General features: G+C 33.8%; 16 protein-coding genes, 1 long non-coding RNA gene and 1 other non-coding gene across 22 annotated transcripts; 7 read left to right on the top strand and 11 right to left on the bottom strand.

Annotated features, from left to right (window-relative positions):
• Window positions 1-5954: 5954 nt before the first annotated feature.
• On the top strand, window positions 5955-9646 carry LOC105160976 (SGNH hydrolase-type esterase superfamily protein). Its single transcript, XM_020693207.2, has 3 exons — window positions 5955-6760; window positions 8001-8274; window positions 9197-9646. Exons 1-3 carry the CDS (start codon window positions 6152-6154, stop codon window positions 9388-9390), a joined length of 1077 nt encoding a protein of 358 aa, XP_020548866.2. The 5' UTR covers window positions 5955-6151; the 3' UTR covers window positions 9391-9646.
• A 2103-nt stretch (window positions 9647-11749) lies between these two features.
• On the bottom strand, window positions 11750-13782 carry LOC105160975 (uncharacterized). Its single transcript, XM_011078522.3, has 5 exons — window positions 13268-13782; window positions 13064-13140; window positions 12854-12890; window positions 12637-12745; window positions 11750-12498 (listed from the first exon to the last, which is right to left on the bottom strand). The coding sequence occupies exons 1-5, from the start codon at window positions 13548-13550 to the stop codon at window positions 11982-11984; spliced, it is 1023 nt and encodes a 340-aa protein (XP_011076824.2). The 5' UTR covers window positions 13551-13782; the 3' UTR covers window positions 11750-11981.
• Window positions 13783-30315: 16533 nt separating this feature from the next.
• LOC105160866 (Outer membrane OMP85 family protein) lies at window positions 30316-34124 on the bottom strand. Its single transcript, XM_011078364.3, has 4 exons — window positions 33446-34124; window positions 32309-32794; window positions 31311-31823; window positions 30316-30584 (listed from the first exon to the last, which is right to left on the bottom strand). Exons 1-4 carry the CDS (start codon window positions 33956-33958, stop codon window positions 30501-30503), a joined length of 1596 nt encoding a protein of 531 aa, XP_011076666.2. The 5' UTR covers window positions 33959-34124; the 3' UTR covers window positions 30316-30500.
• Window positions 34125-36743: 2619 nt separating this feature from the next.
• On the top strand, window positions 36744-41023 carry LOC105160865 (Mad3/BUB1 homology region 1). 3 transcript variants are annotated; one of them, XR_016065078.1, is made up of 7 exons: window positions 36744-36925; window positions 37008-37152; window positions 37627-37784; window positions 38351-38435; window positions 38528-39895; window positions 40077-40418; window positions 40571-41023. XR_016065078.1 is itself a non-coding variant. In XM_011078363.3 (6 exons), exons 1-5 carry the CDS (start codon window positions 36825-36827, stop codon window positions 39887-39889), a joined length of 1851 nt encoding a protein of 616 aa, XP_011076665.1. In that variant the 5' UTR covers window positions 36744-36824; the 3' UTR covers window positions 39890-39895; window positions 40571-41023. The 3 variants fall into 3 exon arrangements, 2 of the variants coding, with proteins under 2 accessions (XP_011076665.1, XP_088735504.1); XM_011078363.3 differs by lacking the exon at window positions 40077-40418; XM_088879378.1 differs by having other exon boundaries at window positions 40077-41023.
• Window positions 40127-40791, bottom strand: LOC105160974 (non-classical arabinogalactan protein 30). The gene has a single exon (XM_011078521.3). It carries the CDS (start codon window positions 40789-40791, stop codon window positions 40237-40239), a length of 555 nt encoding a protein of 184 aa, XP_011076823.3. The 3' UTR covers window positions 40127-40236.
• Window positions 41024-41594: 571 nt separating the features above from the next.
• LOC105160864 (putative inactive receptor-like protein kinase At3g56050) lies at window positions 41595-47723 on the bottom strand. Its single transcript, XM_011078362.3, has 9 exons — window positions 46925-47723; window positions 46642-46780; window positions 45218-45289; window positions 44954-45097; window positions 44733-44870; window positions 43566-44041; window positions 43070-43260; window positions 42710-42842; window positions 41595-42373 (listed from the first exon to the last, which is right to left on the bottom strand). Exons 1-9 carry the CDS (start codon window positions 47025-47027, stop codon window positions 41808-41810), a joined length of 1962 nt encoding a protein of 653 aa, XP_011076664.1. The 5' UTR covers window positions 47028-47723; the 3' UTR covers window positions 41595-41807.
• Window positions 47724-52525: 4802 nt separating this feature from the next.
• On the bottom strand, window positions 52526-58446 carry SYN1 (Rad21/Rec8-like family protein). Its single transcript, XM_011078361.3, has 20 exons — window positions 58283-58446; window positions 57682-57750; window positions 57547-57605; window positions 57416-57460; window positions 57293-57312; window positions 57107-57186; window positions 56673-56793; window positions 56260-56332; window positions 56039-56117; window positions 55765-55877; window positions 55029-55102; window positions 54793-54948; window positions 54378-54546; window positions 54216-54298; window positions 53922-54132; window positions 53763-53841; window positions 53473-53615; window positions 53285-53372; window positions 53062-53174; window positions 52526-52973 (listed from the first exon to the last, which is right to left on the bottom strand). The coding sequence occupies exons 1-20, from the start codon at window positions 58333-58335 to the stop codon at window positions 52891-52893; spliced, it is 1911 nt and encodes a 636-aa protein (XP_011076663.1). The 5' UTR covers window positions 58336-58446; the 3' UTR covers window positions 52526-52890.
• A 2823-nt stretch (window positions 58447-61269) lies between these two features.
• On the top strand, window positions 61270-80329 carry LOC105160861 (protein VAPYRIN). 2 transcript variants are annotated; one of them, XM_011078360.3, is made up of 2 exons: window positions 61270-62377; window positions 78690-79198. In XM_011078360.3, the coding sequence occupies exons 1-2, from the start codon at window positions 61415-61417 to the stop codon at window positions 78822-78824; spliced, it is 1098 nt and encodes a 365-aa protein (XP_011076662.2). In that variant the 5' UTR covers window positions 61270-61414; the 3' UTR covers window positions 78825-79198. The 2 variants fall into 2 exon arrangements, with proteins under 2 accessions (XP_011076662.2, XP_011076661.2); XM_011078359.3 differs by lacking the exon at window positions 78690-79198 and adding an exon at window positions 79598-80329 and having other exon boundaries at window positions 61273-62377.
• Window positions 73677-74413, bottom strand: LOC148788504 (uncharacterized). The gene is made up of 2 exons (XR_016065170.1): window positions 74052-74413; window positions 73677-73859 (listed from the first exon to the last, which is right to left on the bottom strand). It is a non-coding gene; the product is annotated as an uncharacterized LOC148788504 (long non-coding RNA).
• An 8171-nt stretch (window positions 80330-88500) lies between the features above and the next one.
• Window positions 88501-90603, top strand: LOC105160973 (peptide-N4-(N-acetyl-beta-glucosaminyl)asparagine amidase A). Its single transcript, XM_011078520.3, has one exon. The coding sequence runs from the start codon at window positions 88577-88579 to the stop codon at window positions 90374-90376; it is 1800 nt and encodes a 599-aa protein (XP_011076822.1). The 5' UTR covers window positions 88501-88576; the 3' UTR covers window positions 90377-90603.
• A 6585-nt stretch (window positions 90604-97188) lies between these two features.
• Window positions 97189-99284, top strand: LOC105160860 (peptide-N4-(N-acetyl-beta-glucosaminyl)asparagine amidase A). The gene has a single exon (XM_011078358.3). The coding sequence runs from the start codon at window positions 97249-97251 to the stop codon at window positions 99064-99066; it is 1818 nt and encodes a 605-aa protein (XP_011076660.1). The 5' UTR covers window positions 97189-97248; the 3' UTR covers window positions 99067-99284.
• A 203-nt stretch (window positions 99285-99487) lies between these two features.
• Window positions 99488-104195, bottom strand: LOC105160859 (S-adenosyl-L-methionine-dependent methyltransferases superfamily protein). The gene is made up of 8 exons (XM_011078357.3): window positions 103474-104195; window positions 102660-102809; window positions 101195-101465; window positions 101007-101117; window positions 100590-100764; window positions 100255-100497; window positions 99981-100175; window positions 99488-99826 (listed from the first exon to the last, which is right to left on the bottom strand). Exons 1-8 carry the CDS (start codon window positions 103990-103992, stop codon window positions 99631-99633), a joined length of 1860 nt encoding a protein of 619 aa, XP_011076659.1. The 5' UTR covers window positions 103993-104195; the 3' UTR covers window positions 99488-99630.
• A 1602-nt stretch (window positions 104196-105797) lies between these two features.
• On the bottom strand, window positions 105798-110378 carry LOC105160858 (eukaryotic translation initiation factor 2 subunit alpha homolog). The gene is made up of 7 exons (XM_011078356.3): window positions 109745-110378; window positions 107518-107574; window positions 107342-107428; window positions 107117-107263; window positions 106907-107011; window positions 106311-106409; window positions 105798-106127 (listed from the first exon to the last, which is right to left on the bottom strand). The coding sequence occupies exons 1-7, from the start codon at window positions 110126-110128 to the stop codon at window positions 105972-105974; spliced, it is 1035 nt and encodes a 344-aa protein (XP_011076658.1). The 5' UTR covers window positions 110129-110378; the 3' UTR covers window positions 105798-105971.
• Window positions 110379-111422: 1044 nt separating this feature from the next.
• Window positions 111423-111504, bottom strand: TRNAS-CGA (transfer RNA serine (anticodon CGA)). The gene has a single exon. It is a non-coding gene; the product is annotated as a tRNA-Ser (tRNA).
• Window positions 111505-112273: 769 nt separating this feature from the next.
• On the top strand, window positions 112274-118403 carry LOC105160856 (putative apyrase 7). The gene is made up of 3 exons (XM_011078353.3): window positions 112274-112509; window positions 115247-117312; window positions 117463-118403. The coding sequence occupies exons 2-3, from the start codon at window positions 115302-115304 to the stop codon at window positions 117762-117764; spliced, it is 2313 nt and encodes a 770-aa protein (XP_011076655.1). The 5' UTR covers window positions 112274-112509; window positions 115247-115301; the 3' UTR covers window positions 117765-118403.
• Window positions 118404-118655: 252 nt separating this feature from the next.
• LOC105160857 (histidine acid phosphatase family protein) lies at window positions 118656-124743 on the bottom strand. Its single transcript, XM_011078355.3, has 11 exons — window positions 124418-124743; window positions 123904-123991; window positions 122981-123268; window positions 122440-122598; window positions 121328-121468; window positions 121183-121239; window positions 120812-120950; window positions 119858-119962; window positions 119554-119744; window positions 119151-119192; window positions 118656-119072 (listed from the first exon to the last, which is right to left on the bottom strand). The coding sequence occupies exons 1-11, from the start codon at window positions 124528-124530 to the stop codon at window positions 118914-118916; spliced, it is 1482 nt and encodes a 493-aa protein (XP_011076657.1). The 5' UTR covers window positions 124531-124743; the 3' UTR covers window positions 118656-118913.
• A 1389-nt stretch (window positions 124744-126132) lies between these two features.
• Window positions 126133-129897, bottom strand: LOC105160855 (ferritin-2, chloroplastic). 2 transcript variants are annotated; one of them, XM_011078352.3, is made up of 8 exons: window positions 129518-129896; window positions 129258-129341; window positions 129099-129159; window positions 128918-129005; window positions 126933-126994; window positions 126730-126795; window positions 126564-126627; window positions 126133-126451 (listed from the first exon to the last, which is right to left on the bottom strand). In XM_011078352.3, the coding sequence occupies exons 1-8, from the start codon at window positions 129892-129894 to the stop codon at window positions 126399-126401; spliced, it is 855 nt and encodes a 284-aa protein (XP_011076654.3). In that variant the 5' UTR covers window positions 129895-129896; the 3' UTR covers window positions 126133-126398. The 2 variants fall into 2 exon arrangements, with proteins under 2 accessions (XP_011076654.3, XP_088735590.1); XM_088879464.1 differs by lacking the exons at window positions 126133-126451; window positions 126564-126627; window positions 126730-126795 and adding an exon at window positions 126815-126853 and having other exon boundaries at window positions 129518-129897.
• Window positions 129898-134644: 4747 nt separating this feature from the next.
• Window positions 134645-139203, top strand: LOC105160854 (transcription factor UNE12). The gene is made up of 7 exons (XM_011078351.3): window positions 134645-135038; window positions 135400-135498; window positions 136916-137035; window positions 137149-137214; window positions 137681-137746; window positions 138229-138306; window positions 138422-139203. Exons 1-7 carry the CDS (start codon window positions 134781-134783, stop codon window positions 138647-138649), a joined length of 915 nt encoding a protein of 304 aa, XP_011076653.2. The 5' UTR covers window positions 134645-134780; the 3' UTR covers window positions 138650-139203.
• The last annotated feature ends 2679 nt before the right edge of the window (window positions 139204-141882 follow it).

Raw genomic sequence — 141882 nt, 5'->3', positions numbered from 1 at the left:
TAAAAAAAAAAGTTAATCAGCCACCGCGTTGAAACCGCGGTGACAAATTTTTAAAAAAAAAATTATTTTGTTTCACGACGAATCGTTGCCAACTTCTCGTTAAAATTCCGACACCATCACGGCGAGTTGTCAACCATCAAATATACCGTTCGACTCCCCTTGAACAGATGAACATTTTCTCTCAAACAATTTTAAGTTTTATCAATCGTAAATAATGAATTTTTAACACGACCACCGCACCTTTCCGCCGTTGATTCGCCGCCACCGGTGCAATCCACAATCACAGACCACTACCACTGGACGCACCTCGACCTAAGGGTTCTAACGAGACCAACCTAGTTCAATTTTATTAAGTATTTGTTGAGATATGAAAATTTGAAGATTTTTCCACCGAAAATTCGCACTGAAGCTGTTTGCTGCCATTTCTCCACCGTCAAGACGAATCACGGATTGAGACCATAGCTGTTCGAATCCTGTCATTCAGATGATTCCAACAAGACCAGTCTTGCTCAATTTCATCAAGTATTTGTTGAGAATTGAAAATTTGAAAACTTTTTCATTGAAAATTCGTTGTAACTGTTTGCCAAATTCATTTTCTTTTTTTGGTTTGTTCAATTAAAATACATATATTTTAAAATAAATTTATTATATAATTAATATAAATTTAAAACAAAATAATCCCCTACCCTTCCAAACCCTCCTCCCCGATCCACCTCCGTCGTCCCCAGTAACTGGGTTGCTGGCATTTTTTTAAAATGTAATTATGTTAACCTAACTCCATATATATATATATATATATATATTATATTTATCTCTTTATAAGTTTAGAAATATATATATATGTGAAATATTAAATGAAGGTCAAAATTAAGAATTGATATAATTTTCATTTATTTATAATAATATTTTTCGTCCAAACGGAGAATGTTCAAAAATAATATAAGTATAATAAATTATACGATGTGATGTGTAATATTGATGCAACCTTGACGTGAGTAGGTACATATCGTCAAAGGATTAAAAAAGAAGGTAAATTACATCATTTTTTACATCATAAGAAGATAAATTATACTCTATTTTTTTACAAGAGTTCTTTTTGTACTTTTTTATTAATTACATAAAGGTAAATTATATTTAACCTAATAGTCAAATTGGGGCTGATAGCATTCGCACGACTTCAATATGTTACAATTAAGAACGTCTTAATTATTTCAAGATAATCAAATTGGTCTTCACATCATGTATCAATCTTGTCTTGAATGCTTGATGATGAAATGGACGGAGCAACAAGGACTGGAGGGCCAACACCAATTTTCCACGCCACAAATTCAAGCAATGATGACGAGGATTTGTGTTCGAGTCTTGGATGCTTGTGGCCAGCTGTACGCATAACTGAAGCCGACAATCATTTCTCCATGTGATGAATTCCAACCACGTGCACGCTTATCTTCAGTGCTTATTATTATAATCCAGAGTGATGAGATTAGACAGCCAAAAATCATCTTCCATCAACTCAGATTGAAAATTTTGCAACTTTCGTCGTAGAATAGCGAGTAGTAATTTTGATTGTACAATGATTAATTTTTATAATTTAATTCTATAATTTTAAAATTTTAGTCATTTTAGTTTTTTTCTTATTAATTTAGCTATAAAATTGCGTGACTTGCACATGATCTAATTAATTGTAGCTTTAGTCCTATAACTTAGAGGGTGTTGACATTTTAGTTCTATAACTTAGCGGAGTTGGCATTTTTTATCATGCACGATTGATTTACAAGATTAAAATTGCAGTTCATTGAGTCATGTGCAAGTCATATGCAATTTTTCGGATAAAAAGACTAATATTTAGAAAATTTATAAAATTATATGACTAAATTGTGAAAATTAATTTGTTAAGAACTAAAAATGCCACCCTCTTTAAATTATAGGACTACAATAGCAATTTTTCCACGGTGCATATATGTGCGGACTAAATGTTGTTTTAGTTCAATAAAATGTACGTCAGTACAAATTTGATACCACAACTTTAAAAATGGCTCCATTCATATGTGCGGTCTAAATATTTTTTTAGTTCCATAAAACGTAGGTCGATATAAATTTGACACCACAATTTTAATAGGTATCGGTTTTAGTCCCATTAAATTCAATTGTTCTGGTTTTCCCCGTTAAAAGTCGACAAAATTTGACATGGACATAGCTATATACACTAACTCGGCCAAGTGAAGGGAAAATTCACCTTTATTTGGAGGAAAAATTGCTGCAAACCTTCTTAAGGGGTTTGATCCGAATGTTCTTTTGGTCTTATAAATAATTATGATTTTAAAATAATTTATTATTTATATAGAATTAAAGTTAAAAAATAGAATTTTATTTATTATAATTTGTGGTTAAAAATTTATTAAAATATTTTCAGACAAAGTAATAATTCAATCCAAAGGTAATAAAAAGAGGTAAAAATTTATCTCAAATTTTAAAAAAGAATTATAGTATAAGAACTATTTTATTATTTATTTAAGATTTTATTTTTAAAAAAATGAAATTGTATTTGTCATAGTTTGTGATCATTCATTAAAATATTTTTAGGCCAAATAATAAAAACAGGCCAATTTGAAAAAGAAAAAAGATTAATAAGATATTTTCAGCAAAATTAGCAGCAAATGATTTGAAAATTATGTCTAAAAAATGCTTAAAAAATTAATCACGTGTGAAAGTATGTTTGCAATGTATTATTGAATTATTACAGATCAAAAATTTAGCAAGACATAGTTGAGGCCAAAAATGCAAGCAGAAAACAATCACAAACTCGATGGGCCACCAGTGCTTGTAATCACGAAGCCGAGTTAGAGATTAGAATCATACAAATTTGAGGACCAATAACGGGCCAGATCAGTTAATGCCGGATTGATCGATGAGCATGGATATCAACACTGCAATAGATATCTGACCGAATTCATTAAAGTAAAGGAGCCCTTAGCGGATAGAATAAAAAGCGGGTTTTCATATTAACGGGACTAGCTCCATAAGTTTTCTAAAAATGTGGTACCAAATATCTTTCAACACTTGCTTATGAGACTAGAAAAGCATTTGGCTCCGAATGTTCACTGCATGAGATATTTTATAAACCGAGCAATTTTAATTGAATCTTTATTTAATTTTAGTTTATACCGACTCAAATCAAATTAAATTACTTATATAATAAATATAATTATTATACAATTCAAATAAAATAATATTATATATATAATTGATTTGTTTCGATCAGATCTCATCTAGATAAGAATTTTCCTTATGTTCTTGAACCGAATCTCAAGCCATGAGATGAGCCGGTGAAGGCGATGGAACGCGATTTTGGGCCTTTTATTTTCCCCAAAGACTGCCCTTTTGAGTGCCCAAACCCAAGTAAGGCTCATGAGCTAAATAGGCACGCAACTTCTCAATTTTGAATGTGGGATGGGTGACTTCTCACCAGATTTCCCTTCTTCCAAAAATTTCTTCGTTTTTTATAGTTATTTATTTAATCGATGGATAGAAACATACTCTGAATCGAAATTACAGAACATACTTCTTAATCATTTCTATCAACTTAGTTAAGCTTGTAAATTCACTCATTGAATAAGTAAATAATTGAATTGAATTCGATTGCACGGCACAAACGAAACCGAGTGAAAAAAGAAAATTATGCCTTCGCCGTATGACTATTCTCTTTGAATTCGACATGCAAAAATTCTGTGTTGTTAACTTCAATAGACTCGTTGTTAATGAATATTAAAATCATAATGGTATTTACAAATATTTTTTACATAATAAATAAATATTTATAATTATATCAAATTTTTTGAAAAGTAACTTTACCCTTTTTTAAATTATGCCCCGTTATCATTAATTATAACCTGTATGGTTAGAGGGGGCTAAAACCAATAGGCATAGCCCCTCTGTGTGTTTCATTGATAGGTAGGTGGCTCTTTAATTAGAGGTCAGTATTATTGGAGCCGCTTTTAGTGTGTGTATATATATTTAGCCCTCAAATTAAAAATGACGCATCAATGGAGGCTGTAATTTGGCCCTAAAACCTCATAAACAGCCTCCATAATAGGAAATATCACTTTCCGTTTCCTAATTTAGGATCTTAATTTTATTTTTAATTTTATTGATTATGGAATTCTTATTTTTAGTTTCTTAACTTTTAAAAAAGTAGCATTTTTTGTTCCACGACACATTTTCGTTATATATTTTAACAGAAAATAGCACATGACCGTTAGAGCACTTTTGGTCCCATAAATTACGGAATTCTCACTTTTAATATCATAACTTTAAAAAAATAATATTTTTGTCCCTTGCACTTAGAGGCCATGTGATCTTTTTCGTTAAACATTTAATGAAAATGTGTTATGGGACTAAATTACTATTTTTTAAAATTATAACACTAAAACTGAGAATTCTATAACTAATGGCATTAAAAATAAAAAAAATTCTAAATTACGAAACGATAAATATTATTTGCCCCCTCGGTAACCTCTCTTGAAGGCGATTTTCATGTATCAATTCATATCTTTTGCAACCTCAACTGTTGGGGTTGCTTTCTACCTCTATGGAAAAGTTGTACTTTTCTTTATCTACTTAAAAGCGGAGCATTTTCGGTCCTCTTTTAAATTGAATTTTACAATTAAGGACAATAATTTATATATATATATATATATAATATTGAATCGCTCATTGAGAATTTTTTTTGCCGAAACTTTTAGAACTCGTGAAATTTTCCTGTCATAGCTTAAGGGATGGATTAATGACTTTTTAGCCTAATAGTTGAGGGAAGTCTGATGTCCCATTAATAAGTTTGAAGTCATGGGCTTGAGTCCCACTAAATGTATGAGTGTTTGTTTCACTTTATATGAATTAATATAATTTATTTACAATCATATTGATGTATTGGTCGAATCAAAAGTTATTGTCATTTATTATTACGTAAAAGTTGAATCGATGCAATATCTAAAATAAAAAATTAAAAAACCCATAAACGAGGAAACCAAATTGGGGATTTTAGAAAAGTTCTTAATTGCGAATTTGATAAATTTATGGACCAAATTGCAAAATCAGCTTCTCATGGTGACAACGTGTTTGGCTACTTATATCTAAATTCAATTTTGGTCAATCATGATTCTAAACTAGCTACTTTGCAATTTAGGGTATAATCATATTTTATTCGTTCAAATGCAATAATTTGTGACTCTTAGTTCTAAAATCACAATGCGTTTTTAGATCAAAAACTACAATGCATATAAATTTTTTGGACTAAAATATATTATTATAAATTCTATGAGAGTAAAAGAGACACCTGCCATAATAGTAATATCAAAACAAATTTTATCCTTATTTTATAAGATGAAAAAAGCATTTTACCCACAATTCTACTAAATCAATTCAGAATTAAGTTGTACAAAATCAATTATTATTAAAATAAATGAATAATAATTAATTACTTAATAGTTATAGGCGAAACTCACGATACCATTACAAAAATTAGATTCAAATTGTTAAGTCTTACACGTTGCGTCATTCCCTATTTACAAAGATCACTAGAATAAATATGACTTTTTATCATGATCAAACGTAAAAAATGGTTATACGTATTAATTAATCATGTTTCTGCAATGATTATAATTAGTCATTATTTCTATAGGTGAAGCCAAAAACATTAATTATAACTAAAAATCATTACCAATAAAACTAAAACAATGAAGAATTGTTGATTAACCGTTGGCAAATTGAAGTTTCTGCATTGATAATATTTGATAGTGATTAATAGTACTTATTTACCATATTTTTTAGACTCAGTCATTCATAACATGGGAAATACTTCATTTTTTAACAGTGGATATATTTTCTTCTCCAAAATAAAAAATAAAAGAAGTCTTCGCCAAATATAAATACTCGATTGTAGATAATTATATGCTCAAACTGAGGCTTATCAGTACAACCAAACAATGGAGCAACATAGAATCCAAACCTAAACAAATACCCGAAGCTTGAAAGTTTCAACAGGACACAAACTCTATACACACACACACACCAAAAAAATAACTATATATACACACACACAATCAGAACGTACATCTACGAAATACATACTGAGGAAAACTAACAACATACGGCCATGGATACGAGCAAGTACCTCCTCCTCCTCTTCTTCCTCGCAAACCTCCTACTTCTACCCACCCCAACCACCTCATCCGCCAACATAACCGCCATATTCGCGTTCGGAGACTCCATCTTCGACTCCGGCAACAACAACCGCCTTTCCACCATCTTCCGCTCCGACCACCCCCCTTACGGCATCGACTTCCCTGGCAGGACTCCCTCCGGCAGGTTTTCAGATGGCAAGTTGGCCACGGACTTCTTGGTTTCGCAGCTGGGCATCAAGGAACTCCTGCCCGCATACTTGGACCCGTCCCTCACAGACCGAGACTTGCTCACCGGCGTGAGTTTTGCGTCCGCGGGTACGGGCCTGGATGATTTGACCGCAACTGAGGCCAATGTGCTGACTCTTAATGCGCAGTTGAGGAACTTCATGCAGGCGTTGCAGAGAATGCGGAGCCTTGCAGGCCCGGAGGAGACGGATCGGATCGTCGAGAATGCGTTGTTCATGGTGGCTGCCGGAACTAACGATATGCTGAATAATTTCTACGGGCTGCCGCTGAGGAGGACGTATTCTCTGTCTGGGTACCAGGATTTGCTGCTCCAAAATCTTGAGAATGTTATTAGGGTAAGTTTTTCCAGTCGCCCTAAATTTAATTTATCTTATATATATACTTAAGTGAAAATATTGAAATATCATAGTAATATATCATGAGAAATTATAGAACAAATTGTGAAAGAAAAATTCAATAATTATCGAATGTGTAGGAAATTTTAATTCGTATTGAATCGAATAATAACTGAATTTAATTACAAATATATATATATATATATATGTAAATAGTAGTGATTACTAATTTATATGATGGCACAACTTTGCATTTGCGACCATAAGAAATTGAAATTTATTATTTTCTATTCTACTAAAATTAGATGGTGACTTTAAGGAATATGAGAATTTTATTCAAATTAAATTTTGTTGAATTAAATTTTATTCATATAATAATAATTATTTTATATTTATTATATAATTGAATTATTTTTTATAAATTATACATCAATTATACAACTGAATGTACATTTATTATGTGAATAATTCATATTGATTGGAGTTAGAATTTTTTAAAAGTGTGAGTTCTATTCCCCTACCCTAATGACTATATTTGTATCAATGTATATATACATGCCAAACCCCTGCCTAGGTACATGAATTTTTTTAATCTATATATATATAGATATATATACACACGTATTTAATGAACCTTGCAATTTTTTATTCCACTTTTCATTTATATATGTAGCTTTTGAAATTCTGATGGATGGACTAGCAAGTTAAATCTTTCATGCATGCATGTGTACATTAAAATTAAATTATATTAAAATAATATGGATCCCACTATTTAAGATATAATTGAAATTTCAAGTATCATTCAATATTTTTTACAGTCAAATATAAAAAATTCCTTGAATAATAATTAAGCCAAGGCTTTATAAGTTGGTCTAATTACATTTTTATCCTCTGATTATGTATGTTTGATACTTTAGTCATTTATATTATTAGGATTGCAAAAGAGTACTATATATTTTCAGTTTTTGTGAATTTAGGACATATTTAATCAAAAAAATATTTAAAAATCGATTTTCAATACTCTCAAGACGCTTGAGAGTACTTTCTAGCCAATTTTAAATTTCCTGCCAAAGATGTCTTAAATTCTCGAAAATTAAAAATATACACAACTATTTTATAACTCTAATAATATAAAGGATTAAAATACAAAACAAGTATAATTAAAGGATGAAAAATACAAATAAGCCTGTTAAGCTAGCTATGTGTACATGAATGCTTAAGCTTTCAATTATGCATACAGACATTGCACTCAATGGGAGCAAGAAGAATGGCAGTGGTGGGTTTGCCGCCGATCGGGTGCATGCCGGTGTCGGTCACTCTCGGCAGCCTGTTGCCCAGCTTTCACATGCTCCAGCGTCTGTGCGTAGATCAGCAGAACTCAGACTCCGAAGCCTACAATGCCAAGCTTAAGGCACTCACGTCCCGGCTGCAGGCTTCACTGGCCGGCTCCAGAGTTGTCTATGTCGATGTCTACACTCCCATGATGGACATGGTTATTAGCCCGGCAGCATTCGGTAAGCTATACACATCTCTGTTTAACCTTGTTTGCGTATACACACTTTTTTGTCATCTTTTATTTCTATAAAAATTCTAATTAATTAACCAGTTCAGTTAAATATACTTAGTGATATATTTGGATGATGCCAATTATTTAATGCTTATTTAGATATAGATCATTTGTTGATTTCGAAATCGACAATACAAGAAAATGACTCAATAATGAATTTAGTAAATGAAATTTTGTTGTACTGCGAGTTAATTTATAGAGCTCCTAAGATCTAATATGCTATAAAAGGAAAATTTTGTTTTTAGTTCCATATGTTAGCATTTTTTTCAATTTAATCTTATTTATTATGACTTTCTCGTATTGCATCCCGTAAATTGAAAAAAAATTCAATATTAGTCCTCACATATTTTCATCCAATAATTATTTTAAAATGTGCAGAAGTACGGAAATGCTAAGGGCTCACAATGTTGTGTGAGAGAGAAAAAAACAAATTGTGCATGTGATTTTGTTAAACGATTAGAAATTACTATTATAATCAAATCTTATTAAAAAAATTATTGAATTAAAGAATAAATTTAAATATTCAAAAATTAATAGATAATAGGATTTTGTTTTTTAATAGTATAGATATATAGTCTAAATTATATAATTATAATATCTCTTGAGATTAGATTTAAATATACACATATATTATTTGTAAAATTACAAGTATTTTTTTTGGGTTTGTAGTTACAATTACAAGTACTACATCCTCTATTCTAAACACAAATCCTCAAAAGGGTGTATTTATAATTTTATAAAAGTTATGAAGTATATGAATTTGGACATAAATTCAAGATGTGTCAACGTACGTAATTCACCAGGTGTGTGTGTGTGTATATAGTGGATATTACATTGTTGTTAATATTAGAGGTTTTCTGAATTGATAGGGTTGGAGAGAACAATAGAAGGATGCTGCGGATTGGGTTCAGTAGAGATGGGACCTCTGTGCAATTCGCTTACTCCAACGTGCCCAGATCCATCGAAGTACCTATTCTGGGATGCTGCTCATCCCACACAAGCAACTTACATGTTTCTTGCCAACAAATTCCGACAAGAACTTCTTCCCTCCCTCCTCGTTTAAGTCAATAATTAGGTATAGAAACAATTAATGGAGGGGTTTGTTTTCTTAGTTAGCATGAAGTAGGTAATATTCTTGATTCGGAGTATAGCATTGGGTATTTCCAGTTTGGGCTCGAACATTTTGGTCTTTGTTTGAGTCCATGTTTTTGGAGGAGTTCGTTGTCGTTTTCTTAATTATTTTAGCTTAATTATATATATATTTGTACTTTATTTTTCTAATTTTGTTTTTAGGATTTAATGCATTTTTTATTTCGTAACTTGTGTCATTTGGTATTTCGTCTTTTGACTTTCTAAGATTGCATTGTGCTCTTATATTTTTTTAATTTTCATAATTTCAATATATTTTTTTAATTTTCACGATTTCAATCCTTTTGTGTTCGCGGGAGTTCACCTCCACTTGCATGAATGGCGAACTCCAACTGAAGAAGGATTGAAATTATGATAATTAAAAAGATATATGACTATAATTCTATTCTTAAAAATTAAAGGATAAAAACAAAAAATGGACCAATATGAACAAAAACTCAATTTTAAAGTGAACATGAGGCACATGCATTTTTTTTAGCAAAGGGAAAAATAAACTAAAATTACAAAAAATAAAAAAATATATATAAGACCAAAATAGTATTTTAATAGATTAAAAGTTGAAAATACCAAATAACCTGTGTAGATTGGAGTTTAGTAAATGATGCCACAATTAATTGAATGTATGTTTTGTGTTGTGCAATCCATTTTAAAATTAAAAAAAGAACTATGTTATAGTATTTAAATGTAAATGATTTTCTTTATTAAAAAAATTAGTTGAATGTATTTTTTATATTATTCACTTCATTTTAAATTAAAAGAAATCTATTATAAAGTATCTAAACTTAAATTAATATTATATTGAAAAATGAAAAATTAGTTAACCAAAATATCAAGAATAAAATATCTAATAGTATTTAGCAATCTAAAATTCAAGCCAAAACTAAAGTTTTTCTAAATGATATGTTAAAAGTGGGGCAGGGACCCAGGCAAGCTGCTTTTTTTCTGAGGCTATGGTTCAAACCCACTCTGTTGCCATTTATGATAATTATAAATATTTATAATTATTTAAAAAATTATATCAGTATCTCTTGATATTTGTTTAAATTATATAATTATTTTTTAAATAAAATTGAAAATTGTGAAAGAGGTTGACAAAGTGGAATTTTCTTTTTGCCCTTTGAGTCCATAAATTTTTTAAAAAATAAGTAAAAATTATTTTAAAGTCCATAAGTATATTTTTGTCAGTTCACCACCGAAATTAAATGAAAGAAAACGTAATGAAAACTAATGAAATTGTTAGTTGTTGAACAGACATTAAATGTGTAGATTAATAATTTTTCGAACAACAAAAGAATATTAATAATTATATCAAATATAAGAGAGCGATCAACTCGTTAAATTTTACTCTTAAAATTATTGAACCGACCGATTCAATCTGAATTTAATAATCGTGCACAGATGTTATAATGTCTAGAAAATACCGAATGAAAGTTAGAGTTTATATATCAAAGATATCAAAAGCAAACCACATTGATTCACACATTTATACCAAATTGTATTCAGTTCATGCATTACTTTTTGGACTCTTAACAATTACTTCATTAACCAGAAAAGCGTATTTCTCTACTATATTTGCTTCTCATATCTAACTTCTTATAAATGAAATATTTTTTTGGAGAAAAAAAAAATCTTGAAAAAAATGCATGGAAGGTTTGGTCAGGGCAATGCTGTAAATAATGATATCCTGCACAAAAGTTAAAAGTTCACATTCTCCAACACCTTTTCACACAAAAAAGAAAAACAAGAGTTCCACTTCCTAATTTATTTATTTATTTATTTTTGAGAAGTCTGGTGTCTGAATTACTAGTTGTCATAGTAGCTTGCATATAAGTTACTCGGAAAAATTGTAATTTTCATTCGAGAAATATAGGGTGATGGAAATTTTAGTACACTTGAAATTTAATCCGTCGATCAAGGATAATAATTTTTTAAAAGTAGCACAATGTGGACATTTGTTGATGTAAATTACAAATTTGGCCAAATAATGTCACGTGGCATGCTGCTTTTCAGACTTTTTTTTCAATTATTTTTCAGACAAATCATCTTTTTTTTAATGATAAGTGTCCTTAATATGCAAATTTTTTAAAATTATTATTCTTTATTGTAAAATCGAATTCCAAGTGAATTGAATGTGCCATCCCTTCATACTTAAGGGACAAAAATTGAAATTTTTTATAAATTATTGTTGAAACTAAAATTCGAAATTCTTGGGGGCAATGATCTGGGATTGTTAATTTCTTTAATTTCATCGCAGAACCCAATGCAAAGATTCATTTGAATTGATTGAATAATGTCCTTGTCTTAGAATATTCCTGATCAAATTACTTCATATATACATTTAAATAGTTATATATATATATATATATATCTGCATACACATAAAAAGAATATTAACAAACAAACAAAACAATGCAGTGATACGACAATATTACCTTGATAATGATCTGTGCATTGGCACTGACAAGTACTACTAGTACTTGAAAATCTCACTCAGGGTTGTCTCATTCACAATCTCAGATCTAACGTAGTACTCTTCTGTCTAATTTCTTTCTTTGAGGGTGAGAACAAGGACAGAGATAAGCTACTATCAACATCATCGTCATGATCATCGTCAATATTCTTGAAGCACATTTTCAATTTTTTCTCTTTTCCCCGTGTCGTTTCTAAGGATAGATTGAGATCAAGATTCAGTTGATCGTTATAAGAATTAAGCTGTCTTTTCAAACTTTCTGATCGGCCCATGATCATCGGTGTTTTTTCGTGTGGACGAAAAGGGCTATGCGAACGAATCGCATCCTCTCGCCCTCTATCTTGAACTAATTTCGTCGTTGCAATTTGCGGCTGCCAGTATCTTTGGTTCACAACATTCTGTCTCTGATCAGTTTGATGAAGTTTCCAAGACGATTGCGCGTTTGTATGAAAATTGAAAGATGAGTGATCATGATATAGCGCATTTCTGGCCAGTCCTCCTGTCCTGTACATTGAGTTAGATTGGCTGCTGCCCCAAATGGCATCTCTATAGCTGCAAAAATGAAAAAAAAAAAAAAAAGTAAATGAAATCAAGATTAGGGTTCAATCAAAAGTTGTTCAAGAAGAAAATGACCATAAATTCTTGGACTTTTTAGAATTGTAAAGCTGCATTTATTGCTCAATCACGTACCGTAAGCTGGAAATTGGTGTTTGGTTGGGAGTTTGCAGCACTGGGAGTTGGCTGAGGTTATAAATGTGGCGATCGCCGGCATCAAGCAGAAGTCTATGCTCCGAGAGGACTATTTATACAAAAATCAAGTTCCCTCAAATTAGAATAATTGAATTAGAAAAGTATAACTCCAAGAATAGAAACCCTAATTTTTGCCTTGTACATTGATTGTATATACCTTGATTGGGATCATCTATCTTCTTGCTTCTGTACATCTGAATCATGCAACATTAACACAACGATCGGGTTAATATTCGGAGTTTCAATCTAAATGTAAATACCCACAATTAAACGGCCGAATTAAAAGCATATGAATTAAGTTATAGAACAAAAAGTGCAATTTTATTTGATTATCACTCGTTGTTATTTCATTTAGAGAGTCTCACACCTGAAGATGGCTCTTGACATGAGCAATACTTAGGCCTTTAACATTCATCAATTGAAGAACCAACTTAGGTGTTGCCCCTGCACCAAATTAAAACAACAACCGATCAATTTTGCTCCAAGAAAATTAAATATTATGCGATATATATATATATATAATATAATTAATTTGAGGGGGAAAAACTGAAAAATATTTATGAGGGCTCACTTTCTTCTCCTCCTAGTCTTTCAACAGCATGAACAAAGCAGAGGTGGAGCTCCGGCGTCCACCGCAGTCGAGGAGTCTTGGACCGGGTGTATTGCCTCACAGATCCAGAATTGACCTTTCTGCCATTGTTCTCTTCAACTGTGCTGTTGCTGGAGCTGTTCCCGTTCATCGGTCTGCTGCTGTCTTGGTCTGTCTTCTCTTCTTGTTCTATCATCTGGGGTGGAGGCCTAGTTCTGGAATTCTCCATATCATCACCTTCTGAGTTTGTACTGGATTTTTGCATGTAATTGAGGTATGATCAGTGATGAGCAGAGGGTTTGAGCCCTTTTTTGTCAAGAATGATCTGATCTAAGCCCACCTGTTTTTGTGTTTCTTGATGAGAGGAGAGTAGAGGGAATAACACTTGCTGGGAAAGTTGTTGGAATTGGGAATGAAAAATCCTTGTTTATTTTCTCAGAACATAAAAGAAGAATTCCTCTCTCTCTCTCTCCAACCAAGAAGACGAAGACGACAACGTCGACCATATATATAATTTAAATGATAACTCTATGTATATTTGTAATATATATATATATATATATAATGTATTTATTTAGTTGCATGGACATGTGATGATCATATGATTCGAACGAAAAAAGAAAGAAAATTATTATATGGTTAGTAAGTAAAGGAGCAAAAACTTGTATGAGTCAAATATTAGCTTTTGATGGTAGCTAGTTCCCATTTTTATGGGATTTTCACAGTGTAGGTGATGCAAGAGCCGTACTGTCGGAACATTTTCTTCCCAGTTAAAACCTGCCCATGCCATTATTTGCCGAATTGAATTTTTTACTGTAAATCATGTTACATCATCTATTTCATATAATATATGCATATTATGTGTGTCAAAAATACGTTATTTATTCTATTTATGAAAAGATCTCATATACATAGTGTGTATATATTAAATTGATTTGAAGATGTAATAGAATTTGGAACATAATATTCAATTCGATCGTTTGCTCTTGCGACTCAACAGTTGAAAAATGTGTTTCGAGTACAATATGTATTGTTTATGATCGTTTTCAAATAATCACTTTTGGCATTAAATTTAATTTTAAATATATTTTGATAAAAGTTACATTTTATATATAGCTTTTGATCTTACTGCAATTATTCTTTACCTAATTATTCATTATGTTCATTAAATGTTTTTTTAATATCTTAATTAATATTAAGAATGAGGTTAATTTTAAAATTTAATTAATTACAATATGAACTTTGAATCCAAATAATAAAATCAAATTCGGGTTATTTTATATTGATTTCAGGAATAGTCAGAAAATAAAATTATTCGATCGATAAGCATATCTCCAATGCTTGGTAATATATGCTTTTATATATATATATATATATATATTCTGCGGTAAAATTATTCATTATGCGTTTCTAACTACATATACATTATACTGAGGGAAAAATGCAGTCTTAGTCCACCAAGCAATAAAAAAATGTAATCTATAAAAAATAATAATTTTTGTCCAAAAAATCTTAATTTGGCCAGAATTTATCATATGATTGCACGTAACACTTAGAAATTAGGAATTTTTAAACTCTCCAGCCAAATTAGAGTTCTTTGAACCAAAATTGCCCTTTTTCATAAATTAGATTGTTTTATCGCAAATCTCGAGCTCACATGTACTGAAATTGCCATCATCCCTATATTAATGGACCAAAATTACATTTCACCCTTGTACTAATTAATCACATCGATATATGTAGAGTTCAGAAGTCTATGAAAAATATCAGCATAATTTCATCCTATGGCTTGCGGTTTTGGGGAAACTATCCGCAGCTGATAAACCATGGCTATCATATATAGACGCTTGTATATTATGTGATGAGGGCGGAATGGAGACAAATATTCATCTATTCTTTCAATGACGTTATGTCAGAAGATGCCTGACAGTGATTCGGCGGATTGTTCGATTTGAATGGCCTAATAGAGAGTGGTCACGGGACGTTGAGTAGGCTATAAGAAAATGGAGAGGAAAATATATCATTAACTTAGCTCATCGTACACTCCTTGCTGCTTGCATTTACCACATTTGGATGGAACGAAATTTGAGAGACTTTGAACATACAGAGCGACCACTAAGTATTATAGCCACCATCATTGTAGAAGATGTTAGACAAAGGATTATCAGTGTCTAGTTAATTCATATGCGTTATATGAATTATAGCGTATCCCTTAGCTTGTCGAGTGAGAAACCATCAGTTGAACACTGTTGTACTGTACGATCTTGTTTTATTAATAAAACTTACATTTATTTAAAACAAAAAAGTCTACCAAAAATATTTTGATATAAGAACCGTTGGTTAAGAGACATGCAATATACAAAGTTGGCTTGATCTTTATTATTCGACATCAATTATTCCGTCCAAATCTCAACAAAATTAAGAGGAAATTGACAAATATTATGCACGGATCGAAAATGATATAACGGGTCATTTCAAAACATTTAAAAGTAGAAAGCTGGTGATCGTACGTACGAGAAGGTGTAAGTATACTTACCCCTAGCAATATCTATATATATGTATATATGCACCACAAGGAAAATGACTGGTGAGCATAATTACTTCATCTCTGTGGAAAGCGCTAATCACTGCATCCGTGCGTAGATGCATATACGTACATACATACATGCGTACGAGCACAGAGGGCGTCGGAGAAATAGCATAATTCATGAGTTGGTCGGTCCAAGAGAAGCCTATATGTACCATGTCCGGAACCGAACCACACTGTCTCTATTCTTCAAGTACATTAATTTATCGCCAACAATATCATAATTATTACCAGCCTTGTTCATTAGTACCTGATGTCATTGTTACTTCCTTTTCCTAGAAGCTTTAGGGTCTCAGGTCCCTACCATTAAACATGACCCATTATTACAAAATGATGATAGTTGATTAATGTATGTAGAATGATGCAAGAATAATACACTATTGTCCAAAAAGTAGTTGGGTTGTAGGCGGGCATCTAGCAGCTGGTTTCATCTGCACTATGTCAGATTAGTCAACTCCTCCATCTCTCCCTTCATGTGATCATATTTTTAACAGCTTTACCATTACAACTATCAAACTTTTCGAATATTAATTTCCACCATTACAATAAAAATCATTTTTGCAACAATTTTTAATAATATGGTCGCGATATGTTATTACGTGCAATTATTTTTTACAACATATAAAAGTGAAAAAAAAATTAAAGTAAAGCTAAATAGGCTTTTCTACATATCCGATGTATAAATAACTTTTATCCATTTTAACTAATTAGAAAGAAACTTCATGGAAGTTCCATATGATGATTATGGCTCTGAAAAAATTAAAGAATTGAAATTGAGAAAATTAAAAATATATTGAATCAAAATATTATTTAAAAAAGTTAAAGAATGAAAACGTCAAATTATATAAATTATGAAAATTTTAATTTAATATATTATTTTAGATGCTTCACTAATTATTTACAGTAACAATGTTATATACGATTTTTATTGCTAATAATTGTATCATGATAAAATTAGAATTATCACTTAATGTATATTTTTAGTATAAATTTTATTTAACAGCCCGTCACTAATGACAAGTAGTTAGTGTAATGGTAAGCTAGTTGGACGTAAGCCGGATTTTTACCTAAATTTTGGAGCCACACTTGTTGAAGGGGTTTAACTCTTTCGCTCTCACCTAAAACAGAATTAACTTCATCTCCACTAATATTGCTATTGCCCCGAAAAGGATTAATTTCAATATTTTCAACATAAAATATGACACAGACAATGTAAAAAACACGGCGACACTTAAAATTTTACAAAATCGGGACACGACACGGCACCAATAAGCCTACATACACTATTTTTTTATTATATAAATTTTTAATTTCTCATAAAATTAAAACATGCAATATAAAAAATATCAGGATAAAACATAAAATAAGCAATTTTTACATCTGAATTCTTAACCAAATATGATTTTTAAAATATACATAATCAGTTTGTTTGAAAATTTCGCAATGAAAATTCCTAATCATCCAAATAGTTAAATTAATCATCTTGATCATCTCTCGAATGTTTAATCATTTCATTCCAAAATTTTTAGTATGAGAGGAATGAATTAATTGTTTTTCTTTAATTAAGCCCAAAACTCTTCTTTTTTCTTAAGACCGTCCAAACTTTTTTGAAATTACAAAAAACAAACCTAAATAAGTCCAAAACTTATCAAACACATCAATCATTGTATCAGTGGTGTATTCGACACCGTATTTTTTTTTTAATTTTATATTTTTTGGATATGTGAATATCATATTCGACACGTATTTGAGACATATCCATATCCAATATATGCCCAACACTGTACTAAATAATTTTTTGAAATATTCGTACAATATAATCGAGGATAAAAAGAAATACCGCAGTGAATGGCTGAAATTACTAATATGGATTTCATAGATCGGAGGCGATGTACTCACACATGAGATTTGGTTAGTGATACTATACATAATAACATGGACTAATCTCAACTTAGTGGTCAGGATATGGTTTTTAATGATTAATTAATTTATGGTACGTACTTTTTTCTTGGATTAATTTAACCCAAGAATTCATGATTATAGAATACTATAAATGAGGTGTGAAATAAATAATCTGATCAACTGATCTTCAATTATAAATACACTCTCCACGTATTTGCATAATTCATATCTCTATTATATTTGTTTAATTGAATGAAAAATAAAATAAATTAATTTAAAAAATAAAAAATGATAATTTGTGAAAAAAAAAAACAGAAGGTATAATTAAGAGTATTTTATGTTGTAAATATGGCCCAAAACCGGAAGCCCAAACTACAAGCCCACAACTCACTTGGAGGCCCACCCGACCACCCGACTACCCGACTCCAACCCGACTACCCGACCCGAGCATCTCACTTATATACCCTCTTCTCTCAAAACCCTAATCAGTTTGTTCTCTCTCTCCTCTCCTCTCCCTCACCCCGCCGATTCTCTCTCCCTCTTCCTTTCTTGCCGGTTACCGCATGACGGTTAGAATAGCCACCGTCCGGCGGTTTTCTGAAGCCAATCTAATGGCTTCAAGAAAACCCCCAAACGGTTGTGTTCCTTCGGCAGTTACTTGAGACTTTCTATAAAAGGGGATTTCCCTCTTTCCGCTCGGTGCGCGAACTGAAATCTGTTTTTCAATACACTTTCCCTCTGCCTTATCTCTGTGATATTCTGTGTGTGGGTTTCCGGGTATATTGACGGGTCTTTGTGATTCGAGGTGTTTCTTGGGTGGTTCGGGTGGAGTAGCCGTGAGTTGTGAGGGCTGAGTTGGGAACGGTACTTTGTGGTGACCGCGTCCCGTTTTCTCTGGATCTGGCTTTAACCTGAGCCATTTTCAAACAGTGCCTTTATATTTCCCTTTCGTTGTATTGTTTACGTTTCCGCGAGCTTTTCTTTTCGGGTTGTATTTTAAGGAGTTTATACTCCAATAAGTGTTGTAATAGTTGATAGGATTTTCTCTGTGAAACGACGAATACCACTGGAGGGTTATACCCTACAGTGGTATCAGAGCCGATCCTCCGATCTGCGTTGATCCTGGTGACGGTAAACCTCCGCATAACCCTTCCTCTGGTTTCTCATTCCTTTCTGTTTTACCGCTTTTACTGTCGTTGTTATTCCTTTACATTACTCCTGTTAGCCGCGGTAAAACCCCCTAATATCCCTCCTGGCCGGACCCCTGAGGTCGACGGGTATCTGGACGGGACTTAGGCTGGTTAGCCTCGGTTTTGATACACCTGCCTTTAATTTCTGTTTTATCTACTCACTGTTAATACATCTGCGAATCTTGTGTTTTTCTGTGGATGCTTGATAACTGATTTACTGCTGTTATTTCTGCTATTCCGTATACAGTGTTGCCCTTTATCTGAATAATCTTGTGATTTCTCTGTTTCACTTCCTTTGATAATTTTGAGTTTCTGTTGTGCTGTGCAAAAACTTGTTTTTAAAATTTTACTGTTTCGGGATCTTTTCTGTCTTATTAAACCCCAGACTGTTTTTCTTCAAAACTTTTTAAATGGCTGGTTATAGCCTTAAACCATTTGACGGAAAAACCGACTTTTCTATATGGCAACAAAAGATGAAAGGCATCCTTATTCAACAAAAAGTTTTCAAAGCCATTGATGGCAAATACGCTGAAAATATTTCTGAGGAAAAGAAATTAGAAAATGATGAATTTGCATATTCCTCTATTGTTTTGAATCTATCCGATACTGTTTTAAGAAAAGTCGAAAAACTGGAATCTTCTAAAGCTTTGTGGGATAAGTTGGAGGAATTGTTTACTGAAATCTCTCTTCCTAATAAACTGTTTTTGCTGGAAAAATTTTTTCGTTATAAACTTGATTTGTCCAAAAATATTGATGAAAACCTTGATGACTTCACTAAGCTAATTCAAGATATTAAACTTGCTGGTGACAAATACATTGATGAGTATTCACCCATTGTTCTCCTAAATGCAATACCTGAATCTTACTCTGACGTGAAAGCAGCTATCAAATATGGTAGAGATAGTATTAATTTAGAAACTGTAGTAAATGGGCTTAAGAGTAAAGAACTAGATCTAAAAGTTAATAAACCTAGCCAAAACCATTATGAGATCAATTCCGTTAGGGGTAGAACAAGATTCAGGAACTTTAATTCTCGATATAATAGTAGGAGCAGGAGTAAGACTAAAACCAATAGAAGTAAGTCTAGACCTCGAGAGACAAACCTAAGAGATGACAAAATTAGAGATAGACGATGCTACAACTGTGGAACCAAAGGCCATTATATCAAAGATTGTAGAAAACCCAGACGTGAGAATAGGGATAGAAATTATGATGATAAAGAAAAAGTCAGTAATGTGTCTATTGAATCAAATGGTGAAGTTTTTGTTGTTTATGAAGCAAATTCTATGAGTACTTTTGACATGCATGAATGGCTTATAGATTCCGGTTGCACATTTCATATGAGTCCTTTCAAAGACATTTTCACAAACTTGAAATATGAGCATGCTGGTTTTGTTTCAATGGCAAATGAGAAAAAATGTGAAATCAAAGGTCTTGGTGACATCTCATTATGTTTTGATGGTTATAAAATGCTTTTGAAAAATGTCAGATATGTTCCTGACTTAAGTCACAACCTCATATCATGTGCTGCATTAGAGGAAAATGGTTTAGAAGGTAGGTGGGGCAAAGGCCTCATGAAAATTATGAAAGGCTCATTAGTGGTTTTCAAAGCTGAACGAAAAAGGAACCTTTACATATGCACCGCATCTTATGATAACCTTGCTGCATCAGTCTCTGTGTGTGACTTAACTTCCTTATGGCATAAGAGATTAGGCCACATTAGCCAAAAAGGTCTTGATTTTTTAAAAAGAGATGGTGTCTTAAATGATAAAATAGATAAACTGGATTTCTGTGATGAATGTGTTATGGGTAAACAGCATAGAGTACAATCCCTACCTCCCCATCCCCAAACCCATCTATGTCCCCATGTATTTTAGACTATGTGCATGCAGATGTTTGGGGTCCTAGTACTGTACCCACCCATGGTGGAAATCGCTATTTTCTTTCTATTATTGATAACTTCTCTCGTAAAGTTTTTGTCTTTCTTATGAAACATAAATCTGAAGTTTTTGATAGATTCAAAAATTGGAAAATCTTTGTTGAAAACCAAACGGGAAAAAAGTTGAAATCTCTTAGAACTGATAATGGGCTTGAATTTTGCAACAAAAACTTTTCTGATTTATGTGAAGAATTCGGTATCAAAAGGCACAAAACAAATCCTTACACACCTCAACAAAATGGTATTGCTGAACGCATAAACCGCACACTACTTGATAAAGTTAGATGTCTTTTGATTAGTTCTGGTTTACCGAAGTCTTTCTGGGGAGAAGCTGTTTTAACTGCTGCACATCTTATTAATATGTCTCCCTCTGTGCCTTTACTTGGAAAAACCCCTGATTTCATGTGGAATGGTAGAATCCCTGATTTATCAGCTTTGCGTGTGTTTGGTTGTGCTGCTTTTGTTCTTCAAGATTCTGATAAACTTGATCCTAAATCTCTTAAGTGTGTTTTTATTGGTTATCCTGAGGGTACCAAAGGCTATAGACTTTGGATTAGGAGTCAACCAGGGTTTAAAGTTTTAATTAGCCGAAATGTCACGTTTAATGAAAATGAAATGCCATGTCTAGCAAAAACCCAACCTATAGAAACAGAATCAACCTTTAACAAAGTCAATTTAGAGGATAACCAAGAAGGGGAGGAATTAGGAAACCATCAGGAACAATTAGGTGAAAACGAACAATTAGGGAACAACCAAGAAGAAGAATTTTCAGAAACTCAGAACCCATTAGATAACTACCTTCTTACTAGAGACAGAGATAGAAGACAGACTAGAAAACCAACAAAGCTTAGGGATTTTCACACTAGCTTTAACACCGAACTTATAAAACCTTCTAGTGTCGAAGAAGCCTTAAAATCAGAAAAATGGCTTAGTGCTATGAAAGAGAAAATGAAATCTTTGAAAGACAATAAAACCTGGGTTCTTGTCCCTAAACCAGAAAATGCCTCCATTGTTGATTGTAAATGGCTGTTCAAGATAAAACAAGAAAATCCTATAAAATACAAGGCTAGATTAGTTGCTAAAGGTTTCACACAAAAAGAAGGAATAGATTATAATGAGATTTTTTCACCTGTTGTTAAATACACCACTGTTCGCATAATACTTGCCCTCACTGCACACTATGATTGGGAATTAAAACAAATGGACGTTAAAACTGCTTTTCTACATGGTGATTTAGATGAAAACATTTACATGCATCAACCATTTGGCTTTACTGATATCTCTAAATCTGATTATGTGTGTTTGCTTAAAAAATCACTTTATGGGCTGAAACAATCCCCTCGCCAATGGAATAAAAAATTTGATGAGTTCATGTTATCTTTAAATTTCACTAGAAGCCAATATGATCACTGTCTTTATTTCAAGCATGTGCATGATTCCCCTATATTCTTGGTATTATATGTTGATGACATGTTAATTGCTAGTCCTAGTGTACATCTTATATCTACTTTACAAAGAGATTTATGCAAAGCTTTTGAAATGAAAGATCTTGGCAACGCAAAACAAATTCTTGGTATGAATATTGCTAGAGATCGAAAACAGTTTCTTATCTCTCTGAATCAAAGATCATACCTTTCAAATGTTCTTAAAAAATTCTCTATGGAAAATGCAAAATCCACCTCTGTTCCCCTGGCTGCCCATTTTCAATTAAGTAAAGAGCAATGCCCCAAAACAGCTTCAGAAATACGGAAAATGGAAAATGTCCCTTATTCAAACTTGATTGGTTCCATTATGTTTTTAATGGTGTGTACTAGGCCTGATGTAGCCTACTCTATAAGTTGTCTTAGTCGTTTTATGTCAAATCCCGGCCCCCCACATTGGGAAGCCTTGAAATGGTTACTAAGATACTTACGTGGATCCGAGAACATTGGGATCATATTTTCAAAGCATTCAAATGATACTCGATTGGTAGGCTATGTAGATTCGAATTATGCAAATGATAGAGATAGCCGTAAATCCACATCATCTTATGTCTTTACTTTTTGTGGCTCATGCATTAGTTGGAAATCCCAACTACAACATATTGTTGCATTATCCACTACAGAAGCTGAATATATTGCTACCACTGAAGCTTTCAAAGAAGCTCTATGGCTTGATGGTTTGATAAAAGAAATTGGTTTCTCAAAAGAAAAACTTGTTATCTTTTCTGATAGTCAATCTTCCATTCAACTGTGCAAAAATCCCGTCTTTCATGATAGGACCAAGCATATAGATGTAAGGTTTCATTTCATTAGAGATATTGTAGGGAGAGATGTAATCAAACTTGAAAAAATCAGCTCTGAAGAAAATCCTGCCGACATGGGCACCAAATGCCTGCCCGCTGAGAAATTTAGTAAGTGTTTAAAATTACTACACTTAAATCCTGACTAAATCTCTGCTGTCTTTAGTCTTCTGTGTTGCAGGTACACCCACGGAGAACTTGTTTTTGGCGATGATGAAAAAGACCAGATCCAAACCCCTGACCTACCCATTGGGTATTTGGTCCACGGTGGGGTATGTTGTAAATATGGCCCAAAACCGGAAGCCCAAACTACAAGCCCACAACTCACTTGGAGGCCCACCCGACCACCCGACTACCCGACTCCAACCCGACTACCCGACCCGAGCATCTCACTTATATACCCTCTTCTCTCAAAACCCTAATCAGTTTGTTCTCTCTCTCCTCTCCTCTCCCTCACCCCGCCGATTCTCTCTCCCTCTTCCTTTCTTGCCGGTTACCGCATGACGGTTAGAATAGCCACCGTCCGGCGGTTTTCTGAAGCCAATCTAATGGCTTCAAGAAAACCCCCAAACGGTTGTGTTCCTTCGGCAGTTACTTGAGACTTTCTATAAAAGGGGATTTCCCTCTTTCCGCTCGGTGCGCGAACTGAAATCTGTTTTCCAATACACTTTCCCTCTGCCTTATCTCTGTGATATTCTGTGTGTGGGTTTCCGGGTATATTGACGGGTCTTTGTGATTCGAGGTGTTTCTTGGGTGGTTCGGGTGGAGTAGCCGTGAGTTGTGAGGGCTGAGTTGGGAACGGTACTTTGTGGTGACCGCGTCCCGTTTTCTCTGGATCTGGCTTTAACCTGAGCCATTTTCAAACAGTGCCTTTATATTTCCCTTTCGTTGTATTGTTTACGTTTCCGCGAGCTTTTCTTTTCGGGTTGTATTTTAAAGAGTTTATACTCCAATAAGTGTTGTAATAGTTGATAGGATTTTCTCTGTGAAACGACGAATACCACTGGAGGGTTATACCCTACATTTTAGATAATTCATATTTTGCCGATCATCATAGTTACTCTAAAAGGATCTCCCACTTGATGTTTCTATCATTTATGACATTCATGGGTCATGACGTATACAACAATTGTAGTTTACATGCTGACACGAACTTTACATATATAGTGGTCGAATAAATTACAATTGTATCATGATTTCAATATCTGAAAATGATAATTGAAAATTGAATATATTAATTATCGATATCAAATATCTATAACTAATTAATCAACGACCACCCGACACTAACGGGATGTGAATCTATAACCTTATAGTCACAGTGTCTCAACTTCGTCAATTACGTCAAACTTCGTTGATGCAACCATGAGCCATACATTACCTTGTGTATGTGTGTGTGAATATGTATATGTGCTTTTGTTGCATGAAACTAGAGTACAATATTCTACGCTCGTGTGTGTTGTCAATCGAATTTAATTAATGCTCCCGCACAGCAACATAAAAAGTTCTGAATTTTCAACTTGTAAAGCAGCACGACATTTGATTGTACTCACGAGCGTCCTGCGCAACAACTCAACACCCGGCCGACCCAGCAAAAGCCAACGCCAAAATTGGCCCTAATTTTATTCTTGTGACATTGCGTACAAAAAGGGATGGGAGTCTGCATTTCCACTTCTCCATTTCCACAAACACTTGGCGTGCATGAAAAAGTAGCCTCCCCTTCACGTTGATGGTGCAAAAAAGTTGATGAGCCTCTGTTGTCATTCTCTCATGCTTGGCTGTTCCAGTCGGATTTTTTATTTTAAATTTTATTATATTTTTCATTTCAATTAATATATACATGCCACAGATTGAATTTTTTCTAGGGAAAAAAAAAATTTTCGTCCTATAACTTTGATTTGAATTTATTTTGGTCCTTTATTTTAGCAATATTAGATTTAGTCATTTATCTATCAATATTGCGTAGATTTGATCATTTACCCTAATTTATAACTCTTTTGCCCCTTTGATAATAAAAGCTAATAATTCATCCCAATGCTCTAAATGTAACATAAATAAATATTTTTTTCAATAAATCTAAACTCTTATATCAATCTAGGCGAGCATTAGCTATCAGATGAAAAATGAATGGATATATATGGATTAAAATGCTCTTTAAAAAACTATGTAGGGGGAAAATTGTTCGAAATTTGGCCAAAGGATTAAATTAAGCAATTTTGAAAGTTATCGGACTAAAACTAAAATGGGTAAATTTGAAGAACTAAAAGTAAACAATTTTTAAAGTTATCGGACTAGAACTAAAATGGGTAAATTTAATGGACTAAAGTTAATAGAAGATAAATTTAATTAAAGGACTAAACAAATAATTTTCCCTTATAATCCTATTACATCTTCGAGATTCCGGTTAACATGTACAATTTAGATTTTATTCATACAACCTGTGTATATTATATGGAATAAAAGATAGGATTAATTATATTTACACCCTCAACATATGTTTGTCTTTTACAAACCACCCCTGCCTTTTATATTATAACTACATTGGCATCCCTGAGAGCAAAAAGACAGTGGTAGTCTGTGTTGATGATAGTGACGTTTTTTAAGAGTGTATGTGTAATATTTTTAAAAATAGGAGTAGTTCATGTACATAATGTTGACGTTTTTTATGGGCGTACACATAATTATTTCAAAAGTATGGATGATTTGTGTAAATAAATTATAGGTGAGGGAGATGTAAATATAATTATCTCAAAAAGTTGAATATTTACTAATTTCAACCTATTTAATCACATTAATTCTCATTTTATACATTGGAATTACATTATGACCTGATTAAATAATCGCCAATAGATTTATTTTTTTTTTTAAATAATCACCAAGAACTCCCAACCCCAATACGTCAAAGGATTAAATTATCTATATGCAATTGGAGAGAAAACAAAAATAAGTATTAATTGAATATTCCAACTTTTGTAATATCTAAATCGGATAAAAATAGATAATATATAGGTCAAAATATGAAAACTAGTCACAAAACACCCGAGTAAAGAACACAACAACTCAAAATGTTAAGGTGTCCTTTAAACATGTTTTTTAGTTTAATTGGGAGAGATTCTTTTGCCTATTTCAATTTTTATAAGGAGTAATTTGAATTTAACCTTAGAATAAAATGTTCGATCACTACATAAAAATGAATTATTTCCTACATTATAAGTCACTATAATTTGAAAATTATGATAAATCAATACTATCTTTTGGTAGGCCAACAAAATCGATGTAAAAATTTAAGTTTTGACCACAGTTAATCAACATTCGTCGTTGTTTTACCTATTGGCCAAAACATTTGCTGTAATTTATAGTTGTAGCTAATATTTGACCTCGCTTGTAAAAATAACAATTAATTGGCGTTCGCGCAACTATAAATAATTAGTATTCATTATAATTTTTTTACTTTTTAATTATAGTAATTAAATATAATGAAAAATTATACTTTCGTTAGACAAAAAAAATCTACTCAAAAAGATTCCTTCAAATTTACATTGAACACATGAAAATGGAGTGGGTTTTAACTAAAATATATGTAGTTAACAATTTATCTTCGTAATTTCAGAAAGATTCACACGTTCTAACACCCAACCTCTAAAGTCAACTCCCAACAAGACCTCTGTCTTTTCTTTCCTTTTTTTTTTTTTTTTTTTTGTCAATTTGCAATTTTTAATGAACTTGGGAAGTCGTGAAGCTATTAATTCGGATCTACCATCCTTTTAGGAATGATCAAAACAGTATGTCTGTCCTTTCCTTTCACTAATAAATAAATATATATATATATATAGACACACACATACACTTATGAATATGTATGTAAACTAGTACGAGTAGTATGCATGACTGGCACTAGTAATTACTATGATATTTTAATATGACTTTTTGTTATAATTAAGTATTATGGTTAAAAATAAAAATTATGAGTCGTACATTGATTCTGCAAATGAGATCGAAACAATGGTTACAAAAAAAAAATATGATAAATATTTCAAGATAAAATCATATCAAATATTGATTGAATGTGGTTGAAATTTAAGCTTTTCTATCAATTTTGTTTTGTCGTGGCAAATACGATTAATTTGTTGTAGTTTTTAAGGAATAGCAATTAATTTATAGTATAGGGAATAATTCATTTTTTTTTATAATGACATCTAATTGTATATAATTAAATTCATTAGATAATGTTGTATTTCGAGCATATTAGATTGCGGAAATAGCATAAATCATGATGATCATTGATATGTATAATAGGGTTGAATCCAAGTTATCCCTTGTAAAGATTGAAATATGCATAGTATACTTAAAAATTAAGTTATATCAGAATAGATGGATTTCTTAAATGCTCATAATAAATCATTTGAATTTCCTTGAATAATTTTAAAGTCAAAGAATATCATTTCCTTCGCTTTTAAATTTGAATTATATTCTAGAATCAATTGAAATCCTGTATCAAAACATTCTCTATAAATTCGAATTTCTCAATCCAAATATACAGCTTAACAAAAATATCAAAAAGACAGATTAACAGTTTGAGAAAGAAGCATGAATACCCCCCCCCCCCGGCCTTGTTGTCGTTCACTTGCATTTTTGCCGCTGATTTTTATGTTTTAATCTGTATATTATTTATTTTGTCCTCACACTAGAAAAAATAAATTACTATTACTCAAACTTTTAATAATTATAAACTAAAAATCATGATAAATAACTATTATAATAATTATATGTTAGTTGATTTAAAAATATCCACATATTTTATTTAAAAAAAATTCCCACAGTCACTTTTCACTGATTAACCAATTCCAACATAGTCAACACTCTTTGTATTTGAGTGGAACTTTGTACGAGTATAGTCTCAACTACCACAATTAAAGATTATATAATTACAATATTCCATATAAAAATATCCGTACGTATATTCCCACTTATATATATTCAAAGTATCACATCCTACCATAAAATAAAATTAAGGTCACCAATCAACAAAACTGAATTTTTTGGACCGTCGATTGGGCAGGGTTCGTTGAGATTGAAGGGCGGATATCCTGCATGGCAACCTAACTATACTTCCATGCAAGAATGTACAATTGTTATGAGATTATTGGTATTTTACGTATGCATGATTGAGAAATATATACAAATAAAATGCTTCTTATCTGCCTTCACTAATTGTGATTTACAAAGGTACTTTTTGTCCTTTTGTCAAACGTTTTCTTCTCCCACGTGAGTGACATCTCACCAACCATGTCTGACCGTTGATCGATCTCCTCATCGTTCTAAATATTATATGTATGTATAATTATGTACGTAAAAGATAAGAATGATATATATATATATACATGTATGTATATGCAAGGGAACATATATACATATATACATATATACTAGTATTTGTTACATATTTATCACTTTCTACTAATAGAAATGTCGAATGATGCATAACAAGAATAAGGAGTTTATGTACTACATTGGCGTATTTCCACATAGTTGTGTATGTATTTGTATGCGTATGTATGTGTTTATAATTATTTATTAACCAGTAAGAAAAGTAGTAATTTAATTATGGAGTCGATGGTCCAGCGTCCACCCAAGAAGTTGACCGCAGCTAGACTAGCCTTTCAAGAAAGATATTTGCAGATTTTGGCAATCGTAGTAAGTAATTTGTGATCTAATCAATTGGATATCTGCACACAAAATTATTTGATGATGTGCCGTAGTTTACCTCTTTAAGCAAACGAAGGGGTCGGTGTATCTGTCCCTCAGGAATTGTTATTTTATAATGTTTTCAATTTAATTATTCAGTCTTTGGTACAATAGAAAAATGTAACAATCACTTTCCAATGAGATGGATTCTGGCAATTGCCATTCTTTATTTCATGCCAAGTTGCTACCCCGAATAATTCGATGTTTACGGATCATGCCGCTGCATCGTGTACTTTGATCATAAAATGCACGAATGATTGTTACATACTCCTTATATTTAAATAATGAAGTATGTATTAATCATCTGACTATCCGATACTCAAGTATCTCCAGATGGGTTGTTTAGTGCCATCCAAGCACTTCGGCCCATCTGGGATTCATCGTGTCCAAATATTTAACAATCATACCAGCTAACGTAGAAACTGGTTTAAATGAACTTACAGCAGTAATGTCTGGGAACGTCAAGAAAAGCAGAAAATATACTCCAAAATTCAAAAGGTCTGAATTCAAACCTCATCATAATTGATAATAACTAATTGATTCTTTGAGCTCATCATTTGTATCTAATTACGACTATAAAGTTATAAACCAATGATCATTATATAATTCGGTTGGTCCCTTCAAACAAGAAGGAAAAGAAATTAGCTTCAATCAATCACCAACCTTTTTTAGAAGTTTTCAGGCTTCTCAATGGGAGGAAGATGAACTTCAACAAAGACGCAATTAGTCATTCTGAAGTTATAGCCTTTGAGGTGTTTAAAAGTGTGGACCAGGAGTTGAAGATGATGACTGGAACCCCAGCCAAAAACCTGAGGAGGATTGAGTGCAATAGTTCCAGAAACCATTTTCCACATTTCACAACAGCTAATTCTGCAACAAGAGTTCATTCGCTCGCAAGCTTTTGAATAAACCATGAGCAAAAAGAAGCACGAGCCTAGCAGAGTGCCAGGTTCACCCAAACTATGTTCTTTAGTAAGAATTTGAATTTGAAGAAAATATAGAGAAATTATTTCGAATGGCTCCATCTCAAGAGAATTTGAAACTCTTAATATTCCAGAAAACCTAGTTCAAAATGAAGGTTGAAAGACTAAAAAAAACTTTTGTAATATGAAATTATCCTATTAGGAATTTGAAATCCCTACTTTCATATCCATCAATCCAATCACATTGCAACTGTATGGCAAGAACATTGGTTTCAGAAGCCAAACATGGAAACTGTCTTGAATTCATTTATTAGGTTTATGAAATAAAACATGTCAAAGATAAATGAATCAACATGCCTCGTCATGTAAATGCTCAGAGAAGAGATACAGCTGAACCTCAGACAGGTCTAAAATTGTAGAGTCAATTCTCAACCAATCTGAAGCAACAGTCAACACTCGTCAATGTTCATAGGTTGAATTAAATTTTATTTTGTGGAGCTGCATCAAAAAATTGTCCAGATTCTAAGGTTACAAATCAATGTGGAGACACTGCAAAGTGAATTTCTTGAATTCCATATTAAATAAAAGCTTGGGAGGTCAACTAAAGGCTGCAAAATATCAAGAAGCAAGCAAATGTTACCAAAGGAATTATAGTGGAGAAGAGAAGCTAAACTGAACACCAGTCTTCCCCTGGTCATGCTCTAGTTGTTTCAAAATGTAGCAGTAGTTGACCTGATAATCATGTCAAGCTGTCAGCAATATTCACTACAACAATCCCAAAGGAACGATACAGTAAAGAACAGAAAGGAAATTAATGCATTTGAGAGTTAAAAAAGATTGTCTACGAGCATTCTGAGTTAACTCCATTTCGTATTTCAGCTATCACTTAGATATCCTTCTTTTGTTTGACTGCTTTACTTTCCAGAACCAAAAGTAAAACAGAGGCCAGTGCCTCCATTAGAAATTATTAGTCAATTTCCTTAGGTGCGATGATGTGCAACACTAGAGGAGAACAATATAATCGAATAATTTATCCTTCTCAACATCAACTAATACACAAGCCATTCATCCATATGACATTGTTCATCACCATAAATCAGGAAAAACTTGTTTCCTTAGCTTCTTATTTCATACATATTTGAACCACAAAAAATACTTTCCATCAAAACTGCAGAACCATTTAATAGTCTAACAGACAAGAAAATGATGGACTATAAATAGCAGAGCTAGATTTGACAAACTGGATTAATTTTTTCACTATGTTCATATAAACACTCTAAACTGCAGCTAAAGCATGTTCCCACACCTGGAGTCTTCCTTGTAGTAAATAATTTTTCTTACTGAAGATCATATGAATCTAGGTCACATTCAGTGCTCCACAAGTCTTTGTTTTAGAAAAGTCAGCAAGAAAGAAGAAAATCAGACAACATAAATTAACAAATAGGCAAAACAACTTACCTCCATACGGAATAGCTTGGTGGGTATAATGATTCCAAATCCTGCAGAACTTCGGAAGGAATCTCGAAATTTCTGGAGAGAAAATCCTTTGTATGCATTCTCTGTCAATTTATTCAGGCTACCAGTGCAAGCAAATAAGTGCCCATGGATACCAGCATCCCTGAAAACTCTCAAAGGTAGATCAAAAGAAAAGTCTGCAAATGCTGTGACAGCAAGATCTCCACCAATATGATCTATCCCAGAATCTGAAGAGCTTCCACCATTAGAATCTTCTCTGACAAGTCTTCTAGGTTCAGCAGGACCCAATCCTCTTGCCTTGAAACCTAAAACAGATGTTGGCCCTCTCAAGGAGCAAACTGGAGAAGAATTACCACCCATGAAGAACCTCTCTGGTAAATATGAAGGTGCATTCAAAGATCCATTCCCCCATGGAAATATAACACCACCTGAAATTCCAAAATTTAATGCAGCGCGATAGAACCCCAAGGGAATAGCAAAACGAAGATCAAGCTCCTGTTCAGAAAACAGGAAATGTCATATACAAATAAAAGACATTATTTAACAACTTGCTCATTATCATGTAAGTTGTTACAGAAAGGTATTAAAAGTTATCAGTCTAGTTCAGCAATTTAACAACACAAGCTTGCCTAGTAAACATTGATTAACTCCTCACAGTTGAGAACATATTATGGGGCCAGAAAGACATCTAGCTGGCATAAGAAGAAGCACATATTACATATGTTTCAGTAAAACACGAAATAAGTAACATATGTTTTCTGAAAGCTGGATGATAAAAAGATAGCATAAGAATATGAATTACAATAACAGGACTTGATAACCAGAAGTAAAAGATAACATGTCAGAAAAAAAAGAGATAACTCCTCAAAAGATTAAAGGATGACACTACTATGGCTCAAAGGATATATATCTTTGCAGGCTTAATTGCTAAATATAAAATGAAATGAAAGAAACAGAAAAGCAAAGGAGGAGCGTGAAACCTGACGAATAAAGCGTAAGCTACGAAGATCGGGAAAAAGACCACCAATTTGTGTAGTGGAAACAAAAGCATATCCTCTAGTTGGCCTCATTGATGAATCTCTATTGTCAATTTTAAACCCATACTTCAAAGCTGACAACAAACTATGCCCAAGCTGCCTCCTCACTGTATGGGAAGACATTTGAGATGGATCTGTTAAAGTACGCCAAGATAAATTGTAAGATAAATCGTGGTTCCCAGTTGATAATAGGCCAAGTGAGAGGCCAAGAGCCTGCTCTTTGTATGAGGAAAACTTCAACCAATCTTGAGAAAGCAGAGATATTCTTGCAGACAAAGGAGTAGAAATCCCTTTAAATCTGGGTATTGAGACTCCTGTACTAACTTCTGAGGTTTGACCCCAGCCATAAGCCACTGAACCATCCCATAGATCTCCGTAACCAAACAAATTTTTCAGTTTTAGAGACCCTTCTAGAGACCAGGATCTAGCCTACAAAATCACTTTAGAATATCAAAAAATCAAGATAGGAAAATGATCAACTTATCCATACAAAAAGGAGATAAACTTGCAATTATTTGCAGGGACAACAAATTGACTCATCCAGATAACAGAAGACTTGCAAATCAAAGGGAGATTGAATAAGCATTCTTGAGCAATTGTTTTCTTTTTCAACCCTAATCTGTGCTGTGATGCCAACCGTAGACATCTTTGCCAGCCAAACTCCCAAGAAATTACCTTTCCAATAAGTAATTAAACAAAATGCTCCATACTAATAGTAATGAATTAGATTAGAAAATTTTGTTGGACCTAATATCATATTGATTATCAACATAAACCTATAACTAGACTCATTTCTTTCTTCCCCGTAGCCCCTGCAACCCAATTCAAAGCTTGTTTATTTTTATCCAATTTTATGTCAACTTCATGTTAAACCCCTTAATAAGTGAAGCTACAGAAAAATCCTATTAGTTAGACCCATCAACTCCCAATCCAAACGAGTCAGTTTCTCAATGGCATCTCCTAATTCCAAGTAGCAATCAACCCACGGAAATCAAACAGAAGCACTGATATCCATTTCCCAAACTTGGAAAAAAGAAATAATCAATAAGTTCAAAACAAACACCAGCCCAAAAATGATACCTCAGGCTTGGAGTAAACCCCCAAATCTCCTGTCAGCGGGTTCTTCGCCTCAGTAACCTCAATGACGACGTTCGCAGTTCCAGGCAGCTCCGGTGGGCCTGCGTCGAGGGTAATATTAACCGAATCAAAAATATCGAGGTCCTGCAGCCGCGCGTTGGCAACACTGGCGGCACGCAGTAATTGCTGGAAACTAGTAGCATCCCTGAACACCGCCTCCACCTCGGACTCAATCAAAGAATCCTTGGTCTTCGTGTTGCCCTTGATGATGACGTCATGGACCCGAACCGGAACCCGCTCTGTGGAGAGGCGCCTGAAGAGGGCCTCCATATTGGCCCGGTCCTTTCGTATTCGGGCCTCAGGAGTCATGGTTTTGGGTTCTTCTCCTTCTTCGTGCTCCAAGTCTTCGTCTTTCTCGGGTTCTTCATCTTCTTCGATTTCTTCGTAGGGTTCTGGGTCAGGGTTTGGGCTCTCCGGCTCTTTGGATTGCGGGCCGGACTCCGGCTGGGCGTCCATGAATGCAATACTTGTTCTCAAGCGAGTGTAATGTGGATTGTGGAGTGAAGTGACGGCGATCGGCGGTGGTAGGGCGGCACTGGGAGTAAGATTCTAGGGAAATTAAAGCATTGACACGACACCGGCTCAGCAGCCTAGTTGTTTCTCAACTTCAAAATTCTTAATAATTCTTATTCATAATTATAATTGTGGGATGCTTTTATTAATTCTTTAAATACATAATTAATTTTATTTACTAGCATAAAATGTATAGCACATAAAAAAAAATTTATAAATTTGTCTTGAGCAGATAATACGAAATATTGAATATTCACTTAAAAAATTAAAAAATTCAAACTTAAATCGAGATGATTAAAAATAAAATATATTATAAGAGCATTTAACTTCCATCATTTCATCACGAATTAAGATGCACAGTAAATCAAACTGAGCTAATTCAATTCAAAATTGGATTAAACTAATAAAAAAATTGATTGATTCGATCGAATGAATCAATACCTGAGACCAACTCAACCCAGCCTAGTGGCTCAAGACCAACTGGTCCTGGACCGAGCCTGGTCTAGGCATATTAGGCCTTTTTTTTCTAATAATTCATTGCAAACATTTTTTATTGTATTCTTTTAATTGACTATTTTAATAGTTTTTTTTTTATACTTTTAAAACTCTAAAACTTTTATACTTATTGTTCTACTTCTAAATTTTTAATACTTTTCGTTTTTTAAAAAGATTTATTTTGAATTCTTTTCGAATTTATTATGATTTAATTTTATTATTGCAAGCTTGTGTCAAATTATTATTTAAGATCATTATATATGCTTAACTACTATTTTTCTATATATAATTTTCTGTATGATTTAATTCATCATTTATTTATTTTATAAGACAATTATAAATTTAAGTAATTATTTATAAAAAGATCTTAATGTCATAAAAATAAATAAAACAAATACATTCGAGCCTGATTTGGGCCTGATTCTGGCCTCAATCAGGTCGATTCATGAGTTGGTTCTAAGTTTAAAAATAAACTCAATTGAGGTCTACCTGAAGGCCTAAGACCGACCATCAACAGTAGTGGACCGGTCTAAACTAGGATTTTTTGAGGTTGTACATATCAATCTTGGGCCAACCCAACCCACGAGGCACCTTAAGCCATAACTTTTAGAGCTCGTATATTTATTGGATGGAATAAATATGTGATAGGATGAATTATGAATAAATGAAAAAGTGGGATTAAATAAAGGTAAAATTTTAAAACTAATCTTACTTTAGTTTTTATTTATTTATTTTGAAAACCAATACTTTCTTAGGGATAATTATATTTTCCTCCTCATGAAGTTTAATGTAATTACAAATAAGTGCCTATGTTAGTCAAAATTCACCGAATTTGCTGATATTATAAAAAAAAAAAGAAATTTGATAAAAATACTTTTTTACCCCCAATTGACTAATTATTGATTTATTATAGGCCAAATAAGTCTTTTTATGATCAAATTATCCTCATACATCTTTATACGTTAATGCATGTAAGAAAATATATCTTCACGTTATAAGAATAGTTTAGTCAGATTAAATCTGTGTGATTTGCAATAAGTCAGTAATAAGTCAGTTGATTATAGATATTAATTTCCATTCATATTTTTTATTAATATCAATAAATTCAATTTAATTTTGACTAACGAATGGACCAATTAATTAGATGGATACAAACCTCATAGTACTAAATATAATTTTTCAAACTATAGAAAATATACATGTATTTACATTAAACCTCAGCGAAGAACACATGTAATTACTAACGAAGGGACCTTTTAATTAGATGGATACAAACCTCGAAGTACTAAATATAATTTTTCAAACTATAAAAAATTTACATATACTTACATTAAACCTCGGTAAAGAAAAAAAGTAACTATCCCTTAAATTTATATGGCATGAACCAACACTTGTTCAACAATACAATTTGGGAGCAGTCCTTCAGAATCAAACTCAGCATTCCTAGTTAGAGTATGAGCAACTCGTGTTTATAGTTAGAACAACATTCTCTCACTTCTCTTTTCCTGTCAGTTGAACAAAATGAATGGTTAATATTGGTACCCTCGACCCTAATAGCCATTTCAACAGCTATTCATGCAGCAATAGCTTCCGCCTCATTAGCCATCTCATATGATAAAGACCACTTCCCATTTTTCCAAGTTAATCGTCTGCACCAATGCTCTTTCATACCTCTCCAACATCTCCTTTAAGCTTCTTTTGTTGCTTCACAATGGATCAATGAGCATAAAAAATGAGTCATTAAAATACCCCTCCGCAACGCCTCAATTATCACCCAATATCCATACACGTATTTCACCTTTATTATGAGCACAATTAAGTAATTGGATAGAAAATTATAGGGACAAAATTTATACGGTGATGCCTCTTTCTCTTTTGGGTGACCGTCGCTGCTGCTCAGATGTTGGTGGGCGACGGTCATTGTCGCCTATTGGGGCGATTGTTGGCCATCGTCGCCGTCATATATTTATAATATTTTTTAAATTACATACAGTCAAAATAATTTATTTTTATCTATTGAAAATGAATAATTATTAAATTAAGGGACTAATAGGTAGATAGCTAAAACAAATGTTGGGGATGATTTTGAAAAACATAGGATACTTTTGTATATTTTATTAATATAGGGGAATTTTGAGCTAATTTTGTATAATATAGGGGATTTTATGTAATTTATACGAAATTAAATAATAAAATTATCCGAAGCCCCCAACACCGCCTAAACAAATTCAAATCCAGTGGCCCACGCACAAACCCTTCCCCCCTCTCAAGTACTGCCAAACCATTCAAATTTAGGAAGCACAGTCTTCAATCAATGTCGAACAATGGCAACACTCTGTACAACAATCTCTTCTCTTCGCTGATTTCCGACATCAAATCCTATAATGGGATTGATCCTCTCCTCCCTTGGCTCCGGTAATCATTTCTCTCCTCCACACTCAATGACCATTGTTGCAGTAGCATATGTGGATTAATTTCTCTTTTTTTGGCTGAGCAGTGGGATAAGAAAGATGAAGGAGACGCTGCCGCCTCAGCTTCTGAAGGAGAAGCTGCCTCGATTTCTCCAGAAATGCTCCGAGACTTTCCTGACTGACCGCCGTTACTCCAATGATTTGCGATACCTTCGCGTTTGGTTGCAGTTGGTATTTCTTGTCTCCCGGTTGCTGACTAATTAGCTTGATTTTGTTTCAGTTTTGCCTTTCATATTGGTTCTGGTCTTGTTTGGTTTTACCTGCTTTTATTTGGTTTCCGAGGACTGATTTTGTGGACCATGTTAAGAAAGATGACGTGTTTGGTTTTATTTGTGTGCGTCCGGGAACTGGAATTAGGAAGGGTTTGCTCAGATTGAAGAAAACTTGGTGTTTGTTATGAACTTATGAGTGCCTATTAGTAAAGCATTCAATACAATTCTTTTTCTTGTGTCTTTGGGTCAGTGAAATTGAGCTAATGAAGTATTGTTGAAGATTCTAGTCAAATCTTATGGGAGCATTTCTATTTCCAATTTTAGGATTCCAATTCCTTGAAACCGAGCACTGTAGTATGACCATTGATCCAGTGAAATTCAGAGTAGCTTAAACAAGGAATTCTCATAGATTTTCTCCATTGCCTGAATGTAGATGGATTTTGTGGATGATCCAAAAGCAATTCTGAAAACAATGGAGATGAATCAGATTGGGATGAAGAAGTCTTTGTTTTACCAGGCATACGCTCTCTATTATGAGAAATTGAAGAAGTTTGATGCAGCTGAGAAGATTTATCATTTGGGAGTGCAAAAGTAAGAAGTTTTAGTTCATTGTGCCTTTTTTAGATGTAGCAATTTTTCAGGAGACAGGAATGCGATTATGTGCCTCTCAGGCTACGACATGATCTGATAGACTTTTCTACTCTGGGCTTCATCTGTATTGGTTTCCTGTTTTGCACAAGGATTATGATGTCAATGCTACTGAAACGATATGTAACAATGTCTATCGTTTTGAATGTTATATATTCTGTGTGCTCTGCGGTGAGCTCCCAAAGAAACTCAATTGTTTTTCTTGACTCTTGGTTGCTTCAAATTTGTGATGGATAAAATTCTTCATTAGTCTAAATATGATCCTTCTCACTCACTTATCTGGGAAAGTTTTAGAATGATAGGCTTACAATTGCTATGGGTATGACCTTAAATTAATCTAGAGTGACTTGCACTCGAGCCTGACTTGCTTATTATGTATTCTTTAGTAACACCTTGGTTTAGTAAGTTCCTATTTCTATAGTATTTGTTTGTTGTAACTCATCAATAGTACATATCCTTGTCACATTTAACTATTGTTTGGTTAATTTAATCTGTTTTCGCTTATACAGCCTTGCAGAGCCTGCTGATGAGTTGCAAAAGTCATTTGAGCAGTTTCTAAGTCGTATGGAGCGACATAAAAATAAGAGAGTTCAGGTGTTTTATTGATCACATTCTGCATGATACTTCTACCATTGTTGGTAAGATGCCCTCATTATCTAACCATCGCTGCGCATACTGCACTACAGGGAGGGAAAACAAACAGCGAAGTACTGAATCATGAGGTTAGAGGTTGTAAAGAGGACTCACACAGAGTTCATGGTCAGACTGCACATATTTGGAATGAACGGAATTTTCCCGAGACACAAGCTAAATTTGTAAATATTCGTAACAAGATAGCTCCATCACAAAGTTGTCAAACTGAAATGCCAATGAGAGAAGCAAATCATAACCACATGGCAGCAAAATCCTGTAATGTTGGACAACTTGGTGATCAACCTCCTCTAAAGTTGGTAATGAGTGATTCTGGAGTCAATGTAAAACTAGAGGAAGACAAAAGCCGAAGGTTTTGTAGTGATGATACAGTTGTAGTGAAGTTTGTAGATACTGCCATTGTTGGGAAATCTTATGCAGAAGATGCACGACATCATGGTCTTGTGGAACCTACTATTAACACTAAAGAGGCCATGAATGCCATCAACAGCATGTTCCGAGAGCCATTAGAGCCATCAGTTGCTGGGAGGACAAGGAGAAACCAGTCCACTACTAGTAACAATGTGAAAAATGGATTTAATGTTTTCACTGATGAAAGTTTAGAGACTGACTTCCGATCAGCACAGCAGAGAGAAGATCCATCAAGGACCCAACTTAAGGGAGTTGATGTGGATCAGCCTCTGGAGACATCATTTGAAATATATGTTGACAGTGAGGAAACCAATGATGTTAAAGAGAAAGTCAATGAGAAAGGTATACAAGCTCACAATGCAAGCAGTTTCAGTAGGAATGTGTTTGGTAAATCAGATGATCATCCTTCAGACTGTTTTAAAGATCCGAAACCTAGGAGTGTGCACCAAGCTGGACCCCGGGAGGATACAGTTGTTTATAGGTTTGTGGGATCAACCATCTCAGATGAACCTGAAGTGGAAAATGTTTGGCACCATGGCCTTGTAGATCCCACCATTAATTTTAAGGAGGCTATGAAAGATATTAATAGCATGTTTGGAAAGCCAATAGAATTTGTGAGGAAAAGCAGGCCCAAGAAACACGATAGAGCACCTGATGTGAAGAATAATTGTGAAGAGTTTCTGATTCTTCCTGATGATGATGAACCAGAAAACAAAAAGGTTGAAGATGATATTGGTTGCATGTTCCAGAAACCATTAGGGTTTGAAATGAGATGCAACCGCAGGAATTTAGACAAAGAGCCGGATGTGATGAACAACCAGGGTGGGTTTTTGATACTTCCTGATGATGAATTAGATAATCAACAAGATAGCTCCTTGCCGAGCTCATCTACCAGAAATGGTAATGATTTGTTTGAACAAACTCTCTGCACAAAAGAGGCAATGGATGAAATCAACAAACTGTTTGCAATGCCAATGGATTTCTAAAATCCTGTAAGTGAGACATATGTAGTTTCCTGTTGGATTTTCTTCACTTCTTTTAGTTATTTAGTCTTATGCTTTTGATCATATGTTGTTTATTTGACTTAGTTATGATTTATTTTGTTTCTTACTTTCTGTTTGATTTATACCTTTAGTTACATTTTGATTGTGAGATTTTAATACTCGTCTATAGCTTCAAAGCATTATGCAGGTGTACCTAACTGATGAAAAAATTGAGTAGCATTGTACGGAACTTGAAAGTATATTGCAGCTTACAGACTGAAGCTCAGCTTTGGAAAAGTGAATAGGCTCAACAATAAAAAATTGAAATAGAGCATAATCAGTTCTCAAGGTTAAGGGAGCTCATCATCGACTTCTGCCTTAGGAGCACAATGACCTGGCCGAAAAGCCAATGGACCTGCAGCATATATCACAGCCTCATAGTTATTTCCAAAAATTCTCTTGTCTTCATAATGAAGTGGAGCCCCATAGAGTCCATAGTTCACATTTGTGAGGTGGTTACACGTTTGGAGAGGTGAAGACACCAATTTTACTTTGCATGAATGTAGAGGATGGTCCAAGAAAGAATGGCCCATCTTGAAGCCTTTAAGCTCTGCATAGAAGTAACCATTTTTGTCTGTTTCACATGCCTTGTAGTAGCTGACTCGATTTCTGTGATCTTTGCAGATAACACTAATGGTGGCAGCTTGAATAGGCTTGGATCCCTCCACAGTCCATGTTCCATAGTGCTTGCAGCTTTGGCAGTAGACGGTTCCTTCCACCACCACATCAACAGCCTTCTCCGCCACTTTTGGTGGCTGTGGAACTGGTTCATGGGCGGTTGTTGGGTGGATGGCCAGCAAGAGGGATAGGAAAGAAATGACAGCAATGAGTTGGCCGCTTGCCATCTTCTTCAGAAGCTGTGAGGGAGAAGCACTTAGAAGATTGTCTTGTGAAATGCTGAAGTGTGTAATCATACTTGATACTATATATAATTGGTGTCTGGCGTTTGAATCTGAATACATGAGACTCGACGTGGGGACGACTAAAATTGTATTCTGATAACTTGGTTTCCTAATTATTGCCAACGTGACAACCACCTTCATAGCTAATTCAATATTCTGCCTTCATTTTTGATCATGCAGTCCTCCAATTGAACTATCTGAGATCACTATCTATCTATACTTTTATAACACAGCAGCACCATGTTTCTTTGGATCTTCTGACTCTTATTCCAGTCAGTTACGTCACCATATGATTTCATAACTCTCACTTACAGACTATAGTGATTATGACTTGTGAAATGTTTCATCTTTATTGAATTTACTTCAATTCTATTTTATCTTTCATTCTTTATTATACTCATCATTACCCCGGTTTTACGATTTCCAAGGTAGGTTTACAGGGTGCTTGTCTTTTCTTTCTTTTTTTTCTTGTTCATTTATTCAATTAGAATTATTGAATTAGTTCGTTTACATTTGTTTGCTATGCAAGACTAACACACTGATGTTACACAAATCAAATATTCCAAGTCCAAATCTTGAAAAATATCCCCCCAACTAAAATAAAAAGTTAATTTGGAATATTTTTAACTTCAATTTCGTTAAATTGGCCAACAAGATCCAACATTTGTATTCCCAGTCCTATGGAAGAACCCCTTTTTAGGATCTCCAAACACTGAGCCTCAATCAGCCTTTTCCTCTTTGGAAAATTTTCGAGAACATCTGGCTCCCCATTTTAATTTACATATTATACCAAAAATAAGGCAACATCAGAATATATTCACCACATTTATCCCCAGCCCTCTGTATATACACCTCCCATGCCTTCACACACACTAACAAGCACCCACAAATTTCCTCCAAATACATGAAATACAAGTCAGAAACAAAGCTCTCATAATTACATTTTCAACTTCATTCATTTAGCTAGCCTCAGTTGAAAGAATCTCAAGTTCTGCCCACCAAAGTGGTGACAATTTCGGGATGGCTCCGTCAGGTCCGATCCCTGTTATCTCTCTCAAGTGCGCACAAACTTCTCGCATTGTCGGTCTTTGTCTGGGGTTGGGGTTGACACACGTCTTGATCACAGCACCAATCTGTTGAAGTTGATCTTCTTGGTACGTTCTTAGAGTCGGGTCGACCATTTCCCTAAGAGGTTGTCCTCCTCTAAGATAATCCGAGGCCCAGTCTTCAGACGAGTCACTGCCTGCTGAGTATGGGAGCTTACCGGTTATCATCTCGAACATCATGACACCAAAGCTATAGATATTACTTTGGGGACTAGGTTGTCTCTCAGCTGCAGCGCCTTCGTCCCAGAAGACAAAGTCAGAAATTTTGGCAGCGTAATCTTCAGTCAGATAAACGGTCGAGGAAGTCAAGTTTCTGTGGGCTAATGTTGGTGTCAGCTGGTGCATGTGTTCGAGACAGTATGCAATTCCCATTGCTACTCTCAGCCGCATTGCCCAGTCCAAGTGCTCAGCTTCTCTTACTGCAAAGTTCATGAGATATTTAGAGAGATCGAGACCATAATAACTCAACAACTAGAAACGAAGTCATTTTGTGATTGGGGAAAGGGCAGACAACTTTTCAGTTGTATCCGAAGCCAATCAACTCAATGAAAATTTTAAATCTTCTTGTGAGGTAAAATGGAAGTACGATAGCCAATTCAAGTTACTGAAATATGCTCAACAAAAATGTGGCTGTAAGTTATTGTACAAAGAACACCGTATAAATAGAAGCATCTATAACCACCCGAAGAGTTTTACCAACTGGCGAAAAGGACAAGTTGAACAGATAAAAAAATCAAGAGAATTAAAACACTTACTGTGTAGATGCTCAAAGAGAGTTCCGTTGGGAGCATACTCAAAAACCATCATCCTGGTGAAAGGTTCTTCTTCCTCACAATAACCAAGGAGGCTGACGAAATTCTTGTGATTCACTTTGGATAACGTGTCAATCTGAAATGATTCAGATAACACCAAATTAACCCAAAATAAATAAATGAATAAATAAAACCTGCATCATTGCATGAAATCAGCCCAAACAAGACTTATCCTTATATATATGATTTTATGTTTCCAAGCACGCAATTTGATTCATTAAGTTTGAGCTCACTCTAAGTTCCCGATTATTAGAACTTCAATATTTACGAAAACTATCCATAATATAATCACATAAAAGGTACCTTCTTCCTGAACTGGGCTTCCAGATTACTTGACCAGTCCTTTGAAGATGCCACTGCAATAGATGCAACTGCTATCTCAACTCCGCTGGACAATGTACCCTTATATAAAGTACAAAACGATGGAGAACCAATCACATTACTAAAATCTTCACAAGCAGCCTCAAGTTCGGATCTCTTGAGCTTTGGGACACCTGAAACAACAAAGACAGAGCTTAATAACTGAGGATCATTGTTCACTAGGGTTGATCAGAACCAGGAAATTTCGCCTTGTATTTAAAGTTATCGCATTGCTGAACTCTTTCATCGCCTAGTTGCTAATTAATCATGGGTGCCCCATATCAAAATTTCAAATGAAAACTGACCGGCTAACCTCTAGTACCTTCTACTTTCAAGCCACTTGTTTAATCCTAACTACTCTAGTATACATTCGAAAAAGCTATTTATTGCAGACAAACAAAATTCATAATTTCCGTGTAGAATTAAGAGGAAGAAGTACCAGTTACAAATGCTCTCTGCAGCTGTCCACTTAATCCAGTAGCCCAGGGTTTGACAGTAGCAACCTTACCGCTTCGATAAAAGAAAATTCCAATGATCAAAAGTAGAAGCAGTATAGGACCACCTATGGCTGCAGATAGTATGATTTTGTGAGTCCTCCGGGAACTATTTGTTGGTGCATTAGGCCTTTCTGCTGGAGTAAGAAGTGGACGTGGAGAAGTACGGTTAATGGGAGAAGGAGAAGAGGGTGGTGCTGATGGCCCAGGAGATGGAGATGGAGATGGAGATGGAAGCGGAGCTGGAGAGGGAAGTGGCACTGGAGTTGGAGTAGACGGTGATGGGAATAATGGAGCTGGAGATGGAATTCTTCTTCGTGAGGGTTGTGGTGGAGGAAGAAACGGGAAGGCTGGTATTCTCTTAACTGGGGCTTCTTGTAACATCTTTCTTCCTGCTAAGGTTCTTGTTTCCCTTGAATTGCTGTAAAGGAAAAGGATATCATGAATTGAAAAGAAAACAAGATTTTGCATGCCAATGAGGAGGAACATCCAGATACAATAAAAGGAGGAGGAGAAGTGTTTGCTTGTTAGCAATTTACTCTCAGCTTTCTGCTTTGCAAATGTGGCAGTTTCCAAAGCAATAGGCGAACATGCTGGGTAGAAATGCCTTGCTTGCCTTAGTTAAAAGAAAAGGCAAGCATTTCTGATAGCATTGATCATACATATCATTTTTCCACACTGACGAAAAGGACCACAAACATATCAACAAATGGGGAGAAATGCACATTCATGTTTGTTAAGCAGAAGGGACTCACATATTACACAAGGACCATGTAAAGTTTCTGAAGATCACCTAACGGAGCATGATTTGAGTTATCTAAGATGACGTACGATACCAAATTTGGGAAGAACTTCCTGGTAATTAGAACATCAGATGATCAACTAAAAAGACGCTACAGAAGCAAGAAAGTTCTCACAACAACCAGTTTAAGATATTGGGTTAGAATTCATCACACAAGTATATATGGGATTTAATAATAGATCTACTTGGAATTTCATATATCTATCTCAATGATTTATCAGAAACTTGAATGAACATGAAAATTTCCATTTAGAATTATGCCTATGAAAATCAATTAGGAAGGAAGTTGATGTGTGCCGAATATTTTTACCATGAGATTACTAGGCGATTACAAGATGATGCCAGTCGGTGTCTGGATAATAGGTCCTCCTTCACTTGAACTTCAGATAGCTTTTCAAGTTCATAAATTTCAGGATGCATGCTAAGAAGCTCATTGTTGTCCAGCAGACTGGATTAGCAACAAAACACATTGATCAACACCATGAGAAGACATTTTCTCTGAATATCAAGCAAGTTTTATTTCAAGCTTACAGGATCATTGTTGAGAAATTTTTGTCCAGATGGCATGGAAGAGGCCCACTAAAGTTATTATATCCAACATCTAACAGCTCCAAGTCTTTTAAACTTGCAATCTCTTCAGGGATGACACCGGAAAAAGAATTGTTGCGCAAAATTCTGCCAACAATGTCAGGTTAACAAAATTGCCAGAATAAAGAAATAGAAATCAACACAGTTAATCATGGAAACAGGATCGAATTTAATAGTTTCAATAGAAATCAATTTAGTGAATCTTACATAGATTTCATGTGATTTAAGTTCCCAATATCAGGAGCCAGAGTACCCCTCAAGCAGAGATCTTTGAGGTTCCTGCAGATAGTGGTCAAGTAACTATAAATACACAGTTTCCACAACTAAGCTTCCAAATATAAAGAGAATTCTAAATCTCATAGTAGAAAACAAAAATTCACAAAAATTCTTTTAAGGCATCATATCATTTGATAACAAATCCCATCAATTGGATAACTTTTACAAAAATTATGCGACATCCCAGACTCTCCTAGTCGTACAAGGACAAAGATCAACTGGTTGATAACGTGTTAATACAAATCCTGAAGTGAAAACAATGTTTTATAAACCCAGATTGATTCTACAAGAAGCACGTGTTGAAGCACATATGCATGTAAAGTCGAACCTATATTGCCACTTTTGCATATAAATGTACCAGATGCTTCCCCTGGATTAAAAGAGGAACCTTGCAGTTGATCACTAGAGAGACCTAGATCAACAATTGGATCTTTCAACAAATGGTGGTAGGTGTAGAAGAATTGGCATGACTTCCGTTGCTCTTATTCTAGACTGTGCAGCTGTCAAATCAGGATAGGTTGTTACGTCGTTGCCACAGTAGCTGTTGGAGAAATGTGTTGCGACGAATAGGTTCTTTGGCAGTGAACCATAAAAGGGGTTGACTACCCCCGAACCAATTCTTGTGTTAGAATTTGCAGCTATTGCTATTGAATTCCCTGCTAGTCTCAGTGCTAAAGAACCATTAGCAGTAGCAAGAGCAAGATTTAGAATCCACTCAGGGTTTTACATTTAGTGAATGGCGATCTCTCCCATCGAACATAAAAGGAAACAACACCCCCCTTCCTCTCATGTACATTCCTCCGGTCACATGTATAGATCACAACTATACATCAATTGAGATGACAAAGCAAATCCAGGAAGTCCAACCTAATATCTATTCACGGCCCTCCAGGCACTAAGTTCATCTTTGAGTCACTATTGGGCAGAATGCACATTGCAGAAGATATCCACAACAACCATTTACAACAAGCCAACATTTTCTGAATTTTACTTATCCAATATCTACCATAAAAATTATAATGCAACACCTCCAGAGAAATTCTAAATTTTGCTGATTCAAACGATGCCGTTTGCTTACTTATATCTCTACCCCCAGACGATACTCGCCACCCAAACTCCCAAATTAGTAAGTACTTAGCCCTACTAATAAGAGCTTCAGAAACATATATGTATCTATCTATAGGAAATTCATCAATGCAAACACACAAGTATAAAAAAAAAAAAATCCCATGGAGTACAGGTAAAGAAAAAACATCTAAAGACAACCAAAAATAGTTAGCAAACCAAAAAAAACAAAAAGAAGATTTCAGAGACCAATTCAAAATTAAAGAAAGGAGGAATTCCGGGCGACTTACAAAACAACAACATATCCTTCTGAACACTCAACTCCAAACCAAGAACAAGGACTCTCCACTCCTACTTCATCAATCCAATTCGACAGAGCTCCATGAGGATCACTCAAAATCCTTTCTTTAAACCTCAGCAACGCCGCACCTAAGTAATAAACAAAAATCACGGAAAAAAAATTCAAAATTCAAACTTAGTCCCGACATCATTTCTCCGTTTCTCCACTAACCCAAAAATCCCAAACGAGAAAAATCGATATCACAGCATAGCAAATTCAAATAAAGCTCATACCTTCATCATTGAGAGACCAACAAGAACTCAAGTTCAGCAAATAAAGGCAGAAAACAGAAAATGCCGCCGCGAGACGACTTCGAGATCTCCAAAACTCATTCATTTCAACACAAACGAGAACCAGCCCACGAATTTTTCCAACAAGAAACGTAATCAATCCAACGTAGAACAAGATTCTTGAAAAAAAATCCTGCAATCACCTACCCGAGCTGACTCAGCCGAGCCCACAAACTCAGAGAACCCCAAAAGTTGAATAGCGAAGTTGAAAATTTTTAAAATAATGAAAGAATACAGTAGCAAATTGCGCGGTGAAAGAGATAAGGGTCTGAAAAGAGTATTCCAGCCCGATTGCGTGCAAAATAAATACCAAAGACTGGGTCTTGAAAACGCGTATTAGCGTAATAATACAGAACACACCGAAACCTTAAAAGCGGCTTTTGTTTGACTTCAAAAACCAGCAAAACGATAAATAATCTCGAAAAGGGGCTGTTTATTTGGGATGATACACGGACAGATTCGCATGTATGCGCAGATTCAAATGCGGGATGCCGATCCTTGGAAGAATTTTCTCAGGTGCCGCGCCGGCGGGTGACTTTTCAATTGCAGATTCTTGGTTCTACTACAGTAGTAATAAAGCAGTAGAAATTCTCGGATAACTCACTGGCTGTGGTTGTACTGCATGTGTCAGTGTAGAGTGAGAACTGATGTTGATTGTATCAAAATAATAATGAAAATTTTGAATGGTGATGATGTTGAATGAGTAAGATACAAGCAGGTATGGACGAGTTCGTGGTGGGGACAACGTTGCATCAATCTTTCTTGGTTTTTTGTTTTTTCCAGATTTTGGATTTTCATGTTGGGGTGGCTTCCTTGCAAATTCTTTCATTACTGAGTTATCGAATTTTTAATAGTAGCTTTAATTAATTATATGAGAGAGAAAAATGTAAAGTAAATATATAAGTAATTTGATCTTTTTTAAATAATTTTTAGTAATTTTAAACATGCATGAATAAAATATCATTGATAAAATAAACAATCTGATCATCTTGTTAAAAAATAAATATGTTCAGGGATAATTACAATGTTGTCCATTGATGTTTAGTGTAATTATACGTAAATTTTTCGTGATTTAAAAAATTATATCTGGTACCCCTAATGTTTATTTCTTATAATCAATAGATTCCCTCATTAATCAAAATTTATCAAATTTACTGATATTAGCAAAAAGTTAAATTAAAATCTATATTTGTCCCTAATTGACGTATAAACTGACATATACTACCAATTAACGAAAGTTTTTTTTTACTAAACTACCCTTATATATTTTGACACGATAATTCATGTGATGAGGTATATCTACATTCTTATAAGGATATTTTGGTCAAAAAATATATGTTTGATAGAATTAAGTCAATTTGAGAAATATGAATTTTCATTCAATTTTTTTTTCCCTAATATCAACAAATTTAGTAAATTTTTGACTAATTAATGAATCTATTTGTTAAATAAAAACAAATATAGAGTACTAGATTTAATTTTTAAATCACATAAGATTTATAAGTAATTACACCAAACCTCATGATACGATAGTATAATTATATCATATGTTTAAGTATATGTTCAAAATCAATTATTATAAGCATCTCTCTCTTAATTATAGTACAGATAATTTTATGTTTTATATATACTTTGATTTGCTTATGAAGTGGAATAAATAAAATGTTGTTTGAAATAAATGCTGTAAAAACTCTTTTTATACAACTCAAAATTTTTAAAAAATACAAAAAAAAAAAAAAATTAAATGTCCGACACCGTGTCCTTTTTTCTTTTTATATGTTTGGACCAACAGATGCCATGTTCAAAGTGCATCCATATCCAACACATGTCCGCCACACGTTAAATAAATTTTTAAAATTTTCATGCATTATACATTATATTTAATACTTTTCACAAATATATATGTACTAGTTTTTTTCAATTTTGCACACGTATCGAGTGTGTCGACTACTAATATGATATAATTACTTTTCATACATGAAATAAAATGCATGATCAAGCTAACCTTAACCAATTTTTTCTTCTTTTGGAGTGAAATTGGGTTTAACTTCTTGATTCATTTATATATATTATTTTTTAATAAAAACAGAAAAAAATATGTTTATTTATATCATTGAATATTATTATTATTTTTAAAAAAAATAATGTTACTGAGTGGGTGGAAGGTAGATATTATCAAGGAAAGATGGAATAGACAATACAATTGTGTGGATACCCTAAGCAAAGAGATAACCTTTGAAAGGCACAGAAAAATTCAAAAATAAAAAATAATAATAATTAAATAGAATAAAAATGTAAGAGGCAATCCTGACAAAGCTGAGGTTCCATAATCGAGAGGTTATATTCATGAATTTGAGTCTCACAATAATTGAATTATTGTAATAATAGTTATAGATTTAGTTATGTATATTTGATATTTATAATTGAAAAATATCAATTGTCCATAATTAAAATTGATGATGTAATTATTATTAATTCATTAAAAAAGAATAAAAATATAAGAAATAATCCAGAATTAAACTTTGATACCATAAACTTTTATATATAATCTTTTCGTTGTTAACTATTTAATTTATTAAGAAAGTATTATGATGAATATTTTGGTCAAAGCTAAAATCATAATATAGATTAATTTAACGCAATCCAAACTTAAGTAACCATAATTAATTACTCCATTTATCTTTTTTTTTATTTCATTCAATTCAATAAATATAATAAACATTTAGTTAGTTTTAACACTTTTAATCTCATACCATATGAGATTTAATACTTTTATTACCTAAGTTATTATTACATCAATATTCCTTAACCTATGGTTTATTTACATAAATATAGTCAAAATATGAGTTTCCGTATTGATCTACACCCCCTGATTTATGGTCCATTAGAAACATCAACATTATTTATACAAACCACCCTTACTTTTTAAAAAATTACACATAAACACCCCCAAAATATCAATGTCATTACACAAACTATATTAGTTGCCATAATGGTTTTTATGATTAAGCAACTCATATGAGTGAATTGTGTAAATAGATCATAGATTAGGGATTGTAAATATAACTATCCCCAATTTTTACTTTCTTTTCTAAAAATAAATTTTACCAATTTTACCAATAAGTTACAAAAATTAATAGACAAATACATGTGACTTTTAATTTAAATCAAATCAATTTAAATAATTCAAAAGCAAAAATTATAAATCAAAACCGCTAATTTAAAAAAAAAATTAACAGCCTTGAAAATTTTCAAAGGATCAAGCCTGAATATTCTTGAATCAGTCCGTTTTTTTTATATCGTAACTTTTTGTATTTTATTTAATATTTTATTTTACTGATGAAAGTAAAAATATAAATAATTTCTTTAATATATATATATATATATATATATAGCAGAGGTTATAGATAAAATAATTTACAGGAAAATATAAAATTACAACAAATTATGGAAGTAGGTTGCATGAACAGACCGGTTTTCTCAACATATTTATTTAATTGTAATAAATGGGTAGGTGGTGCAGTCCGTAGCCATTTTCTTTGACACAGCATTCTAAATTAGAAAAAGAATAAAATGATTTTTGATATATTTAAATCGATGAATTTGAATATAAGTGTTTTAAATTCCTAATAATGATTTTTAAGATTTATTCGTATAATTTTATATTAGAAAGAATTTCAAATCATTCGACCCCTACTTTCCATTATACTTATAAAGTATTAATAATTTTTTTAAAATTCTCTTAGCAAAAAGTCATTTGAAATAGTTCGCTCAAATATAATAAAATCCTTTCACCCAAATGTAATTTTTTGTCCCCTTTTTTTTGGGTAAAATTATGATAAGTTGTCTGGAATTTTGCCGTAATTACGAGTACCTCGTTGTTGTTTACCATATGATATTTGATAAAATTATGTAATTTTTGATTGGATGTTTGCATTATCAACTTTGTCCCTGTTATATTTTTTTAAAGAAAAGAATATAAAAAAAATTGGACGATGTGGATGAAAAAAATTGAAATATTATAAAATAACTATCCACTTAATCGATAAAAAAATTTAATTTTCTAAAAAATTAAGTAAGATTATAATTCATAATACACAAAAATATTTTGATCCATTGATCATAAAAAAATGAATGATAAAGAAGAGTAATGAATTCGATTGACAACAAATATATATTTATAATTATATCAAATTTTAAAAAAACACATCATAAATTGTTTATTTATGTTTTATAACTACCTGAAAAATGGGCTATTCAATTGGGCTTAAAGAGGTATTGACTTGTAGTCTACTCTATTAGTTATGTCAGTGTGTCAGTGTCTTGAATCTTGACAAATCACCTCAAATTGAGTGTTGCGCTTGGACAAAGACGTCATACTATTTTTTTTTCAAAAAAAAAAAAAAGTAATAATATAGATAAATTACACTAAGACATTCTGAAATTTAAGTTAAAATATACAAATATTTTTTATTTTTTATAATATAAAAAATATTTTTTTTGAGGTTATAATTATAATTACAATACCTATCAGAGACAAAGCTTACACCGACACCCCTAAGAGGTTTAGCTGTAATTTTATAAAAAAGCAGAAATATTTATGTATTTTAGTTTAATCTCAACGGGTGTTAATGTAATTTATCCCAATAATAAATTATATTTTTCAGTAGATGGAGATATTAAAAATAAATTAAAGATATTAATAATTTAATAAAATACATCAACAGGCAATAAATAAACAATAATGAAATAGTAATAATAGACAAAAGCACGAAATCGATAAAAAACTTGAATATATATGTTGAAGATCTCTATAGAATCAGTCCTGTGACGTCCGATCCACACTACCCTCAAATGTTAAGCAAATGTCTCATCACCGACAAGCTTAGAGGAGTTCAAATCTAAAATTTAAATTTTATTATTTCCCTAAATCATTAATGTAATTTATTTTCGACTCCAGATCTATTTTTTTAAAAATAAAAAATAAAAATCATTAGATCGCAATTCTTTTTCCCAATTTTGATGCCGAATCATTTATTGTGATGGAGAATTTTGCACCAATCGACCAACCATCGTGCCCCGTGGGCTATGGCAGCCATGCAAACCGCTCCCTTGTGTCATGGAAATTTTCTCAGATCATTCGTTCAAGTGATAAGATTAAGATCTTGTGATTGCAAATTCTAATAATTCATCTAGTTCATAATGTATATATACATATAATTGTGTGTGTGTGTGAATTTTTAAATTTATCGTTCCAAGTACAATATATGTTTCATAATGGATCTGGAGGAGTTATAAGTTACTAGTCACCACTTCTCTACCAAGAAATATTCACTGTGTAGGAAAAACACAAACATGTGCTATTAGTGCAGAAGTTGAATGGTTTTAAACGGTCGTTGAGTTGTCTTTTATTCTGAATGAATTGGGATCAATTAAACCAATTTGTGTCCATACAATTTTCAGTGGACCAAAAATGTGTTTGCCAAATGAAAACCACCTAAGTTGACTTAAGGGCAGATGACAAAATGCAGCTGACTTCAGGGGCAAAAAAATTCTATTTTATTTTAGTTAACAATATACGAAAATCTGCTGATATGAAGAGAAGATGAAATGCGAAAACAATCGATCACTAAGATGACTGTATCCTTCTGAATACAGAAAAAAAAAAAAAAAAAGGAAAGTCCTGGAGGCAGTAATATTTTTTTGTTCAATTATGAACATCCATCTCCAGCAGCATCAAGTGTTTTTCCAACAATGACAATTTGATCAGAGAACATTAACATATAATGGACTGTGAAACAGGATGATCAGTATAAGGAAGACGGCTATGCTTAAAGCTAGTGATATATATTAAACACCTTACTTGTTACAGCTAGAAAGTATCTGCGTCAAATTCCTCCTAGTTCATTTTACATCTTTGCACCTCTGGAGATTAGTATGTCTCCATATGGTACCTTTTGTTCGACCCTAATGTAGTCCCGTGTAGCAAGAACTGTCACATAAATCAGCAACATCATTCGGATACAGTAAAGATTGATGTTGTAATTGTAGCAATTGAAAAGTCAAGTGAAGATGAATACCACAAGTCTGATAGAAAAGACATGCTGCTCGTTTTTTGTTCATCCCAAAAGCTAACTGCTTTAGGGATTCTGCGTTGGCGGATTCCGGTGTGTCAAAGTGAGTCTTCAAGTGCCTATATTGATCAGGTCCCACATGCAAATATCTTAGTTTGGTTTTGTTTTTTAAGTTTTATATGCAATAACTAAGGGATAAGGTCTGTGGAAACTTTAGGAAGAAGCTTACATTCTGATGGAATCAGTTATCTGGTCAAGTGGCTGATTAACAACCGGATGCTTTTGTGTTTGGGTTGGTCCAGTTTCTACCAGAAGATCTGCAATAATTAACAAGATTCACCAAGTTTTTATATATGGAGGCAAACTGGCAATGAGTTGCAATTTGACTAAAGAAAAAACCAATTAATGATCAGTTACCATTATCTGGTGATAAACCATTTTCAGATAGCCTAGCTAACTTAAAGTTTGGATCAGAATGCTGCCACGAGGGCTCCTCCGCCACAGGGTCAAGGCCATTTCCACTGTTCCTGGAAGCGGACAGGGGTCTTTTCTTGCTGGACCTGAACCATGTGAATCCAATAATTAACAAAGAATTCCATTGTTTGGTGGAATTATTTGGTGTTGAAAATTTTGTACGCCAATGATTAATGTGTTTTAGCATAATATCGATGCAATACATCTGCAAGACTTGCACTGATTAACCTCACCGTCCTGAATTGATGTCCGAATTGTGTGAGAAGAAACCATGCCCTGACCCTGAGCTGGGAATTGACCTTATCTCGTCACCTATGGCATTATACATGAAAATATTTGTTCACTGGGAAGTAGAAAAGAAAATAAATACAGGACATCAAACACTAGTATACCAGAATTTCCGGGGGTAGCCATCAGATTGGCCTTAGATGCACTCATTCCATTAGCCTCTTTTTCTCCCAATCCATTGTTTTTAAGGTTGTTCCTGAACTCCTCCATTAATATCTCTGGTGGCATCTCAGTGTCATGGGCATTTGCTCGTTGCTTCTCAATGGAAATTCCCATTGATTGGGATCCAATTCTGCTGTGAAAATCTTCAAAAGGCTTCATCATTCAAGTTCTTAATTAGGCAAATGATAGGTTTCTTTTTCAGAACATTACTAAGACAGAGAGTAAGGGTGGCTTACATCTCCCATTGGTTCCATAAAATGCATTCTTTCTGGTGGAGATGATGATGATGGTTCTGGTGGCTGAAGATGAGAGCTTCGACCTGTGAGAGTACAGAAACTTAATTGTTTGAATTTTTTCTTTCAATAGGAATCATGCATGCGGAGTAAAGAAAATCTGACCAGAAGGTGAATCATGTGGAGGTTGGGTACTTCTCATCCACATTTCCAGAAGGGCTGCCGGATAATGAACTTGTCTATTTCCACTCGTAACTAACTTCTCCACCAGTACAACAGAAGGCAGGCCCATGAGAGTGGCTATCTTCATTGTAGACAAGGCATCTGTGGGAAGCTGCATATTGACTCTAATGTCATTCATCTTTAGACTACTTGAACTAAGTCCAAATAAAGACAAAATGATGCTAGTAATGATGCATTCTTTTTAGCATATCATATCAAGCCAACAAGGAGATACATTTTTGCTCATGACACTCCTCTACTTGGACGCCTTTTCTTAGCTTGGGCGTTGGAGAACAACGTAGTCCAGAGGTGCATGTCAGCAAGTTAGGGACAAACAAAGAAAATGCACAAGTATCACCTTTTGTTTCCTTCCTCTTCTTGAGACAATATCAGAGGAATTCTGAAGCCAAGATTGATATATTGGACCAGGGATGATGTTTTGGTCAAAGTCCATTGCAAGAGCTGCAGGTCTTCTGGCCCTCCTCCGAGAGGGCCTTGGCCTCATGTGATCCCGCTAAAGCCAAAATTATACATGAACACTCTGGAGTCAATACATCATGCTTGCACTGCATTGATTTACATGCATATTGGTACCTGATTTGCTCCCTTGCTTTCTTTGGAATGCGGCTTGTCTTGTTCCTCAGGTTGTTGTTCCTGGATTCCATCAGCTGCAAGAACTCAGAACATCAGAATAATGAAGTCAGACTGACATTCAGGTGATGCATTCAGGAGGAGACTAAGAATGTTTTGGCATCACAAAGTTCTCTGCGCCCAAGGACTAACACATTAGCAATTCAGCAATTGATGATACAGAAGCAACTAATAAAACACAACCCCATCTTATCAGAGTCTGTAAATTTTGAAAAACAGCAATTGGAGATCTAAAATATTGGTAACGGATAAGGCCCTGAATTGGGTTTATTTGATTTCATTTTTTGTTTTTCCTTTAATTTTGTCTTTCGGCTGAATTTATGTTTGCATGCAATATACAGCGTAATGGTTCGGAGCCTACGAACTGCAATGCTGTCTGCTGGCTGTATACTGTCTCTTCTGCTTTTCTATAATTGATTAAGTACTGGAGCAAGCTGGCCAAAGATTCATCAAGACTAACTTCTTTATCCTCTGTCACATACTTGCAATCTTGAAAATGAAAACCATTTATACATCAATTCTGTTTCTTGATGTAAGTTTGACAACTGCCAAACTAATGCTGGTATCACAGTAGTGAATGAAGATAAGCAGAATGGAAATGGAAATGGAAATGGAAATGGCCCCTCCGATCCAACTATTTATATTAAAAGGATACCAGCAAAAATCATTTGTTCCTTACATTTATGGAGTTCCTCTTGACGAGGTGGTGATGGTATGAGACTACTTGGGAACTCAGTGTTTTCAGGTGGAGTGAAATTCAGTTGGGTCTCATTATCTCCTTCAATATCAAACCTGTCACAGCACTCCAGAGTAACTTCAATATAGGATAAGGGAAATAAAATTGTACCAGTCATTGTACCCCAATACCCAAATCAACAAATGACAAGTAGCTCGATGTGCAATTGTAGACATTAGATTATAACAGAGACATCTAAATTAAAGTTTCCATTCACCTTTCAAAGCAATTGAATGTAGTGGTATTAGCCTGATATGAATCATAATTATCAAATAACGTAATATTAGCAGCATCAGCTGCAATAAAAATGGATGGGGACGGAGGGTTAGTTGATTTATACGACTTAAAAACTGGGAAACAAATGGCAAGCAAAATGATGGTGTATTCAAGTAAATCAATAAAAAAGTGATGCCCATATTTAAAGGGAATCACATATACCTTGATGGTGATCCTGGTTTAGATCACCCTGCAGATTTGAATCTAAATAAGGGTCATCCACGTTGTCCAGTCTCTGTACACGAGCAAGTTCTACATTAGCATCTCAGGCACTGTAATTTCGTCAAAATATGATTTATGGAAGTTGTAAGCATTCACAAAGATGGCACAATTACTTGCAGTTTTTCCATAACTGGCTCGTATGAAGCAAATGAGCCGCTTTAAATTTTGGGACAATTAATGGTTTCACATTAGCCAAAGAGAGTATGAGGCATTTCCAGTTGAAAGGATACTATATCTTAGTATTACCAAGCTGAGAAATAAGCCACTGCACCTCCAACTTCTCCAAAACATTTCCATGTTTAGAGGTGAAACATTTTACTAACTAGCTAATAGTAAGAACCTAATTGAAGTACCATGGAAATATACGAAGTATGCTGAAAATCCATAATGGTGGTTGCATCTGAATATGGAAGTGGTTGCTCAATCTCACCGAGGTCTTCGTCATGATTTGGTGGCAATGTAATAGCTTCATATCTACAAAATTTAAACATGGGAAAAGAAAAAGGGAAGGTTAAAAATCGAGGCCTATCAGCTTTCTGAGGACTAGTACTATATTAACCACTATCTTTGCCAGCATCTGAACTACTGCCACTGACTTCTATGATAGCTTTGTTTCATTAATGTTCCATGAATAGAATCTTGAAGTATCTATAACTAGGAACATGCATCTCTGGTGGCATTTTGTGAAATGATCCAATATCAAATTTCCATCAAATTCTGCTACATTAATATACAAAGGTTTAAGGCTCATTGAGAACATTGTTAATAAAGACGATGAATGACTCACTTGGCTTGAGATTTGCCCTTCGGAAGTCTGGTTAAATCCGACGGAGCACTTTTAACCTTCCAAGCTTCATTTATTTCCACCTGCCCAAAATAGAGATAGTAGTACTTCAATATTCTAAAGCAGCAAATCCTAATTGCCACCTATTGCGTCATGGATTGACAGTATGGAGAGAGTTGATGTTCTTACCAACAGTCGGGTGACATCATCTGTGAAGCAACACCATAAAAGAATCATTTCAGAAACTGGTGTTTGTATCAGAACGAAAGTGGGAACAAAATTTTGACAAGATCAAAATTAATGGTAGCTTACCATAGAGGAGTTTTACTTTTCTTTCATAAACAATTACAACTCCACCTGAAATATTCATAAAAAAGGAATGCCAACATTCTGGTAATAAAAATTTAATAACAGAAACTTAAACGAATAAATGAATGACATACCCATGAGAATTCCCGACAGTCTGAGAGCCATAGGAACTGAAGGATTTAAAATCTGTTCACTGTAACAAAATCAGCTAGAAATTAGCGATGTACAGTAACTTCAATTTCTTATAAGTTCTGGATGAACACAACTACCAGATTTTGATAATGTTGAGCTTGTCAAGCTTTCTTCGGTGTATCTTTGCATGCATCGTCGCGGCCATCCTTCAAACGCACCCACCCACACACACAGAAGTAGAATAAAATTCATGGTCTGGAGCTTGCAGTACCAAAACATCTTAAAGAAAGGCCAAAACCCGATAAATCGTCAAAGAAAAACTAGATTCACCACAAAACATATCCAATTTTCTGCTCTAGATATCTCAACAGAGTCTTATAATCAAGAATCAAAATGTTCAAGTTAATACCACCCGCCAAAAAGCAGAGTAAGCGAAAGCTAAGAAAAAAGACTACAAAACCACACCCCCAAAACAATCACCACGAACTCAAATCCAAGACAAAAAACTCACACAACGTAGACAATTTAACCAAAGCCAAATACTCAAAAACCAAACAGAGTATAATTCATTTTATCGCGCGATAAAACGATCAAAGTCTTTCTCCATGGTTATGCTTCACAGAGCTTAAATTAACTCTCCGCTCTACCTTAAATCATGATATTTGAAAGAGTACCAGTACGAGAAACTTGTTCCTATCTATACATGCAAGCATATACACGCGGAGAAGTAAAAAATACCATATCTGTCCCAGCGGAGCTTTGCGAGCTAGTAGCTGGTGAGAGTAAAACATTTTGATCCGATTGCCGATGAAATCGGAGACCCCGAGCGAAACGCAACTACAAACTTGTGTGAATGTAGAAAGAGAGAGAGAAGCAAGTCGCCGTATGTATAAATAGGTTATGCAGACCGTGTGCAGTGTAACGAACTGAGTACCCGCCAAGCAGAGAGAACTTTCTGCATGTGGGGGACAATGTGGAAGGGGTGTTCTTTGCGCTACAATTACATATCGATGCACGAACTTTTGTGTGCTACTCTCTAAATTAAGGCCATTTACACGAATCGGTCAATTTGTCTCAATTGTTCGTTTATTTTCCTAACGCCCATTAGAGATACTTACCTAAGCCCGATAAGATTTTTCTATCAAAATCACACCTCATTTTATCAAATTAATCATAAAACAAATGAAATATATTTGTTACGACTTAAATCAAATTATATATTAATCACATTGTAAATATGTTATATTTATTATATAATTAATTTAAATTCAATCAAAATCGTCTGAATTAAAGTTTCCCAAATTGGGTATTGTGGTAGATAAATTTTGACGAAAGCCATAATATAATCTAGCCCATTTGGGCATATTATAATCCCTTCAGGCCCATGTGTAAAGGTAATCGCTTGAATTAGGAGTAAACGTAAGGTGAGTTGGATCAATTTAGATAATTTTTCGATTTAACTCAATGTTTGTAGTTTTTGAATGGGCCCAAGCCAACCTTCACAATCATCAAAATTTTATTTTACGGTCCAATTGGGCTAGGGTGGTTTTTTTTCAATTTTTTTTTTTAATATAGTATCAATCACCTGTAAATTATATTATTATTTTGTGAGAATTTATGCATTTGTTACAATTACATTATCATAATAAATGTATTTTTAAATGCTATTGCATTTTTTATTCTATTTATATGTGCTATATGTATTTTTTCTTCTTAACTAAACTAAATACTATAATCTTTTCTACGCAATATATATATATATATAATATAATAAAACATAAGTACAATATAATTTGAAATAAAAAAATTAATCCGTAGTTAAATGGGGTGCTTGCAACTTGGGAGTTAGTTTAGGGGTATAATGTATTTAGGATAAATTATATTTTATTATTTGAATTATATCCATTTTTACACATTTGCGAAATTTGTACATTACAATATATGACCGGTATTTTACTGATTTTTACTGAAAAAACATCACATGCTTGCATATGTAAAAAATATCACATCACATAACCCTTAAACATCATATGTACACTACATGTGATGTCTTCTTGAAAAAAAAATTGGTAAAAAAATAGTTATAAATGACAAAGTGCAAAATTTCGTAAAGTTGAGATGATAAGTTGATACGAAAAAAGTTTAGATGCCAAATTGTAAAAACGATTATAATTTGAATGATAAAATATAATCAACCCATGTATAATATAAATAATAATTAAAATAAAAATATATTTATTTATATATATTTTTATTAAAATTTATTATTATTACTTTTTTTTATATACATACATATATTATATATTTTCAATTATTAATTTTGTAAACTAATAATATACATCATTTTACAATACTTTGACATGACATCGTAAAAAATTCTTAACCAATAAAAAATTAAGCAAAGTCCCTTCAAATGTTGGACATTTCCATCTCCTACTCTAAAGGCAGGAAGGCAGATCACAGGTCAGGCATTATCAATTTTATTTAAATAAAAAATGAAATTACCGACAATAAAAAAGTGAGATTATCTGTATTAAATAAAAAATATATTAACTTGACACCACTGACAATTTCATTAACTAGTTCAAATATATTTTCATCTCATACAAATGTCTAACAAAATTGAAAACAAACATTTCCCATTAAAAATTAACAACTAAAAATTGAAAATAAAGACACAAACAAACATAATGTAATCTTACATTTATTTTCATTTATCAATTGATTTTTAAATTAGTCAAAATTTACCGACTTTAATAATATTAGTGAAAAAATTGAATTAAACAATCATATTTATCATAAGTTAACTTTTTAATTATTTTTGAATAAAAGTTTATACTTATTCTAAATTAACTTATTATTATATTGATATTTTTTTAAATAATATATATAAAGTTAACATACAACTGATTTAAGTTTACGTAAATTGATTCGATTAGAAGTTGCCATAAAAATAGAAGGTAATAAAAGGAAACTTTTCACTATGTTTGTTTTTATTTTCAAATTATTTTCAAAACAAGTTAAAACATACTCAATGTTTGTCATCATTCAAAACACCTTATTTAGGTGTTTCTGAATGTTTTAGCATAAATACATATATATATACACACACATATATATATAAAAGACATGATTTGAAAATGAATAGTAACTTTTGTCTCCCAAAACACAACAATAAACATATAATACTTATTTTAAATTATCTAAAAAAAAAAATCAAACATACATACTATATCTAACACACACTTATTTATCTTTATTTTTTTCTCTCTCTATCTCCATAAAACACAACAAAAAACGAATCCTATTATGATAGGCTTTGTTTGATTTTATGTTTTCGCTTTTTCCAAGATAAGATAAAACATTCTCAATATTTTTTGTTGTCCACACCTTATATGTATGTTTTTTTATTTTTTAATTTTCTATATATAATATATATACACTTATATATATAATATAAAAAAGACATGATTTGACAATAAACAGTAATTTTTATTTCCAAAAAATACAACATTAAACATACAATATATATATATTTATATATCAAAGATATATAAACAAGATATCATTTGATATGAACAGTGATGAATCCCAATATCAAACCTACACCAATTATTTTAAAATATTTTAAATTATCTCAAAACACAAACCCAAACATATCATTTATTTTCAACACACTCCAAAATACAAAACAAAACAGTAAAACTACAAATCCAACACAATATTTTGTCTTCTCCCTTTATATACACTGTCAAAATCACATGCCCACACCATCATGCGTGCTCTACCTCGCCTATAATCTCTACTCTCTTCCCCTCTGCAACGAAATGATTCATCAGCTTTTCCATCTTTGTCGTCATTCAGCACCCTATGGACAGATTAATCGAATTATCCGACCACGAAATCCGCATAGATTTCGCCTTGGGATGCAAATGCCGCACCAACATTCGCCTCAAATCCCTCATTTCTACCGCCCCACTGGCTTTCAAGCTCCAGACCTCCTCCCCCCACAAGTTCCTCGTCAACCCACCGAGCGGCCTCGTCCCACCACTCTCCTCCGCCACCTTCCAAATCGTCCTCCAACCCCAATCCCACCTCCCCCCCACCTTCCCTCGATCCCCCTCTGACCGGTTCCTTCTGAAAACCGCCGCCGCACCAGACCTGGGTGCTGACTCTCCGGAGTCGACTAAGTCCGAGCTCGTCAACCGCTGGTTCAACTCCGCGGCCCATCGCTCCACTTATGACGTCAAGCTCAAGGTTTACTTCGTTGGCCCCTTTCTCCTCACTCACGCGGTGGGCGCGGGAGATTTTGAGGCGGTGAGGAGCATCGTCAAACGACAGCGTTCGGTTGTTTCCGAGTTGCCGGCTCGGGAAGCCGAGTCCTTGTATCGAGTTGCAGCTCAGTTCCCTGACGTTATGGGTTTACTCTTGGAGGCGGGGTTGAGGGTTGACGTCGGGCGGGAGCTTTATGACGACGGGAGGATGGTGGCTAAGGGGTGGACGGAGTTACACGTGGCGGCGGCGTTTGATCGGCAGGAGGAGGTTGAGAGGCTGAGTAAGGAACGTGAGGCAGTGGATTGCAGGGATAAGGAAGGGAGAACGCCGTTGCATTTGGCGGCGAGTAAAGGGCATTTGGGGAGTGCTAAGGTGTTGGTGGATGCAGGGGCAAGCGTGGACGCAAGGAGCAAGGACGGCCGGACGGCTTTGTATAGAGCGGCGGCGAACGGGGACCGAGGGATCGTGGAGATGCTTCTGGGTGCTGGGGCGGACCCCACTATTGGTGATGTGGATTATTGTCGTTCAGCCATTGATGTCGCCCGGGATAAGGGCCAGGTAAGTGATTCCACCTTTTATTCGTTCTTGACATTTTGTTTCTCTCTCGCCAATTTGTTACTGCAACTTTATCTTGGTTCAATAAAATGGGAAAGTAATTTAGAAAGTAATATAAGAAAATGTCAAACACTGAATCATAATGATTGATTTTGTTTTTAAGTTGTTTTGGATATTTCGTAGAGATAGAGAAAAACAAAGATAAATAAAAATAAGTTAGAGATAGTGTGGATGTTTGTATTTATTTTTTGAGATAATATAAAATAAGTATGGTATGTTTGAATTGGGTAGTGGAGAGACAAAAAGTACTATTCATTGTCAATCATGTCTCTTTTATATATATTTATATGTATATATATGTATAAAAATATATATAATAAATTTGAGTGGATTAAAATAAATATTATTTTTTAATTAATTGTATTTTTTGGATAAAAAATAATTAAAATTATTTTAAAATAATAAAAAATATATCTAAAACTTACAAAATTAAACAAGCCAAACATACTCTATATTTTGGCCCCTCTCAAAAATGGGCCAAAATCAAAACCAAACATGGATTCTTATAAAATTACCTCAGAAGAGGGTGGTTGAATTACAATTTTTGGCCCTATAATTGACCATTTGTTCAGTTTTGATCCTCAAATTATCGACCTTAATAATATTGGACTCTAAATCGATATTTTTTTAACACTTTTGCTCCTTGCCGTTATTTCTGGCATTAGAGTTAACAGAGCCAGTATTGGAAGGAAAAAAAATTCCCTTTTTACACCTTGGAGCTTGGTTGTTTTATGAAATTCGACAAAAACATCAACTTCCACTGTCTTAAAAGATATACTTGAGAAAGGTTTGAGAAAAAAAATGAGTTTTAAGCTATAAAACCAAATATTATTCTCATTATCAAAACTCCTCGTAAGCTTAGGGGTTGGAATCTCCATTTAGGAGGACCACATATTACTTGTACTCCAAATATGTAGAAATACATATGCTTATAAATTATACATCTGTCCTAATTAGCAGTATGTAATTGATTATCACCTTTGGAGCCTGTCAGCAACATTTCCACCAGGCCCATTTATTAAAATAATATTAAAAAAATTCTTTTTTCAACTATACCCGAAAATGGGGTATAGTTAGTTGCAAGATTAAGGGGAGTTGTCAGTGCTACTAATGACTCCCCAACTTTTTTTATTTTTATTTTATTTTTTTACAAAACGTGCTCAAATCGTTAGCGCTGCTAACAAGCACCAACGACTTGATCGCACTTATTTTTTTTATTAATTTATGTTTGTTATTATATTTAATAATATTATATACTAATTAATTAGTAACTATTTTTTTAATTTTATATTTTGGAACTTTAATTAATTTTTTTTATATTAAAAAGTATTAAGAAAAAAAATATTGATTTAATTAATTTTTAACAACTAATAAAATTAAAAATTACACATAAATAAAAAAAATTATTTAAGTATTTGCTTCATTATTTCGGTGTTTATGATCCCGCCCTGACATATTATTTTGATGCAATGGAGATTGGTTTGTTGTGATTGCACATGAATTTTATTGTCTTGCCTGCGCTTAGGGTTAGTCCATCTCATTAGAAATTTTAATAGCTTGCTGTTGATCCCGACGAGCAGAACTATAATATTATAAAATTAAAATTAATTATAAATTTTAATAATGTTCGCCAGTGTCATAAGTGCGTCGTCGCCGTAGTTTGCACTAATGACTTGGGCACATATTTTGTTGTACAAAATCTTTAGTGCTACTAACGACTTGGCACTCTTTTTTCATAAAAAGAAAATTTTCTGTTAATTATTGTTTATGTTAAATTTTGTTAGGGTAAATTTCAATGACCTTCGCTGAGGTTTGATATAATTATGAATACTCCCTTGTTGTTTGAAAAATATCAATACCTCTCTGATTTTAACGGCCGTCTAATAATTAGCCCAATCGATTAAATTTTCGTCAATTTTATGGTGAATTGATCAAAATGCCCTTGTGAATTAAAAATTAAAGCTTTATTTATTTTTTTAGAAAATTATTTTTTTTGGATTAAGTAGATAATTATTTTTATAATTTTTAAAATTTTTTCATTCATCTCGTTCAATTTTTTTTTATAAGTTTTTAACTTTTGCAAAAAAACTAAAAGATACAGTAAAGGGAAAGTTGATAATTTCATAACTCTATAAGGATTACATAATTTCATCAAATATTAGGGGGGAATTTGTAATTTTTCAAACAACAAGAGGGTACTCATAATTATGTCAAATCTCAGGGAAGGGGTCATTGTAATTTACCCATTTTGTTAATTATTGTGGTATGTTAATTAATAAACGTACTTTAATTTAAATTTGTTTTTCCTTCTCTTTAAACATTACTTATATTATTTTCGGTTTATTTCATGCTAACTAAATGAAAAACATTCAAATTAGCTATGAGAATAGATTAAACAAGGACTAAGTCAAATTCTAAACCATGTTAGGGGCATATCTCAAAATATTTTATCACATTGTCACATATCAACAAGTAGTAGTGCAATATATGACTTCTTAAAACTCTTTGTCACAAGATAATGTTCCGATTATGATGATAAAGAGCTAAACGAACCAATAGAATCAGTGGCCCAAAAAAGAAGAAAACCTCAACGATAACGGCAATGACGTACTTGTGGGTTGGCGGACATTCTGTAATTAATTTTAATTTTATAATATTTTTGTTCTACTCGTCGGATTGATGACAAGCTATCCGAATTTCTAGTGAGATAGACTAATCCCAAACACGGGCAAGATAACAAATTCTTATCCAATCACAGCAAAGTTGAATTCCATTACATCAAAATAATGTGCCAAGATAGGACCGTAGATGCCAAAACAGTAAAGCCAATAGTTGAGAGTTTTTTTATTTGTACGTAGCTTTCGATTTTATTAGTTGTTAAAAATTAATATAAAATTAACATATTTTATTAATATTTTTTAATTATAAAATATTAAATAAAAAATTCAAAATATTATAAAATTAAAATAATAACTACTAACTAATTAGTATATATTATTATTAAATATAAATTAATAAAATAAAAAAATTAGGTGTGCTCAAGTCGTTAGTGCTATTAATGATTTGAGCACATTTTTTAAAAAAATATTAAAAAAACAAAAAAGCTGGGGAGTTGTTAGTAACGACTCCCCTTAATCTTGCAACTATATACCAAAACGGGTATAGTTGCAATTTTATTTTCCAATATTATTTTAATAAATAACTCATTATCCACCATTGGAAATATTTTTCTCCCTAGGGAACCATGAAGCAGAGATGAAGTATACAGGAACCAGAAGGCTTCATTATTTAAATATTATAAAAATAATAATAAAAATATAATATTTTTAAAATGTATAACACAAATATTATAAGTCGTTGATAAGGTTCACGACTTGAGAATTTTTTTTATTAAAGAAATGCGGATTCATTGTCCGCATCCGGCTTTAGGAGAAATTATTTAAAAAATATAGAAAAAAAAGAAAATTTAAAATTTGAAGTGATTTGGAACTTTTAAAAAAGCAAGTGGCACCGCTGTCAGTAATTGTGGTGCCACAATTGATATTTAAAAAAAAAAAATTTAATGCGCCACCGCGGTGGCATGATTATTTTAATAAAAAAAATAAAACAGTTGAAGAAGATAGTGGTTCTTCATCGAAAACAAAAAAAGAAATGGTCAAAGCTGCAACCTGCAAAAATGCAGGCTGCAACTTTCCGGTGCTGAGCCACCGCGCTTAGACAGTGCGGTGGCTCAACATTTTTTGGCACACTTTTGCCCGTGACATTGCAGCTCACACTATTTAAGTGTGAGCTGCAATGGAAGTTCTCACAGCACAACTTAAACATTTTCCCTCTCCGCATTTTCATTCTTGTTCTTCTTCTCGTGAAATTTTTCTTGTTCTTGTTCATGCAACATTTACACCTTTCTCTTTAAAAATATTTGAAGTGAGTATGGCTAATTTTGGCCCTATTGATACAAGTGTTTTGTATGGGCAATTAAATCATCGGTTAGAAGATGTGTCCGAAAATTCAGATACAACTTTATCTGTACGACACGGTGACATAGCTTTTTTTCGTGTCCTTCAATTAGTCCCACGTCATACTCGTGTTTTGTAAGTACTTCAAAATATGGGGTTTCTTGGTGTTTTATAGTGTGGGCATTTTGAAATTGACACCCATTTAATTACTGCATTAGTAGAGAGATGGCGTCCCGAGAGGCATATTTTTTATTTATCGGTTAGCAAAGCAACTGTAACACTGCAGGATATCGCCATCATCTGGGCACTCTCGGTAGAAGGTAATCTTATTATCGGGGTAGATACAAGGTATAGTATTCAGTGGTGGCAAAATTATTGTCATCAATGGTTGGTATGCCAAATAAAGATGCTTTTAGATGGTCAAGAATAAAATTAATAGTGTTATATGAATATTTAATAGAAAATACATGTGATGAAGATAGCCCGTTTGATGCTGTATTACATGAGGCACGTTGTGCCATGTGCATTCTCGATGGGGTGTTGTGTCCTGATACTACGGGGAACACTGTGTCATTGTTTTATCTACGGTATATGAAAAATATACACGAGAAATATATCTCAAATTGGGGTTCAGCAGTGTTGGGTTATCTATATCATGAGTTGTGTTCAACATCACAATAAGGGAAAACCAATATTAGTTTTTCCTCGTAGTGATGTTGTACACAACTCATGATATAGATAAGCCAACACTGCTGAACCCCAATTTGAGGTATATTCTCGTGTATATTTTTCATATGCCGTAGATACAACAATGACACGGTGTGCCCCGTGGCATCACGGCACAACACCCCACCGATAATGCACATGGCATATATACGTGCCTCCTGTAATACAGCCTCAAACGAGCTATCTTCATCACATGTATTTTCTATTAAATATTCATATAACACTGTTAATTTTATTCTTGACCATCTGGAAGCATCTTCATTTGGCATAAAACCCAACCATTGATGACAATAATTTTGCCACCGTTTAGTACTATAACTTGTATCTACCACGGTAATAGGGGAACTTATTTAAATAATGTAAAAAAAATTAGTAAAGTAAGGTGGTTTTAAAGTTTTTAGAAAATTAAGCGGCACCGCGGTGCCACATTTTTTATAAAAACAAACACCGCGGTGGCTAACCGCGGTGACACAGAGTTTTTTAAAAAAAATTATTTTTTATGTGCCACCGCTAATATTTTATTAAAAAAAAAAGAAAACAGTGAAGAACCGCTATCTCAGATAGCGGTCTTCACTGAATGTTAAAAAAAAATGGGTTAAACCTGCAGCCTGCAATTTTGCAGGCTGAGCCATCGCGCTTACCAAGCGCGGTGGCTCAGCTTTATTTTTGGCCACACTGTAATGAATGGAATTGTAGCTCACACTATTTAAGTGTGAGCTGCAATCCTTATTCTTCACCTTGAGCAATAATTTCTCTGCATTCTTTCTTCTTCAACATTCAACATTCAACAACATTTTCTTGTTCTTTCTCTTCCTTCTTCTTTAACATTTTTCCCGGCCAATTTTATTGTTCTTGTTCACGCACAATTTTTACACCTTTCTCTTTAAAAAATTTTAAAGTGAGAATGTCGAATTTTGGCCCTATTGATACCAATGTTTTATACAGGCAATTAAATCATCGATCAGAAGATGTGTCCGAAAATCCGAGTACAACTTTGTTAGTACGATGTGGTGATATTGCTTTTTTTCGCGTTCTACAACTAGCACCACGTCATATTCGTGTTTTGCAAGTACTCCAAAATATGGGATTTCTTGGTATTTTGCAGTGTGGGCATGTTGAAATTAACACCCACTTGATTACTGCTTTAGTAGAGAGATAGCGCCCCGAGACCCATACTTTTCATTTTTCGGTGGGCGAAGCTACTGTAACACTGCAGGATATCGCCATCATCTGGGCACTCCCGGTGTAAGGTAATCTTATTATCGGGGTAGATACAAGGTATAGTACCCAATGGTGGCAAAATTATTGTCATCAATGGTTGGGTTTCATGCCCAAATGAAGATGCATTTAGATGGTCAAGAATAAAACTGATAGTGTTATATAACATTTATTAGAGAATTTGTATGATGACGATAGCCCGTTTGAGGATGTGTTACAGGAGACACGTATATGTGCCATGTGTTTTCTTGGTGGGGTGTTGTGCCCTGATGCTACGGGGAACACCGTGTCATTATTATATCTGCGCCATATGGTAAATATACACGAGCAGTATGTCTCAAATTGGGATTGTGCAGTGTTGGCTTATCTCTACCGGGAGCTATGTACAGCATCACAAAGAGGGAAAAATAATATTGGCGGTGTCATGCAATTATTACAGATATGGGCATGGTCTCGCATCATAACGCTTGCACCCATTCCCTCGAGTGAATCTTCAACTCTGATACCGACCATAATAGACCTTGACAATATTCTGCCTAGCCCTCCATATGCTGCACGATACGAACATTTTTATTTATTTATATAACTATAAAGAATTTTGATTTCATTTACTTTTCTTAATTTTGATTTTAGGTGGTCATAGCATATATCCTGTACTCATACGGCGCACAATGCTCTACGTATAATAAGGAACGTGTTGGATCGTATGCAATTAAATGAGGTTTATCGTTGTGATTTATTTTTTACGTTTAGTGTATTTATATCGTTGTGATTTATTTGTTCAGAAATACACTAAACGTAAAAAATAAATCACAACGATAAACCTCATTTAATTGCATACGATCCAACACGTTCCTTATTATACGTAGAGCATTGTGCGCCGTATGAGTACAGGATATATGCTATGACCACCTAAAATCAAAATTAAGAAAAGTAAATGAAATCAAAATTCTTTATAGCTATATAAATAAATAAAAATGTTCGTACCGTGCAGCATATGGAGGGCTAGGCAGAATATTGTCAAGGTCTATTATGGTCGGCATCAGAGTTGAAGATTCATTCGAGGGAATGGGTGCAAGCGTTATAATGCGAGACCATGCCCATATCTGTAATAATTGCATGACACCGCCAATATTATTTTTCCCTCTTTGTGATGCTGTACATAGCTCCCGGTAGAGATAAGCCAACACTGCACAATCCCAATTTGAGACATACTGCTCGTGTATATTTACCATATGGCGCAGATATAATAATGACACGGCGTTCTCCGTAGCATCAGGGCACAACACCCCACCAAGAATGCACATGGCACATATACGTGTCTCCTGTAACACAGCCTCAAACGGGCTATCATCATCACACGTATTCTCTAATAAAGATTCATATAACACTGTCAGTTTTATGCTTGACCATCTAAATGCATCTTCATTTGGCATGAAACTCAACCATTGATGACAATAATTTTGCCACCGTTGGGTACTATACCTTGTATCTACCCCGGTAATAAGATTACCTTCCACCGGGAGTGCCCAAATGATGGCGATATCCTGCAGTGTTACAGTAGCTTCGCCCACCGAAAAATGAAAAGTATGGGTCTCGGGGCGCCATCTCTCTACTAAAGCAGTAATCAAGTGTGTGTCAATTTCAACATCCCCACACTGCAAAACACCAAGAAACCCCATATTTTGGAGTACTTGCAAAACACGAATATGACGTGGTGCTAGTTGTAGAACGCGAAAAAAAGCAATATCACCACGTCGTACTGATAAAGTTGTATCCGCAATTTCGGACACATCTTCTGATCGATGATTTAATTGCCCGTATAAAACACTGGTATCAATAGGGTCAAAATTCAACATTCTCACTTTAAAATTTTTTAAAGAGAAAGGTGTAAAAATTGTGCGTGAACAAGAACAATAAAATTGGCCAGGAAATGTTGAAGAAGAAGAAGGAAGAGAAAGAACAAGGAAATGTTGTTGAATGTTGAAGAAGAAAGATTGTAGAGAAATTGTTGCTCAAGGTGAAGAATAAGGATTGCAGCTCACACTTAAATAGTGTGAGCTGCAATTCCATTCAAGGTGTCACGGGCCACACTGTAATAGTGTGGCCAAAAATAAAGCTGAGTCCAAGCGCGGTGGCTCAGCCTGCAGCCTGCAAAATTGTAGGCTGCAGGTTTGACCCATTTTTTTTAACACTATTTTCTTTTTTTTAATAAAATATTACTGCCACCGCGGTCACTCATAAAAAATAATTTTTTAAAAAACTCTGTCTCACCGCGGTTAGCCATCGTGGTGACACAGAGAAATTTTTTTATTTTTTTATAAAAAATGTGGCACCGCGGTCACGCTTAATTTTCTAAAAACTTCAAAACCGCCCTACTTTACTAATTTTTTTTTGACATTATTTAAATAAATTCTCCTATTACGGGGGTAGATACAAGGTATAGTATTTAACGGTGGCAAAATTATTGTCATCAATGGTTGGATTTTATGCCAAATGAAGATGCTTCCAAATGGTCAAGAATAAAATTAACAGTTTTATATGAATATTTAATAGAAAATACATGTGATGAAGATTGCCCGTTTGAGGCTGTATTACAGGAGGCACGTATATATGCCATGTGAATTCTCGGTGGGGTGTTGTGCCGTGATGCTACGGGAGACACTGTGTCATTGTTATATCAACGGCATATGAAAAATGTACACGAGGAATATACCTCAAATTGGGGTTCAGCAGTGTTGACTTATCTATATCATGAATTGTGTACAACATCACTACGAGGAAAAACTAATATTGGTTTTCCCTTGTTGTGATGTTGAATACAGCTCTTGATATAGATAAGCCAACACTGCTGAACCCCAATTTGAGATATATTCCTCGTGTATATTTTCCATATACCGTAGATAAAACAATGACACGGTGTTCCCCGTAGTATCAGGACACAACACCCCACCGAGAATGCACATGGCATATATACGTGCCTCCTGTAATACAGCCTCAAACGGGCAATCTTCATCACATGTATTTTCTATTAAATATTCATATAAAACTGTTAATTTTATTCTTGACCATTTGGAAGCATCTTCATTTGGCATAAAATCCAACCATTGATGACAATAATTTTGCCACCGTTAAATACTATACCTTGTATCTACCCCAATAATAAAATTACCTTCCATCGGGAGTGCCCAGATGATGGCGATATCCTGCAGTGTTACAGTTGCTTTGCCAACCGATAAATGAAAAGTATGCGTCTCGGGACGCTATCTCTCTTCTAATGCAGTAATTAAGTGGGTGTCAATTTCAATATGCCCACACTGTAAAACACCAAGAAACCCCATATTTTGGAGTACTTGCAAAACACGGGTGTGACGTGTTGAAAGACACGAAAAAAAGCTATGTCATCGCGTCGTACGGATAAAGTTGTATCCGAATTTCCCGACACATTTTCTGACCGATGATTTAGTTGCCCATACAAAATACTTGTATTAATAGGGCCAAAATTAGCCATACTCTCTTCAAATGTTTTTAAAGAGAAAGGTGTAAATGTTGGAAGAACAAGAAAAATTTCCCGAGAAGAAGAACAAGAATGAAAATGCGGAGAGGGAAAATGTTTAAGTTGTGCTGTGAACACTTTCGTTGCAGCTCACACTTAAATAATGTGAGGTGCAATGTCACAAGCAAAAGTGTGGCCAAAAAAATGCTGAGCCACCGTGCGGTGGCTCAACACCTGAAAGCCGCCGCAGCCTGCAACTATTTTATATGAAGAACCGTTATCTGAGATAGCGGTTCTTCAACTATTTTATTTATTTTTATTAAAATAATCATGCCACCGCAGTCAATGACAGCAGTGACGCATTAATTTTTTTTTTTTTAACTCTGTGTCCCGCGGTGACATAATAATTTTATTTTTTTTAAATATCAATTGTGGTACCGTGGTTACTGACCACGGTACCACTTACTTTTTTAAAAATTCCCAAATCACTTCAAATTTTAAATTTTCTTTTTTTTTTACATTTTTTAAATAATTTCTCCGTGGCTTCAAGCATCCTCGACTCCCAATTGGGAGTCCCAATAATAGAGAATTGGAGTCGTGGACTTCTTACATTTTTTCCATTATTTTAATAATTTTTTTATTTATTATAATTAATTAATAAATTACAAAATTAATTAATTATAATTCTTAATAAATTTATAATTATATAATACCACAAAAATACAATAATTTCAATTGTTGAAAGTGACTGCTCGTCCCACAAGTGCGTAGGTGCTATTGGCGTCGAGTTTTTTTTTTATTTTTCAATCACATTATATATTGACTCATTTTGTTCATTATCATCATTACCAGTATTAATATGCAACCTGGCTTAATAATATCGTAGAATAGACTCTATATTAATATTCAACCAACTTGAAAAGAATACATGCATACATTAAGAAATTCAAAATATTACAAAGGAAGATATAGTAGCAATATATATATAATAAAAATGATTAATTACATTAGACCCCTCGAAAAATGTAAAATTATACTTTCACCAAACAAAATTTTAAAATAACACTTACGCTCCCTCAGAAAATTCTACATTTACATCTAATCTCATTTCGTTAGAGTTTGAACGAAAAATGCTGACGTTAGCCAAAAAAATTACATAACTTTTCTATTCTACCCTTTAGTTAATATTCCATATAATAATTTTGTACCTATAAGACGAAAAATATAATGATGTTAACTTCACTCAATATCTGCACATTACATTTATCCCTTTATGAAGATAAAAATGTATATGAAAATGTTAAATGAGGGGCAAAATTAAAAATATACGTGGGCATTCGGTTGCATATTAATGCCTTTAATGATGATAATGAATAACATGAGCCAATACAAAATGTGGGTGAGGAAATAAGAATACCTCGACAGCAACGACACATTTGTGGAACGATGGTCACTTTTAACAATTGTAATTATTGTATTTTTTTTATATTATATAAACTATAAATTTATCATGGATTATAAATTAATTAAATTTGTAACTAATTAATTAATAATGAATTATAATAAATAAAAAAAATTATTAAATATTTAAAAAATGTAATAATGGAGTCGTGGACAAGTTTTATTATTGGGAGTCCCAGAGTCGCGGACATTGTCCCAACTCGAAGTCGTGGATGTGGACCACGACTTTGCATTCTCTAAAATTTTTTTTTAGGTCCATAGTTTGCAATATTTGTGTTATATATTTAAAAAGTATTATATTTCTTTTTGTAAATTTAAATAACTAAGCGGAAAACAGAAGCATATGCGATAAGAACCCAACAGAAATAAAGGGTTGAGACAAATCTCAATTAAGAACAGTATTAGAGCATAACATGTCTACCTCATACATAAACTCACAGAATCGTAAGTTCTATCATGGTACTGATACTCAAAACTACAGACTGCAAAACCAAAGGATATCAACAGGTCACCATTTTCACTATAATTACTCCCCACTAGGTAAGAATGAAACCGCAATGATGATAACCTGCAACAATATCATTTCATGTCACTAGTCTAGAAATTGATTAATCTTTACACCATCCAAGGAATTTAAAGTGATAGCAAAAAGTAAAAGAAGAAACATAGTTGTAAACAATAATCAGCGTAGAGAAATTTAGATTATTTGCAATAATTATATGGTATTAAAATTTATCAAAATTAAGAAGCAGATGCTTACTGGGGGAGCATGGCAGTGCCTCCAAAGCCACAAGTGCCGCCGGTTCTCTTAGTCTTCTGCTAGTGACTATTGGAAGCATATGTCACAAGACTATCAGGGAAAGAGCAACTCCCCTCAGCCCTAATGGAATCACAATCATCTTCACCTTCTCCACAGACATATAGTCTAATACCTCTTGCAAAGTCTCTGCAGGCACACTAGGCTTAGCCACACACCACAACCCATTATGCACCCCAACTCCAACTGGTTTTCCCCCCAATTCTTTCTCAAGTTGGAAGGTGATGTTTTTAACTAATTTCATGAAGCAGTCAAGCTTCAAGACGGGAAAAGGGAAGTCTTTTTTCCCTCCAATGCTGGTTCCATTAACTCTAGCGCTGGAAGTAACGACAAGTACCAAAAGTTTTGAAAAGAGTTGGTTTAAGGACCAATATTGTTAAGGTCGATAGTTTGAGGACCAAAATTGAATAAGTGGTCAAGTAAATGTCATTGTGCAAAATATGTTAGGAGACCTTTGGAAGGTATTTTTATAAACCTTGTTGACGGATGTGTATTCATGCTTATTGAAGAAGAAAAGTTATGAAACAAGAGCCAAGAATAAAAATAATGAAGAGAAAACTTATTTATTTTATATTTCTGAATTTGAAAATATGAGAATTTCCACAGAATTGAGGGATGTTCATAGATATGAATTATCTAAGACACCATTTTTCTGTATGAAATATTACAAAGAACTTGTTGATGCTTGAGTGGTGAAGAGAGTGTGAAAGATACTCGAAGTTGAGTTCTGTCTTGCCTCTTTCAATTGTGCCTATTTGTAGAATTTTGATGAACTTGAACGGACTTGATGGTCTTTAAGTACATGATTGTTTTTGCTGCAAATTATTGGTGGCTGTAAATCTTGTTGGCAATAATCCACACTAATGAAGAAGTGCAGCTGATAATGACTGTCAATCCTTCGTAGTCGATGTCAGAGATAAAATTACAAAGCTGATAATAGTTGCCATTCTTCCCTAATGGGTGTCTTGACAACTTTTAGTTTTTAATACATTTATTTATTTATTATTATTATTTTTTAAATCTAACTATGTTTGCATAAAAATTGAGGATGCAGTAGTAAAAATTATAACCTTTTTATTGGACGCAATTTACAATAGTAAAAAGTTGATGGAATAGGCTGAAGATTAAAAAAAGTCATCTTAATTTTCATATGCAAGATTGACTGAAGATGGGAGTCTTCTCTGTCACTTTGAAATTTTTGGAGAATATTTTCCAATTCTTCCTTGGGAGTAGCTTTGGCTAATTTTATTGCTAAATTTTATTTTTAAAGTAAAATCTGCTCTTGTTGCAATTTGATTTCTTTCTCGAGAATAGTGGAGGTCTAGCAAAATGTGGAATTTTATTGGAACCATTTAAGAATTGTTGCTTGTTCAAAATTGACACTATTTAGAGAAAAATTTGAAAGATTCTTGCACTGATTTTGGAAGAATTTGTTGTTCAGCCGAAGTAGTGCCACCACCTAATGAACCAATTTGAGATTTTGGTTAGTGAAAGTTTGTACCATACAGAAAGTAAAAGGGATATGGTATTCTTTTCATTTTGTTTAATTAGGAAATGCTGAAAGGTTTTAATATAATCACAATATGCGACCAAGGGATAGTTTCTATTGAGAATACTTTTGAATTTATATGGCTACTTCCTCAATCAGACAAGGAAATGATGAAATGTATCAAGATTTTTCTGTTTTACCAAAATCTTTTGCAGAAAAGGTCGGTAGAAAGTTAAGGAAAAATATGAAAATGTTTCTTCTTTTCCTATGGAGAACTCATAAATAATGTCAATCTGGTAGACTACAATTATGCAAAGCACAATTAAAGAAACAAATTGTACCACCCGAAAAGAATTAGAAAGTTGGTGTAAATAGTTTGAATTTCGAAAAAACGTTCTTGATGTTGTCCAGTCTTTTATGTTAAGTAAAATGCTGAGTTAGAGAGGGGAACCCTAGGTTAGTAATGGATTACAAATTCCTAAATAAAACTCTATAAGATGAATTAGGTATCCATTTCTAAATACAGAAAATTTTTCATAAATTCCATCACTTTCTTGTCTAACTAGGGAAATTACCTATACGAATTCAAAAATAAACCCAATAAAAACTATCCCTTAGTCTCATATTTGGATTATATAAAGTCTTCCAACATTTTCTGCTTAAACAAAATGAAAAGAATACCATGTTTTTTTACTTTCTCTTTGGTGCAAAAATTGCACCAACTAAAATCCCAATCCGGTTCATTAGAAGATGGCATTATTTCTAGTCTTAAAATAAATAAATTGAAAGTCGTCTTACATCCACTAGGGAAGAACGACAACTATTATCAGCTTCGTCATTTCTTCCCTGACATACACTATAAAAGAATGATAGCCACTATCAGTTGTACATCTCCATTAATGTGAATTATTGGCAACCACCAACAATTTTAAACAAAAGAAATATACCAAAAAACCATCAAGTCCACACAAGTTTATCGAAATTAAATAAATAGGTACAATTGGAAGAGGCAGTACATAATTTATCTTTGAATACCTTTCACACACTCTGCATTCTAGCAAGTTCTTTAGTTTTAGCACACAGGAAAAGGATGTCCGTTGATAATTCATAAAATTAGTAAGTTGTTATATTCGACTTCATCTTGGTATTGAATGGTATAATAATAATATTGATTTACTTTAATTTTTTACATATTTTGAATTATGTTTCATGAATGAAATAAGATTTTAAATCTGTTTTCCTAATTGTGCAAATCCGGAAAAAATGATTGGCTTTTGATTTTGATTTTGATTTTTAATTCTTATACTATCACTGAAGTTGTTTATAATGTAATTTTCTTGTAATAATATTTTTACTTTCCATTTGTTCCTCATGTTGGTTGAAAATAGTATAAATTGACGAATAATATTTTATGAATTGAATTGAATAACCATAAAATAAATTGTTTAATTTTATTAAATTAGAGTTGAATTAAAATACAAAAGTATAGAAATTAAATTATTTATTATTGTAAATGATGTAGTAGAATTCTTATAGACCAAGGAATCAGTGCATTAAACATTCCATAAAGATGGACTTATTTAATCTATAAAATAAGTTTTCAATAATACTATTTTGATTTTATAATTATTATTATAAGAACAATTAATTAAAAAATCACTTATGAAATAAGTAATTTTATCTTAAGGTTGTTTTTAATAAATAATTGATTTTTATTAATTTTCATTGAACTTGCAGATTATACTATTAATTAAGTACCCCAAGATATTATTTATTGCCATATAAAATTACATTTTCTAAGCAATTTTAGTCTTTTTATCATCACAGAAAATAAAAAAATTAAAACATCAGAAGTTACTGATATTTTTATAGTATATTATTGTAGAATTTAAATTATATTAAATTAATGGGACACTGTCCCCCAAATTGCTTTTGTTTCTTTCAAATTTTTAAATCGTATCTTTTTCCTAATTATATATTCTATATATTTTTCCTATTTAGTATTATAAGTCTTAAATAAATTCTATTTAATTAGTTATTAGTTATAAGTTATGAATATAACTCTTATTATAATTTATTTTTTATTAGAATTCTATCTCAATTCAATTATGTAAGTAATTAACAATTCCTATTATGAAAACTAATTAAAAATTTACTTATTTGTACACATAAAGTTATAATTCTATTTACTATATGAAAGGATATAATTGGCATAAAGCATGACAAATTATTCACACTTTTATAATATAGATAGAAATGTAATAGAACACGCAATAGTATTTAACAGAAAAAATACAAGTAAACCCTTATAATATAGAAAATGTACAAAATACACCCTGTGAAACAAAAAAGAAATTACCCCTATATTTTAAAAAAAGAAGCAAACCCCCCAGGAACATTAGTGTAATGCACGCACCATCCTCTACCCCGTCGCCACCCTCGCCTCTCCGTCTCTCCCGATCCTCCTCCCTCTTTCACCTCACCCACCGCCCCCCCTCCCCTTCCCCTTCCACCTGCCCAAACCCCTCAGCGGCCCCTTCCCTTACCTCTCATCCCTCATCGGCGCCTCCTCACTATTTTCGTCAGCCCTGTGTCGCCTCCCGCTCCCCCCTTTCCCCAGCCAACTCTCTCTCTCTCTCTCTATATATATATATATTAATTAATATGAATATATCATATACATATATTTTTAATTAAATGTTATATAAACATGAGCTTTTTAGATGTAGACCGTTGATTCGAATTAAGTAAAATCTGGGCCATTATTTTGTTAGTTAAATTTGAACCTTAAATTCAATTAGTTTCAATAACTATTAATAAGGATATAAATATAATTTTATAATTAAAAGTTAAAAAATCTAAAAAAGGCGCGTGAACTGCACGGATTCGTCTAATGGGCTTAATTTTTTTTTGTGCTTTTATAGGTCGGTAAATTACTCATTTGCGATACCACGGGAGTTAAATTGCATATAACCCGTATTTAAACTAAAAATTCCAATTTTGATCACATGACCTCTCTTATTTTTCCAAACACAACTCGAGAAAATAGCTCCCTGGTTCTAATTCTTCAAGCTTCGTCTCAATTGTTCCAGCTTCGTTCTTCATTTTGTTCCCTCTTCAACTTGTGGTTTTATTTGTCATTCCCGATATTAAAACAAGATCAAGTTGAACAAGAAGATGAAATGCAGTCTGAAGCTCAAAGAAAGCTGTATATGGACAAAGCTTGAAGAATGAAGGAGCGTTGTTTGGAAAAAAAATGAGGGAGCAGACACACATTTAATCCCGGTTTGAAAAGACCGTCACGGGCTTTAATGCTCAACTGCAGCTTGCTTTGTTTGGCTATATTTTTAGTCAAAGAATCATGTTGAGAATGTGATTTTTTGTATCTTACTATCTTATTCCTTTTTTAATCAAAGAATTGCACTTCTATAGCACGAGTTTTTTGGTATTCTAGTCCTCTTCAAGTCACAGATGAATGGACCTGCACGACGTTTCTTATTTTTTGTTTGATTATTTTTTTGGCAGAAACGTGGTTTGTGTAAACACACTTCTACGTGTATCCCTACTTTCTTTTTGCAGTATTATATAATATTTCAATAAATTTGTCTCTTTTTTTCTGTTAGTTCTTCATTGTTGTGTGTATATTGATCTTTGGTAAAAATGACACCCATCAATCGAAAAGAACAGGAAAGAGAGATCTTGGTAAAATGACATTCTGTAATGTTAAAAATCGCTGGATTAATGTTCATTTGGATACCTGACGGCCAGGTCTAAGAAATGATGAATGTAAAGTGATTCTTTATGCAAACTTGTTCCCTTCGGAGAGGTGAATTCTGGCCATTGTTGGCACTCATTGTAGTGATCCAAGTCTTAATAGATCAATCCTCTCTTATGCATCTGCTCAAGTTATGCTTTGGTTCTTATCTAGATAACTTCTGTAATCTATTAGCCTGCTGTTCATACTTCTAGCGTCTCACTGATCTTTATCAACAACGTGCAGAAGGACGTAGTTAAAATACTTGAACGAGGCGAAGCAGTACTTCATTCTGCTAGACGTGGAGAGCTCGAGGTACTGGAGTCGCTACTAGAAAAAGGAGCAACTACGGACTTCTGCGATCAATATGGTTTGACGGCACTCCATGTGGCTGCAATTAAAGGAAACAAAGACGTAGTGATGATGCTTGTTGAGTTTGGTGCTGATGTGGAACGCCCAGATGCTGAAGGTCACACAGCGTTGCACATGGCTGTCGAAGGAGGGAGCGTTGAGACTGTTGAAGTTCTTATCAATAGGGGAGCTAATATGAATGCCAAGACCAAGAAAGCTGCAACCCCACTATACATTTCGAAATTGATGGAGTATGAGGATATAACACAGCTTCTCATAGACAAAGGAGCAGCATTATAGTTCTGTCAATATGCAAGTAGTTGCTAGTTCTGCAGCCATTATGAAGACCAGGAAGTGTTTATTTCAGGCTAGCTGTTGCTATCATCGTCTAAGCCGATAACTTCCAATAGGCAAATACCAGCCCTACTTCTGGGATGTCAGTCGGTATCGTCCAAGACTCAGTGCACTAATTGGGTGATTCCCCTCTTGCTGTCAAAGAATGTAAGCAAAGTGAGTGAATTAGTCTCAACGATAAGCTTCTTAACCTGTAATATTTGATGGCTACACTATTTGTTTTTTACGGCCAAGAAGCCGTGCATCGAATTAATACAAGTAAATTTGATCTTCCATAGAGTCACCCATAGTAATAATGGGTCGGGGTTTTGTACTAATTTATAAGTGTAATATATTTGTCATGTCGTTGGCGTACAGTTTAGGATAAGTGCTTCATATTATTTTGATAAGGGAATCGGTTTTGTTAATGACGACAGAAGGGATCATGTAAGCATAAACAGGAACTGCATTAAGGACATATCGACTTAAGGTAGCTAGTCCATCCAACTCAAGATAGAAATCAAGTATACGATGCATTAATCTTGGACTGAATTTATTCAGCTCATACCAGCAATTCATTCAAACCAATAAAAAAGATGAATTCCAAATAACTAAACATTACGAAGGGCTGATGTAATAACCCTATATAAGAAAATGCAGAGCTTCTAGGAAGATTCCCTCAGTAACATCATCACAATATTCTTGAAACTACCAATTTTCACTTGATCCTTCAAAATCCTAAGGGACATTTCATTTATATAGAAAGACAGATAAGTTGGCAGGTCATAGGATACTTGAACTTTTTGTTTCAAGTTTTATTACATCTTTTATTTTCTTTAGTGTATATATATATGTTACAAAAAGAAAGGTCAAAAAAGAAATAAAGAGAAATAAGACTCGCCGTGTCGACATCACTTCTCTTAAAGTGATCATCCCGCCACTATAAATTTGTTATCGAGCTGATATAACGATTCACTTTTAAGATGCAACAAGTCACCTGAAGTCTACAGAAGCATTTTCGAAGACTTTCCTCAAGAGTAGACATAAAACTAATTTTAGGTGGATACAAAATTTTAGAAACGAGTGTTGCCATTTGAAAAGTAAATATTTATAAAAATTTTCGCACCTTTTTCCTGAACGCACTACAAAGTATTAATTAAAGACTGCTTCTTTATCATTACGATGTTTCACGTTATGTAATTATTGATTCACAAAACTTGTATAACTTTGCTGGAGAATTTTTTTTGGGAAATTGAAAATTTTAATTTTTCAAAAATTAATTTTGAGACCAAATAAATAAAATTACCTCAACGTAAATGTTTGTATATTTTAACCTAATTTTAGAAAATATAAATATAATTTACCTCAACGTAAAGTTTAAATCCATCCAAAATATCATCAGACCGTACAACAACAGAGTACCACACATGAGTAAGGGCCATTAAGTGTTAGGGAGAAAAATGCAAATCCTTCCAATTTGTGAAGAAGAAAATTCATATTAAGTAATTGTTGAATGTTGATTCTATCATCAACGCGACAAAAATGTACATTTTACTCTTGTTTTTTCCCGTAATTATTACTATGCGCAGCGACAATGCATGCATATTACTTACACCACCAATTATTTCACACATGATTTAAGGTATCGCCAATTATTGTTCTTCATACTTTATGTTGATATAGTAATTTCCTTAACTACTAAGGTTGTCAATCTCTTACACACCTGTTTTCACATGAACAAAATTTATAATTGATTATGGACTAAAATTGTAGTGAATAATTATTAGGGTAAATTATATTGATATCTTCTAAAATTAGGCTACAATATATAAATACTTTCTTTTTTTTTTTTTTTGTAAAATTACAGCTACATTTTTTGAGGTTATAGTTGTAATTACAGCTAAACCCTCTATTCAAAGACAAAACTTACAGAAATACCCACTGAAAAACATTATATTAACACTCCTCATGGGTCGTAGCTGTAATTTTGTAGAACACAGGAGGCGTTTGTATAATTTAGCATAACCTCAGAAGGTGTCAATATAATTATCCTAATTATAATTAATCATGATTAAATAAAAATTGATGCAAAAATTTTGATTATCTGCCATGAAAAATTATTTTTGCCTAGTCACATTCACAAAAAGTTGTGTGCCTTGATCAATAACTATTTACTATAATTATTTATTTTAATTCATGACAACTAGCCATAATTAAATATTAAATTTCTTTTGGTGTTCGGATGCTATTATATTTCCTGTTTCTACTTTAAAATCTCAGTACATAGTTGAACATTGCTACGAGTATGGAATAAAGTTTTGTTTCCAACACATGCTTTGATTAATAAATGTTAGAAAGTTCTTGGAAATGTCTTAGAAACACTACGGAAAAATCGTAAAAATTTAAAGAAATATTAATAATAATCTTAAAAAATAAGAAATTATCTTTCTCTTTTTAGTACAAGCATATTTAATTTAATTTTGTATCATTTATGCCAATCAAAATAAATTACTTTAATGTAGTATAATTATATATAATTGGAGTTATTATTTGGTGTAGTTGCTCTTGAAACTAAATAATGATATAGTACTTATCTTTATATATGTGTTATCAAATATCTTTATTACATTGATAAGTACAGATAACATGACTAATTTAGTGTTATGATTAATTATACTTAAACCCCTCTAAGAATATCAAAATTACACTTTTTTTCAAAAAGTTTCAAAATTATACTTATACCCTTTTGAAATTTTTTTTATTTAAACCTAACACCGTTTTGTTACGGATAAAATTTATGAGCACATGTAATTGTATGAATTAATTTTTTAAAGAAATTTTGATTAAGTAGTTAATTTAATATGAGTTGGGAAGTAGAAAGGTGTTTTTGGTATTATAAGAATTTAGTGTAGTGGGATCAAAACTACCATTTTAAGTCTAAAAACCCTCTTTTTTTTTATAATAGTATAGAAGATGATGTCGTCCAATAATAAATTTAGGACCTTGATAATAACGTATATTATTTGTTGTTTGAAAAACTACTGTTACCACCCTAACAATAACGTCCGTCCAACAATTGATTCATTTTGTTAGCGTCCTTTAGGGTTTCATCTAAATTCTGTGATGAATTGTTCAAAATGCCCTTTTGGCGCTGGCCCCAAAATTATAATTTTACATCTTATTTTTAAGTTTTTATATTTATTGACAGTATCGCCGTGTATCATCAATTTAATTTATAGTTTATCATTTTCTTTTTTAAAAAATAAAATTTCAACAAAGTTAAAGTTGATATTTCACATTATCGACCAAAAAGTTACGTACTTATGTCGCATATCACGAGGCTATCTATAATTTTTCAAATAACAAGGAAATTTCTGTAATTATATCAAATTTACAGAAAAATTGACTGTAATTTATCCTTACATTATAAGATATTCATGAATGTTGTACCAATTTATATGTTGAGAGAAATTGACACATGAAACAGTTGATAAAATATGGTTTGATGATCATGGTAAGAAAGTGCACAATTTCTGGGAAACTTCGTTTGTTACATCGCAGCATAAATATATAGATCAAAGGTGGAAAGATGAATAAGGGAGGAGAGAGAGGTTGTCTTGTTGGATTATTACCAATCTAAACATTTCATGAGATTCTTCAAAATCCCAAGGATTTATATTTAATAAAAAGACAAAACTTTTAAAATTATGGAAATACTTGTCATATATTATAAACTTTAACCAATTTTAAATTTGTGCTAAAATGGGTTGTTTTCCAAATAAGCTTGGAATATTATAAAATTTGGTACAAAAATATCGAATTAAATGCAACGGGACCGTGTAAAAATAGTAATAAGCAAAACAAAAACCCTTAAAAAGAAAAACTACAATGCAACATCCCAAACTTATCTTCTTTTTGGTAATATATTAATTCAATTAGCACGTCTGTATGATTAAAATCAGTGAATAAATTACACCGGTTTAATAAATAGCTAAAAATAAATAAATTACAAATACTCATATAAAGTGAGATAAATACCCCACATATCCGGTGTGACTCAAACCCATGATTTCAAACTCGTTCATAGGACCTCAAAAATTCTTAAAGAAAGTATTGCAATCCTTTTGTGATATTGCAAATGAATAAATTACCTCATTTTGAAAAAAAAAAAAATATATAGCAAGTTATCCCCCTGTGTTTTCTATAATGCAACAATTCATTTTGAAAAACACAGAGGGCAAATTGCTACTTTTTTTTTCATAGAGGGATAATTTGTTCATTTATAATATTATAGGGAGGTAAATTACATTAAACCAAAAATTCTACAACTATTAGTATTCTCATAAGAAGTAAAAGCAAGTAACCCATAATTAAAAATGCTCTTAAAAATATGAGCAATCATGTAGCAAAATATTAGACCAACAAGACAACTATAAATACTAAACCTAAATAAAAATTCCTAAAAAAATCAAGAAAAATTCGAATATGACCAAAATAAAAGAATTTTGAGATGGGCTGTCGTGGGACAACCATGAGAGGCTAGTTTTATCTCAAGAAGGTAATGAAGTTCATAGTTACATCATCCCGTAATTTTTTTCGAATCATAAGTAATAAATTTTTGCTAAAAAAATTGAACACTCAAATGATTATTTTTTGTAAATTAGAACAATTATACTTACACTTCCTAATCAATGGTTTATTCAGATAAACTATTCATATTTTACGAAAAATTACACATGTCTACATTATTTATACAAACCACTCATTTTTTAAAAAAAATTACACATACACCTATTTTTTTTACTGTGAAAGGTAATTCTGTAATTACATAAAAAAAATATAAATATTTATTGAATAAAATATAAATCAGAAAGTGTAAATATAATTATCCCATTCAAATTTTCATCGACCCAAAAGCTTCTAAAATATATTTGTGTGGAATCATGTCCCCCTGAAAACAACATTACACATGAATTCATAAAATGTATCATCGATCCATAGAATCACATAATAATGCATATATAATTGAGGACCATGATTCTTCAAATATCTCATTTTTCAAACGTCTATTCCTTGTCGAAATCATAAACGTGAGACACATTTTTCCATTTGTTTTTTGCATCTAAGTGCGTGAATGGTCTCACACGTAGTGATGATTGTTTCATAATAGATTTAAGCTATCACAATTATTATTTGTTGAAATTTAGTATGTTGACATAGCAGCTATCAACATGGTTGTGGGGGAGTCTAGCGGTACTACCACCTCAGGAGCAACTAAATGATATATATTTGTACAACCCGATCTCCTGACTGTTTACGTACCTTGTGATTGGTTGATTGACACTGGAGCTGTGTTGATAAATCTCTCTTTGTGCCTTATCAGGCCATCAGTGGAAGGACAGTAAGCATGGCAAACTTTAATACTACTGAAGTACTTGGAATAGGAAGCGTGGACTTAAAACTTCCCTTAGGGCGCATTATGTCGTTGAAAAGAGTTTATCATGTTCGCTCTTAAAGGGTTCATTTGACTGCATTAAGGAAGGTTGTGCCTGGATGCCTATAAAAAGGCTGGGGTTGCCTCATTTCAAAACACACCAAGAAAAGCTCTCTGATCTCTCTTTTCTCTCATCCTAATCTCAATTTTCTTCTCAAAAAAAATTTAATTGTTTGAGCTTAAATTTCAGACAAAAAGCTTCTGAGTGTTTGATCGAGATGTTTTTTGGTATAGTGCTTAGTTGGTAAAAATTATATGAACTTAATTTCAAAAATCACCATAACTATTCGTATATAATTATTAATAATAAATCCCACCATATAAATATGTCACAATTATACCCAAAAAAAAAAAAAAACCACTAAAATCTCAATTCCTTGCAAGAATAAATTAAGTAGTAGTTTTCTGGTCGATTAAACCTTACTCAGGTGCTAAGATTCAAACCTCATAAAGAATTATATTACAAATTTGAGTTTCATAAATATGTGTTTATATTTTTATTATACTTTTTTACTTCTTTATTTTCTTTGAACTTATTTTTTTATTTAAAATTATCGATCTATTTAATGAATTTTTAAATTTAAATATAGGGTAAATTACAATGACTTCTCCTGAGATTTGATACAATTACGAATAACCCCGCGATGTTTGAAAATTACCAACATCCCCTTGATTTTGACGGCCGTCTAATAATTACCTCAATCCGTTAGTTTCTGTTAGGTTTTCATCTATTTTTTGTGGTGAACTGACCAAAATGCTCTTGTGGACTAAAAACTCTAATTTTATTTTATTTTTTAAATTTTCTGATTTTTTTTATGAACTAAATGGATAATTTTCTTTATATAATTTTCAATTTTTTTCATCCACATCATTCATTTTTTTAAAAATTCTTAAAACAAAAAAATACAACAAGGGCAAATTAATAATTTCATACCTCCATCCACGTTTTACATAATTTCATCAAACATCAGGGGAGTACTTATAATTTTTCAAATAACAAGGGGTATTTGTAACGTCAAATCTCAATGAAAATTATTCTAATTCATCCTTAAATATATTGAATAGTGGAATAAAACGTATCAAATAAAAAATAAACAAAAAAACTAAGTAGTCTTGGGCAATAGCATATCTAACTCTTTTCTCTTGTTTTTTTTTGGAAGAGTAAATTTATTTGGTTCTCACAAATACCTTTCCAAATTCCGAGTGTTGCTTTCTACTTTATGCATTTCAATACTCATATTTCAAGTAAATTACGAAAAGGCCCATTTAGCTTCTAGATTAGATGTCGACACATTTGACACAACACGTATTATCACAAACATATCAATACTATGTGTAGCATGTAAATTAGTGGTGTCATGTAATTCAGATCTCCATCACATATCAATCACCATATTGTTTCTAATAGCCTTGTTTGTATTTGCTTTTACAGATTCTTTTTAAATATTATATATATACTAGTAATTCAGCACATTTAATACGTGTGTAAAATATTTAAAAAAATTAATTTATATATATATGTTTAATTATAATTTTACGTAATTGCAACAAAAATATATAACAGCAACAATTTTTCTCGCTTTCAGTTTTTTTCACTTTAATTTTTTTTAAATGTTGTTGGCCGTTAAAGGAGCAATTTTTTAAATAAAATCATTCGCCAGAATTTTAGGTGGGGAGCTATTGTATTTTCTTTGTCTAAGATAAGGGTCAATATGATATTTTTTAAATTTAAGGGACTAAAATGAAAAACAATAAAGAAAAGAATTCAAACTCCAAGCCAAATTTTCATCTTGAAAGTGATCAAAAGAACTAATCATACGAAATAAAATTTAAAGTCTAGGAATAGTAGCATGAAGAAATAATATGTTTGGGAGTTTATTTTTAAAATAAGATGTTAAAATTTATAAGATGTGTTACATATTAATTGATAAAATAATTAAAATTAATATAATACCATTAGAATCATATAAGTTGTTATTTTATCAATACTAATCTTATTTTTATTTAACTATAATAATTTATTATTAAATGATGAAGTATTTTTTTTCTAATATTAAAAAAAACTAAATAGCAAAGAGAAAATTTAAATTCTAGAGGGGGAGAGAGAGTGGATGTGTGAGAGAGACAGAGTGTGTAAGTATATGAATGAGGATATTTTTATTTTATAATATATTAATTTTATATAGTTTATAAGATCTCATTAAAAAAAAAATTAGGAATGTTAACCTTTTTTTTTAAAGAGCTTATAAAATTCAAAATATTTTATTTTGAGATTTTATAAGCTCTTTAAAAGAAAAAATAACCAAACAAATATTTAGAACTTATAAGTTCTCAAACATCTTATAAGACATTGTGAGAAGCTTAGAAGCTTAGCCAAAACACCCTCTTAATCTTAAACTGAATATGAATTTATCTCACATGATATATGATTTATTTGAGAAATTCTAGCTCAGATTGAATTTGCTCAAATCCAGACCAATAATTATATTTCATTTGTTATATAATTTGCATAATCATAAAAAAAGTTAATTAAATAATAAATATATTATTAATTTGGTTCGATAATCTAATCTTCATAAAATTTGGGCAGATTCTCTCAAATGAGAAATAATCATATAGTCATTAGACGATGTGGTGGATAAAATTAGTTTATTCTTTCTGAATTTGTTTTAAAAGATTAAAAAGAATATTTCATATAGAATATTAGTCCATAAAAATATTTTTTAAAAAAATATAAGATAAAAAACATTTTCATCGATTCACTATAAAAATTAAATGAAAATTTAACGAAATCTAATGAAATGCACTCATTATTATACGATTATCTAAATTAAAAATATTTATTATTTTTTAAATAATAAAAAAGAATTTATAATTATACCAAATATAATGTGGTTGTAATTTTTGCTAAAAATATTTCATGGTAGGAATAGTAGGAGTGGAGGGCGCATCTCTATATAACTGAACTACCTTCTCAGTAAAAAATCTCAATTCTAAGTCCCGCCATTGTCTCCGGTGATCTTCTTCCCCACTACTTCACCACCACAATGCATCATCCTTCTCTTCTCTTCTTCATCCTTCCCTTAATTCTTCCACTCTCCGCCTCATGGCCGCCGTCCCATCAGTCCCACTTCACCAAACACCGCCGAAAGTCCACTGCGCCACCCCAGGAATACGTTGAAGTCACACGCCCCCTCCCCACCGACTCCCTCCCCCCCTCATGCACGCTCCTTATTCTCTCCCACAGCTTCGGCAACACCACCGATCTCCCCCCCACCAACACTACCTACTCTCCTCCACCTGACTGCACCTGGTCCCGTGCCGTCCTCCACCTCTCCGCCTCCGCCAATGGATCCCAGCACGACCGCATGGCCGCCGTATGGCTCTCCGAGGCCGAACTCCTCCGCACGAGCACCCCCGCACCCTCCGCCGACGGTGTGTTATGGAATGTTCGGAAGGACGTCACTAGATACTCCTCCCTCCTCCGACAATCCAACCTCACTCTCTCTGTCATGCTCCAGAACTCCGTCACCGACATTTACACCGGCTTCTACGCAGTCAACCTGACTGTTCTTTACTACAGCATTGCCGGTAATGCTAACACCATTAACGCCGGCAGCCTCCCCATATCTCTGTTCCCGCCAAATCAAAAGCCAACCACCGGGAAATTTCAAAGTGGCCCACCACCGCCAAAGCCGAAAAATCCTTTGAAATTGGATGAAAATCCGGCAGATCAAATCATCCCAATATCCGCAACTGGGGAAGAAGGGTTCTGGTTCAAAATCGAAAGCGGATTGGATGCAGTTCACCAAGGAATTCAAATCCCATTGAACACATACAGAGCTGTGATTGAGGTTTATGTTTCCTTCCACGGGAACGATGAGTTCTGGTACAACAACCCCCCAGACACCTACTTTGAGTCGAATGGCTTGCCCAAAACAGGAAGCAAGGGAGCGTATCGTGAAGTCCTGGTGAAGCTTGACGACGATATAATCGGATCAGTAGTCCCATTCCCAGTGATCTTCGGTGGAGGGATCAATCCTCTGTTCTGGGAGCCTGTGGTGTCAATCGGGGCGTTTGATTTGCCTTCTTATGAATTCGAATTGACCCCATTTCTGGGCTTGTTGCTTGACGGGAAAGTGCACTCTTTCGGGTTCGGAGTGGCTGATGCTCTTTCGTTTTGGCTACTCGACGCGAATTTGCATTTGTGGTTAGATAATGGAGCGGTTAAGGTTCAGGCAGGGGCTATTAAGTTCGAGAGCCCGAGTAGTTGCCTGGAACGTGAGTCCAATTTCCGGCAGCTCGACGGGGAGTTTGAAATCGAAGCGAAAAGGGAGAACGAATTCAAGGGGTGGGTGTACTCATCCGCCGGGAATTTCACCACCTCCGTTTTCACTGAACTGGAGTTCGAGAACAAGGTAAAGTTGAACAAGAACGGAACAGAGAAGGAAGTGGAGCAGGACGTGAAGGAGACGAAGAGAGTGGAGATAAAAGACTACAAGGGGAACGTCGTTTCAACTCTGAGAGTGGAGAGGAAGTACCCTCTGAGAATAAGATCGTCCAGCCTGCCTGGAGCGAGGAGGAACACTTCCTTGGTGACGACGAAGCTGGAACAGGAGGTGAAGGAGCAGGAAGAAGACGGCAACTCCAAGATCAGTTTGGTTAACAGACTGAAGTCGAGCGGGTGGATGTTTGCGCAGGGCGAGGATGTGTTGTCCGGTGCAGCAACCACTTCTCAGAAATACCAATTGCAGGGCAGTGTTTGCTATACTCGTCGGGTTCTGGCCAACAATGGCGTCATCCAGACTGATACAGAGGGATTTCTCTGTCAAACAGCTACTTCTTGATTAATCTCTCTCTCTTCTTGTGTAACATTTGGGCTGTTGTGAGTCGTGTTTTCTGTGGATGTTTTAGTAGTTGTATAAGAGCATGCATATGCTGTCCATGGGAGCTTGCAAGTTTCCAATAAAGCTGTTGGAGTTTTGTTCGCCTGTTCTATTGTAGATCCTATTAATCCTATAGTTGACAAGGAGCTTGAGCTTCTAATGAGTTTGAGCTCTAGCAAGAATTTTAAGTATTTTTGTATTTTAATAACGTATTTAATATTGTAGTAACTTCATATTCAAATTCACAATTTATTAAAATTATTCATTAACTATCTTATATTTTGTTTTAAATAATAATAAAAATATGATATTTTTATTTATATTATCTAATCTCTATATAAAAATAAGTATAATCAATAATTTCATAAATTTTGTTTATTTTAATAATTATTTAATATGATGCATATGAACTTTATATTATATCCTAATATTATTTTATATGATGCATATGTACAATAAAACCTCTATAAATTCATAAATTCTCTAAAATAATAAAATCTTCCGGTCCCGACTTGGGCCTTTGTAAAAAATCATTAAATTCGATAAGATAATAAGATAATAATTTTTCAAAAAATTCCTTTATAAATACTAGGTCCCATTAAAATTTTAAATTAATCATTCATAAATATTACAATTATAAATATTATGGTAATTTGCTAAAATATGAAGTCTGTAATGCTTTACGCATTTGATCATTCATAGATGATTTTGCGATGCCTTTTAGATGAAAAGACATGGTTGGGTGTTATGAATTATTTTATTTTCATATTGAGATTTATATAGTATATGTTTCATTCATCATGCATGAATATATTTAATTGGTTATAATAGTTATTTAAGTGCAACGAATTAATGTAAATATGTATATTTAAGTAATTTCAATGAATTAATACATGCATTTATGAATATAATAGTTAATTGTATACAATGAATTGATATTATACATAAATATATTTAATTAGTTACAAAGAATTGATTGATGCATGAATATAATCAATGAAACATATATGAATTCATTTATTTTTAATACATATGTACTAAATTTGTTGAATTTAAAAAGTTTCTCTTTTAATTAATAAAATATTAATTTATCGATAAAAATTAATATATCTTTAAATTAATAAAATTTCATGGCCCAAGATTATTAATTTATAGGGGTTTTATTGTACTTTTGTACTTTACATAAGGGCCCAAAATGCCCTCAAGAAGCCCAATTTGGAAAAAAAATCCAAGAAATCCTACAGGATGTGACCCAAGAATTGAATCGGACGAAAGAAGCTCAATTGATCCAAATCCGAGAGGTTCTCGATCCAAGAAGGTCTCACAAACCCACAAGAAAATTTAGCGACTTGAAATCCCTAGTCAAAGTCAAAACTCCCACATATGGCGTTCACAAGTGGCCCAGGTGACATCTACATAGGATTTTCGGAGGAAAACCTCGCAATCAAATAAGGACCAACAATCCCTCGAGGACACGTGGCGCATCCAATCAAAAGTAACCTATAAATGCTAAAAGTTTGAATTTCGGCTCGAAAAAGGTGTCTCCAACTAGCTCTGACAATTTGAGAAGACAATCTTATCCCTAAAGATACCTCCATCCAAAGCATACTCCAACCACCCCCTAATAACCCTCTAACGAATTCAAGGGGGATTCCTCAACTGCTAGAGACTCTTCACCGAATTCATAGGGAATTCAACCTTATCTACCCACTTTGAGATCATGCCCCACCAAATTCATAATCTTTTTCAACTAACTTATGGTCGTCTATAAATAGAGAGCTCTTCCAACCGAAAAAAAAAACTTGAGTTTATTTACTACAACTTTCACATTCATGCTACTACTTTAGCTTAAAGAAATATTGTATTTGTACTTAGAGTTTCACTTTGATATCAATTTCTCATTTGTACATAAAAGTCTAACAATAATACTCTCTTCATCACTCACTTACACTATTTTATTCATTACTTTCCACTCTAAGTGGACTCGAGCACTACAATTTTTTCTCGCATCAACTATGATTTGGATGATAAATGCTAAATTAGAAAAAAAATTACATAAAAATTTTTAATTTTACCCGCCGTTAATATTTTTCATATAATAATTTTATACTTCTAAGGAAAAAAATACAAAATGTTAACCTCACTTCATATATATGTATATTACATTTATCCCTTATAAATACAATAATATATAAAGTAATATTAAATGAGGAAGAAATTGAAATTTTATGTAATGGTTTTTGTTAACTCCAGTATTTTCTCTATAGACCTTAAAGGAAAAGGCTTTGGTGTAAATGGAGAATTTTCGAAGGGTGTGTAAATGTAATCTTAAAACTTTTTTAGGAGAAAGTATAATTTTTTATCTTTGAAAGGGTCTAAGTGCAATCAACAAAAAAAATATCATTATAAATTTAAAAACTCTTTAATTTTAAATTCATTAGTCCAAACCAGGCTTTAATTACGGGCACATGAACCACGACCCCTTTTCATTTGTGGACAAAAACTATAGTACAAAAACAAAAATAAATCTTTCCACTTACAAATAAGAAAATTAGAACTAAGATGAGAGAAAACACTACACATTTAAAGTTGTTTGCTGAATTTGACCAACAAAATGCCAAAATGGCCACAGAGAAAAGGGTAAATTTCATTTGAACCCTCCTACTCTACATTGGTGTCACTTTACCCCCCTTTTACTTAAAATTCAATCAATTAACCACTTTCTACTTGTTAATTTGCTCCAATAATCAATTTTTCTTAGTCTCGTTCAAGAAGTTTGGGAAACGCAAATGTTTTTTTAAAATATGAATCACATTATTAAGTTGATATTTCAATAAATTGAGCAATATGGTAATCAATCAATACATCAATGTGACTAAAAATAAGAAAATACACTGCAATAAAGTCTTGTAAAGTGAGAGAAATGCCCAAACGTCTAATGAAATTCAAACACATGATCTCAAACTTATTCATATGATCTCAATTTTAATCACTAGGCCTATATATCATTGGTCGAAAATGCCATCAACGGAAGCTATTCCAGAACTAAATTAGTTTAAAGAAAGAAATAAACATATAATTTCCAACGAACAAAACTTATAACACAAGTTCGAGGTCATGGTTCGAGGCCTACTGGATGTGCCGATATTTGTCTTAGTTTATATGAGTATTTACCTCACTTTATGTGAATTATAATAATTTATTTACAGTCGTAATCGATATATTAGGTGAATCGAAAATTATTATCATTTATTATTTACTATTTTTAGTATATTGATGTATTAATTAAATAAAGAAAAGTGATCATTATTTTCTTTCTAAAAACCTTATAGCCTTGTATACACACATAGCATTTATCAAAGTGTATATCTAGTGAAGCAAATGTCCTAATTCCATTAGTTGCATATGGCTTAACATATGTGAAATTATGTTTTTCAAATCTCTAAAACAAATTTTTTAGACTTGTTTGCCTAATTTTAAATTTAAAAGATTGCAATCATCCCATTCTAATTTTGAACTAATTTTATCAGATACTGATAGATTTTAAATTTTTTTTATATGAAATAATTTAAAATCCGTTATCCAAATTATTTCCTCAAATTTGAATTCATCAATCCAAATATAACCTTATAAACTTCAAATTACCTGGGAAGCCCACCAAAAATGTCCTGATTCCTTTATAAACTTCAAATATATACTCCCCTGCCAAACTGACCTCACAATTTTTGGATTTATGCTTATTTTCCACAAACATTCTCATAATATTTTGGACAGATATCTCAATTGATACTACTTGCCAAATCTCTTCCAATTGAAATAATGTCATCAATTGTTGTCTTATCAACTCCCCCATTGTGATTCTTTTATAAATCCCTCACCATATAAGAGGGCATTTGAGTGAATTTATAAATTTTTTAAAATATTTTACAAGATATTTTAAAATTTGTAAGATGTTATAAAGTGATTGATAAATTACAGCTACATTCTATGATGTTTGACATAACTATTAATACTCTCGCATTGTCTGAAATTATAAATATCTTTTTTAAATGAAAAATAATTATGTGAGCCCTAAACAGTGAGGTAGAAATTACTACTTTACTCTTACTGATTTTAAAAAAAAAAACTAAAAAATTGTAGAAAAAGAAAAAATCTTATGGTGGGTAAAGTAAATAATCCATGGAGCATGCATATTAGTCCAATAAAATACTTTATTTTTTTAAATATATAAAGTTATAATTCTTAATTCATAATAAGTTTTAAAAACTAAGACCCGCCCGGGTCCGGGACGAGTCCTGGGTCTGCTTGAAAGACCCGCCCCGAGACCCGGTAATATATATATATATATATATATATATATTAGTGATGAATGAAGATGTTGTACAATTGTTTGAATTATTTTGCTTGTTTTGTTATGAATAATTTTAATTTTATTTGAGACTTTATTTTGGACTTGAATATTTGAGGAACAATTTTATTTGTTATTGATATGTTTAATTTTTTTATATTGTACAATAAATAAAAAATAAAAATATAGTTGGGTCTACTTACCTGACGGGTTTTCTATTAGGACGGGGCGGGGATTTAAAATAACCAGAGGGGGTGAGTCCCATGTCCTTCCCCGAGTTGGCGGGGCAGGTCCTGGGTCCACCCGAACCCGCCCCGTTGCCACCCCTATTTATAATAGAATTTTGATGAAAACTTAACCGAAACTAACGGAATGGAATTGTTGTTAAATGAATGTTAAAACTAGGGAGCAATTTTCAAATTTTTAAATAATTATGAAGTATTTGTAATCATGTCAAATTTCAAAAGAGATGATTTATCCTAAGCTTTATTAGCAAAATGAGCTTATAAGATCCAAAATAAAATATTAGAATATTATAACTAAACAAAGTAAAGAGTTTCTGACTTATTTTTAAAATATTAATATCAATAGTTTCTTCAAATCAATTATGATTTTGTCATTAGTACTCCATAATATTATTTTACATGAACATTTTAAATATTTTTCAAAAATAAGTTAGAACATCTTATAAGCTCAAAAAAAAGTTTAATTTATAAGATATATAAACTTATAAAATTTTATAAATAAGCTTAAACCTCAATACCTTGCAAGAATGATTTTCTTTTTTTTGTGTTGTTCAAATGCAATAATCCATATCTTTTAAGAACCAAAATTTAAAACCTTTTACCACCACAATTACATTGGATCAATTTTTTGAAAACAATTAGTACTAAATCAATTCATGTATGTCGGGTATGAGCAAGTCACATTCCTAGGCTTGCACCCAAAAAATGGAATAGGGTTAATCACATTGAACTTCAAAATGTTGTTTGATCGTGATCTCGTTCAAAAAAAAAAAAAGACATGTTATATAGTAGGGCTTGTAAACGAGTTTAGATCTGAATATGCGGATCAATATACTTTTGCTACTACAAGTTCACTCTATCCACATTTATATACCTACGCAATTAGTTGATTTCTATGCACATAAATTTATTGCATGCGAATTGTTTTATTTAAATAGTGTTACAGTCGATTATATTGATACCATTTAAAGTTAGATCAAAATACATAGACATTCGATATTTTTTATAAAATTACAAATACGTCCCTTAAAATTATAATTATAATTACAAGTATATTCTCTATTCAAAGCCAAAACTCATACAAATATCCTCTAAAAACCATTACACTAACAGCCCTAAGACCATATTTTAAGCTAATATTTGTAGGGCAGTAGCACAGGCAAGTCATTTTGTCCTTTCAGATATTTCCATTCAAAAAGTTGTTGAAATTTTGCATCTATGGTCCCATATTTCATGCAAAGCTAATAAATGGGCAAAAAAGCCCTAATAATGATACATATTAGGTGGTGATATGTCGGATGGGACACATATTACAACATAGAATGTGTATAAAGTACTGTTACCTGTTTGGACTTACATCTATCTTTGGTAATAATTGATAGATTATTTTAAGAGGGTGTTTATAGAATTAATAATACTAATATTTTATAATTTCAATTTATCTAAATGCTTGTAAATTTTATTTTTAAAATCAGATCTAATATTTTATAAATTCAAAATATGTTGTTAAATAAATTTAGCTAGACAACCTTTAAGGCACACTAAGAAGGGTGTTTGGTTGCACTTATTGAAGATAAAGTGCTTTTAGAGTTTATAAAATATTAGAATTTGAAAATAAAAAATTAAAGTGGAAAAAAAATTAGAGTTTGAATATTTGAAAAAATAATTTAATATTTATATAGTTTTTTGCTTAAATTAATTTAATTCAAGCAGTTTAAAAGTAAAAGTTGTAAAATTCAAGTATTATTTTGCACTTATTTTCAGCAGTAATAAACCAACAAGTGTTTATTTTCAATATTTTGCTAACACTCCACAAGAGGGTATTTGCTAAATTTATTTACGATACCTTATAAGCTCTTACATCTTGTAAGATATTTTTAGGACATATAAATTGTTACATCTTATTTTAAAAATAAATTTTGAAAAATATGAATAAAATAGAGCAAGAAATTTATAAATATTAGTAATAATAAAATTATAATTAATATAATTATTTTTATATAGATAATGTTTAAATAAAGTAAAATAATGTAATATAATTTAAAATATTAGTGAAGATATATATATTAATTATAGTACTTATGATTCGGGACCTATCATTTTAAATACATGGCCACGTGCACTAATGAGTGCAAACCTGCTCTCTATGCAAATATATATATATATATACAAGTAACAATAGGTGCTTCTCAGTCAAAAGCTGAACGTCATAAATCCCGCCTTTCTCTCCGGTCACCAAAATGCATCCTTCTCTTCTCCTCCTCCTCCTCCTCCTCCTCACCTTAATTCCGCCACTCTCCGCCTCACCGCCGTCGCCCCACCACTCCCACCTCACCAAAAACCGCCTCCACCGCTGGAGGTCCACCACTCCACCCGGAGAATACATTGAAGTCACGCGCCCTCTTCCCTCCGACTCCCTCACCCCGTCATGCACGCTCCCTGTCCTCTCCCACAGCTTCGGTAACACCATCAACCTTCCCCCCACCAACACCACCTACTCCCCTCCGTCTAATTGCTCATGGTCCCGCGCTGTCCTCCACCTCTCTGCCTCCTCCAATGGATCCCAGTACGACCGAATCGCCGCCGTCTGGCTCTCTGGTGCTGAGCTCCTTCGCACGAGCACTCCCGAGCCCACCCCTGAAGGGATATTATGGAATGTTCGGAAGGATGTCACTAGATACTCCTCCCTCCTCCGGCAGTCCAACCTCACTCTCTCTGTTATGCTCGAAAACATCGTTAACGACGTTTATACCGGCGTGTATAGGGTCAACCTCACTTTCCTTTACTACGACGTGGCCGGTAATGGTACTACCAATAAAACCAGCAACCTCGCTTTGTCACTGTTTTTATCAAATAGGAAGTCAACCATCAGGAAATTGAAAGATAGCCCACTACCACCGACCTTGAAGAGTTCATTGGACTTGGATGAGAAACCGGCAGATATGATTATCCCTATATCTGCTATTGGAGATGAAGGCTTTTGGTTCAGAATCCAGAGCGAATCGGATGCAGTTTATCAGGGAATTGAAATCCCATTGAACACATACAGAGCAGTGATTGAGGTTTATGTTTCGTTTCACGGGAATGATGAGTTTTGGTACTCGAATCCTCCAGATTCATACATTGAGGTGAATGGGTTGCCCACAGAGAGAGGCCATGGGGCGTATCGCGAAGTTGTGGTGAAGCTTGATGACAATGTAGTTGGATCAGTAGTTCCATTTCCAGTGATCTTCACTGGAGGGATCAATCCTTTGTTCTGGGAGCCTGTGGTTTCAATTGGGGCTTTTGATTTGCCTTCTTATGAAATCGAGTTGACTCCATTTCTAGGCATGTTGCTTGATGGGAAAGTGCATTATTTCGGGCTCGGAGTGGCTGATGCTATTTCGTTTTGGCTAGTCGATGCCAATTTGCATTTATGGTTGGATGATAAAGTGGATAAGGTTCAAGCTGGGCCAATTAAGTATAATTACCCGAGTCGTTGTGTGGAACGCGAGTCTGAGTTCCAACAGCTGGATGGGAAGTTTGAGATTGAGGGGAAGAGAGAAACTGAGTTCTCAGGGTGGGTGAATTCCACTGCTGGTAATTTTACTACCTATCTATGGAGTAAGTTAAAGTTTGAGAACACGATAAAGTTTAAGAAGAACGGAACAGAAAAGGAAGTGAAGCAGAAAGTAAAGGTGACGAATGAAGTGAAGGTGGAGTCTGCTTCGGGGGCCTCAGTTTCAAGTATTACAGTGAAGAGAAAATATCCTCTCAAAATAACAACATCCACGTTAGCTGGATCAGGCAAGGGTACGTACTTGATGATCACAAAGTCGGAACTTTCGCTGGAGGAGGAGAAGCAAGACGGCAACTTGGAGAGCACTTTAGATAACAGTCAGAAATCGAGCGGGTGGATGTTTGTGCAGGACCATGATGTGTTGTCCGGTGCAGCAACTACTTATCAAAGTTACGTTGTCAAGGATAGTTTTGGTTGCTTTAATCGGCAGGTTTTGGCTGAGAATGGCTCCATCAAGAATGACACAAAAAGCTTTCTTTGTGCAAGAGCTTCTTCTTGAATCTATCCTATTGTGTTGAAATGAAATCTTCAGGTTCTCCTTTTTCTTCCTCTCCCAGCATGTGCTTCCACTTTTTGATGTAACATTTTTGGGATTCTATGTGTTATGTGTGAATATTTTGGATGATTGAATAATATTTCTACAAGTGGTTGTACATTTTAATGGAGCTTGAAAGTTTCTAATAAAAGTTGGCTCAAGGTAGAGTTGAGTTTCTTTTCTTTTCTGTGCCATTTTCCTTCAAATTCTCAATTCCGAACTCTTAGTTGTTTGCTCAGTATAACCTAACAAACAGAGATAGAAATAAAATAGTTCTTGAGGAACTTTTGGCATGGAATACTTGCCTTCTGCTAGAAGATCCAAGTACCCTGCTTTTTCCAGATGATGATAGCAACTGGCAGATATGATATTCACGGCAAGGCAATTGAAACTAACAATATACTGGTATTATATTTTCCAAAAATCCCCACTTCAACTGTAAACAATGTGAAAAATATCGTACAATTGATGAAACAAAATTAAGGTGAAGCTGCTTATACATGGTAAAATGTAAGAGATCTTGACACTCTACTTTTCTGCATCTGGCCGCCAAAAGTCTTTCGTGCCAACAAGAAACTGTTCTTGATGTACTTTTGTGGACCAATGAAGAGATTTTAGAATTGGTGTGATCTTGGAAATAGATTCGATTGTGTCTTGAACTAGCAGATATCCACCTGGTCTTAATATGCGATCCATCTCTGCTGCTACTGATATTATATCACATCTGAGAAAAGAAGTGCACAACCACCTCAGCTATAGTTTCTAGAATTAGAGATCAGGAATTATTACTACACAATCATCTTCCATAGAGATTTTTCAGGAATATTATAATTTGACAAAACTGTGAAAGCATGTACCAAAAGGAGCTTCATGGGTACCTCATAGACAAGTTTCTGAGCAGGAAACTGGAATGCAGAAGATCATATGTTCGAGGGTAGGTGTTAAAAGATTCACACCAGTCGTGGTAAGTTCCAATCAGGCCTCTATCGAAAATGGCAGATAAAGTATCCGGTTTGTGAATTGGAACGACGTTCATCACCCATAGTGGTTGGCTTATGAGTGCAGCAGCAAAACTGTAACCAGCAAGGAAAAGGAAACCAAATGATAAACCAAGAACAGCACCAAAACGACAATATGAAAAGGCCTATTTACCTTCCATAGCCAGCATTCATATCCATCACATTCCTCACACTTGACCAATTTATACCAAGACCTCCGAGATAAACTTCTGAGACAAGTGCAGACCAGTGTCTGGTATCCCCTTTGAAGGTTTCTTCAGCATCTGGTACTGCTGATAGGCTTTGAGGTGTATTGATGAGCCTTTCAGGCCAGGGTGAGGGCCATTTGTCTGAGTCAACTGGAAGTGGCACAAGGCAACTGTCGAGAGGCGCATACCTATATATATATGCAAGGATACATATGATAAGGGGTCATTGTTAAGGTAGCTATGATGGAGATCATGATCATCAAATTTTGGCATACAATACCATGAATTATTTCGCCTGTTGCCCCAATTGCAAAGTGGTGGATTATTCTCTTTGCGATTCTGATAGCAGGAAGATGACATGGGTTTTTGGTATATAACAAGACCAATTTGGGAAGAATCAAAGAAAGTCTTTGTCACTACCTTCCAGCAAATTGCTTCTGTCAGAGTTACCATAGCTGCAAGAAAGAAAGATTCAATGTCAACAAACACATGTCAACCGTACACAAAATATGACTCGTTCGCAATTTGCTACAAGAACAGAAGCTCAAGTAATGACCACAATATTATTGATGCTAATTCTTAAATCAATCTAAAGGAAATACCCAATATTCTTATTGTTTTGCTTAAATTTTAACGAAAACCCGTCACAGAAATTGTTTCTGAGAAAAGTAATGAGGAAGTGTACTGGACCACGAACATTTCCAGACATTTTGATCTCTTTCATCACTTTTATAGACTGGTGTGGCTGACCATATAAAATATCCTCCAGGCCTAAGAATTCTGTTCAGTTCCATCAATGGTTTTCCACCTGCAATTTCCAATTATTACCCATGTTACAAACTTTTAGCAAAATATAGAACTCAAGTTATAGAAAGCGATTGCTACCATCTGCATCCCAGTGAACTCGGCACCGTGCGCAGTGAATCAAATCATAAGAATTATCAGGGAACGTCAGCTTTTGTGTTCCGATGACGGAGAGCATAGCAGGAATTCCTCGTTCCAGAGCAAATTGTATTTGAGCCTCATGTTCATCCTTTGGGGCAAAAGACACAGTAATGACATTTCTGTCCAGCAAAGCACCACCAAAGCTAGCAACGCCACAGCCAACATCTAAAATTACCCTTGTTTTCTTCCCCCACTCAATCACTGGCAAAGTCTGGAAAGGAGAAGAAAAGAAACGGATCTTGGTCAGGCTAAAAAACATGAATCGATACCAGATCCACATCAAAAGTCATAAAAGGGAACTAAGTTAACCACAAAAGGGTAGTAAGCAACAAATCCCTGCTCAATGCGATAGACTAATCAATACGCCCCAGCAACTCTGACCAAGTTCAAGCACACTTGAAGCACAATATCACAATATATCTAAAACATAACAGAATAGATGCTAGTTCCATATCACCAAAGAGAGAGGTGATTAATTGTTCTCATCAGCCATGAAAAAACTGACCAAAAAACATTGCTAGTCCTTGCTCAAGCAATTATGTAATACAAAGATGGAGAAGGTGGATAGCAAAACATGCATTCCATGTACCTTTAACAATTACAATTCGTAAACAATAATTAACATTAGTAGAGTAAATCTACAATTTTCTGAAGCTTTATGCAGATTAATCTAAAATCTTAGAGATGCCAATTGTTTTGTATCTAAAATCTCTTCAAATACAACCTCGGAAGGCCAAATCCATGTAATAAAGTGCAACACACATCAATCTTTATACACGCAATTATAATATAAGCCATGGCCAATGGGCAGGAGTGTGCACATCTCATGGTGTTGATGTCAAATAGCTATCCAATGCTTCATTTGCATCAGATGATTATGCTAATTAGCCCTGCTTGCTTCAATGTCTTTGTCTTTCTGGACTCATAAGAGGTAGGAGTAAGTACGAGTGGTCACATAGCTATTTCATATAGAAAGTCAAGTACAAATCCGTGAAATCAGATCGGGAAGTGGCTGTTGTCTAAGATGTCTTTCGTTTTTTATTGTCTTTGTTCTGCTTTCAGCTGGAAAGAGAGCCTCTGTTCTATGTGTCAGGACTGGTCATGAGGCTCTAGTGCTACCTACTGTGCTTTCCGACTCCCGAGACCCTGACTTTGCCTTTCAATTTGTCGGGTAAAAGATGACATTTGACGCTTGCTAATTCCTTCACACCAATATCCCAAGAGCTAATACAAGAAGATTTTACTAAGTCTTCCAATTGTTAGCAACTACACTTGCATGTCCCTCACACCAGTTGTTAAGACAAACAACATAATAAGCAATAGAGGTTACTTCAAATAAGTAATTTGGTTGAGCGTACAGCATGGAAGTAAACAAGGCATTGCAGTTAAGACTATGTGGGACTACCTTTTCAATAGACTCAATATATTGATTGACTCCATTCTTGAATTGTGTGCCACCGCCAGGAAAAACAAAGTAATCATCTGATTTAACCACCCAATGCTGGTCCTTCTTGTATTCAGTAAGCTTAGGATGGGGAACATTGTTGTACCATATCTGCGAACCATGCGAACCAAATAAGTGAAAAAGGATCCACTGTAGATCTTACAGCAGAGCAGTCACAATAAGTGTTGTAACAGCGGACAATTAACAAAGTATCCACCACACATTTCCACCATAGATGTTATAGTAGAGCAGCCACCATAGATGTAGTAACAAAGGACCGATTAACTAAGTATCCACCACATTTGGCATAGTGAAACTTACTTCAGAAAATTTGCTTTCAAGTTTTAGTGAAAAACAAACACAACCAGCAAGGTATGTGATGTAACCACAACAACTTAAAAGAAAAGAAACTATTGTGTTCAAGTAATAATATTGTCATTTTCATAAGTTAATCTCAAAGTTAACCCAATCTTATCCTGAGAATTTTCAACTCACCCACACGAAATCTTTAAAACAAGAACATTTATTGCAGATATATTACAATGAGTTGAAGTATTCTTCACAAACACGAGTAAAATTAAGTTAACTTGCTCCATCCCATAATAACACCATCATGTTTGGCAACTACAACTTATCCCGAACATCAAGTGCAGCAGCTCAAGAGCTAAATCCAAGAAACTAGACAAGAAGCTCCCCGGATACGACAAAAACCAACCATAGAAACCCAAACTAAATAAGTACATAAATCTTACCACCAAAGAATGAATGATCTCACCATGTCCCTGCTCTTAGGCCACGGAACCGGAATTTTGTACCCTTTAGGCAAAGGAACCAAACACTTGGGACTCGGGTCGGGGCAATGCCTCTCCCTGTGCTCCATATGCCTGCGCGAAGGCAACGCTTTTATCACATTCCAATTATCCAAACACGGTATATAATCCACCGCCCCTGATCCCTTGCACAGCTCCCACTCCACATCCACCACCTGATCGCCATCGTCAACAGCAGCAGCGTTATCTACACTTGCACCCGTATTAGTATTAGAATCAGAACTGATATTACCATTTCTCAAGTCATTATTCAGCGAAATGGTGCTACTGTTTGAAGGGCTGGAAATGGGAGGAGTCTTGGGGTTGGAGGGAAAAGGGTTGGATTTAGCGAGATCGGCAGCGATGGCGGCGGGTGTCTGCGAGTTGGAGATGAGGCGGAGAGTGACGAATATTAGTAAGATAAAGAAGGCGAATATGAATGGGTACTTTCTTTCTTGCAAGAGGCTGTGTGCTGATACCGCCATTTTCAATCAGTTATCGGAGATCAGATTCTTGTTTGGGATCTTGATCTTGCCGACATTACTGTGTGGACTGGAGGTAAGAGAGAAGGGAGCTCCGCGTGGGTGAAAGATAGAGGTAAATGTAAAGGAGCAATGGAGGAGAGGAGAGAGGAGGAAACCAGTAAAGGCGAGAGATTTCGAATTGAAATGTGGTTGATTGTTGAGGAAAAGGACAAACTTTCAAGAGGGGGGGTAGGACTTGTTTGTTTAATCATTCATGATATGATACATGGAGTTAGCATAATATTAATACATCTTTTTTTCTTAGAAGTGTAAAATTATTAAATGTAAATGTTTAATAAGGGATAAAATTAAAAGTTATGTAATCTTTTCGATAACGTTGGTTTTTTTTTTTTTTCAAACCCTAATTATAATTTCAAAACTTTTTTGAGTAAATCTATAATTTCACATTTTAAGAGGGGATATAAGTGTAATTAATCTTATTTTATATTTTTATTACTAATAAATGATAAATGTATTACGTATGTGATGCTTATGGGATCTAGTAACATCATATTGGTTATGGATGAAATCTTAAAAGAGAATAATTAACTTGCAAAGTAAGGGTTAGCACTTAAATATTTATGCCAGTAATTGCTTAATTGAAGGAGTAATTGAAATAACTTGAAATAATGCAAGAACAATAGTGTAATAATCGAAGTGAATTGACAATCACTAATATGAGTTTCCCCTATGGCTGCAAAATTATCTTTATTTATAAGTCGATTTGGAGTAAAGTTGAAAAGTGGTTGCAACATATACTGTTTGCAGTGTAAATTAAAAATTTATATACTTTTGCTAATATCGGTATTTTTCGTCTGAACCTAACATAAGGAGCCAGGTGTAAAGAGAGTTTCAAAAAGGATGTAAGTATAATTATGAAATTTTTTGGAGGAATGTATAATTCATATTTGAAAGTGTAATTAACCTTATAATCTAAAATTAACTAAACTAAGTTCATTAAAAGATAAGATTTAAGTAGAAATAAGGTGAAAAGAGAGTGTGTATGTGTGTGATATAAAATTTCTAATTTGAATGTATTGAAGTATTTGCAAAAACTTAAATTAAGTGATTTCACATTATAGCTTAAATTAAACTAAATGAAGGTGTTTGCAAATACAATTTATGTTTATACTTGTCTCAAATTAAGTTCAAATAAGCTAAAGGTTGGAAGCTGGTGATAATATATTTATTGCACCTTAAGGTATTTTTGTAAAAAAATTTAATTTTTTTGGCCTAACTATATTTTTTTTTATATTTTGAAAGCACCCCATATAATGGTTAAAATCTACACACCTACCAAGATAGTTAGGTAATTTCACAAATAAACCACATCAACTTTTTTCTACTTACAATATTACTTTCAAACACCGACAACTTTTGCGTCTTTACTTCTAATCACTTGCGCACTTTTAAAAAAGTAAAAAATTTCAAACACCCCCCTGTAAGGGCCCTCAACTCATTTCTATAGCTTATCGTAGATATAAATTATTTTTTCCAATACTCCAATTTTTAATTTTCCTCCGACCCTCAAACTTCGACTGCTTAACAATAACTTTTTGTACAATTTATTCTCCACAAAAACACACTATTGCAAATACACTCTAATACAAAGTGAAACACTTTTATCATTTTAGTGGCTGCTGCTGCTAATGTATTGCATGTAAATATGTTAGTACACATGCTCTGGTTCAGGCTAAAGCAAATAAAGAAAAGAGATCAATATTGTAAAGGCATGAAACTGCTCCCAAACTCTCAAAACATCGAGATTTTGGCCAAAATTGGAAACTGCAATTGATCTTTGTCAAATAACCAAACAGTAATCTGGGAACTGGTATTGAAGTATCAGTTTCATACAACCATTTGAATCGCGGGTTGCAAAATGAAGGAAAATGAATAAAATCGTTGAACAAGTTTCCCGAATTGAAGAAAAGAAAACAGTTTCACTCTGTAATCCCTGCTGCGGAGTTCTCCACATCAATTTCTCCCATTCCCGTATCTTCTTCCTCTTCACTGTCTTCGTCGCCACTGACCTCCTCGTTTTCACGTCCGAGCTTAGCCATGTGCTCAGCAAGTAATTTATCCTCCCGTTCGCTCACCTGAACATAACCATCCTCATCAGATTCATGTTAGAGAAAAAAAATTCACCAACATCAATCAGACTGAAAATAACCGCCGAGGCAAAACAGATGACACGTGCAACATCTTTCAGAACCAGGAACAAGTGGTGGAATCTAAACAGTAAAAGTCAAATCTAATTTAGCATATGCAGTGAGCCTCACCGCTCTTGGTGCCTCCTTAACAGTAAGTTTTCCTTTGTGATGTTCAATTTCTTCCATGCATGCTTCAATTGCTTTGTTAAGGATTGCAATACCTTGCTCCTGCATTACAAACAAAATGAAGTTGATTTAGGAACTACAAGAATTTCATTTGTTGCTCCACATGGTTCTTGATCTCCAACTACTGAATATAAGTAGGCACCAAAAAATGGACTGACAAAAAATAATCCACCTCCCACTGCTAAATCTTGATCATACAATTGAGAATGATAAGAAGATTGTGCATAACATGGACATGGATTTTCAAATCTCAATTGCGCATAGAACATTAATTGGGATCAAAATGTGCCCATATACAGATTTAGGGATAATTAAGAATAGAGCCCTGAAATTTTGTCATGTTACAGCCTTCCCCCTTGATCTTAAAAAATTACATGGACATCCCCTGTCAGTATTTGCCGCCAAAGAAAACAATACAAAATATATCATTTTTATTCCTCTGGAAAACAGCCAAACAGGTAAAAACAAGTCAAATTTCATGCAGATACCAAATTTTAAGCCTTCAACCCAAACACGTTTAGAGAAATATTATCATTTACCTTGTCGAGAGTCTGGGTGTTAAGGACATAGGCGGGAGGGGCAACAAGTTTAATCTTAACGGGGCAATCCTGGTTGCCAGCAGCCTCAGCTTTACGCATTGCTTCCTGCAAAGTTCAGCACAGATCAGCACTTGTAACTCAGAACCTTCTTCTGCAGGAAGATAAGACATTCTTGAAGTGCAAAAGAATAAGTAACTGAAAGAGTATGACCTTTATATGAAGAACACCGTCAAACTGGAAACATTTCATTTCAATATCTGCCCGAATCTTCAAAGGCTGCGGCGTCATTCTTCTCCTAATATTTTTCACTAAAGCATCTTTAACTTCCTCTGATATAGCAGGAACCACTTTCATCACCTACAGAATAACCAAATGTAATTGGTTACATCAACAATTTGAGGATTAATGCAAACCTTAAATGTGAAAGAAGCCTACCTCCTGTCCATCAGGGCCAACTTCTTTGACTTCACGGGTGAGGGAATCAAGCACTGAATCAGGATCATTAACGATCAATTTAAAGGCCTGCATTTTTACATGCAAATCAATAGAGGTAAATATTCATCTCAGGCCATAAGTATTAATTGAAAATGTGAAACCGCACGTTTTCTCACCTCAAATGCATGACCATATTTCCTGTATAAAGGCCAGCCAACGTGGATATAAAGATCCTACCATAAAATACTCTCAATTAGTAGACCACATAGTGATAAACAAGTGTCAGCACAGGTACGTAACGTAAAAGTTGGAATAATCTAAAGAAACACTGAACAAGAACAACTAGGAAACAAGAAACATAACCTCCAATGTGGATGAAACATACACAACAGCCATGAGTTGTAGCCAAACCATACAAAATGTACCACATTATACCCAGTTCATTTAACAAGAACAATCTTAATACCTCCTGACAAATAGCAGGAGTTAATAACATCATTATTGATTATCCAATGAACTCTCCAGAAAAAAAGAAAAAAGAAAAAAAGATATTCACACTAAGGGAGAGTTGCAAGGATGAGTTTGTGGCGTTCTGAAACTTAGTGGCCCAAAGTCTTTTCAAGTGCCACATTATTGGCTTAAAGGTTGATTTAGAAAGAACTTCAATCGTTGAAAAGAGGTCACTGTTCCAATACATTCAAAAGAGAATGTCAACATCCCCAACTCAATTCGTGGATATTACTTATCATGGGGAGGGAAAGGGGGAGTGGAGTTAAACTTCACCATCAGCTAAATCACTAGGTTCACTCATGCACTCACACCCAACCACCACCCTGCACGCACATATAAATATAGAAATATATGACTTCTTTCCAAAGTTTTAACATCAACTTGAAATTGTGCTGAAGTTGAAAATATAAGGAACACATGGCTGACTTGCTGAGCTGTCCCAACTCTACAAATTCTTTTCTTTTCCTACAAGGAAAGCAGCAACACACTTGTGGATGTCAATCATATATCTCAATTCTTAGGAACTTTTGGTGATTCAAGTAACCAATAATCTTGCTATGAATTTCTAAAGACAAGTTAACCTACCAATTCATATAAAAATATAAAGGCTAGAGTTATTAACCCTTACAGAACAGAATAAGAGACAAGCAGTAAACAGATTTACATCTTTAACCACTTCACTGTAGATCTTCATAAATGTTAAATTTTTTAATTCCCCTTTATCCTTCTTGCTTCTCATTTTTGGTGTCAAAACTGGTATAAGAAAGCGGAATGCAGCATAGAACAAGAACTACCCAATTCTGCAACGCTCAATCTTGTCGTCCCTGAAGCTCATTATCCATAACTTTCAATTCAAAACCACTGTTCAGACTAGCAAAGTCTTTCCAATAATCTTCCAAAGCGATATCAGTAAGTTGGTCGGTCAACAAATACCAAGGTAGTATTCAGTTTGTCATGAAGGTCTTAGAAGTTTCCCTTGTAAAATGCAATAGTCTTTTATTTCACAAGAAAAAATCTTTTCAACATCCAATGAAATGTTGAACCCCCCACATAGTCAAAGATATTATTACAGTACCTCGAGTAAAAAACCCAATAAATATACACCTCCACATACAAGAAACGAGATTCGTTAGTCTAAAAGATCGCTTCAAATAGACACCAAAGAGATAGTTTCTTCATTGTTCCATAACCATTCTGCTCTTTCTAAATTTCCTTAGAGCCACTACAGAAATAAAAACTAAATAAACTGTATTTATTATGAAAACAGGAATTAGTTGTACCTATTTTCATTGCATACTTCCTAATCGATGATTGCTTGGGTTAGCAGTGACCCTCACCCTCAAACACCGGATCTCTCATAAAAAACTAGACCGGAATGCCATAAGCCACTCCTTGGAGTCAATAGGACTTGATGAAGACCACAAGATTTTCTCAAGTTCCTCATAATGTAGCCACGTGATGCATCAATTAACACAACCAAATTTAGTTTCTCTCGTCCCTCAATTATATCTCGTACAATATCATACTCTTACAGATACAATTTTGACACATGAAACAAGAACCTGATATGAAACTGACTCCAACTCTAAAAACCCAAGCATGCTGCAAGCAATTGGATTGAAATTTTACAGAGAACTTTGATTTCAACCAAATTAGAAGTTTAGAACTATTTCGAGCCACTTCCCTGTCCTCACTCATACAACACCATTACAAGCATTTAAGCTCCCCAATCCAAAGATACAATTTTCCAACACAACTCAAGAAACTCTCATCTCCATTGGCCCGAAAAGAACCAAAATTCAATCCAATTCTGTGAACAGAATCAAAGACACAAAATTCATACAACACCTCACATGAAAACAGCACCAAGAGCCAATCAAGATAAACACCAACCTCAAGATCAATGTTCATGGTCTCAGCAACATGCCGCATAATGGAATGAACGAGCTTACTCTTATTGAACCTCTCTTCACACGCCTGAATATCCTCCTCCGAAACACGCCTCTTGCTAAGATCAATGTAACCCTTTTCCTTATCAACACGGAGCACCATTACCGGCTCGATGCGGCCCACCTTAATGAGACTGCTGATGCTCCGAATGCGGCGGCGGGAAAGCTCAGAGAAGAGAATCATGCCCTCGATATTGTTGTACTCTAGGAGTGAAACGTAAGCACCGCTGTCAGCCATGCTCTTGACCTGTATCATAACCGCCTGGTCCACCTCCGGGTACTTGGCCTCGTACATCCGGCACTCGAGATTCGGCCCGTTTGTCGCCATCGAAACGGGTCGGGCTTAACTCCGACTGAGAGTAGATAATTAGGGTTTTCTTTCTGGGTATTTGGGGTTTTGAGGAGATTTGAGCGAGAAAGAAGGGTATGCGGATGCGGGAGAGAAATTTACACACAAGATTTCACACTTTTACTTCACAAAATCAACTACACTTGAAAGCGGGCATGGCCCTTTTCTTTTATTTGGTAATCGGTAAGCTTTCATATGTACTAAGTTACATGTTGTTCACTTAGTTCTTTTTCATAGTAAATGTTTTAGAGGAGGGTGTTGTTTGCATTAAATTTGTTTTAACACCTTTTCTTTGTCATTATTTAGTGGGGGTGGTAAATGGGAGGCTGCAAACCATGCCTAAAAGGGCTAGTCAGACACAAAAACTATAAACAACACTCTTTTCTCATTTCTTATTCTTGGGTTTTTCCTCTCAATTCTAAGCTTTTTAGCTTAATTTCAGTAGATAGGCTTCTGAATATTCGATCCAAGTGTTATTCGGTATGATGCTACATAGAAAGAAGTACAATCGTCTAATCTTAGAAAAAATCACGTTGTACCCGGTGCACTATTGATGTTGGACGTATATTTCTTTCAAAACAAGCAGTGAACTCTGTGATTTGGTTAAATTTACGATTTTCATTGGACTGAAAATTGTTACGATACAATTCTCATGTAAATATTCTTTTTAAATTTTCTGTCGTTAACAGTGTTCTAACTGTAAACTTATTGTCTTCCAACGTGATTATTATTGCTTTTGATTTTTAAATCTGATTATTATATTTCAAAACATTTATTTCAATTACACGAAACTGAAAATTCTCAACATATTTTGCTATTACTGAATTGTTGTAGAAAGGGTACTTGTCTTGGTTGTCTCCCAATTTTTTAGTATTATTATGCTTTCTTATACCATATTGCTTGATTATATTTCGTGACAATTGGAATGAAATGGCCCATGTGGGCACAAGGGCAGGTGTTCTACTATTGGCACGAAACTTTTACCTAATATATTTTATACGTCACATTATTTATTATTATTATACTCTTATCTTACATCAAATCATAAATTAAGAAAAAAAAGAAAACAAAAACATATTAGTTCAATTTAGACTCATTTTTTCTTATCTGATATAATATGATGAAATGAGATGACACTTTAAACAATCACAATCATATCTGAAGCGGAAGAAGTTCCAATTAAGGCATTTATAGCAGGGGTGCGAAGAGGGGGAAATTTGTGGTTTATTGTAAAATGCATTTGCAAAACTGGGAATGGTGAGAACAAAGGAAACGTCGACAGCAGGATTCGAACCTGCGCAGGCAGAGCCCAACAGATTTCGAGTCTGTCTCCTTAACCACTCGGACAAATCGACGGTTGTGTATACAACTGAAAGATGAAATATTATTTCTGGAATGTTTTTAAAGATAAATCACATTAAACTAAAAAATTGGCATTTATGTTCATATTATATACAACTCATCTCACTACAAAAAATATAGCATGTAACCAGGGCAATCAAAAACAAAATAGCCATAGCAAATAGTAATTGACTACAACCATACAACAGTTGTTGGCTGTGGTATCTGTGACGGTGAATAAAATATTAATATTTGCTATCAAATCCGGTATCCATTCAAGTGTGCCAATCCCAGGTATCAAATTCAGATATTGATACTTGGGACCGAGAGGTCCCAAGCAGGCCTGGGTCGAACTAACTTATTTTTGTTGGTTCAATTGATCTTGTGTCAGGTTGGCCCAATTTGGTTAACTGTGCACTTGACATATAGATCTCGAATTCTCAACTAAGCTAGACACGATGAACAACCAATAAGATTTGTTATTAACGATAGTGTTTAATTTCTTTATCAATTGTCAAAAACCTGAAAAAATAATACTTTTTTTACACAAGTAATAAGCAATAAATACCTTTTGAGTTTTTCAAATTGTGAATTATATAATAATTAATATAGAGAACACTTTGATGATGGTACAAACAATTGTTTTTACATAATTTACAGTGATTTTTTTTTAAAAAAAAGGAAATACTTATGCTCAAGTTTTAATTTTGCTAAATAAAAAAATAGCTACTAATACTAATTTAATTAGTATGCTAAACAAAAAAGGAAAGTGAAGAAACAGAGAAGAGAAAAAGGTTTAAACTTTGCTTTGGTGTGAAAACTGAAAACTTCAAACCTCTCTTACCACATCAAGAGAGAGAGAGAGAGAGAGAGAGATGGTGGAGGAGTAGTTCAACAGGCAGAGACTGCTGGGGTTTGTTTTTCTTTCGGTTAAACCCGGAACCCCATTTCGGAATTTGGATCTGCCGTGTGGAGCACCAGAAGAAGGCAGTTGAATTCAACTTTGCAATGATCTGATGGTAAGGAGGAGTCTCTTCCTCGCTTTATTTAAGATTTTGTCAATTTCTTTGCATTTTCTTTCGGTATATTCTTATCGGTAGCTTGCGAGGATCTGTGATCTTCAGTCGCTTTCTGCTGTCCAATTTGGTTATTTCTGCCGATCTTGGATAGCATAAAAAAAGTGATAAGAGTTAATATTGTGGTCGAATTGATTTCTTAGTTTGGAGTTGTAGGAGAATGGTTTGATTGCTATGTGAATTTGGTGAAATTTGCAATTGTATAGGTAAAAGTTGAGAGGGAATGAGAATGGATTGGGATCTTATAATAAAGAAGGCACCTTGATGACTGTAACTGTTTAGAAGAACAGGATGTACCAAGGTTTGGTGAACAAGACCTTGGGATGTCAAAGATTAGGATTTGGGTATGGTTTTTAGTATTGTTTTATGGAGTAAATACGATTGTGAGAAGCTGGTGTTGATTGATAATATCCCGTTGTACAGACTGAGCCGTTTTTCTGTTCGTCTTGCATCATGTTTGTAGTTGCACAGGTCATTGCTGAACCATGCAACTAACATGGTTGACAAATAATCTTTCTGATGCATGTTATTGGAATTTTTCATATCAATTTCTCAATTATTTAGGGTGGAGATCCATGTAGATGGTTGCTAATATGTATGAACTAAGTGTCCTAGATTGTATTTTATTGAGTTGAATCTCCACCTGTGGGCCACCATGCACTCAATGTCAAGGTTGCAAGTCCACATGATTTTATCGTTTTTAAATTGAAGTGAGTTCTTGAGCATTTATATACTGGTTGTGGGAGGGGATGATATGAAATGTTAGATGCATCGAGGTAGGGTATTTTGTCCATTTATGGCCTTCCGTAGTGCTTTCTGATTTGCTTGGAGATGTCCATGATATGAGATTCAATTGTCCGGTGGACGTGGAATGTGCAGTTATCTGAAGAAGATTTAGAGTTTATCTATCTATGTATCTTTCTATATAATATATATGTATATATAAACACACGCACACGCACACACATACACACTATTGTGGAGATGTACTCTAGTATAAGTCGTTGATCGGTACCCTGGCATTATTTATTGTTGATCTTTTCCTCTAGAGAGGACTCTGTGCCTTGCTTTTTAGCTATGCTCTTAAATGTAGTCATGTTTATAGCACCCAACAATCATGTACTTCTTATTCGTAATCAAGAATTAATGAAATTTTAAATTGTTTCAAGGATTATGAGATAATCATAGAAAAGGTAATATTAGAACCACCTCCTTTGACAATGATGTGAAGATATTTGAATTACTATTTGTTTCTTTTTTCTTTAAAAAGACTTTAAGTATGCCCAGTACTTAGTAGTAACAACAGTTCAAGTGAAACCAAGCCACGTCAAGCCCTAGCGGCTGATAGGGCTTGGACTTGGCGTATCAAATTCCAAGGCCCTATGGGAAAAAAAAACGATCATCTTAATTCATGTACCAAACAATTGCTCACACCTTATTTTTAGAAACTCTCTCCATGTAGAAGTTAGAACCCGTATTCCCTACCTAAGCCAAAAAGGTGAATTTGTTGCCATCTTGTGTTTTTTCTCAACACCAAATAATAATCCATCTTGAAATCGTTTTTGTCTTTATGTTTTATTTTTTTATTTTGAATTTATGTATTTTTTGTCCAATTTGTTCCGTTTGTTGGTTTGGTACTCTACTTTTATTTATTAGATAAAATAAATTTTAGTTTCTTCAAATAACATTTTGGGTTTCTGTAGACAGAGTTCCCAATAGAATGCGCAGACAAAAGAAATTTATTGTTTATGCCGAAATTTTTGTTGTTCATTATTTTATTTGTAACTTTTTATTCAAGTCTCAAGATAAAAAAAGACAAGCTTAGATATATTTAAGAGTAAAAATTGATTATGAAATTTATGAATATAAACATAGGTTTTTATTTTCAAGACATTGGTAAATTGTTATTAAGAAACAACAAAATTTGGCGGGATCTTTTGCTAAATCAAGTTGAGGCAACATTTAAAAGAAGATTGGATGTGGAAGAAGCAAAATTGGATGTGGAAATGAGAACAAATATTTCTAGTTCTTCTAAAGATCTATTATCCAAAAAGGAACTTGTGTTGAATTTAGTTTGGATGATATTGTCAAATCCTGGACTTTTGAAACCAATATGTTGCAATTAGACATAGGGTTAAGGGGAATGTTTGCTAAAAAGTGCATGTCAACCAACATAACAAAATTGTCCTAAAAAACAATATCGAAATGCTGAAGTGATTTTGCACATTTTCAGAATATGCAGACTTATAGATTTCAATTTACCCCTCATTATTTGCAATAATACTTATAAGAATTACTTGTATTTATCTAATTGTATATTGTATTTGCTATGATTTATATTAATTTAAATTTTTTAATGAATTTTATATTTTTATTCATCAATTTTTATAAGGCTTAGCGTCTGTGATTATTTGCAACTACTATGTCCGTTCTCTGTTCAGATAGCACCGCACATTATTTTTTCTGGCTAAATGTTTCTGCTCTATGAAGTGGCAGCTTTGTCATTTAATTCATCTGTAAAGGCTATATACTTTTGTGCTGTTTCTTTTTGTTTTAGTCATTTATATATCATCTCCGTCAAGTAATATGGCTTTTCCTATCACGTGAATTATGCTGGAACAACTAGATCTTTGCATGCAATACCTCAAGTGCCTACTAATAGTCTGCTATATTGTTATAGCTTGTACCAGAAGGGGTAACGCCAATTATTCGGACTGCTAGTAATTTCTCCAAACATGGTCTTCGGTAAATTTGCAGAATTATTTTCTTCTGCACCAACTCGTTCGTCAGGCCCGAAGGCATCTACCGTTTCATATAAATCAACTGGATTGCCGCCTATTCCTGGTGCTCTTCATGGTTATTCTTTTTCCAGCCCAGAGAAGAAGAGTAATTTGAAACTCTCCTCATCTCTTCAAGATTTGTCTACTTACCGCCGACTTGATCTAGAAGAAGCCAATCTTAGCCCAGGAAATGAAAGAATTTCAAGTCATGCATTACCATCATATTTCTTGCAAAAAGAAAATGGTGTTGCAAGTTTTTCCAAGGAGAAGGTATCACCTGGAATTCCATCCAGGCAGAAGAAGTGGGTGCGAGTTATATGTGTTCTCCTCTGCTTGTCGATGATTGTTTTTCTGTCATTTGCCCTCCAGTATCTTTACTCAAACTGGTCTAGAGGACCTTCCAGGTTCTATGTTGTCCTAGACTGTGGCAGCACTGGGACACGTGTTTATGTATACCAGGCATCTATTAATCATAAAAAATATGGCAATCTTCCTATTTTATTGAAATCATTGCCTGATAGTTTCCAGAGGAAATCGGGTTCCCAGAGTGGGCGGGCTTACAATAGAATGGAGACTGAGCCTGGACTTGACAAATTGCTGCGTAATATATCGGGGTTGAGTGAAGCAATACAACCTCTTATTCAATGGGCTGAGAAGCAAATTCCAAGAAGGTCACATAAGACAACTTCTCTCTTTCTTTATGCAACAGCTGGAGTCCGCAGGCTACCAAGTTCGGACTCTGAATGGCTTCTTAATAATGCTTGGTCAATTCTAAAGAGCTCACGTTTTTTGTGCAAAAAGGAGTGGGTAAAAATTATCACTGGTGTGGAGGAAGCTTATTATGGATGGATAGCTTTGAATTATCACACTGAGTCCTTGGGGTCCAGTCCTGAAAAGGAAACATATGGTGCACTTGATTTGGGTGGCTCATCACTGCAGGTTACTTTTGAGGGTGAACAAGGTGATCATGATGAGATGAGCTTAAAACTAAGCCTTGGTCCTGTTGAGCACCATCTAACTGCCTATTCTTTAGCTGGATATGGACTCAATGATGCATTCGATAAATCTGTTGCTCATCTTCTCAAGAGGCTTCCTCGGGTTTCTGATGCAGATCTGGTCAGTGGAAAAGTTGAAATTAATCATCCTTGTTTGCAGTCGGGTTACAAAGAGGAGTTCATGTGTTCGCATTGTTCATCCATTCACCTTCAGGATGGAAGTTCTCCTACTGGAGGGAAAGATATGGCTAAAGGAAAAAAGACTGGGATTCCAGTTCAGCTTATTGGAGTTCCAAACTGGGCAGAATGTAGTAAACTAGCCAAAGTTGCTGTTAATTTGTCTGAATGGTCAGATCATTCCCCAGGAATTGATTGTGAGCTGAAACCATGTGCACTTGCTGAAAATCTGCCTCGTCCTGCTGGCCAGTTTTATGCCATGTCTGGCTTCTATGTGGTGTACCGGTTTTTCAACTTGACTCCTGATGCTGCTCTGGATGATGTACTAGAGAAGGGTCGTGAATTTTGTGAAATGAATTGGGATGCTGCAAAAAAGAGTGTTGTTCCTCAGCCTTTTATAGAACAATATTGCTTCAGGTCACCATATGTTGTGCTCCTCTTGAGAGAAGGATTGCACATTACTGATAGCCATGTAATCATCGGCTCTGGAAGCATCACATGGACCCTTGGAGTTGCTTTGTTTGAAGCTGGAAAAGCATTTCCATATGGTGGAAAATTTTACAGCTATGATATATTCGAGGTGAAGATAAATCGATTTCTTCTTTTTGCCATTTTGTTTGCTTCACTGCTTATGGTACTCTGTGCATTTTCCTATGTTGGCAACCGGGGGGTACCAAAATTCTTTCGAAGGCCATATCTCCCACTTTTCAGACATAACAGTGTAACGTCCACATCAGTTCTCAGCATTCCAGCTCCTTTCCGATTTCAACGCTGGAGCCCCCCTATCAATACAGGTAAAATCCTTTTTTTCTCTTTTAAACTTTTTGTTGTTTTGTTGTGGTGACATGGTACAGTATCTATACTGCAATCACTTTGTCTAAAACTTCAGGTTTTAGATTTGTATACTCATATACAGTGTGCCCTTCTTGATTATCGTGTTTTAGGGGATGGAAGGGTAAAGATGCCTCTAAGTCCAACCGTTGCAGGTAACCAGCAAAGCCCATTTGATACTGGACTTGGTTCTGGCAGTGGGGGCATCCAATTCTCTGAATCACCCTTCTATTCTCCGTCTGGCGGTGTATCACATAGTTACTCATCGGGCAGCTTAGGGCAGATGCAATTTGACAACAGTAACCTCGCCTTCTGGACCCCCAACAGAAGTCAAATGCGCCTTCAAAGTAGAAGATCTCAATCTCGAGAAGACCTCAATTCTTCAATTGCTGAAGCACACTTGGGGAAGGTTTAATACCAATAGCTGATTCTCTTGGAAGATTTTAAACCACCCTAAGCACAAGATCGGGAAAGTAATTCACCTTAGACAAAGATAACATACTCCCGACTGTTTGTCTTGGTTTGCTTCTCCTGGGATGTTTTGAAAGATCATCTGTGAGTAGGTGTAACATAGGTCATTGCCTTGGGCTCTCCAGAAAGGGCACACAGAATGTTTTGTGGAATTGCCACACGGAAGAAAGCTGAAGTTGTCAAGTTCAGCATACGTCGTTAAAGCTCCTTCAACTTGTTGTAAAATTGACTCAAACTGCCTGTGAAGCTTTAACTATGGTTGCAGCATCTCACTCTGAGATCTACAGCAACCTTATGAGAAAGTTGAGGCCGTTTATCGTGATTAAGTCTCATAAAGGAGGAATTAGTTTACAATTTAGTGTTGCTATTGTAAGACACACGAGGATACTGCAGACGGATTCATTTAAATTACCAGACACAGGTTCTTGGAGAATCTTGGGTACTCAGTATTTAGATACTAAGAGATTTTTTATATTCATGTTTCATTATTTGTATAAAATTGAGGACAACTTAGCGCACACTAGAAGTTGTTTAGGACATGGAATCCTTTATGATATGCATTCTTGACAAGGTTTTTTGCTCACAGTTGGATTCTTCACAACAAGAGATCTTCTCATCATTTTATGGTTTATCCATGTGGATCCTGGTTTGTCCAGAACATTGAATGCTGAACCCCAAGTCCCGGCCTTCAAGAATTTCTGCTGTGGGGTTCCAGTTGTATTACCATTTCAGTTGACCCAACACATCTCCCATACACACACCAAAGTAAAGCAATTGGAAGAATGAGAAGCAGAGATGATTTCAACGTAATATACTGTTACAGTGAGAACTTGGATGACAGAAAACTCAGGAATAGTGGCAATATGATTCCTGTAGCTGAGCTCTTGATTAAAAATATAACCCAATAGTCAGGATGAAATTCACCACCTAACTGGAACAGAATGTAAGAACATGAAATCGACAAACCTAAGCAAGTTGGTTTATCTCAACCAAGTTAACTATAGCCTATGAATAACACCAGGATTGATCACAAAGATTAAACAAAAGTTGGTGTCAGCAAGGAAGAAAAGGTCAGAGTAGCTCTTTCATCAATCTATAACTCAGCATTCTGGGGTTGTTTAGAATCGCCGGGGAAAAACCAACTCAATATTTGTGCAAACTTATTGGTCGGGGCTGTTTGCTTTGATTGTTCCAACTCCATGCTGCAAAGAGCGTTGTAGTCGTGCTTCAAATGAGGAGCAGCTATTCTTTCCTATCAGATCGAAAGATCGACTTTTTGTCACAATTGTATTTTAGAATAAATACCAATAAAAAGTCTATATAAACCTACCTTAAACAGCTCAAATGGGCAAAAGTCAGAGTTTCCGCAGCCCTATGCACAAAGAATGAAATGAATCATTCAAAAGCTTAAAGGCAAACTAGCAAGCAATAAGGTAAACAAAAAGCTTTCTAGTAACCTGAGACACTTTATAATGCAAGAAACTTCAGAAACCATTAATAACAACTAGAAAGAATTATCACAAGATTAGGATTATAGTATGAGAAGGCACCAAAGAATAACAAAAGTACAAACAATCAGAGAATTCTTGGGCAGAATAGTTGCAGCGAAAAGATAGAATTTTTTAACATGTTCAACAAACTTTTATGTAAGTGCAGAAGTGCAGAAGTGCAGAACTTTCTACTTGCGCAGATAACAAATTAACAAAGTAGAACATAGACTATAATAAGCTTACTGCCAGTGGAGTGGGACGTTCATTGTGCAGTACTTGTACAAAGTATCTGCTTGAATTGTTGGCCGGGCAGCTATATAGAACTAGCATGTTATTTCCAGCAAATGGGGCGACTGAGCTACCACGCCAGATTCTCTTTTTGGGAGGTTTAACAGGTAGTTCCAGAGGTTGCTCTCTCAGTATTTGTTCAAACTCTGAAATTCAAGCAGAAACAGGTTTTGGGTAACCCAAAGGTAGGAGCCATGAAATAGAACAGCTGAAGGGACCAAAAGGGCCACAGAGGGCATTAAAGAATGTACAAACTCACCAGGTCCGTCAAGAAATAGCCCAATCAAACAGGAAAATGGAAGCAAAGTTTCTGCATGAGCAAATCGGAGTCTTGCCATTTCATAGCTTCCAGAAACAAGTCCATCTATAAACACAAAGGAAACAAGGATTAAAATGGGGTGGGGGGGGGGGCAGCACCTTGGAACTAAACTTAATAAATAGATTTTTCACTCAAACATCAATGATTTCACAAAATGGCATTTGTCTGCTAAGAATAAAATTTTAAAACTTCACATAACAAAGATAAGAAATAATATATCCGCACAGTGTACATGGTTAAGTTTAATTGAATAAGCTATGCAGCGTATGCAATGAACATTTGCTGCTCTCTTTCCAAGTATTGTGCTTTCCTCTTGATGTATTCTTAATAAAATGGCTATTCAGGATTACCAAAGCAATATTGCCGAGCACTTGTGCATCAACGAGTCAACCAATACAATTCTTAGTTTGCTTTTAGGTACTGTCAAAGAGTTACTCAATTAAACTCATGTCTAGCACTCACATAAATTGGTGTACCTGAGGAAATATCTTATTTCCATGTGGTTAGTCATGCACCAGAAGCAGCAATATTCTATCAAAACTAGATAAAACAAAAAAGGCATAAAAAACAGGTAATATGAAGAGTACATATAAGAATAAATTACCACATTGCTCGTCTAGCAACATCCTTGAACAAATTCGCACATACTGGCAGTTTTACTTGATTATTCTCATGACTTCTATAGCTAGTAATCTACTTCTGAATCATTCCATGGTTAGATAAATCTAGGTGGATCCATCTTCATTAATTTCAGAATTCTTCAACAATCTATTTATTGTCTCTCCCATTCTGTCTCAACTAGACAGATAAAAGGGCCTTCAAGGGGAGCCCCCCCCCCCCCCCCCCCGGGGCTCAACCATGTTAAGGAAAAGAAAAGACGAGGAAGAAATCTACCTTCTTTAGCCTTAATAGCTTGCTCCATTGACTGGATGACATCTTCAAGCAATGGAACTCCCATCCGGTAATTCAGTGAATTACCATAACCTTTCAGGACGAAGACCTCTAAATCATCTGCCCACTCAAGCAAACCAACCTAAAAAGAATGCATCCACAAATTAATAGCATAAACAATTTTCCACAACAACATTATGTCAGAGTAACATTTTTGTCATAGAACATAGACAAGATTCAATTTGCAAAGTGAGTTTTATAGTTAGGCTTCTATAAAGGAAGCCAATCCATATACAATATTCATATAAAATCAAATTAATGTATCTGATGCGTAATGTCTCATCATAAATGGGGAGAAAAGCAAGTGAAAGTACCTCAGATGGAGTGAACAAGGCACAAGCTTGATCAGTTGTGTTCAATAAAGAAGCTTCCTACAAGTAAACAAAAAGCAAATACACTTACATTCTAAATACAAAACAAGAAATAATGAAGGATGGGACAGAAAAGGGGAAATTTTACCTGTTTGCAAAGGAACCACAAAGATGATATATCCGATCTAGTGAAATTTAGACCCCAACGCTTAACTAATTGTTGAGTTACTTCATTTAATATGGGTTCCTTGAGCTTATCAACAGATGGTTCCTGATTTTTCCTGAATGCCTGTATTTACATATAAAAGAACAGTGCAAAGTTTCATACTATATCAAGTCAAGAATAAGAAATCAATTCTTTAAAAACATATAAGTTAATAGTTGCTCGACTAAAAGTTCTTGATAATATCATCAGCCTCATTATCGAAGTAACTTTTGCCACAACCAACCTGACTCACAAACTGTCCATAGAACAAAAGAAGAACAACCATCTAGAGGTGTGATAAACAAGACACATAAGTTTAAAGAAGCACAATGACTCTTGCCCATATCCAAAGAAGAATTCCAAACACTTAATTAGTAGTTATAATTAAAAGAAATTACCACTACGTGCACAAGTAATGCCAGGTCCATCAAACAATAGAGGCTAACATGAACATAAAATGCAACATATTAGGTATTAGCAGAACTCAACTGTGAGCTTGTTTGACATAAGTAATTAAGTACTTAAAATTTTACTTTCCCACTTTCCTTATGCAATTCTTTCCATCATAGCCTAGTACTATTTTCTTAGCAAGTATACACACCTCCAGCCGTGTGATTTCTGATGTTTACGAATCATTATATTCAAGTGAAGCCCTTAATATAATGCAAAACATAAAAAACTCATTGCAATGTGGTCTTAGGCTAAAAACGATGACTCTTAAACTAAGTTAACGAGGTTGCCATTCAACTGATATCGATGTTTTGAAATCTAGAAACCAGCCCCAACACTATTGGCTAAGGTAGTTAAGCAATGCCAAATGATTTAATAATTTTCAAGCAAAGTATTGTCTGGAACTTACTGAACACCTTAAGGACCTAGGCCAGGAATTGCTTTTTATATAAATAGAGATTGTTAATTATAGTCTAATGTTCTCTCAAAGAAATTGAATATTTTCTGAATGTTTATACATATTATTAAGAATCCTAGATAACATATGGTAGCAGTAGTAGACTACAAATGCTGAATGTCCGTAAAATCTCAAGAAATGATCTTACCTTATAGTTTTGACAGCAATCATGGAATCTCAACATTATATCACTTGCACGGCTTTCACTGGTAACTGCAAAAGCTCGATGACGTCCTGGTCCTAGATTTCCTCGATCACTAAAGAGCCCCATGCCAAATGCAACAGCACTAGCCGAGGCTCGTGAAACCTGAAATATCCATCATGTGCACAAAAGTCCAATTATAAAGAAACTAACGGTGAAAGTAGTCAAACTAGATGCACGATGATTATTGACGATGCCAACAATCTCTCGACATGGACAAAGAAACTAATATGAATAAGCTGCCAACAAATATTATCGAATTTGTTACAATCTAATCCAGTCGTTTCTTACAAGTCACAGCAAGCACAATTCAGAAAACTACACAGAAAGGACAAGTTTTAACAGCACTGACAAATTTTCAGGTGATTCTCCAGCTCTTAGCAAGAAGCAGCATACAAAATACAATATGCAGCCAAAGTGAAATATAAATTTGGGACCTATTCACATGATGGTAAATAAACGTAAAAAAGGATTAAAAATGGCAAACCTGAGTGGCTTTAATAGGATATATATCAGGGTGGTAATCCTCATTAAAGAGGTCTGGAAATTGTTCCCTGGTTCTAATACCAAGCTCATACAGTTCATTTTCTCCTTCACGAATTAACTCTCCACCCTTGTGCTTTCCTGTCCAAGGAGATTTCCATCCCCATAACCATGTAGGAATGCCTGTTGACTTCTGCTCTTTTACATTTTCTAATAGCACTTTGAGGCGAGAGACCAAGGCTTCTAGTTCTTTCAGCTTTTTCTTGGTAGGAGCACGAGTTCCATGCCTTGCCTGCCGACCCAATCATTAGACCAAGTCATTGTGGCTTAGAAACACAGAATGCGCAAGGAATTACAACTGTAAAAAGAAAATAACAACACACAATACAACTAGTAGAGGATTTGATTTATTCATTTATCACAATATAATTCAAAAAAAAGAAGAAGCTTACCAACCTGCAAAATGTAAATTCCATCAATGAAGTAAGTAAGACATATATCTGATCATTTACTCGGACTCAAATTGCTGAAACAAAATCACGTTTCCATGTTTTACAGTTTGAGCACTTTTCATTTCTTACATACTTGTATGATTGCCTTTCAACATGTAGAATCTAATACTTCACAAGATCTTTTGACCAAAGAGCACTATAAAGACATTATTTTCCATGAAGCATCAATGAAACGCCATACATTTTCAGGCTTCTGCACTTTCATCGCACGAACAAGTAAAGCACTTAATGCTGAACCACCATTTTAAAAATAATCAGCAGTATAAACTCCATCAAATATAATGATGTCGCCGTAGCACACTGGAGCAAAATCTTGTTTGTAGACGTGCACCATTTATACTAAAGCACGCCTCTAGGAATGAATAAAACCATAAAATTCGGAGCAACATCTGAAAAAACTTGAAAGAATGATTACCACAAGATTTAAGTGAATAGGTGTACACTGATCGGGGATATTTGAAGGAACAAATGAATTCTCAGAAATATCCTTCGCAATATGATACCTGCACAGAAGATATACAGACAAGTTAACTAAGGAAAACGACTAAAATCAAACCAAAGGAAAAAAAAATGTGACTGCCCCTGTTGTTATTAAAGGAAAATGAAAATTTTCCAACGCGGAGCTCTTCCGACGATAAGTTTAAAAAATATGCATTCGATACTCAGAGAAAGTTTTGCACGAAAAAGAGTTACCAGAAGACTAAACTTCCAGAAACTCGAATCATGTCAACTGTAACCCACATACTTTTCAGAAACAAAAGGTTGAATGGCTATCTTTGACAGATGCCAACATATGCAAAAGCCCTCTAGCCAAGCCAAATCACGAATTTCAACAATTAAGCACACAAAAAGAACTAATTTTATTGATCAATACACGTAAGCTTGAGTAAATTACAGTATCCGGCAAATCGAGGAGTGAGGGGAGAAACCTGGTAGCAGTGGATAAATGGCGGCGAACGTCGAAATTTTCTTCGGCGTTTGGAAACACCGCTGCAGGAAACAATAATAATAAGAACAATACAGTCGCCGGTGGGGCTGCCATAGGCTACTCCAGAGCGCGGGTATCAGGAATTTTTGCTGTTTTTGGAATTATATATATAGAGATCGGGGAAATTGTTTTATGAATGTTTGAAGAAGATCTGGAACGTTGGTGAACTCCGAGGTGTAAGTGGGCTACACCTGGCGGATTCCTATTGGGTGGATGATGGGTGGGATGTTTTCTTTCTTGTATAGCTATTCTCGTGTTTCTTTTTTCTTAAACTGACCATGCAATATTTGCGGCAAAGTTACGCTTTTAGTCTCGTACAACAGGAGTTAAAAACTTTTTACCTCCGGGTTCAACGTTTTAATCATTTATTTTATGAAATTTTTTAAATAATTTTAAAATTAAAAAAGTTAATATATTTAATTTTATACTTTATAAAATATTTAACATTATCTCAAAATTAGAAGGAAAAAAAAAGTCGGTATATTCATTAACCATGTAAAGGATAAGATTATATGTGTCAATTCATTTTAATTTTGGGATTATTTTAAATTTTTTGTAAAAAATACAATTAAATATATTGAGTTTTCTACTTTAAGAAGTATTTTAGAAATTTCATAAAATAGAGGAATAAAATTATTAAAATTCCTAATGTATGAGACCAAAAATATAATTTTATCCAATATTTACAGATATATAATCTGATGACACATATTTTTAGATAAAATAGAAAACAGAGCAAATAATAATATGAGTAGATCTACATCTATTCATATTCATTTTACCCCTCCATTATTTTTAATATTATTAAAAATAGCCATCATCTTTTAAGTAGATAATTTCATTAAGATATAATTTTTAATTTAAAATAAATGATATACAATAAAGTTTACATTCATCTAAATTTAAATTTGGCATCAATTAATATCATTATAATTTAGAATGAATTATATGATACAACAAATACATTAAATTAATATTTTATTATCTTAATAAATAATATCAACTTAATTTTAAATTTTAATATATACTCATCTAAATTATTAATTTTATCGTCAACTAATTTTTTATTCTTCTATTTCTTATATAAAGTCAGATACATGCAAAATTATTTAAAAATTTATATATATATTATATTATTAATGTAATTATAAATAATAAAGAATAAAAAGTATATATAAGTTCCTTAATAATTTATTGCAAATCAAATATATTTTTCTTATTCAACTACCTTTATAACAATAAAAGTATTTCTCATCACATGTCTTACTCTATAAAAACGTATAAGAAAATTTTAATTATATAAATATTTATTTAACTTACAATAAATCAAGCAATGGTAGATATGAATTTTTGTGCAACCTTTTTTCATTAATGTCAATAAATTTAATGAGTTTTAATTAAAGAATAATTTATCTTTTAATTGAAAAGAAACTTCAATAGTATTAAATATAATTTTTCAAATCATAAAGAGCTTATATGTAATTCAACCAAATCTATAAAAAGGAAGTGTAATACTCCCATTTTATTTTTCAGATCATTCTCATATTACTTCCATAAATTTTCTTAACCATTTTCATCGAAACACAGTGCGCCGGAAAGGCCAGTTGACCAAACCTGCAGCGGCCAGCGACAAGAAACCCCACCAAAGAAACAAAGTGAAAAGGTATAATGGGCACTATTCAACGGCATCAGATGTAAAAGTCAAGTTGCGTACGGACGAAAATATGCTAAATTTCTAAAGCGCATTTCATACTGCTACCAACCATTCCACAACCCACCATAACTAGTCTCATCTGCACCTTCCACATAACCCCCCAACCCCAACACCATCCTCATCAACTGGCAAAAAGCAAATTACAAATCTAAAGTGGGGGGACGCACAGAATGCCCTTCAAAAGGGCAAGCACAGATCAAGAACCGTTTCAAGCAACGATTGCCTCTTCCCTGAGGAGCATCTGATCGAAGTGCCAAACGCCTAATACAAGAAACCATAAATGACTGGTATGAGAACTAGTGATAGCAGAAGGGAAAAAAGTGATTTGGGAAAGAAAAGCAAAGTGCGGCTTTTGTATATCCATAGTCCCTACCGTGGCCTTTACCCACTCTCCTCAGCTGTGCAACATATTCTGATATCTTCTTGATAGATTCCACCTGAAAGAAGCAAAGTTTTGAAGCTTAGTTTTATACCATAGTCAGAAGTAGAATGTGAGAGTCTCCCTGCAATATAGATGGTGATGGGAAATAATCGAGAACCTGTTCAGCCAAAAACTCGCTCTCGATAAAATCAGTCAGCTGCACATCATTGTTTCGGGAGGCTATCTGTTGTTGAAATGATGAAGGTTATCAGTGTAAACTATCTCCACCAGCCACCCTCAGACTAAAGCAGGCAAGAGTATCACATATCCAAATTTAAATTTCAAGCACGCACCTATAGAGAGTCTATAAGCATCACTTACCGCATGCAAATTTAGAAGCTTCTCGTTTGTCAACTTCTCTAAAGACAATGCCAGCTCCATAGCTGTAATACAAATAAAATTAAAGAAAAAGAAATATCAAGGTCATTTAGTCTTTGACAAATGAGTTAAGCGCTCATGGGCATGAGAGTATAATGAGAAGACGTGCAACAATCTTGCAATTTCTCAAGAAAATTGTGATGAAACACTTATGCCAAAGATATGATGGTAGATAGTAGCTCTTTCATACACTTTATGCAGAAAAGGAAAATATATTTCATTAATGATTTATCAAGTAAATCATTGATAATTACTGCGGTTCAATATGTAGTGAATTATCTGAATTTACCGCCCCCTTCCCCCCCCCCCCCCCCCAAAAAAAAAAAAAAGAAAAGAAGTCATTGCTCATTATTCTTTAAAATACACTATTCAGTAAGTGACATTACAGTATCGGGTGAACTGTTCGTATTAAATCAGTAATTTCAGAAAGCATATTTTATCTTAATACTTCCCTTTTAAACAGATTTCAAATAGAATTTGAAACTATGCTCTCACAACCAAGCAAGTAACTAGGAAAGCAACACATGCCTTTTTGTTATTGTACTTCTTTGGGATCATAATACAAGTAATTCCTCCCACTTAAAATAAAAAAGAAGTGTGTATTAAATTGGATTTTCAGATAAAGGCAATTACCAATATACTTTTTAACTATACCCTTAATCAATCAAGTTGACCTTTGCCCTGTCACGTGTCTCTTAGCTGTGATCTACATCCTCAACAGTTACACAGTTAATCATAGAGAAAACTTCACCAGTTAATCATCATATATTTAGAGAGAAGTGGAGACCAACACTAGTCATTTCCAGAGACCATCAAAGACACCAAGACCAGCAAAACCTCACAGATTGCATCAACAGAACTCAAAGAAAAATACAAGACCTGGAATCTAAAGTAAAAGGTCAAACAAGTACTTCCACCATAAATGCTGATCCTATACTATCAATATCCTGTAACACAATTATAAGCACTTTGAACAGCCAGTTTCAGTACTCAAAAGACCTCCATTCAAAGCGACCGAGATCTGACATTACTCGGTGCATATTGATCCAGATCAAATAAAAACACCTAAATCTCTATGTGGATTGGACATACTTTTTCTCACTAATCATCATTTGTTATGCTCCTTATCACTTGTCCTTTCCATGATTTCATATATGTTACGGAGAGAGTCGGCAGTTGTGTTGGATGTTTTACGGTGCCGGTTGAGAAATTGATTAGTGGGTTGCAGGAAAGGGACGTGAAGTACATGTTCTTGGGCGGCAAAAAGGAGTAGGAGCAGTATGTGCAGGTTGTGGTAGGCACAAGAGGGTAAAAGGAGATGAGGGATTGTGAAGAATTATGCCAAATTGCTCCAAGTCCAGCAATGATAAGAAATTTCTTTCTCCCAATATTTGGCGCTCTTATGCATGTATTTGAGGGAGTAGTTTTAGGAACATAATAATCCAAAGAGATTTTGATTGTGAAAGCATATCCACATATGACACCAACATTGTACTTGATCTTGAAATGGATACAAAATCAACTATATGATCGATGTTGTGTCCCATAGAATAAAACATAATATCCATGTGCTTTATAATTACTCAGCATTACTAGTAAGAGACGTGTGTGAACAACAAACAATTGGTGACATGAAAAAAATGCCACTGGGAGATATATTATTATGTGGATACCCCCCAGCAGGAAACTGGATGCATGTAGAAGTTTATTGCCCACCACAAAGAAATGTAGGATGAAGACAAATCTTGGTCCCCATGGTTGATGTCAACATTGGATAGACATGAAAGATTACTATAAAAAATTTGACCTATGCACATATATGAACCATTCAAATACAGGATAAACATGACTGTTCATTACATACCCTCCACAGATAATATTTTCACGTTATAATCTAAGGCAGCATAGGCAAGAAATGAATCATTTACCATATAATGCATCTCCTTTTTCAGCATGATCGAACTCGGAAAGTGGCATCAGAATAGACTGGAGCTTAACTTTTCCACCTCGCTTGTTCTGGATTTTGTTGAACAGGTAACATCGATTAACTTACTTTTCTACCAATTATTGTAAAGAGGAGGTAATAAACATGTATAAATGATCGAACACCTGGTATTCCATCAATTTTTCAGCGTGCTCTCTTTCTTCTAAACTTGACTCCTTGAAAAACCTATAAGAAAAGAAACAAGAAACCAAGTTCAACTAATCTTTTTCAGAAGAATAAGGAAATAATGAAGTCCTCGCACCGAAAATGACTTGGTTTCTTACATCGCAAGGCCCTTGAGAGCAACGTTATCTCTATCAAAGTAGGCAAACATGGCATGGTACACATACGAGACATTGTACTCAACGCTGTAATCACCACATGTATTCCAAGAGAAATCCATTAGATTGGAATAAACAGATGAAAAATCCAATTAATTTCACAAGGGAACGAAGAAGAAGAAGAAGAAGAAGAAACAAGGACGAAGATAACATCTTTTCAAATAGGAAAGAAGCTAAAAACTGAAGGAAGATAGAAACCGCACTTGATTTGTTCGTTGATAGCGGCCTCAGACTCATCGGCGAACTTATGGCGAGCAAGCGAATCCTGAGGGACACTGGGCACGAGCAAGAGCTCCTTCTTCACTTCTTCAAATGGCTCGAAAACAACGCCGGTCAAGGGCTTGCTGTTGGTGTGCTTCGCAGCACAGACCACGCCATTTCTTCCCTCAAAATTCTTCAGTGAAAGCAAAGAAGGAGGTGAAGAGGCAGAGGAAAACAGAGCTCCCAGATTCTCCCCATGGGAATTCAACAAGCCAAAAGCAGGAGCAGTTTTGAGGAGCATCCTTTTCAGTAGAGAGAGAGAGAGAGAAGAGGGAAAACTGAGAGTAGGAGTCTGCGTGTGAGTGGAGGTGATAGACATGGATGGATGGATTATAAGTACACCGAAAATGAAGAGGGGGCGCGGATGACCGTCTGATAAGACAACACGTGGATGGAGAGGATTGAATCTTTGGAGGAAGCGCGTGGCAGGCTCATGTATAGTGTAGAAACTCAGGAGAATATCTGGACCGAACCCGGTCCTGTCAGCTTGACCTCATGGGGGCAAAAAAATGGAATAATACCATATTTACAATAGCTTTTATTTTTATAACGAAATTAACCGAAATAAAAAGTTAGAAGAATCTTATAAATTTTTTTAATTTAAACAGTTTAAAAATATAAATTATAATTTTAAAAAAATAATAGACACTCCATTTAAAATATTGCGAATACCCAATAAATTCACGTCTCTCATTGGTTAAACGAGGTCAATTTTTACTTTAAAAAAATAATGCGTGTTTAATATTTGTATCGATTTAAAATTGGTATTAATAACTTAGGGATAAATTCACTTTCATGTGTTTTTAATCTCTATAGCCTTATGCTTTAATATATAAAAGAATAATATTGTTTACAATTTATTTAACAATTTGGCCCCTATAAAAATTAATAGTTCAATATAGGAATAATTAAACAATATGTTAGGCTTATTTTAGATAAATTTTTCAACTATGTATACAAAAGATAAGTACATATTATAATAATAAATATAGTATTCATATTAGAAACAAATGTGAATAACTATTTTATATATAAAAGTTTAAATAAAAATGGAAATCAAAGAAAGGAAATCTATCTTCAAGTAGAAAAAAGAAGTATCAATTTTGATCATACTTTATTCCACATATAAAACCTAATTAAATACTATAGCAATTTACTTTATATCGTAAGTTTCATCAGACATAAATAAAATATTAGCAAGCACAATGATGTGAACAATATAAGCTCATTTCGAATAGGTCAAGTTGAGATTTTTTTGGGCCTTAGTTTGTAATTTCTAGAACAGGAACCTGTAAAAGAATTATTAGTAATGGGACATTCAAATCAGTTTGTGAATAAAGAAATTGAGAATAGTAAGTGTTAAAGCAATGTAAATATAGCATAATGCTAGTTTTATCCTGTGCAAGCATAATTAAAATGTTAGCCCTTTGGATGGGGGGAGAGGGAGTGGGTGTTTGAAAATTATAGACTGACTAGACCCCTACAGACTCGGAGGAGGGATTATCCCTAGCCACCTAAATCCCGCAACCTTTAGAGATACAGGTTTGTTTTTTCTTTTTTTTCTTTTTTTTTTTTTTTGATAAAATAGTCTGCTATGGTTGGGAAATCTCCTAGATTCCGGGAGGATATCTGGGATCCTCGGAAAAATATCCTCCTCCACCCAGAATAACCAAAACTCAATGTGCAGAAATTCTCCTGACTAGGGAATATCACACGTCTTTACTTACACGGCTAATGTTGATTCGACCACATGGAAATTTGTGATGAATGCGACCTCTGTGCCAATAACACGTTCACTACCCTTGGAGAGCTCCTCTATCTGGGCTTGGTCGAGATTAGGCTTCAACTTTAGCTGGGGTTTTTCGGTCGTCTTCCTGTGGCCCATAAGACCCTTTAGCTCTTGGGATAGGGCTTCTGAGTCTCCTTGAACTAGTCTAATTCTTGGGGCACCAAACAAATATATTAATAAATTAAAATAATATTTACATACAATTAATATAAACAAAAGAAAATCCTTTAACTATAAATCCTTCATGAAGAAAATTGTTTAGAAATAAATTTTTAATAAAAAAGATATATTTACAACTAATTTTTTTATCAACCCATATAATTTTTTTTTAAGTCTTAATTTTAATTTCATTGTTAAATATTTTCTTTATTTAAATGCTTATTTTTTATTAAGGAATAAAAATTATTGTCCATTTTAGTTGAAATTTCAAAATTAAGGAGATCCTTAAAGGTTTTTTTTTTAGGGGGGTGGAGTGGGGGTGGGGGTGGGGGTTGAGACAATCTCTATAGTACAAGAAAGCAAAATAAATTTTACCCTTAATTTATAAGTACTTTAATAAATGATTTATAATCTTTAAAACATGAAATCGTTTAAATTTTTGTCACTGAAAAAAATAAAAAATAATATATTCAATTTTCTTTCTTTTTCAGTTTTGTATTATATTATGTATAAATTAATGTGAACATTCAAAGATGCTTGATATCGAACTTGTAAAATAAAATTATATTCACACTCATAAAAAATAAATAAGGAATATTTATATATATATTTGCAATCTCAATTTAATTTCCTTTTTAAAGGTTTAAATTGAAAATGACCACATTTTTTATTTCGGGACCACATAATCCAACAACATATTTTTGTCTTATGGACCTGTCATTCTATAAATTAATTAATATATAGTACGAATAAGATTCCACCTAAATCATTCTTTTCCATTCAATTATTTATTTATGGACATAAATTGTCAGGACGAAGTGGTACTTTATTTTTACATTTAATATTTTGGTGGTAATGATTATTATATATAATTACGATAATCACACGGTCCTTCCATGAAATTTGATATATTTATACGTAATTTTTTTATAATTTAAAAAATTATATCTAATATCTCTTATATTTATTTTTTATTTAATAAATAGATTGTTAATGAGAATTTATCAAATTTGCTGAAATTAATAAATATGAAATGAAAATCATATTTACCTCAAATTGACTTAGTGTTGATTTATTGCAAGTCAAACATCTTTTTCTCATCAAATTACTTTTATAAGTATGAGAATATACCTCCTCACATGCATTCATGTGTGAAGATGTACAAATGTGGTTTGGTAAAAAAAAAAATATTTGCTCTGTAATAAATTAGTAATAAGCAATTGAAGATATATATGAATTTTTATTCAAATTTTTTGTTAATATCAGCAAATTCGATGATTTTTTTATTAACAGATAATCTGTTTGTTGAACACAAATAATGATAGGAGTACTAAATATAATTTTTTAAACTACAAAAATTTATGTATAATTACATCAAATCGATGTACACCCACCTTATGCATACACCACACAATTGTACGTTACGAGCAGTATATGTTTATGTGTATGAAAAAAAAAAGGTACTATACAGAAATATATTTTCGTATATTTTGATTGTAGATATAAATATAAAACATATAAGGATGTATAATATTGATATATTCAAATTTTATATTCATTAATTAAAAAATAAATTATAACGACTTCCCTCAATATTTGTATAATTACGAATATTCTTTTGTTGTTTGTGAAATTATCAATACACTCATCACATTTGATGAAATTATGTAATATTTGAATTGAGCTCTGAAACTGTCAACTTTACGCTTGTTGTATTTTTTAATAATAATTTGAATTTTGTATCACATTTCATTATTTAACACCTAACATATGGTTTCAAATCCATGATTGATTTCGTAAAGAAATTATTATTTAAAAATTTTGGGAGCAGAGAAGGATGAAAATGACAGTGAATGGGGTTGGGAAGGGGGCATTATTATTTTTACTTTGACTTAAAAAAATTGTGAAAATATAAAGTAAAATGATGTTTATGTTATGATGGAAAGTAGGTAAGAGTTAATATATGTCTCTTTGATTTCAACTAGTAGAAAATTCAAATAAGGGTAAATCAAAACCGGCTGTCATAAAATTCATCGTAATTATGAAACTTCTTAGGATTAATAACTTTTTAGCAAATACTCCTTATAATAAATTATCATGAGAAGGTATTTGTTAGACGATCGTTAAGACTTAGGAGGTATTTATAATTTTTCAAACACTGATGGGGTAATTGTAATTATTACAAAAAATTAGAAAATCTCGTTATAATTTATCCTAAAAATAAACCCTATTCACGTCACTCAGTTTTATGGATGATTATCCCGTAATCTTTATTTTTTAAAAAATATTATTTTTCAATTGTCTAAATACTAATGTGTAACATCTACAAGACTTCAGCGTGATTGGGTCGTTGTAATCTTTTTGGATTCAAAATTCTAAGACTTGTTTAAAAATGAAAAATATTGACATATTCAATTACAATTATATATAAATAATATTTAATTACAATTATGATATTTTAAAAATAAAAAATTAATAAATTTTTTATTATTTTTCAAAAAAATAAAATTTTCCAATTCAGAGTTATTTTATATGTATATATTTATATTATAAAATAAAAAACTACCATAGACCTGGGCGATCCCCGATGCGAGGTTGCCTAGAAGTCCGTTGCTCGTTTTATGGGTGACCTCGCCGTTGCCCCCAGATTGAGCGACAATGCTAGTTACTGATCGTTTCCCTAAGACACAGCAACTATATATATATTATATATAACTATATATAAGTATTTAAGTGTACATATATAGTCTATATGTAAATGTAATATAAAATAATTTAAAATCTGAAATGCTCGTACTTATATATTGAAGATCAATGATTATAGTCACAAAGACATAACGGCCAACTCTTTGAAAATTTTAACGCTGTTAACTCTAACTAAGGGAAAGAGAGAGTATGTATGTTGTTAAGAAAAACAAAGATTATTTTACTTATAAAATTAAACGCAAATTTTTTATAATAATTTACCCCTAATTCTAATAATAATAAATACGTTGGTACATATTGTGGTGTGTCTACGTATATATAGAGAACAGAGAAGGCAGTAAAAGTAAGAAGCTTTTTTACCGGTAGCCGGTAGCTTTATCTTCTGTGTGTGTACGTGTGTCCCCACCACAAACGCCTCCCCCCGAAAATCATCACGCTTTTCATCATCAAAAAAAGGCACACTCTTGACTCTCCTACTCCCACTCACATAATTCATATCATACCCCCTCTTCCGATCAAAACCCTAACCGCGAAGCCCCTGGTACCCCGGCATGACGACCAATCCACCTGAAGGTTACGCCTCCGATGATTTTCTAGAGCAAATCCTTTCGATTCCTTCATACGCCGGACTCGCCGGAGCCGACGGCACTAACTCCTCCGAGACTACGTCGTTGAGCGATGCTGTGTCCCACCTTGGTCCAGCCGCCGCTGCTAGCCTCCACCATCCCCCGCCGATGTTTCCTTTGAGCCTTAGCCTCGATAACGGCCGGGACGCAGTAAACGACAACGGAGCTTATGCAGTGAAGCCTGTAAGCTTTTATTTTTGTTTGTTTTGAGCTTTTGGTTGGTTAGAGTTTGGAAGTATGTTGTCTTGGTGTAACTGTGAGAAGATAGTGAATTTAGTAAAGGATGGAGCCGCTATCCTATTCGCGTCAGTTTTGAGGGAACTCTTTGGCGTATCTGTGTGCGCGCGCATTAACTTACCATCTGCCCTTTGCTGGCCAAAGTTGGGAATTTCGTTCTCTTGGCATAATTGTTTGCATGTAAATCAGTTAAATGTTGGAGTCGACCGAGCTGTTTTACTTTCTGTGTCTGAATCATTCTTTTGGTTTGTTGTTGCTGTGAAAGGGTGTTGGGTCTTTTGCTTAAGTACATATTCTGCTTTTGCAGGAGAGGGAAGCAGTTAACAATAATATGGGCAGTTTATATCCAGCTTTTGACCATTTACAGACTCATGGACTACGCCATCCTGCGCCTCAAGTTCAACAGGTCACCCTCAATTTTATGGATAATTGTATATGCTTAATTTATTTTTTCCAGGTGTGTGTTAGTGATGTTTCTTGTGCTTGCATTTCGCATATGCTTGCTGGGTCATGTCTACATTTTGGAGCAGAGGGAGAATCGATGTTGAGTTGTTTGTATTTATTAGGTTATAGGATCTTGATAGTACATGCGGGTTGGACTTAGATCAGCTAATTTTGATGAAATCTAGCAATCTTGTGGACATGCTCCATTTATTGTTGCTGTTACTTTTATGAATATGCTTCAATAGGGAGATTTTTTAGGTTAAGTGTGATATTGGGCTTAGCAACTTCGTTCGCTTTGTCATTCAATGGTCACCTTTTATTGTGTTAATGAGAGAATTTTCCTGGATGTGGGTTTCTGGGAGACAATCATTTGGAATAATGGGGGTGTTTGGCTGAGTTTATTTAAAATATTTTTTAAGATATTCGAGAATTTACGAGATGTCACAAAATATTTGGTGAAAGTTTTACAGAGGAGCTTATTTCAAAATAAGAAGTAGGATCTTATCAGCTATTTTAGGGAAAAATGGGGAAATCCTAACTTATAAGCATCTTAACAGACCCTTTAATTTTGATTGTAGTAATAGCAAAAATCTATCAATGCTACATCATTATTCTTGATGATTTTATTTTATTTAAATACTTCAAGTGCTTTTCTTTTTTTCTCAATAAAAATAAGATCAATTGTCTTATAAGCTATAAAATATATTAAGAGATGGTGGGTTCATAAGCTGTTCCGCATAAGCTTAGCCAACACCCTCTGAACCACTGCACATGTCTTTTTTGGTTGCTGAGATCATTAAATTGATAAGTCAGCGTATTTATATCTGTAATCATTTTCTATTTAAAGAAATTCAGTACATATAAATGACAATATCTCTTGGTCTTATAACCATTATTACTATACATTGTGTTGTGTCTCCCTTATGAACAAGAAAAGAGAAGGGGTGAGGGTGTGATACTTTTAGTTGCAAAATGTCTGTTTGTTTAGACTAAGGATCTAGCTGGAAGGTTACTTTTTCTATATCAAATAAACAATCCTGTTGTAAGAATTATGATCTATCTGTTTATCAGTAAATTTAAGCCTAGTGCAATAAGATTCATGCTTTGGCTTGGACAAGAGTCTTTTGGTTTAATGTCCTCTATAACCATCTGGATAATTTTTTGAAACTTATCTGCTAGCATCTTGTATCTGCTTTTCCAAAGTACTATTTATTTGATATATCATGCCAAGGTCAGCACTAGAATACATCCTCTATAACCATTTGGATACTTTTTTGAAAATTATCTGCTAGCATCTTGTATTTGCTTTTCCAAAGTACTATTTATTTGATCTATCATGCTAAGGTCAGCACTAGAATACATCTCTACTACTTCTACAGGCCTTTCAAGGTCAGCCAACACCAAGCACAGCAGTAACTCTACCACAGCCACCTGGAATTAGGCCAAGGGTTCGGGCAAGAAGAGGTCAAGCAACAGATCCCCATAGTATTGCTGAGCGGGTATGGCATTTACTTGAACAAGCTATGGGATATGCTCTTTTTCAGGGTAACAACTGTCTGTAACTTCTTATTTGCTAATGCTTCTCACTAAAATTGATTGCATCTGAATACAGTTGCGTAGAGAAAGGATATCAGAAAGAATCAAGGCCTTGCAAGAACTCGTTCCCAGCTGCAACAAGGTGTGGACGCATCTAATACTATAAATTCTTTATCCCATGAAATTACTTATTTGATTTGGTATACCAATTTCTAAATTTACATCTTAGGTATAATTTTGCTCCTTAAGTTGGGCATAATTCTTGGTCCTCAGTCACTGGCATCTAGGTATGAGCAATTGGCAAAGTAGACTGACCCTTCTGTATGCTATGCACCGTATTCTGGATTCAACATATTTGCTTATCTGTGGGAGTTGTTTCATCTAATTGGTTTATGAGATAACCGTAGTTGATATGAAATAATTGGTATATAGCTTTTCTAATGATGTCCGTGTATACATTCTCATTGCTCATTAAAATAGCTGATCAATGTTCAATGGCAGTGAATGGTATTAAGAAGGGATGATATTGAACTTCTATTAGATGTTTCTATATTGCTTGATTGAATTTTATAGATCCTCGGTTGTTTTCTTTTCCTGTGTTCTTTCAGACAGATAGGGCTGCCATGCTCGATGAGATATTGGACTATGTGAAGTTCTTAAGGCTTCAAGTCAAGGTAACAATGCCCATCCACTCTTGTCATGAGTGAAGTTCTGCATATTAGTTTATTGGACTTCTTCAATATGATAATTTGATCTCTGGTGTTATCAGCTTTGTGCTTACTGCTAAGTAAATGTATGCATACCCTTGTCTGTAAATTCTTGACCTGTTTAGAGCATAGGGGGTTTCAAAAGATTTTGATTTTTGGGCCTATTTTGTAAGTCAACAACTTCTATAACTGCTGGGTGTAATTGCTGCAACCATGTACACAATATGTCTTTAAATTCTGCAAAAAACTATGTGCTTTGCAAACTTCTGCTTTCCTCATCCTGTTCTTTGGGTTTGTGGACATCTTTTCTTAGGCATTTCATCTCCTCCTTTGTTTGTTTTTCTAATGCTAAGCCCCAAAATGTGAAAGCCAAATACTTTTTCCTGCCTCTTTCTTTACCTCCCTCCTTATTTTGTTCCCTTTATTGCCCTAACAATCCATGTAAACAGGTTTTGAGCATGAGTAGGCTAGGTGGGGCTGGTGCAGTGGCCCAACTTGTTGCTGACATTCCCCTGCAAGCCGTGGAGGTAACTAGTGATGCTTCTGCTAATTTATTACAACCATACACAGGAAATTGTTTTAAAAGTGTACATCTATATTGGGTTTATTTCACAAAGCTTCTTTTGGTCACCTGACATTTAGGATGAAACCGGCGAAATATCAAATCAGCATGTATGGGAGAAGTGGTCGAACGAGGAAACAGAACGCGAGGTAGCTAAACTCATGGAAGAAGATGTGGGAGCTGCAATGCAATACCTCCAATCCAAATCACTTTGTATCATGCCTATTTCACTTGCATCACTCATCTACCCTTCCAATCAATCTGATGACTCTACCCTTGTCAAACCTGAACCACCTGCCCCCTCATAAACTAAGGAGTCACTGCACGCGCCTACAAGAACTCCCTGTGGCCCTGATCCCACGTGCCTATTCGAATATGCAATCTCTTTTCATGCCCTTTTCCATACCATGGCAATGCAATACAATCAGTGTCGGACGGAACAACTTTTCTTTTGTTCTTACTCGCCCCACCTTTTATTTTCTAAAAAGTTGGCTATTTCTCAAGCTAGATGACGGATGGTGTAGTGAGCCAATGAGACGAAGGCACTTGTGTATTGGGCTTGTTATTTCTAAGTTATCTCCAATGCTGCTTTCCTCTTCTTTTGTGGGTGGGTTGGTGGGGTATGGGGACTTGTCTTTTGCTTCAGTGGATATTGTAAAAGTCCTGATATGCGACATGTGAGTATAAAATACTAGTAAATGGGCCAAATGGTTATTGTAGCTCTGTCATTGGGGGCTCGTGATATCATCCTCCATGATTTTGTTTGTAAATTATGATGTGTTTGGCCAATTTGTATTATAATCTGTGTTACCAGGTAGTGTATAGAATCCAAGGGCGAGCAGCCTGGCAACTGTTTGTGTTTCGTTTGTTTTACCAGAAATGACTCACTAATATCGGGTAATATAAAAGGATTCATCGAATCATGATTCTCTGTTTTTCAACAAAATTTTCGAGACGAAATCTACAACTTCATGTTCAAGGTAGGAGATGGCAAATGGGGTGTCTTGAACTCGGTAATTGTATATTTCTTAGGTTGCTTTGAATTATTTACTTTGCTTTTGATATAGTTTATACCTCCTTCTTTTTTCTTTTTTTATTTGGGAAAAAAATAAAATTTATCCAAAAAATCAAACCAGGTAGATGAAAAGAAAATAAATTGTAAAACAATTGACCACATAGATCGTTAAAAAATTTTAGAAAATTTTTACAAATAAGTAAAATTATTATTCGTAGGCTGTAAGGATATTTTTGTCAATTACCAAAAAAATGAATAAAATTTAATGAAGATTAACTGGTTGGGCTAGTTGTTAGAAAACTGTGAAAAATTAAGAAGATATTGATAATTTTTTAATTCAAAAGTATTCGTCATTGTGTCGAATTTATAGGAGCCTGGTAATATTTATCCTGTTTATAAATATATTTGATTTATTTAAATTTTTTTATGTAATATATATGTATAAATAATATTTTTAATCAGGTATTTATAGATAATATTTTTTGATTTTTTCAAATAATTATATTAAATAATGAAAGGAATAGGGAATTTAATTGGACTTTGTGGGTTAGGCTCGTTGGGTCGGGGCAAGGGCAGGCTTCGAATTTTCCAAAAATCAAGTGACGTGGCTCTCAAATACAACTAAATACATTTTGAATCCGTTCTGTTGCTATTCCTATTTAAGGTTGTCATTATATTTTTAATTAGAGATAATTATACTTTTCTCCCTTAAGATTTGAGGTAATTATATGGTGATTTTCTGTGATTTGAAAAATTACATATAGCACCTTGAGTTTACTTTTTTCTAACAAATAAGTCCTTTTGTTAGTCAAAATTTATCGACTTTATTGATATTAACAAGAAATTAGAAAAAATATATTTACCTCAAATTGACTTACTATTGACTTATAAAAGGTCGAATAAATATTTTTATGATCAAATTACCCTCATACGTCTTCACGCGTTGATGCATGTGAGGAGGTATATTTTTGCCGTTGTAAGGGTAATTTAGTTCAAAAAAAATTATTTCACCTGCAATAAATTAGTTTTAAGTCAATTAAAGATAAATATCAATTTTTATTTATTTTTTCATTAATATCAGCAAATTTAGTACATTTTAACTAATTGAGGAACTTATTTACTAGACGAAAGCAAACCTCAGGGGTTAGATGTAATCTTCCAAATCATAATGGATCTATGTATAATTATACCAAATCTCAAGAAAGAGAAGTGTAATTATCGCTTTTGAATAAGGTAATCATGTAACATGCAATTCTTTTTTTTTTTTGGTATAAAAAGATATGACCCACTTTTGTATTTTCATGAGCGGAAGGAGAAAGGAATGATTAGTAAAAAACTTAAGCGATTTATTTTTTTAAAAAAAATAAACAAAAACGAATGATTCACGAATTATTATTACAAATCAATTGAACCCTTAATATTCTTGTCGGAAATATCAGACAAAACCCACATCAATAACTTCAACATAATTCTTTTTGATGATATAATTTCAACATAATTACAAGAGTAAAAAAGTCATGGTTGAAAATAACGGGGGCAATTACATTGCCCTTTAATAAAGTTAATGTAATTATACGTGAATCCCTTAAAATTTAAAAAATTATATTTAATATTCCTAATATTTGTTTTCATCTAATAAATAAACTCTCTCGTTAATCAAAATTTATCAAATTAGTTGATATTACCAAAAAAGTTGAAGAAGATCTATGTTTACCCGATTGACTTATATTGACTTATTGCAGATGAAACAAATATTTTTTAATCAAATTACCTTTTTACATCTTCACACGCTAATGCATATGAGGAAGTATGTTTTCACCATTATAACATATTGGTCAGAAAAGATTAGTCTGACCTGCAATAAGTGAATAATGAGTCAATCAACGATAAATATGATTCTCGTTCAATTTTTTTGCGAATATCAATAAATTTTGTAAATTTGACTAATAGAGGGATCTAATTTCTCAAACCGCAATGGTCTACGCGCAATTACACTAATACGGTGTAATAATCCCAAGGGTAAATTACAATCGGTTCCTCTGAGGTTTACTATAACTACAAATACCTTCTTATTATTTGAAAATTACAGATGCCCCCTGAAATTAACGTTCATTCAATAAATATCCCTTAAAATGGGCTGTTATAAAAGGGTATTTGTCTAGACATCACTAATTTAATTAAAATATTCATAATTTTTCAAATAAGAAAAATAAATCTTGAAATAACATATTGTAATTTACCTTATCCCAAATAATAATAATGGTGACAACCACCTCGGGTTAATACACAAAACATAAGCATCTCGACTATCACATATATATATGTGTGTGTGTTGTGACGATGCACATTTAATGCTCTTGCATTGCGTGGATATGCTCTCGTGGTGGTTGGATTTGAGTGGAAGATGTCTGTTTTTTTCCTTGTAATTAACAGCAACTCTTAAAATTTTCAAACACACACTCACTCTTACCAAACATTATGCTCTTCTCCCTACGTCTCTATTATTAATTTATTACATCCTATGTC

Source organism: Sesamum indicum, linkage group LG4 (assembly GCF_026168435.1).
Source record: "Sesamum indicum cultivar Baizhima isolate 11 linkage group LG4, ASM2616843v1, whole genome shotgun sequence".
In the NCBI taxonomy this organism is placed as follows: Eukaryota; Viridiplantae; Streptophyta; class Magnoliopsida; order Lamiales; family Pedaliaceae; genus Sesamum; species Sesamum indicum.
The sequence above is the reverse complement of the archived record's forward strand: the minus strand, read 5'-3'. Positions and strand labels throughout refer to the sequence as shown.

Bases quoted from the DNA above. Each gene is read 5' to 3' on its own strand.
- LOC105160973 (XM_011078520.3), top strand. From the start codon at position 88,577: ATGCATCATCCTTCTCTTCTCTTCTTCATCCTTCCCTTAATTCTTCCA.
- LOC105160859 (XM_011078357.3), bottom strand. From the start codon at position 103,992: ATGGCGGTATCAGCACACAGCCTCTTGCAAGAAAGAAAGTACCCATTC. The intron at 100,498-100,589 runs GTATTGTATGCC...ATATATATATAG, and splicing joins AACAGGCGAAATAATTCATG to GTATGCGCCTCTCGACAGTT. The intron at 99,827-99,980 runs GTACCCATGAAG...TTCTTTTCTCAG, and splicing joins CTCAGAAACTTGTCTATGAG to ATGTGATATAATATCAGTAG.
- LOC105160865 (XM_011078363.3), top strand. From the start codon at position 36,825: ATGTCGAACAATGGCAACACTCTGTACAACAATCTCTTCTCTTCGCTG. The intron at 37,153-37,626 runs GTATTTCTTGTC...GCCTGAATGTAG, and splicing joins TTCGCGTTTGGTTGCAGTTG to ATGGATTTTGTGGATGATCC. The intron at 37,785-38,350 runs GTAAGAAGTTTT...TCGCTTATACAG, and splicing joins TATCATTTGGGAGTGCAAAA to CCTTGCAGAGCCTGCTGATG.
- LOC105160855 (XM_011078352.3), bottom strand. From the start codon at position 129,894: ATGTCTATCACCTCCACTCACACGCAGACTCCTACTCTCAGTTTTCCC. The intron at 129,160-129,257 runs GTAAGAAACCAA...CTTTTCTTATAG, and splicing joins GCTCTCAAGGGCCTTGCGAT to GTTTTTCAAGGAGTCAAGTT. The intron at 126,796-126,932 runs GTAAGTGATGCT...TTTCAACAACAG, and splicing joins AGCTTCTAAATTTGCATGCG to ATAGCCTCCCGAAACAATGA.
- LOC105160858 (XM_011078356.3), bottom strand. From the start codon at position 110,128: ATGGCGACAAACGGGCCGAATCTCGAGTGCCGGATGTACGAGGCCAAG. The intron at 107,264-107,341 runs GTAGGCTTCTTT...GTTATTCTGTAG, and splicing joins TTGGCCCTGATGGACAGGAG to GTGATGAAAGTGGTTCCTGC. The intron at 106,410-106,906 runs GTAAATGATAAT...TTTGTAATGCAG, and splicing joins ACACCCAGACTCTCGACAAG to GAGCAAGGTATTGCAATCCT.
- LOC105160861 (XM_011078359.3), top strand. From the start codon at position 61,415: ATGGACAGATTAATCGAATTATCCGACCACGAAATCCGCATAGATTTC. The intron at 62,378-79,597 runs GTAAGTGATTCC...AACAACGTGCAG, and splicing joins TCGCCCGGGATAAGGGCCAG to AAGGACGTAGTTAAAATACT.
- LOC105160856 (XM_011078353.3), top strand. From the start codon at position 115,302: ATGGTCTTCGGTAAATTTGCAGAATTATTTTCTTCTGCACCAACTCGT. The intron at 117,313-117,462 runs GTAAAATCCTTT...ATCGTGTTTTAG, and splicing joins GAGCCCCCCTATCAATACAG to GGGATGGAAGGGTAAAGATG.
- LOC105160866 (XM_011078364.3), bottom strand. From the start codon at position 33,958: ATGGACGCCCAGCCGGAGTCCGGCCCGCAATCCAAAGAGCCGGAGAGC. The intron at 31,824-32,308 runs GTTTCACGCTCC...TTTTCTGAACAG, and splicing joins GCTTACGCTTTATTCGTCAG to GAGCTTGATCTTCGTTTTGC. The intron at 30,585-31,310 runs GTAAGTTGTTTT...CATGATTATCAG, and splicing joins CCAAGCTATTCCGTATGGAG to GTCAACTACTGCTACATTTT.
- LOC105160976 (XM_020693207.2), top strand. From the start codon at position 6,152: ATGGATACGAGCAAGTACCTCCTCCTCCTCTTCTTCCTCGCAAACCTC. The intron at 6,761-8,000 runs GTAAGTTTTTCC...TTATGCATACAG, and splicing joins ATCTTGAGAATGTTATTAGG to ACATTGCACTCAATGGGAGC. The intron at 8,275-9,196 runs GTAAGCTATACA...CTGAATTGATAG, and splicing joins TATTAGCCCGGCAGCATTCG to GGTTGGAGAGAACAATAGAA.
- LOC105160857 (XM_011078355.3), bottom strand. From the start codon at position 124,530: ATGGCAGCCCCACCGGCGACTGTATTGTTCTTATTATTATTGTTTCCT. The intron at 121,240-121,327 runs GTAAAATTTCCC...GTTTACTTGTAG, and splicing joins TGTGGTTCCTTTGCAAACAG to GAAGCTTCTTTATTGAACAC. The intron at 119,193-119,553 runs GTAAGCTTATTA...CTTTGTGCATAG, and splicing joins AACGTCCCACTCCACTGGCA to GGCTGCGGAAACTCTGACTT.
- LOC105160975 (XM_011078522.3), bottom strand. From the start codon at position 13,550: ATGCAAAAATCCAGTACAAACTCAGAAGGTGATGATATGGAGAATTCC. The intron at 12,891-13,063 runs GTGTGAGACTCT...TGCATGATTCAG, and splicing joins ATGTCAAGAGCCATCTTCAG to ATGTACAGAAGCAAGAAGAT. The intron at 12,746-12,853 runs GTATATACAATC...TTGTATAAATAG, and splicing joins GATAGATGATCCCAATCAAG to TCCTCTCGGAGCATAGACTT.
- LOC105160860 (XM_011078358.3), top strand. From the start codon at position 97,249: ATGCATCCTTCTCTTCTCCTCCTCCTCCTCCTCCTCCTCACCTTAATT.
- LOC105160854 (XM_011078351.3), top strand. From the start codon at position 134,781: ATGACGACCAATCCACCTGAAGGTTACGCCTCCGATGATTTTCTAGAG. The intron at 135,499-136,915 runs GTCACCCTCAAT...CTACTTCTACAG, and splicing joins CTGCGCCTCAAGTTCAACAG to GCCTTTCAAGGTCAGCCAAC. The intron at 137,036-137,148 runs GTATGGCATTTA...ATCTGAATACAG, and splicing joins CCCATAGTATTGCTGAGCGG to TTGCGTAGAGAAAGGATATC.
- LOC105160974 (XM_011078521.3), bottom strand. From the start codon at position 40,791: ATGGCAAGCGGCCAACTCATTGCTGTCATTTCTTTCCTATCCCTCTTG.
- LOC105160864 (XM_011078362.3), bottom strand. From the start codon at position 47,027: ATGAATGAGTTTTGGAGATCTCGAAGTCGTCTCGCGGCGGCATTTTCT. The intron at 45,098-45,217 runs GTAAGATTCACT...CATTGTTGGCAG, and splicing joins TTAAATCACATGAAATCTAT to AATTTTGCGCAACAATTCTT. The intron at 43,261-43,565 runs GTACTTCTTCCT...TTGTTGTTTCAG, and splicing joins GCAGAGAGCATTTGTAACTG to GTGTCCCAAAGCTCAAGAGA.
- SYN1 (XM_011078361.3), bottom strand. From the start codon at position 58,335: ATGTTTTACTCTCACCAGCTACTAGCTCGCAAAGCTCCGCTGGGACAG. The intron at 56,333-56,672 runs GTACTTCAATTA...GCTCGTGTACAG, and splicing joins ATACTTCGTATATTTCCATG to AGACTGGACAACGTGGATGA. The intron at 55,103-55,764 runs GTAAGGAACAAA...GAGTTCTTGCAG, and splicing joins TCAAGAGGAACTCCATAAAT to CTGATGGAATCCAGGAACAA.